This window comes from Canis lupus, chromosome 23 (assembly GCF_003254725.2).
Source record: "Canis lupus dingo isolate Sandy chromosome 23, ASM325472v2, whole genome shotgun sequence".
Classification (NCBI taxonomy): Eukaryota; Metazoa; Chordata; class Mammalia; order Carnivora; family Canidae; genus Canis; species Canis lupus.
Window position 1 is genome coordinate 6,823,010 of NC_064265.1, and position 137,799 is coordinate 6,960,808.

Below are 137,799 nucleotides of genomic sequence, written 5' to 3' on the forward strand. Positions count from 1 at the left end.
GAAACAAAGCCCTCTTAGAAATGTCCCCACTTCCGTAAAGGGCACACAATAGCTGACCCAGCTCTGTCCCCAGAGCTAGTCTCTTCTTGTGACCACCCCTTCCTGCCCTGGAAACGGATCTCTGCCTGAAGTCTTTTCTCATTCTTGGTCCATCTATGGAAGAAAAGTAGGGAAAAGGAAGGATAATGCAATTATAAACAAGCTATAAGCTCATGTCCTTATTTCCATTTTATAAAAGCCCAAATGGGCTCAGAGACTTTAAATAACGTGTCTGAATTCCCACAAACTGGTATAAGGAGCCAAATTTCAATCTTACGTCTCACTTCAAAAACCACAGTGACAGTAACCTGCTTCCCCAGTGCAATCCATCCCCTAAAAAGGTCCTATCAGGTATTCAGGTCACACCACCACTGAGGAGGTCCAGATGATGTGTTTTACACAGAAAACAAAATTCTGAATAGGGTTAGAATTCTGCAGCACCAGGAGACATTTCTAGACAACAACCCACCTAAAGAACGCCCGGTACCTTGCTGATGGCTTCTCCCTCCCCCTTAGCAAGTGGGGAGACACATTTTCCTGGGTGGTGGGTGGGAGTGAGGATCAGCTGTCTACTGTTGTTGGCAGACCTGGTTTCTCTGCTGTGGTAAGAACTGAAAGTTTATCAGGTTAAACAAGGAAGCTTCCCATGAGCTCTTAACCTCTGTGATGTTATGGGGGTTGCAGGTGAGGAGATGGCCTCTGGCTACCTACTTGACCTTGGGCTCTGTGGCCAGGAGCTCCAAAGCATATTTACAATGACAAGATCAGGCAAAGCCAGCCTCAACTGCTTAGGAAAGATATTTGTGGCAGGAGGAAGAGTAGTCACCTTCTGCATTGGTTTACCTGTCCTCTGGATCATAACCTTAAGCATGACTCCCAGGACACAGATGTCTGACAATTATACAGTACTGATGCAGGAGGACTTTCAAGGCATCCCAGACTCCAGATCAGCCTCCAGCAGGGATGTGTGTGTGTGTGTGTGTGTGTGTGTGTGTTTTGTGTGTGTGTGAGAGAGACAGAGACAGAAAGAGATTGAGACATTAGGCATTGAGAAGATTAAGATGGTTATTATGGCAGGAGAATCTATGAATCTGGATTTCTATCCTGCAAGGACCCTGAATGAGACAAATGCATGAGGAGAAATGACCAAGAGAAGTGGCACGAAGTTCTGTTGTTAGCTACATACTTTGCCCCAAACCTGCAAAAAGAATAAGTATGCACAGTATATATTCAAGTACTTGGAGCATCCTGTTCAAGTCTCCCTGAGCCTTTTCCCCATCAATATGCTGGATCCGGGATCCCTGGGTGGCGCAGAGGTTTGGTGCCTGCCTTTGGCCCAGGGCGCGATCCTGGAGACCCGGGATCGAATCCCACGTCGGGCTCCCGGTGCATGGAGCCTGCTTCTCCCTCTGCCTGTGTCTCTGCCTCTCTCTCTCTCTCTGTGACTATCATAAATAAATAAATTTTTAAAAAATATGCTGGATCCAAGGGGGAAGCCAAGAGTGACTCTTAGGGGAAGTGGGGTACAAATATGTCATGAGCTTGCATGATCAGAATGCCCATACTCATGCCAGGAGACCCTTTGTGGTATAGACTGAAGCAAAGGGTTGGGAAGAGAAGGGATGGGAGAGACGTCCGTCTTTGTATTCTTACCCTAGGTCTCACAAATATTAGGGGCTGACTTGCATTTCTATGACAACCAACAGTATTGGCTGCCAGTGTCTCAGGGGAAAGGAACCCAGGAGCTGATTGACAAGAACTCTGTAAGGCTGGTCATAGTAACTCCCCCTGCAGGTTGCCCTGGCAAACAAGTGTTAGCTGCTGCTGAAGGCTGCAATGCCAGCCAGATGTCAGCATCTAGAGGGGAGGTGGCTAAGACAACAAATGTTTGGTTCCAGGGATGAGTTCTAGGATTCCTCAGGGTGCTAGGGTTCTAGGATCCCCTCTAGGCCAAGGAGACAGGTAGATGAAACCCTTTCCTCCCAAGATCAGACTATATAATAGCAAGGGCTCCAATAAGGAAATCTGCTCACTGACCTCAGGCAAACCCCCTTGTCACTTGACACATATTTGTGATAACCACTATATTTTGGGTAGTTGTAAGATTTGGAGATCGCAGATGTAACAAGCCTAATACATCCTGACGTGGAGTAAGACCTTGTCTCAGTTATCTATTTCTGGGTAACAAACAATCCCAAGACTTAGCAGCTTAAAGCCATAATTCTTCATTATTTCTCAGTTAATATGGGCAAGTATCAGCTGGTGGTGGTGATGCTAGGGTCACTGATTTGGCCTCATTGAGCAGGCCCTGAGCTGAAACATCCAAGAAAGCTCTGCTCACATGAATGGTGCCCCAGGTTCCTGCATGCAGCTCCTACACATGGCCTCTCCACCTGGCTAACTTGGGCTTCTTCACAGCATGGTGGTCTCAGTGTAGCTAAATTCTTACATGGCAGCTGGATTATCCCAAAGAAAAGCAGAAGCTGCCAGACCTCTTAAAGATCAGACACAGGATCAGATAATGTCACTTCTGCTGCAAGCTATTGGCCAAAGCAAGTCATAAGGGGAAGGGAAACAGACTCCACCTCTTGATGGGTAGAATGACACATGCATGCAAGGACAGGGAGAAAAAGACAGGGGCTGTCTTTGAAATCTACCTACCATAGCCCTCAACTCTTAATCAGCTGTGAATTTGTGACTCCTCTCTGTAAGTTTGTTCCACCCTCTTTTCCAAGGCAGTAGCTAGGACTCCTCTGTTCAGGAGTGACACACCGGGCCAGAGGATGTCATGATCAATAGGGACCTGCACTCATACTCATTGCAAAGCAATGGGAAGGTGAGAAAACTTCAGAGATGATGGTTGAGCGATTCATCTACAGATGCTGGACCAGATGTCCCAGGGCTCCTCGCCTTATGAAGCTCAGCTCAGAAGGAGAAAAGTCACCCATCAATTCACACCCCCTGCCAGCTTGGTGTGTCAGGTGGTGGCCACTATGAACTGAAAGAGAGAGAGCCATCCTCCTCTTAACCATGCCACATAGGTCTCCTAAGTCTTGAGACCCCAAATAGCAAAGGGTCCTCCATAGTGATTTGGGCTGAATTTACCACCAAAGAGAGCTCAGAATAGCATTTTAATTAATTTAAATAAATGTGACACTTCTTGTACAACTGAAATTCATGTATCACACTATTGCTAGATCATTAAATCCCAGAATTATCAATGCCATACTAAAATCAGGTAGAAACAGGACATTCACACTGATTGTTATTCACGTTCAAAAATTAAAATGAAATACCTCATACACATATTGGGTGAAACCTGGAAATTGCTTTGCTGGGAATTTAACATTGAGTGTTTACAGCCTTGGTCATTTTCCTGGGCCCTGGGAGTGATCTCCCCATCTGAGCCTGAAGAACCCTTCCTGTGAGCTCCAGAGAGAGGGCATAGTACAAGCCTCGTCCATCTCTTGGCCGCATCCCTTACACATCCCCACAAGCCATGTGCCCATCCAGCAACACTGAATCAGCCCCCTGGAAGGAACCTAGAAGAGCCCAGGTCATGGTTTTAGAGAAATTAACAGCTGCTGCACTCCAGCTAACAGGAGACCTTAGGCACAGCCAGGACCTGTAAGCATTACTATTCCTTCCTTCTGTGCTGAGAGCAGGTGTGACATAAGCTGTAAATTGTACTGAGCTCCATGAGCAGGTGCTGGCCAGGGTGCTCAGCAAATATGGGGTTCATTTTGAGCTACAAGTGGCCTCTCTGGGGCAACTGAGGCAGGCTAGCAAGGGAAAGGTGAACACGGTATCTACAGCTCCGGGTTTGGAGGAAGAGGATGAAATGGGATTCAGTGTGTGAACTTCAGTACTCAGGGTGAGGGGTGGGCACGCTCAGGAGACAGCAAAGCTGGCAGCTTTGGGAGCAGTGCTGTGCTTTGCTATCCACTGGGAATGACCTTGGGCAGCTGCTTTGTTCTATTCTTGGGGCTCAAAGGCCAGGCCACCCTGAGTGGATAGCAGAAGATATATTCATTTCCCTGCCAGCCATTCCACTTTCCTATAGGAAAATACTTGTTTTGGGTGAGAAGTTGAAGTGGGGAAGCTGCGTCAGTCCCCAGGGGCTGGTCAGCACACTCTATGTACTGATGGAGAGAGTGCTGGCTGCCCTCAGATAACCCAGCCCAAGTCTCAGCCCCGCCTCAGACTGGCTCTGTGACCCAGGGTAAGATGCATCACCTGGGCCTGTTTCCTCGCCAGGGATTAGATGACATACTGAGGTGTCAGCTCCCATGTCGATGTCTTTCCTTCCTCCAATCACTAGAATACTGGATCATTGTCCCCAGGGAAAATTTGAGGAGAACAAGGGCTCTTAGCTAAGAACAGTCAGGCCAAAGCATGTGGGGGTTGGTAGGAGCCATCTGCCCGCCCCCCCTTCGAGGGCCTGAAATATCATTCCGAATGATTAATGCTGACTACAAAGAAGTAGAATTAATGTCTGAGACAGTTAGGAAAGTAGCTGATTCTTCATGATCAGTTTTTAAAGAGGAACTGAACCTGAGAATTCACCCTCTCGGCTCGGGATATAGACACTAGCTGTGTACGTGCTTGTCCAGCACCTGGGTACATAGGCGGGGTGGGGGGTGATCATGACAGAGCTCCAGCCTGGGGGCACCCCTCTTGCAGAAGAGAGTTAACACAGCAGACCTGATGGATATCTTTTGAAAGTCTTCCTTTCAAGGCTGACCCTTGGCTGGTGTTTGGAAACTTGAATTTCTGGAGGGTTCCTGCCATCTCCAGAACTGATAACCGTGGCTCACAGTGCTCAAACTGTTTGTACAAACAATGTCGTTTATGCTGAACACCTGCTTTCCTCCGGATACTCTGTGACTTTGGTATGTTCTAGGCAGAAGATGTCTACATGACCAGACGCCATTTAAAACTCTGAGCACTGAGTCTCTAATAATTTTTGATCAGTAACAATTCATGTGTGCTGTCACACTCATTGGTCGGGGAACCAAGCGTGTCCTGTGTGAGTCCACTGGGAGAGGACCCTCAGAAGCCTGCACCTACTCAACAACTCGGCCCATGTGCCTTTGCCCTTTCTGGATGGTGCTTGGTATGCTTGGGCTATAACAAATCAGAGCCATGAATACAACCACAAGCAGAGTCCTTCGAGCACTCCTAGCGAATTACTGAACCTGAGAGTAGTCTTGAGGACCTCTGACACACACACCCTGTCTTGGATTTCCAGGAAAGGCCTGGGACACCAAAGTCCTGCTACTGGGAAGGCCTGAGAATTGAAGACATTGGTGCTTCATGCTGAAACTCATTTCTCTCTCCCAACCTCCACACCCACACTCTAAACCCCTCTACAGGTGGAGGAGGTGGATCTTGGGAGTGGTTCTCTCCGGGGAGTTCTATCAGATGGTGTTGATATAGAAGACGGCAGCCTCATCTGGCCTGAGCCTCCTGGACCTCAAAGTCTAGGATCAAAGAACACTTTGTTTCCTAAGATTCAGTTGTCCTGCTCACCCAATGTAAGCAAACCCTGAGATCACAGACCTAAGGCCTGAGGGAACTCAAACCCATGGCAACAACCTATAGGACTACTAGGCACCAGGGCACAAAGGCTCTTGGACCACTCAATTCCCCCAAAGGGGAAACTGAGGCCCTGCTGGGTTATATAAATGCAGCTGCTGCCCCCCACCCCGCCTTGCCATGGGATATGCATTTCTATCACTGCTGCTTTTCCATGTCTCCACCTCCCTCTCACAGCAGACTCTGAGCCCCCAAGGGGGTGCTGCATCTAGGCACTCAGTGATATGACCCACCCCAGCTTAAGCCCCCCAATGCAGGCAGGAGATGATTCCCTGCTGGTCTCCTGCCTCCCTAGGCTATTTTCTTATTGGGGTAGTCTCAAGAGGCAAAGTCTGACAAAACTCCTTATAGTCCACACCCCAAATGCTCAGGAGGCACAGCAAGCCCTCAAGAGACACCACAACCATCTGTGAATCCCTGAATATCTTCATTTCAGAAGGCTCAGCAAGCTTCTGCCCTGGTCAGCATCAACCAGCTGGCCAGAGGGAACCAGTGCCAGGATTTACCCCTTGACTCTGAGTGGAGACGAAAATAAATAAATGGACAGCTCCATGTAAGAGAAATGATTTAACTTTATAAAAATGTGATAATACAGCAAGATTTGATTGGGTTTTTCCCTTTTTTTCTGGCAAGTGAAGTTTATAAAAAACACCTGGAATAAAAATTAGAAACATAACCTAACAAAAATTAAAAACAAGGAAATAGAGTCATTTAGAAAGACAATAAGGAGAAACCAATAAGCAGCAAAAGCAGCAGCAACATGGAGAGAAAGTTGGCTCTGCTGTGCGGGCAGATCAATGAAGGACCAACATAATCAGAGCCTTCACATCAGGTTGAACTGAGGGGCAGGGGTGAGGGAGGGCAGTAACCATGAGCGGCATGAAGGCCTCCAGAATGGAACCACACTGATGGCCACTGGCTCAGTTGGGGTGGGGGATGAAGCAATAGCCTCCTTCAACCAAGAAAATGAGACATATAGGGCCACATACAAACATTTTTTGGAATGTCTGCACCATAGCCAAGGCAGAGTTAGGACCACCTTGGAGAGGCAGGCTGGGAACCCCCTGCAACGTACCCCAGGCTGGCCTCGTAGGGCAAAGGTCCTGAGGTCCCACCCGCAGGACGCTGGAGGAGTTCTGGACTACATTCTGAGGTAGTCTAACATGACTTGCACAGGTAGCTGAAAATTATCACAAAAGAGTGGGAAGAATGAGGGCAGAAAAGATGCATGGACAAAAGAGGCTAAGGTACATAACAGAAGGGGCCTTGCTACAAGTAGGTTCAGAGATGACCAGAGAGTGTGGCCTGGGGTCACAGGTGGCCTGGGCACATGGGGGCTCTTGTACTACTTGATGCTGCAGCTGTGTGGAAGGAGATGAGGGAATCCCTGGAGGGATTCCCCAGCCCAGAGCAGCGCTAATTCTCAGGCTGGGGATCCCTTGCTGATGACTCATGTCATGATGGTGATGCACCAGAGAACCTCAGGGCTTTGGGGTGAGGTGTCCCAAGGGTATTTCAGCTATGACTCCTCTCATCTGAACAAGTTCTAGAGAGAACTAACACTGCTAGAGTTACAGGTGACGGAGTGATCAGATCAAAGCCACCAGTGAGAGAAATAACAAGAGCAAAAATCAAAGGTGTTGCTAGACTCCCCTACTTTTTTAAGTTAATTTACATTCTTTTTCTCATCTGCCCCAGCACTCAGAATTCTAAGTCAGGATAGAATGATCTGAAGGCTTAGGAGGCAGCAGCCGTGTGGATGTTAGTATTTTCTCTGCTTCCCACATTTCCGAGGACGCCTTCGAGGACGGAGCTCACCAAAGTCCTCCACTTCATTTTCGTAATCATCTTCCTGAACGATACCTATTTCAAAAGTAACAAACAAAAAACCAGAAAGAAAGTACAGAACAGTGATTTTTTTTACTCTGCTATAAAATATAACATGCCAGTAAAACCTGGTATCTTTGTAATTATTTTAAAGGGGGAAAAAAAGAAAGCCTAAATCAGAGCCCAAGTAAAAGTAAACACCCTTCTCTAGAATTAAGTTCTTATACAGGCTTGTTCCTCTGCCCTTATTTTAGAGACCCTTTAAATTGCAAAGAAATCAAATAAAACCTAAACTCAACCACAAACTCAAGTTGGTATACCAGTTATCTTCCTTTTGAAACAATCATAAAAATCATAGTTCCAGCAGACACTATAATCTAAACATTTTCTTCTGCCCTATGGTAAGGATTTGTGCCAAGTCCCTTCTAGTTTTTCCCAACTCTGGGGTCCAGATTTTCCAGTAGTGTCTGGATTAGGAGGACCCACAGAAGAGCATATGATATATTTGAAGTAAGAAGAAGTAAGATCTGGGCAAGAACAGGCAATAGTTGGAATGGGCAAGAGGGTAGACTTTCCAGATGATATGGAATTTGGCAAGACCATTCTGTCAGGAGAGAAACTTGACACTCCATACAAGCCCTTAACCCTCTATTAGGAAGATGCATGCTAGTTTTCCCAATGATTTTGTTTGCTTTGCTCACACATGTGTTTGTTTTCTATCCCCAAGACCAAAACAGTGCTGATACATACTAAACATTCAATAACTATCCACTGACTTACATGAATGGTTGACACAGGCAAGCATATCCACCAAGAGAAGGCTTTTCAATACTTTGTCAGTCCTTGGGAGTCACTGTATTGAGCATGAGTAGTGACTAGATGTCATTGATAACAGCTCAGGAGTGTCAAAAGAGATTTTCAAAAAAGAAACTAAGGTGAGCCCTCACAGTCAGATGGGGAAGCTCAAATACTATGTTGCTAATAACTTGACTGACAGGGAGCGAGGCTCCTAACACTGAGCAGCCACTACTGACACCATAGGCAACTCCACTTCACATTGACCTGGGGGTCAGCAGAACCAGAGCGTCACCCTGAAATCAAGGGCTCCTTACCTTCCTCTTTTAAGTGGAGTTCTGTCTTCATCAGCCATTCCTGAGCATCCCTGACTGACGGGATCAGACTGTTGACCAGCCGAGCCATCACTTCCTCTGCTACAGGGACCAAAGAACAAGAGCTTTGAGTATGGGGGCTGCTGCAGAGATCAGACCAAGCAGTCCTAGATCCAAAGCCCCCACCACCTCCCAAGAACCTGTCTTTGTGTTTCCCCTGAGGGGGACAATGGGATAAGGACCCACAGCCAACTTGTGCTACCACAAACATACACTACAGTTAAATGCCAGCCTGACACCACCATCCCTGTGTATCTGTAGAGATTGCCAATGTCACTAAACCTTAAACTGGAGTGTCCAAATTACAGACTAAGTTTGAATATTTAATTTCACTAATTTTATACATGAGTTCCACTCAGTGTTGCTATGAAATAGCTAATAAAAAAGATTCAAAGACCACATAACAATTCTTATTGTTAAACTCCCACATGGGGTATGGTTTAAGAACCCTACTATATGTCTGGGTGGCTCAGTGGTTGAGCTTCTGCCTTTGGCTCAGGTCGTGATCCCAGAATCCTGGGATTAAGTCCTGTGTCAGGCTCCCCCACAGGGATCCTGCTTCTCCCTCTGTCTATTTCTCTGCCTCTCTTTCTGTGTCTCTCATGAATAAATAAATGAAATCTTAAAAAAAAAAAAAAAAAAAAAAGGGAACCCTTCTAAAAGGAAGAGATCAACCGGGCAACTCCAGATCTTAGCCAAGGGCTCAATACAGAGTAGATGTTCAAAAAATGACCAGTGATGAATAGACCAGAAACTTAAGAGTTTTGTTAAGACTTTAAATGCTCTCCCTCGATCCTTGCCACAGAACTAGCTGGCTAGCCCTTCTCTTGTCTATAGTGCTGAGGAAACCATCTGGCCCAAGATAATCACAAAGTTTTAACTGAGGGCAGGGTGGTTCAAATGATGGGGTTTTGATGTAATTTGAGAACACACGTTCCTCACTTGTATCTCTGCTAATGCCAAGTTCTGTCATCCCCAGGACAGACCTCACCACAAAGGACTTGGCCCTGACATGTGTTCTCAAAGCCTAGGTTCTAACACCACCTTGGCCCCAATCCCTGAGGACCCCTTACCGCCAACCCAGGCCTTCCGCCTGTAGAGGTCCTCCACTGTGTCCAAAACCTTTTTGATGTTCTCCTGGACCTTTCTCTGCAGCATGTGTCTGTGCTCTTTGGAGCCCAGATGACTTCGGTTCCGCATGCTCTGCTCGATGTCCTGTACCACCAGCTTGCCTTCATCGATGGCCGGGTCCACCTTCTCACGGAAAAATTCGGAGTACTTCTGGTAGGCCACCTGCTGCTTCCGATGGCGCTCTAGGAGGATGTGCTGCTCATAAGACTCGCTATTCCTCTCCAGACCCTCCATGTCTCCCAACTCAGCCCTGGAAATGGCCACAGCCTCGGAAGCCTCTCCCTCAAATGCTTTCCCAGGGCTGAAATAGTTGTCAGGACCTCGGGTGAACTTCACCCCACACAGGTCGCACTGGGTCCTGTCGACATCAGCCTTCTTGAAGTTTCCAGCCCCGGGCTCCCTGGTCTCCTCCTGGAAGCACTCCGTCTGAGCACTCGCCCTCCTCCACCAGCTGATGCACAGGGACACCACCAGGCATGCCCTTCTCAGCTTCCGCTGGATGGAAGCCTTCCGCTGCTTCTGGGAAAGGATGGCAGCCAGGAGGCGGTCCCGGTCTTCCAAGGCCAGCTCATCAGTCTCATCCTGCCCAAACTCGCACTCTGGTTCAGCAAAGTAGTCCACGGGGTCCACGCAGAGCAGGCGGTTCAGTTTCACCTCCTCATGATAGAGGCCGCGCACCACGGACCCCTTGGCGTGCGCACTGTCCCACCGCCAGTGGCAGTCCATCAGGTACTCTTCGTCCCGCTCGAAGAGCAGGTCCTGCAGAGCCTCGGCCACAGACTTCACATTGGCCGCCGCCAACACCCGCTTCACCACTTTCAGGAGCCTCTCGGGCACCTGGTCCGGGCAGTCCACGCTCATCAGCTGCAGCCTCTTCTGGATCTCCTGGAAGTGCTGGTACAGGAGAGGCCTGCAGTAGGGCTGCAGAACCTCCTTGGCGTTCACCAGCATCACCAGGCACAGCACCAGGGTCCGCTCCGCTTCACCGGACACCACGTAGTCTATCTCACCGAAGGCATCGAGCAGGACATTGAAGTTCACGTTCTCATAGCCGCATAGCACCTTGACGAGGTAGGAGAGGTGGAACCGGAAATCCTGAATGGCTCTCGTCACGTCCTTCGGTTTGTACTCCTGGATGATGGAGAACATGTCCTTCTTGCTGAACAGGAACTCCCAGTAGTGCAAGATCGCGATGTAGCTCTTGGGGAGGCACAGGATGGTGTTCTTCCAGAGGCGGGCCAGGACCACCCCACAGTGGACAAACTGGAACTCCAACAGGGCCACCGTGTTTCCGATGCTGGGGATGAGTGGTTCCTTGCACCTCTTGACAAGGACATTCATGAAACGGAAAAAGAGCCGCTTGTAGTCTTCCGGGTTCCTGTACACATAGAACTGGTCGATGCAATTCTCCAGCAGCCGGATGAAGCAGAGGTGGGTCTTCTCGGTATTGTCATCATCCTTGTTGGGTGCCAACATGCCAAATTTTCCTTCTATCCCCTTCATCTTGCTGCCTCTCCCCCTACCCCTTTCTTCTTTTTCAGCCTCTAGAGCTTTGAGTTCCCTGTTGTAGTTGTCCTCCTCCTGGTGGAGCAGCTTTTCAAACTCCTCCGGATAGTTGGAGGAGACGAGGAAAGCCTGCATGGCGCTCAGCCACAGGTCGGTAGACTCTCGGCGGCTTCGTGCCCTTTCATTTTGAAACAGAAAATGGATGTACTCTTTCAGAGCAGACCTGTAGGAACGAAAGGATTTGTAGTTTGGTTTGAGGATGTCTTTGCATGCCATGGGGTTTTCTGACAACACTCTCTGATGGAAATGCTTGGGGAAGAGGACATTCAGGAAGGATTTGCAAAGGCCATACATATCTGTAGACAAAATATAATCAATTTCTTCAAGTTCCTCTGCCAAGGTTTTGGGGAATACTTTTTTGGCTTCCAAAAGCAACCCACTGATCGCCACCAAGTGCATTTTTGACTGAACCAAACACCTGGCCTCACAACGCCGCAAAGGCCTGTGGAAATCTTTGCAGTTTTCATCCTCACATTTCAAGCCTACAATAAACCGCATGCAGATTCCTGGGTAGGTCTTCCCAAGTAGGCTCTTTGTGATCTGACACAGCCTGCTCAGAAGGTGTTTGCTGAGGGCTAATTTTACCTGGTCAGTCATTATTGAGAAATAGTCTTTTGTTTTCTTCTCTCGCAAGTTCAAATCCAGGTCACAAATTATTCTTAATATGGGTCCAGGGTCATTCTGAGCTATCTGGCAATACTTGGCATCCACCTGAGAAATCCCAAAAAACTCAAAGCAAGACTTGACCATCTCCTTCTCGGCGTTGTTCGTCACTCTTTTGAGGGCCCTGACCAGATTGAGGAGGACTTCCAGGCCCCCGGGAGCCAGGGCCAGGACCTTCTCAGGCTCGGCCTCACACTGGCTGGTGGCTTCGTAGAGCGCCTCCACCACTCCAGCCGAGTGATTGAGTGTGTCAAACTTGAAGAAGGCATCCTTGAGCTTTTGAAAGTCTCTCAGGATTACCCCCTGAAGGAACTGTGCCTCAGCAATGCCAGACAACTGGTTGGTTTGACAGCAGAGGTCAAGGGCTTCTCTCAGAATGGCCTTGGTATGTTCTACATCCGAATCCCTGGCCACGTTGAGGCGGGCAGCCCCCAGCAGACACGAGGCCTGGAAGTCCTTGTCAGCAGTGAGCCTGGCAGCCTCCAACAAGCAGCCATGTTGCTTCATCAGCAAGGCAGCCTCTTCTCTCCGACCTTCCCTGTTGAGCAAGTCTGCAGCTTCCGCTAGTCGTCCACGAGACTTCAGGAACACCAGCTGGTCTTCTATGTCCAGCTTCGAGAGAACAGCCATCATCTCCTTGATCTTATTTGCACTCAGGTACTTTGCTGCAGCTTCCAGGTAAAACTGACTGGCAGAATAAGATAGCTTGGATATGGGAAGGGTCTTGGCCCTCAGCATTTCTTCGTACCTGGAATGACAGACAACACAAATGTCAGCTTATTACCACCCAATGGGAAACGTTCTCCAAATTCAGCACAAAGCAAGTTCAATGCAATTCCCACATGCAGATATAAATTACAAAACAAGAGCTAAACTTGTCCAGCAGCTTTACAAATGCATCACTTCACATGGATAAAATTCCTTCTTTATTTTCCAAAGGAACCAAGCATTAGTATATTTAGTTAATGAAACATAATAGAGTTGCAACCTAAGCAAAGGGAAGTTAGGGAAGTCTGAAAGTCAATCTGAAGGGCAATAATTATTCATAATCAAAATTATCCCAGAAAAAAAACCTTAAACTTTCACAAAAGCATGATATTCAGTTGGGTCTACAACTCCATTGCATCTGAGATAGGACTAATGAGACAGGGTGAAGACAGAGACTGCACACACACCAGCACAACATTCGACTTCCTCTTATTACCCAACCTGTGATTTTTCTCTTCTGCCAGGTATGTGCGTGGTTGAGTTAGACTGAGATTAATGAAGCTCTGAATGTTCCTCTTTTCTCTGCTGATCAAAGGCAGTATATCCCACACTACAGTCCCACAGTTATTAAGGCACAGGAACAATCCAATAAAACATGCTCACTTTTGAACTCTCGTTAGGATAAAATCCATCTTTTCACAACCAGAAAAGTGCCTAGATGCCTTACGATGCCCCAGAGTTATGCTACCAACATCAGATTTCCTGGTAAAACAGGCTTCCCCTGAGGGGTGTAAATAAAGATGAAGAAAGGGAGTACACTTCACATGTGAGCTGAGTAACGGAGTAACGAGTTGTTTTACCAAGTATGAAGAGCTATCCAGGTATTTTCTTTTCAAATTTAAAATGTCCTCAATGCACTTTGAGTCAGGCCAGTTAGCACCTGAATTCTATACTCAGTATGCAGAGTGTTCAAAGGACACTCAACTAGATCTTGTGTGAGGCTCCAGTGGATACTCAGGTTACACTTAGATCTCAATTCAACACATCATTAGAAACCCTCAGTTGTATACCTCAATAAAGCTGAAAAGAATAATAAAAGAAAATGATTTTTCTGAGGAAAATCTGTGACTATTTAAGGCTCTTCTAGAAAACTAAGGACAGAAGGTTAAATAACTAATTAAAAAAAAAAAAAAAAACTCTCAGTCAGTTTTGTCATATGAACTCACAAGAGAATTGGCCTGGTCAATTACTGCCACCACCACTGCATAGCACCCTGATAACCCAATAAATGTCACATCTGGATCCTGTTATGGATGGATAGTTTGCACCCCCTAAAATTCATACATTCACGCTCCAACTCCCAGTGTGGTTGACTTTTGGAGATGGGCTCTCTAAGGAACTAACTAAGGTTAAATGAGGTCACAACGGTGGAGCACTGATCCAACGAGATTAGTGTCCTTATAAGAAGACACCAGAGAGGGACACCTGGGTGGCTAAGTTGGTTGGGCATCTGACTTGGGTTTGGCTTGGGTCACAATCCCAGGATGATGGGATCCAGCCCAGCATCTGGCTATGTGTTCATCAGGGGTCCTGCTTGAGGATTCTCTCTCCTTCTCCCTCTGTCCCTCCCCCTACTTGCATGCACTTGTTCTCTCTCTAAAATAAATAATTTTTTTTAAAAAAAGAAGACATCAGAGAATGAGCTCTCTTGTGCACTCTCTCTCTCACTCCATGTGTAAGTGCCAAGGAAAGGCCACATGAAGACACAGTGAGAAGGCAACCATCTGTAAGCCAGGGAAAGAGCTCTTAGTAGTCTTGATCTTGGAACTTCTAGCCTCCAAAACTAGGAGAAAATGAATTTCTGTCATTTAAGCCACCCAATCTATGGCATTTCCTTACAGCACTCTGAGCTAATACACACCCATTGTGTATATCATATATATAATGGTACCCAAGAACTAGAGAAGGGAATATGCTCCTTTTCCCACCCATGGCACTGAACACCTACTTTTCCATTTCCAAAAATAAAATTCAAGGTACTAAGTACCTTTATTGAGGTACTGGTTACACAAGTATGTTAATTTTGTGGGAATTATGCGTGCCTTTTAATAAAAGCTGACTTTAAAAATCTGAAGTTTAAAAAAAAAATCTGAAGTTTGAACATCTGGGTCAGTTATGTTCATTTTGTCACTTGTATAATTTGATAGAAAGCAAAAAAAAAAAAAAAATGTAGAACCAACCCATATCCTACTTTCAGGAGCTGAGAGTGGTCTCAAAATCCTGCTCAACAGAAATGCAGAACAGCAGATTCTGTGATTCTAGCTGTCCCATACCACTGGGAAGATCTCCTAGGGTAATCAACAACATCCTCTTTCTATATTCCTTGTCAACCATCAACCCTACCATCTCCATCTCTGGAATATGAGGTAGGCTGAAGGCTCAAGAAGGTCTCCATGTATGAAACTTATGAGAGTATGTGTTCATAAATTTCACACACATATGTATGAGTGCATGACTGAAGATCTGCCAGGAGATCATGGTAAAGCAAAATCCTGATGGCCCACTAGCACTCTTACCTTTATCCAGCCAATCAGCAAAACTGTCAACTCAGCAGGTAAAGGTGGAGAGGACAGAACCATCATTAGCACATGTGTGTCATGTACACATGTAACATGTGTGTCATGTACACATGTAACAAACCCTTCATCTTCTACCCCTTATCCTCATGACATGGTGTCAAAGCTTATAAAGAGAGTAAAGTATATTAAACATACATATATTAAGAGTGCATTTACTAAATGCACTAGAATGGTGGTCACTAAGGAGAGAATGGGAATGGAGACTGGCCATGAAGAGGAAGAGGATGAACAAACTAAAACCAATGGTGGGTTTGCTGTAAACAGAAGATTATATTCTACTCATTTTCCTCCCACACTTCCCATCCAGCTCCTCAGTTAATCCTTTAGGCTTGGCTCTTGCCTTCAAGGAGCTCCTGATCCAGCACCGATGCCACCACTTCAAGTGAAAGGAGTGTGATATGGGCAAGCCACTTCAAAAGAGCAGGATAACACCATCCAGGGCAGACTGCCCAGAGGGAGCAATGGAAGGGAGGGAGCAGCATGGGGGAAGGGAGAGAATAAAACTACTTACTTTTCCACTGCAATAGCAGCTTCTTCAAAAAGCTCCTCTTGACAGTACATTTTGAGTGCTAGATCAAATTCCTGGATCTGCTCAAAGCATCTGAAAGCATCTTTGTAGCACTGGCTTCGCTTATAGAAATAGGCAGCATCTCTTATCTAGGAGAGAGTAAAATATACTCTTAGAGTATTCACAGCATAACTTTTTATCTCAAAAATAAGCCAACACCATGAATAACGATGTCTGCTATTTGTTGGAATACAGTGAAAAACACTAAGACATAAATAATATTAGGAAAACAAATTCTTTATATGGGGAAAAGCAAAGTTAAATCCCAACCTCACACCTTGACACAAATTTAACCTTCAGATAGGCCAAAGATCTAAATGTGAGAGCTGTTGAAAGAAAATGTATGAGAATATCTTTGTGACTCAGAGATAAAGTCTTCAGCAAAACCGAAAACACTCAAACTTTAGGGGAAAAACTGATGCATTCAATTACATCACAAATGTTGAACAAAGCTCATGTGAAATGAAGTTAATGGAGAGAAGACAAACATTAACACTGAGACCAGCACTGTCAAATAGACCTTGTTGTGAATACAGAAATATTCTACATCTATGCTAGCCAATTTGGTAGCCACTAGCCACATATGAATGGTGAGCACATGACATGTAGGTTAGTGTAATTGAGGAACAGAATTTTTTATTTCATTTCATTTTCATCAGTTTTAACTTTAATTTCTACCTGTAGCTAATGGCTACTGTATTAGAGTGGACAGGTCTAGAACATTAAATGGATTCCTGCAACCACAGAAAAAGACTTTACTGAAAACCCAACAGAAAACTATGTAAAGGATATAAAGCGGCAGGTCATGGTTGGGGGGAAACATGAATGACTAACAAATCTATTAAGATGCTCAATTTCACTAATAAAGAAATGTGAATTAAAACCACAGTAACATATATCCATAAAGTTTGCAAAAATTAGAAAATCAGAACCAATTGAATGTTGGGTACATGGAGCCCTAATGCACGAACTGGCACAGCTGTTCTGGAAAACAAAGTGGCTTCCACTTTCATTTAGTGAAATTAAGTATATGCACACCCTAGAGCCAGCAAGCCCACTCCTAGTAGTCCCCAGGACAGTAAGGAGACATGCAATCCACAGTGCTATGTATGGCAGCTGGTTGTTGGTGGCAACCTGGATGTTCTCTGATAGGGAAATGGTAAGTCAAATGCAGGGGATGCCCATTCTGGATTACTATCAGTGGCCAAAAACCTGGCCAGGCCTAACACTATAGCAGGGGGTGGAAAAAGTAAAAAACAGAACAATATGCTATTTAAATAAGCCTAAAATGTGTATGTTAGAGAAAATACTACTATTTGCTCTTCAATTATACATGCACATGGGGATTCCACATTAAATGCACTGGAGTGGCTGCCAGGGAGGACAGAATGGAAATGGAGACCAGTCATGAAGAGAAAGAGGATGAACAAAGGAAAAAAGGAAAACCACAAGACTTTCCATAAACACAAGCAGGTCTGCCATAAACACAAGATTATATCCCACTCTTCTACCACACTTCTGTCAAGCCCCCCAGGGTAATCTGTTATGCTTGGCTCTCCCAACGTTTTCCCAAATTTCCTTTCCACCACCTCCACTGCCATCACAGCAATGTAAGCCACATCATCAAGCCTCAGCTGCTGTTCCCCACTGGCCTGTCTGCTTCTACTTTTGTTACCCACAGACCTCCCCCAGAGCATCCAAATAATGAGCTCCATGTCACTCCTGCAGTCATAACCTTCCACTGGCTCCCTGTCACACTTGAATAAAATCTAGTCCCTACCATGGACTTTGAGGTCCATGATTTGCTCCTGCTACTGTCTCTTGTTCATTTTACCACTTACTTGTACCCACTCACTCTCATCTGGCCCAACCAGCTTCCTTGCTGTTCCTGGAGCTCCCCAACACACTCCCACCTTGCAGAGCTGTTGCCTGCAAGGATGCTTGGCCTTCGATGCCCTCCAGCAGTTCTCACAGTCTCTGCTCAAAAAGCAGCACCCCTAACTACAGAGAACAAATCGAGGGTTGATGGAAGGATGTGGGTGGGGGATGGGCTAGATGGGGAATGGGGGTTAAGGAGGGGACTTGTTATGATGGGCACTAAGTGTTATACATAAATGGTGAACCACTGAACTCTACTGCTGAAACCAATATTGCACTGTATGTCAACTAACTAGAATTTAAATTTTGGAAAAAAAAAAAAAAAAAGGCAGCTCCCTGCTGGCCCTCTGCCCAAAAGAACAGCATCTGACACTTCCTTACCCTCACCCATCACCTAGCTTCATCACCATTAGCATCTCAAAGCCACTGGTTTGTCTGCCATCCCTCTCCTCCACTAGGAAGGGACACTCTGTGACAGGCAGAGGCCCCTATGTTGTCACTGGCTGTGAGCACCCACAGTGCCTGGCACACAGGAGGGGCCCACCTATTTGTTGAATATCTCACTTCATAATTCTACTTGCTGCACCTGAGATCCAGAGAGAAAACAAAATCAAAGGGAAACAAGACAAAACACATAGGCCAGGCCCTCTAATAAATCTCAGCTGGCTTTTTTTTTTTTCATCTAGATCATCTACACCAAGTAGCAAAATACAAAGAAAATTCAGGGATCAGGTTTTTCAACGTCCAGAGACCTTTCAGAGCAGAGAGTATCTAGACCCATCTCAGCCACATGGATACAACCCCATAACCAGAAAGAACATCTATAACCCTGTCTCTTGTCCTCTCCTGACAATACTGATTACTCAGAAGGAAAATCTCCAAGCGAGAGTGCACGCCCTATGAGGTGCCAAGCGTGTGTCCAAGTAGAGAGAGAGCAGAGGGCTGGCTCTAAGTGGCAGCCCCCATGCTCTGTACACTCTGCTCCCTGAGGGGAGGGGTCCCCCTCGAATCCAAAGCAAGGGCCTTGAGAGGTTTCCAGAGGACCAATGTCGCTCTCAGCAAAGAGGCAAGAAGCAGGCAAGGCAGAGGAATCCCTACAAAAAAGTCTTACGCCCCCAGCGCTTCCTCACAACCATTTCTTTGCAGGGGTGGCACACATTTGGGGGCTGAGGACAGGGAGGCAATCTGGTATAAGGATGTTGACAAAGGCTGCTGCCATATTGGTCAACTTGAATCGTGCTGTTTAGTGTTGTGGGATGACCTCAGGAGGTCTGAGGCTGCTGAGGGTTGAACACCCTTTCAGGGAGGAGTCTGAGCAAAGAAAGGAACCGGACCCCTCCCTGGATGGGGCTTGGAGCTGCTAGAATGTACTGGGGAGAGAAAGCAGAAGAGGCTGCCCCCAGTGATCAAGCCTGTGGAAGGGGAAGGAAACAGGGAACGCTTTGTCACCAGGAGCGGGGTGGCCTCCATTTTTGAAGGCACAGAAGTCACAAAGAAGGGAACACAGGCTGTACTTCTGGCCTTCTGGTTCCCCTGCTTCCTACTTTCTGAGGAAGAGCTTGCCAGGTCGGGGAGGTGGGCAAGGTGAGTAAGTAAGGAGGCGGTCCCTGACTCGGTCATAGCTGGAGCTGGCACTGGTGGGCAAAAAGAGGGAGCAAAGGCTTAGGCTGGTTCCCTGCAATTGTCACCACTCAAGGTCCAGGTGGCAGCATGGGAGATTGAAGGGCTAACAACCATAACATGTAGTAAAGATGGAAGCTACCCTAATTCCTAGATCTTAGGACCCAAACTCCCACCCACCCTGAAATCCCTAACCTGTTCCCATCTCCCACATGCTAACAAGTCACATCCCCTAATAAACATAGGGCAGGGCAGACAGTACCAGGTGGGCCCCACTGACTTGGGGCCACAGTTCAAAGTCCCCAGTAGGTGCCACCCCCAACTATCCAATGTCCACGGTGTTCTGAGGATCCAGGAGCTACTACATTCAGAGAGCCATGGAGCCCCACATCCCTGCTGGAGAACCAGAGAGCCCCTCTGGGGAGAATGCAGCAGCCCCAGCTGGGCTTTCTAAAGCACAGCTCCTCAAGCTACCTAGCTCTACACCTCCAGGCCCTCACAACAGATACACTGGAAGTGAATTGTGTGAGGTACAGCGTGATGACTATAGTTGACACTGTGTGGTATATTTGAAAGTTGCTAAGAGAATAAATCTTAAAAGATCTCCTCACAAGAAAAAAATTCTTATAACTCTACATAGTGATGGATGTTAACAAAACTTAACTATAGTGATCATCTTGCAATATATACATATGCCAAATACCTCTAATAAAATTTTACATGCCAATTATACCTCAAGGGAAAAAAAGACAAGGGAATTGTTAAAAAAAAAAAAAAGTCATCACTGCTTGAATGTTCTAGCAATGCCAAATTGCTGTAATAGTCGCTCATTGGTTACTGTCTCCTTCTGTGTTAATCCTTTGGCAGACAAATAAAAATCTGTGTCCCGCCACCAGCCTGCTGGCCATTCTGTGAGTAGCTAAGTTCTAGATCAGCGGCTCTGTCTGACAGCACTTTCTGCAATGATGGAAATATTCTATAACAATGAGCACTTGAAATATGGCTAGTGAGACTGAGGAACTGGTTTTGTAATTTTATTACATTGTCATTAAATAGCCACCTGGGGCTTGTGGCTGCTAGACTGGTTGGTGCAGATCTAGAGCAATTGCTGAGAACCCAGAAAAATTGCCATATCAGTGCCAGGTTATTCACACAGGCAGACTCCAGACTGAACACGGAGGACAGGAAGGGAGGAATATTCCAAAGCCCACCTTCCCTTGGATTTGAACACCTGGCCTCCCATGATTAATATCAGGTTGCAAACATTTACACAGACAGGCATGCACACATAACACATCTTTGGAGCCACGTAAACACTTAGGCAAGTGGAGAAAGAACAGCTGCCCTATGGTTCTTGGGGCCGACTTGTCCCTCTCTGGAGGCCCAGAGCCCCTCCCTGATGCAAGCAGGGGCTGAGGGAGTCTGCTCCAGAGCAGCCCAGTGCTCCCAGTGGCAGCGTGGGCTGGGCCCATACCTTCCCCAGCTTCTCACACAGCTGGGCAGACAACTGGAACTCCTTGGCATAGCTCAGGCACTTGAGGGACAGCTTTGGCTCCTTGCACTCCAGATAGGTTCTGGCCAGTTCTAAGTACTCCATCTGCTTCTCCCTGGAGGAGGGAGAGAAAACAGAGTACCCACGGCATGGTGACCTCGCCCCAACAGAGCCAATCTCATCAGAGATGACCCCTGCGACTCTTACTTGGGGCTGACTTTCTTGGATTTCATGTTCAGGGCGGTGTTGTGGGCCAGCGCCAGCTTCTCCTTCTCAAAAGCACCTCCTTTTTGGTAACACTTGGCTGCAACCTAAAACAGGCAAAAATGTTTGATTCCCAGCAAGGGGCTGGAGGTGACACACAGAACAAGGGTTAAAGCACACATGCCACGTTTGCACTGACAAGGCAGTGAGTCTCACCCCAGCCCAGCCTGAGGGGGAGGAGCAGGAATGGGCTGATGAGCTTTAAAAAAAAATGGCCTCATAGGATAAAGCCCAGTAATATGACCAGTGAACACTTCCTACTCCACTTCCTTGTGGAAGTGCCCTGAATCCAAGGAATCCACGGAAAAGGGATGCAGGATGTGTTTTTACAAACCACCAGAATTAACACCTTCACTGAATCTTCCAACAGCCACGTGGGAGAAGTTTCATCCCTCTCATAGCATACAGTAGCAAAGACACAGAGCCATGGGCCCAAAGTCACCCAGCAGCTCTTCTGGGCCCTACATAGGTTTTCTCTAGTCGGTAACTATAATGGCCAACAGTGTTGGTAGAACAGCTACAGCACAGAAATGGGGGTAGAGATGGGGATGGAGATGGTGTCATCACATTCCATAAGATAACTGGCTAGATCTGTGGGTCATGCAGGTCTGTGTTGAGCAAGCAGAAGGTAGGCAGATGAGCATCACAGGAGAGTTTCCGGGACCCCTATTCCTGCCAGCAGAAAGCTGCTTTTCTAAAACGGGCATGTTGACACCATGTCTCAAAGCACAGGCCATAGGGTAGAAAGTCACGTCTGGTCCAGCATGTAAAGATTAGGTCTCAGTGTGGCTGAGGGAAGGATTATGTAGACAAGATGACATCTTGTTCCCTCAGGCTCTTTGCTCCAGCCTCCCCAGCCTCATAGGGCTCCTTCCATTCCCATGACTTGTGCCATACTCCTTCCCACACTGGCCCTTTGCACATGGTGCTCCTTCTGATTGAAATGCTCTTCCATACCTTCTCTGCCCAGTTAACTTCATTTATCCCATAGGCCCTCAGCTCAAGGCTCCTACTTAAAACAGCCTCCTCTGGCCTCCCTGTCCAGGACAGGTGGTTCTAGGGGCAGCTGGTTTCTCATCTGGGATACCTGCCAACAGCTGGAGCTGTGCACTCTTCTGAGTGCCTGAACTGCTCACCATCATATCCCTGCAACCTAAACACAATGTTTGGCCCAAAGTTCAACAGGAATTTGTTGAATGAGTGAATCTCAAGCGAATGCGTGAGTGGTTCTGGAACAGTCACTGACATGCAGCCAAAAACTCAGGAAACCACCTGAGTCCTGAAGTCCTCTAGTGGATTCAAAATCAGGTGAGGAGAAGCCTTTTTATAACATTCTCATCTGCACCAACTCCCATAAAAAGATTTCAGATTCAAATATTCAAAGGGTCTTTTTAAAAGGATAAAGACTTGGAACTCCATGGGCAACATGTATGGGTTGACACCAACAGTGTTCTGAAGGGAATAAAGGGAAAGACTAGCTAGTTTTCCAATTTCATATCCATACCTGCTGGATATTATTCCACTCTTCCCTCCGTGCTCCCTCCCCTAAAAAGAATCTTGGTTTTATATTAGCAGCCAAGTTACAACAAGGATGGGCAGTGAATAAAGCTTCAGAGTTCTGTCAAGTTCTAGCAACTAAATACTACATATTTATGGAAACACTTTCCAGACACACCCAAACACGCAGCAGGGTGCATTCTGTTTTCTCACCCCTTAGAACTGACTGCTCATCCTAGTGAGCTGAAGAAGGCTGCTCAAGCTCACTAGGATGACTTGTGGCCCAGAATGGGTCAACTCACTCAAGTGATAAAGACTCAGATTGGGAGTCAAGTCTATGTCAGATCAGTTTGAAAAACAAATGACCAATCTGGTACTATTTCAAAATGCAGTGCGATGATGGCACAAATTTTTAAACACAGAGCACAGGAGGGAAAGAAAAGAGCATCAGGCTTTGTTTGTGCAGCAGAGGCCAGGACCCTCTGTTTTCCTCTCAGTACATGATGGCACCTGGTCCCTGCAAAGAGTTGTCATGCTTGCACTGGAGAAGGAGCCGGACAGGGAGCTCTCCTCATCAAGGATGGCCTGATGTTTCAGAAGCAGCAGCACAAGCACCCAAACCTTGGCCTTATCCTGGTGATGAGCATGATGGTGAGAAACCTGCCTGTGAGGCCTGATGAGGTCACTAATCACAAAGACCTTCCCTGCACCACCCCCTCACCCTTGCCCCTACTCCAGGTCCAGCCCCTTACCTTCCAGCACTGGTGTTTGGCGTAATAGTCTCCTTGAGCAATCCACTCCTCAGGCGTTGAAGTCTTAACAAACATGCTGTCATCAAAGTCTAAAATGAGAAAAGAGAAGTGGGTTTGTTTCTCTGCCATTCGTTCTCTTAAACTTGTCATTATGTGCTGAAGTTGGCTCCCTTCCCATACCCCAAAATTGCATAAGTTGAAACCCTAAACCTCAGTGCCTCAGAATATATATTTGGCTATATTTGGAGGCAGGGCCTTTAAAAGAGGTGATAAAGTTAAAACAAGGCCGTTAGGGTGACTCTAGGTCCTTATAAGAAGAGGAGATTAACACACAGAAAGAGACACCAGGGGCTCACATGGAACCATCTACAAGCCAAGGAGAGAGGTCTCAGAAAAAAACCAAACCTGCTGACACCTTGATCTTGGACTTCTTGCCTCCAGTACCGTAAGATAGTATGGCTTATGGGGTTTTATTATGGCAGCCCAGGCAAATGAATACACCTGCATTGTCTTTATAGGATTCATTTTAAGATAGATTTTAGCTTAGCAAGCCAGGTTGCTGTGGGTTTTGGAAAAAGGAAGTAGGGGTAAGAAAGGATGTTGCTCAGTTTCTGAACTTCAGTCTACCCACCTCTCCTATGGCTACGGATTAGAAAACAGAAAATTCTAATTCGTCCTTGAAAATCCAAAGCCGTGTAGCTCTTAGCAAACTTCCACCCAGGGCCTTTAGCAAGGAACGAGGTGACAGAGTTTTACAGTACTTTCAAATGTGCAGAGTTTGCACTCAGGGTAAGCAACGTGACATATCCTCATGGGTGGGCATAGACCATCATAACCACCTGCCGTCAGGCCCTTCTGTTGTCACACTCGCCTGCTGTTGACTAGATTAGCCACCCCTCCTGCAGCCCCCCGAACATCACCGGCAGTGGACAACCCTCTCTGCAGGTTCTGAGCCACAGCTGCAAGGAGCACATGAAAGACTGAACACCAGCACAGGGCTGAGAGCCAAACCTGGGCCGAACGGGTCCAGGATACCCGGGCCAAGGGATATGCATGGGGGGCAGCAAGGCGGACCTGCCAGCTTCATTTAGAAGGTCCAAAATCCTTCTTGCCAGCCCTCTACCATGCCCTGCAGCACTGCTTTGCAGCATCTTGTCCTGACTCCATGTGCTATCAGTGCTCTGGTGACACTTCACCCTTGTAGCAGAGCCCCCTGGTATCTCTGCACAGGGCCGGCACGATGATAAAAACACCCCAGTTACACGTCACCACGCTCCTCACAAGCTCCCCTGAACGGTGGGAACAGATGTTCTCCCAGACTTTACCATGTGCAACTTACAACACACTTAAGACTGTCCTTTTTCTTGTACTCTTAATGCTACCAAGACAGAAAATAGTGATCTCGTTTCATTCTGAATTTTTAAGTGAAAGAAAATTGACTGTCTTGATGACCTCTTGCAACAGGCACCAGAATCTCTTTTGAGAATAAAGAATACAGGCTGCAGAAAGATTAAGAATGACTCCGGCAGGCCAGCCCCCTTGCTCCGTTTTCGTTGAAGAAATGAAGGCCCAGGATGAGAAAGTGAGCCTGGACAAAGTCACATGGCTACACAGGTAGAAAGCTCTAATGTTCTCATGAGAAGCTAGGTTTTTGTTTGTTTGTTTTTTAACTCCAAGACTTCAACTTTCCCCCATTACATGTAACAGCCCAGGGACAGAACAGCTAACCCTGGTCCCCAAATGGGCCACTGGCTGCAACCAGAAATAGCCCCCATAAAACTGGCCAGAAAATGCTCAGGAAATCAGCAGACCTCTGCACAGGGCCAAGCCCTGCACTTTCCCCCTTCCTTAGAGAAATTAACTGTGGCCTGGAGAGACCAACTCAACAGCTAGCTAACCCACAAGAAAGACAACAATTTTCTCCTTTATGAAGGGCTGATTACTTCTCTGCTAGTTATCCTATCAGGAGATCTTCACTCCTTTTTTTAATTAGCTAGTCTCTGCAAGGGATCCAAACAACACACAATATTGGTTTGGCTCAGTCCTAGGATGAGAGCAGCCTCTATGAACAGTTTCTCACTGGCAGACACTTAGGTCATCTTAGTTTCTTATAATTATAAACAGGACTGTGAGGAACACTTTTGTGCATGTATCTTTGAGATTTTATACAAGAATATCTCTAGGATAGGTTCCTGGAACAGGAATTGTTGGGTCACTTTTAAACCAGTACATTCTTTATTTTGATAGATATTGCCAGTCAGTTGTCCAAAGACCATAGCAATTGGTGTTCCCCCAACAAAGCCTATTTCCTCTCACCCTCGCCCATGACCCTCACTTTTTTTTTAAGCAGGCTCCATGCACAACATGGGGCTTGAACTCATGACCCTGAGATCAAGACTCAAATGCACTACTCACTGAGTCAGCCAGGCACCTGCCATAATCCTCACTTTTAAAGATCTTCCCTGAAGGAGTTAACCTCCTCCCACCGCATTACAACCACACACACCCCGCACACCTTAGCAGTAAATACAAACTCTCATTTCTCAGAAGAATGTGGAAAGAAAGCATTTTCAAAAACCTGTATCTTTTGGGGTACCGGGGTGGCTCAGTGATTGAGCATCTGCCTTTGGCTCAGGGCATGATCCTGAGGTCCTGGGATCAAGTCCCACATCGGGATCCCCGGGAGCCTGCTTCTCCCTCTGCCTGTGTCTCTGCCTCTCTCTGTGTGTCTCTCATGAATAAAAGAATAAAATCTTAAAAAAAAAACCCTATATATCCTTTATAGCTGATCATAAGAAGAAGTTAGAGTAACACCTTTTGTATCTGACATCCAGAATATTTTAATGAGACCTTACCTTTATTTTCATCTGTCTTCACAACTTGGACAAAATCTCTTCTCATGAAATATTTGAAAGCAGGAGCCCGCTTCTCTGGGTTTTCATCAAAGATCCAGAGGTTAACCCGGGCCCGTGTGATGGCAGTGTATAGCTGCTTCAGCTCTCCATTGAGGAGCTAAATTGAGAACAAAGGTGGAGAGTTGCTTGTCTATAGCTTCAATGTGATACACTTCATGGGCTTACTCATTTCGATAAAATACAAAAAGCAAATTTAAGTACAGCACAAGCGTGAGCAGGACAGGAGGGGCTCACGGTGGCCACAGCACAGATAAGTGAAGCTCTAGTAAGGAAGCACAGCATTAGCATAGGACTGCCCGATCTACTGTAATTTTATATTTTGAAATAATTATAGGTTCATAGGAAGTTATAAAGATAGCATAAAGAGGTCCCATGTACCTTTCACTCAATCTATCCCAGTGGTTACATCTTAGACAATTACTGTAACTTATTTTTAAAAATTAAGCCAGTCATACACTTCTAAGACCATTATCATTACTACAAAATTATTCATGACCTATGCCATGATTGAGGACTGCAGATATAAGCAGGTTATGACTTGAACATGGGGAGGGCCAACTTGATTAAATAATGCACATTTCAAAACAACAGTGGATTCATGGCTACCTAGAGGTTTGCACAGTTTGGCAGTGATTGAACTTTTATTTCTGCAGAGCCTTCTAGGCATTTACAAAAATAACCTGATAATTGCTATTCTGTTTGTTTTGCACTTTGTAGGAGACATTAAACTAGGGCGGTAGTTTCTCCCTCAAGTTTTTAGTTTTACTGATTCAATTTTCTGGGATGTTGCCCTCACTCTCGAGACCCCCCCCATCAACCTCCCTCAGTCAAGAAGTCTGCAGCACTACTCAGCTTTGGCCTCCTCCTCAGTGAGGTAGCTGCAGGTTGGCTCCCTTAACAGTATAGGGGAGCAAAATTTGCCACCCCCAAATGTGGAGAGTTGGCATGTGGATTATTTTAGGCAAATTATTTTTTTTTAAGATTTTATTCATTCATAGAGACACAGCTAGAGAGAGAGGCAGAGGGAGAAGCAGGCACCATGCAGGGAGCCCAACGCGGGACTCAATCCTGGGTCTCCAGGATCACGCCCTGGACTGTAGGCAGCGCCAAACCGCTGCGCCACTGGGGCTGCCCTAGGCAAATTATTTTTAAGAAACAAAAGGTTTGGGAAGAAACTTTGGCTTTCACCCAGACTGCCTAAAAGAATTTAGACAACCTGTTCCAGGAACAGAACAACCACTATAGATAACTATAGTATTATATGAACTATGGGTGGCAAACAGGGAGCATTATAGCAAAGTCTGCTTATGTGAACTCCTTTCTATGTCTCATTGTTTCTAGATGGCCCAGCAAACATTTTCTGACCAAACATGCATCTTTTTCATCTTCTTGTGAATCACTTTCTTTCCCTTTGAAGTCCTAGAGACCTACCCCCTTTTTCCTGATTCAGGATGACATATACATCTCGTTTTGCCTGTTTTTGGAATCTCATGTTTATTTCGATTCCCTGTACATACATTATTAAAGTGTTTTTTTTTCTGTTAATTCATCTCATGTCAATTTAATGTTTAGACTGGCTAGATGAATCTTAAATGGTAGAGAAAAATTTTTTTAGCCCCAACAACAGTTAAGGCTGGTTTAAAAGTCTCCATTAGGGATCCCTGGGTGGCGCAGCGGTTTGGCGCCTGCCTTTGGCCCAGGGCGCGATCCTGGAGACCCGGGATCGAATCCCACATCGGGCTCCCGGTGCATGGAGCCTGCTTCTCCCTCTGCCTGTGTCTCTGCCTCTCTCTCTCTCTCTGTGACTATCATAAATAAATAAAAATAAAAAAAAAAAGTCTCCATTAACTATTGTCCTAGACTTCACATCTGAGTTCTCTGTCAGCAACTTCAAAATTTCTGAACACACTGAGTCCCAGAGGTGATTAGAAGGTATAGCCCCCTTTCACTTTCAGACAGCGCCCCAACCATCAAGCCTCACTCTTTGCTGAGAAAAGAGAGTTTGCAAACTGATTAAACTGAACAGCAAAGACACAAACAATCCAATCATGAAATGGGCAAAAGACATGAACAGGAATTTCACAGAGGAAGACATAGACATGGCCAACATGCACATGAGAAAATGCTCCGCATCACTGGCCATCAGGGATACCACACAATGAGATACCACCTCACACCAGTGAGAATGGGGAAAATTAACAAGACAGGAAACAACAAATGTTGGAGAGGATATGGAGAAAGGGGAACCCTCCTGCACTGTTGGTGGGAATGTGAACTGGTGCAGCCACTCTGGAAAACTGTGTGGAGGTTCCTCAAACAGTTAAAAATAGATCTGCCCTATGACCCAGTAATTGCACTGTTGGGGATTTACCTCAAAGATACAGATGCAGTGAAACGCTGGGACACCTGCACCCCGATGTTTCTAACAGCAATGTCCACAGTAGCCAAACTGTGGAAGGAGCCTCGGTGTCCATCGAAAGATGAATGGATCAAGAAGATGTGGTCTATGTATACAATGGAATATTACTCAGCCATTAGAAATGACAAATACCCACCATTTGCTTCGACGTGGATGGAACTGGAGGGTATTATGCTGAGTGAAACAAATCAATCGGAGAAGGACAAACATTATATGGTCTCATTCATTTGGGGAATATAAAAATTAGTGAAAGGGAATAAAGGGAAGGGAGAGAAAATGAGTGAAAATATCAGTGAGGGTGACAAAACATGAGAGACACCCAATTCTGGAAAACGAACAAGGGGTAGTGGAAAGGGAGGTGGGCAGGGGATTGGGGTGACTGGGTGACAGGCACTGAGGGGGGCACTTGGCGGGATGAACACTGGGTGCTATGCTATATGTTGGCAAATTGAACTCCAACAACAACAAAAAAAATTTTAAAAAGAGAGTTTGCCAACACTGAGATCCCTGACATGCCCACTCCCATCCTCCACTCCTCAGTGCTGATGTGCAAGAAAACCAATCAAGTACTGGGCTCTATTTTTAACCTCATCCTGTCACCCAAACTTTGTTTACTGGCTCCCTGTCAAAGCAGCATATAGACAAATGGCAGAAAATCACCTTATACATTTCTGGATTCATCATGAGAGACCGACCCTGGGAGGAGCTAGATTTCTCCAGGGGCACTTCAATCAGTGGCCAGTTTTCCTTTCTGGAGTCAGATGATGAAGGCGTAAATGAAGAAATGATCTTCCATTCCTTGTAAGCCTGAACGACAATGACAAATTAAAGACCAATAGAATATGCTCTTGAACCATACACACAGCCTAAAGGTGAATTAAGATCCCTTTTCTGGGCATGGGGCCCTCAGCCCCAGCTATAAGGAGGAGGACGTCCTATGGCTTCAGTTGGGGGAACCTCAGGTTGCACAGGCAGGGAAAGGGGAAGCTACCATGAAAACTCCTCCAGACACTTGGCCAAGACGGCTGAGAAGCCAAGCACACATACCCACTTCCGGAGGAAGGCTAAGCACTCAGGAAGTTTCTTGTTTAAAGAATTTCAGCAAGCAGTATGGAGGCAGGAGCCCAGTGTCCTTCACCCCACTCATAATGTGTGAGAGACGCCACTTAGTGTCAGCTGTTAAAATACATATGACAAAATTTTCTAACTAAATTATTCGACCAAGGATGGAACCAATTCAGGAGCTATGGAGTATATTGTGCACAGGAGACTGAGCTTAGACAGAATACATTTATATCTCAGTTCTTTCACTGACTAGCTACGTGACCTCAGACAAATTGTTTCCTCCACATCTTTTCCTGCTCTATAAAATGGGACTACTAGAACTACCCAAGTTTACTGGGAAATAAAGGCAATAATCAATGTCAAGTGTCTAATACAATGCTTGACAACTAGTTGATATTTTAGCCACTTGTCCCTTTATCCAAACTGAAGCCACAAAACCATAGTGACTATGTAGACGTTGGTAAATTTTTTCTTTAAAGGGTCAGATGATAAATATTTTAGGTTTTGTGGGCCATGTGGTCTCTCACTACTACTCAACTCTGTTATGATGCAAAAGCAGCCATTGTCATTTATACAGATGAAGGAGTATGTATGTCCCAATAAAATGATATTTTTCAACACTAAAATTGAACTTAATATAATTTTTATGTGTCACGTAACATTATATTCCTTTGATTTTTTTTAACCATTTAAAAATGTAAAAATCACTGTTACCCCACAGGCCATACACAAGTAGGATGGATGCGGCCCTTGGAACCATGGTTAGGAGACTCTGGTAAAGCTAAAGTACCCAGAATACATGCAATATTTAAAGGGAAGAATTCCTATGAAATTTCAGATTTCATACTTCACTGTATCTTGTGAGAGTAAGTAGCTAGTTAACTCCCCTCAGCCTTTACTTTTCCATGTATAAAATGGTGCTACTTGTCACCTATGTATCTTCTCAAGAGTAATGAAAACATGGAGTACATACAGCTCATGATCTCCTTTAGGTCACCCCATAACTTAAACTATATAAGTATCAAGTTAAATGTTTTAAACACTGTTTAACTTACTTAATATTAATGAAATTATTATTGCATTAAAATCATTTCGATATTAAAAAAATTAACACTGTCTATTAAATAAGAGTGGTTACGCTCCTAACCACTCTTTATGTGGTTAGGAATTATGGAATTAATCACCGTATTCTGAAAAAGAGATGTGAATCATGTAATCATTTATGTAGTTGGGAGTTTAAAAAAAAAAAGCCTTCAGGACATATTTATGACTATCCTCTTTACAGAGGCATTCACACCACTGAATCATTGGCCAAGGAAGGCAGGCAAAAGACACAAGCATTTTGACATTTGCAAGGCTCTCCTGGGAGCCAGCATGAGGCGCAGATCAGCTGACCTTGGAAGGGCTAGTGAAGCCCAATGTATTCTACAACTGCTGAATGAGTAGCAAAAGCCACTCGAATGGCACAGGACTATCCTGTTTCCAGGAATAAAACACACTTTACTTTCAAGACAGAGCCTTTGAGGAGTGAGTCCGTGTATCTGTGGCAAGAATACAGGCCTACAGCACCTCTGACAATAAAAGAAGTAGCATTTAAGTCTTCCAGCTGCTTCCATGGGGACTGATCATTGTGAAGATCACCTTGATGGGGCCTGTTCTGTGATTAACCCATAAAAGCTGTGGTTTTCAAAGTCCCTCCTGTCCCATTCACACATTAAAAAGAAGGAAAGGACTGCCCACTGTGGCCGAGTGTAAATGGCAAGCCCTCAAGTCCCCATAGGAGGAGAGTTTGGGGGTGACTAGGAGAATGACTGCTGCTCCCCCAAATGAAGCCAAATCCTAGAAAATAAGGACTTGGTGTAACCATTCCTTGGTCCCTTCCCCATCTCAGATGATGGACCTGGCAACTATGCAGTGGTTGACAGAGAAAAAATTGCTCTAAAGAGAAGAATCACATGCCAGGGCAACAAGAACTGCCCCTACATGCATGCACAGAGAGAAAGTCTGCCAGAAACATAAGCCAGGGGTGGAAGAAGAGGCCAGGGATGGAGAGAGGAGCTCTCCACTATCCCCTGTGTCAAATACAATTACTATGCAGCAGCCTACAGCCAGTCACCCCAAAGGAAACCCCACATGGGGCGCCAGACTACAGGTGACTGAAGACTTATGTGATCCTTGTCTTTCCTCTGCTTTGATTAAAGTATTTCCTCTCATTTAGAAATGAGATGTTTTTTGGTCTTGAGTTTGGCAATGATACACAGAGGGGGTTCTTTGTGCCAGGCAATGCATAATGACATTCCTAAGAAACTGAGAAACACAGCATCAGGAGTCTTTTTAGAAATCTTATGGTGCACATGGTATGAAGTGGATGTTACCAAAAGATTCAATTTGTGATTATTTTAACTTCATGTAACAAACTGAGCCATTGGTTGGGAGCACAGGATCAAGATATCTGAGCCTTCGCCATTTCCGGGATCGAGGTGAGGCAGAAAAACTGGATTTTTTTCTTTCACAAACAGAATCAACCACAAGTTACAGATCCATGAGTCCAGAGCTCCTTGGGCTTCTTACTAGCACAAGCATACAAGTGGCAGTTAATAAAGGACAGGAACAACAAAGTCTTACCCCTTCCTCTTTCAGCACAGCCTCGGTCCAACCATAACCAATGGATGTATTATGAGAAAAAAGAGTTAGTTCTCAGAGATTAAAAATGGTTTCAGGGTTAATGAGAGTGCATCTGATTTAATTAGCAAAAGTCAATAGAAAAGGAATGTACTTAAGATACGGCAATGATATATTCATCGAAGAAGGTTCTGGAAGCCAATTTGCATGCAGGGCTTTAAACGGAAAGGAGTATAGAAGAAAGATCACGAAACAGAGAACTCAAAGCATCTGAGTTGGTCTCCAGGCTCTGGCACCTACATCATGACTATGGGCAATTTACTTAATTTCCACAACCCTCAGCTTTGTCTGTAGTATGAGGGTAATGAAAATACATTCAACCTCAGTGGGTTACTGGAGGATGATGAAAGGCAACAAAGCATTCAAAAAGTACTTTATAAATCATGAAGTAGTCGTAGGTATCATCAAGGCAATACCACATTTTTTTAAAGACCAGGAAAAAAAATAAGGACTCTATTTAAAGTCAGTTTGGGGACAGATTTTAAGGTGTCAAAGCTAACAGTGCTCCTAACCTAAATGTAAAAAAACAGCCCCTTCATGCATCCACCATGTGCAGTCAGAAGTCTGTAACAGGGACCAGGACACAGCCAGCTAAGTGCCCAGAGGAGACCCCACAGCACAGTCAGCAGCCAGCCCGAGCCCCCACCACACCACAGTGGTGGAGAGAAACCAGTGGCTCGAGTTGGAGACTCTACCCATAATGTACTAAGCCAGGGAAGAAAGACCATCCAAGGACTCAGGAGCCAAGTCAAAGCGGTGGGCTGGCACGGAGGTCACTGGGGGGTCCGTCTAGGGACTCTTTCATTGCCATTGTCTGCATGGGCTGCAAGCAGTGGTGAAGCCATGCCAGAAGAGAGCTCCCAGGCAGGGCAGATGTCCTCATCCCCCACATTACCTGATCCAGGGGCCAGAAACCAAGCCTCATTTGTCTTCCTGGAGTTTCTCTTTCTATGAACTGAACTTGCCCAGCTCTGTCCTCATAGGGTGGACACTGCTAACCTTGCCTCCATTTGTAAGGCTCTCCTTAGAGGTCACTCCAACTGGAGCATCCTTGGGAGTCAAGGATAACAGAGCTAGTGAAAACTGGAAGCTGGCACTCAGGTACCAAGCGTTCAGAAGAAGCTGAACACAAGAGACCAGGGCAGGGCATGGGAGAATCAGTCCATGACACACTGTGAAACCACCCACAGCCGTTGGCAGAACCCACATCCAAGCACACGAAGCTCCCACCAAATGGATGGTGCTCCAGAATGGAAACAGGTACCTGTGACAAACTCACTTCTACTCAGCTCCACGTTCTCTTGCCCAGAGTGGAAGTGTAGCTCATATATATGCGTGCACAGCATGAAAAGAATTCAGCGTAACATACCTCAGAATCCGTAAAAAAGTTGTAGAGGAGGACATCGTCAAATTCTAAGCCTTTTGCTTCATAAACGGTCAGCACAAGTGCCAACCCCAGCTCTTCTGGAATTTTCTCCTTTGCCATTTCATTAGCTACAAGGATTACCTGGGGGGGGAGGGGGAGAAGGAGGAGGAGGTAGGGAAGAGAAAACATCAAATTTTACAAAGATAAATCTGGTAAAGCTCAGTCAATTTCTGTGGGAGGCAGGAATCATCTTTAAAACAAAGCGGCTGGCCTGGGCTTGGTCAACCACTTAAGGTGAAATATTAACAACTCTTCATTCACCCGGATCTGAAATTTACCCACTATGGCAGAGGGGCTATTGAACTCTATCCAGTGGAATAATTCAGCCCGCTAAACTTTTTTTCAACTGCAAACTGCCTTTTATTTCACAACATGCAATCCCAAGAAGCTCACCTGGTGGGCTCCAAATTCAATAGGCTGAGTTTTCCTTTTGTTCCCTCGGAGCAAAATTGCCAAGTCGCTCACGCTACAAGACTCCAGGACAGTTGGTTTGGGACCATCGAAGAGGCCAGAATCCCTGGGAAGGCGATCAAAAGATTCCGGGAAATAGAACTGAAGTAAGTCCACTACCCCAGATGCCAGATTGAGGATTCCTGAGATAAAACAGAAAGCACATGTCAGATGCTGAGTAACACAACAACATGTCTGGGGTTTTTTTTGTGTGTGTATGTGCTTTTGTGCTTTGTTTGTTTGTCTTTGGTTTTATTTCCCTGAGAAGAGGTATGGGCCCTGACAGTATGGATAATTGCAAGCCAATTTCCAGCTCCCATTAGATTATCACTTTGGCCCTGCAAGGTATTACTCTGGGTACAGAGGATCAAGGCAGAGATGTGTTGTTAAGAATGACAAACATTATATGGTCTCATTCATTTGGGGAATATAAAAAATAGTGAAAGGGAATAAAGGGGAAAGGAGAGAAAATGAGTGGGAAATATCAGTGAGGGTCACAGAACATGAGAAATACCTAACTATGGGAAACGAACAAGGGGTGGTAGAAAGGGAGGTGGGCGGGGGGTTGGGGTGACTGGGTGATGGGCACTGAGGGGGCACTTGATAGGATAAGCACTGGGTGTTATGCTATATGTTGGCAAATCAAACTCCAATAAAAAAATAAAAATAAAATAAAAAGAAGGTTTTGCAGGATCTCGTTCCTGATCTGCACTCATTATCAGAGAAAATTACCTCATAAAGAAAATTCAAGGCAGAAATATAATTTATCCAATTAAAACTGTTAGAATGCTAATATAAGGGGCTACTATAGATGGCAAGGAAACAAAAATTATTCAGACCCTCTCATTGGAGTCTGGAGCCCTAGAGACGTTGTCATGGTAACAGCCCTGTCGGCTGTTAGCTGGAGGCCAAAGCCTCCAACACCTTCCCACCAAGTTTATGCCCAACCAAGAGAGGACTATAACTAAGAAAAATCGTAGAGCTGGAGAGAGGGTTTTGTAAAGAGCTTTCTCCCTGGGTCCCATTTCTTATCTAAGCTCTGAGGAACATTGCCAGTCACCCCAACTGAACACTACCAGATGACAGTCACCTTCATAAAATTATCCCATTTAATCCTCAGGACTTTCTAGTGAGGTAGACCAGACAATCCCCGCCTTTGCAAGCATAGACTCCAAGGTCCAAGAAGTTAGTATACACTTCCAAGTGACAGGATTTGAAGCTGAGTTGACACAGATCATCCAGGGTCTCTCCATGGCTCACAGGGGCCATGTGCCCTTTACCTGACACCAGATAGAATACTATGTTCTTGGTAGAACACCATGAAATGGGCATACAGGTCCCCATTGCTACTCCCAAATAATGAAAAATATTACTACCCAGTAGTAATATTATTAGATGGATACAATTGGGAGCAAGAGTGGAAACTGCTAAATCAGAGCAAATCAGCTGATACTGGAGCTCCCTCCTCCTAAAGAGCTAGCAAAGACCAGAGATCTACATTAATGGGAGAATCAGAAAAGGGTACAGAAGTGTTCATTGCAGTGATAAACGGAATCTGTTGAAATGCCCTTCTAGGGAAACTAGATAAATAATTTTTTAAATAAGCCTACCCAAAGAATAAAAGATGGCTCCACCATAAAAAGGAATGAAACTCTGACACATCCTACAACATGGAGGAACTTTGAAAACACTATGCTAATCACTTAGCCAGACACAAAAGACCACATACTGTATGATTCCTATTATAGGAAATGTCCACAATAGGCAAATCCAGAGACAGAAAGTAGATCAGTGGTTCCCAGCAGGGCAGTGTGAGGGGGGCGGGAGGAGAGGGTGAGATGAAGAGCAACTGCTAATGCTATGGGGTTTCTTTTTGGGATGATGAAAATATTCTGGAATTAGAGAGTGGTAATGGTTACACAACCTTGTGAATATATTAAAACCACTGAACTGCAGATTTTAAACGGGTGAATGTTATGCTTTGTGAATCTCAATTTTAAAAAGAACAAAACACAAGGTAAAATGTTCACTAAACATAGCGTATATTCACTACATAATAAATAAATGCAGTGATAAATGCATTTAATGTATATAAAGAAAAAAGATAAGGGTGCCTGGGTGACTCAGGTGGTTAAGTGTCTGGCTTCAGCTCAGGTCATGATCTCGGGGTACTGGGATGGAGCCCCACATCAGGCTCCCTTCTTAGTGGGGAGCCTGCTTCTCCCTCTCCCTCTGCCTCTGCAGCTCCCTCTGCTGTTCCCCCTGCTTGTGAGTGCTCTGTCAAATAAATAAATAAAATCTTTTTTAAAAAGAAAGAAAAAAAGATCAAAAGGAAATAAAACAAAATGTTAGCAGTGAGTGGCTTAGTTTGTAGGGTTTTTTTAACATTTAGGTGTTTTATAAAGTTTCTAAAATCTAGTACATATTATTTGGATTTTTTTCTGATTCTATACACAGAACATACAGTCTTCCCTCCATCCCAAGAAAGGAGGCAGGAGAGGGGTTGATGTAATCATTGTCCCAATGGGTTTCTTAGCAAAAATATCAAAACTGTTCCCAGGAACACTTCCCTCTGCCATGCTTCAGCCTGCAAGGTATTCAGGGGGTCAATCAGAATGAGGGGCTCATTCAACTATCATGCCAGATCCTTCTACTGGACCCAACAACAGAAAAAGGAGTGCCATGGGAACCATTCCCTGAGGACAAAAACAATGAATTATGTGCCTCAGTCACCCAGCCCTCACACAATGCCAAGCAGGGTAGGAGCTCAATAAACTTTCCTGAACAGATAAAAGAGGGCCAGGACTCTATTTCTTATTAAAAGAATAAATTGCTTTCCCAGACAAACAAGCACTAAAGGAGTTCATGACCACTAAATCAGATCTTAAGTTTTATTGTCAAATGGTGTTCTTGTGAGATGTCTTTTTCCATCCTGTTCTTTTTTGGATTGTAATTATTACATACAATGCCATCCTTTTTTGTTTTATATTTAATAAATTAAATATATATTTATTTTTCTGTTACCTAATACAATTTTTTCACTCTATACATAAAAAAGAGAGAATAAATTATTTTGTGCTAGCTTTTCCTACATAATCCACATCCCAGGAATGACTATGATAGATCAAGAAGCTGAACTGCTCAGACCCAGCCAGATCCTGTGATTTTTTTCAAATGCAGTATCAGTGATGACTTCCAGAGCCCAAAAGAGCTGGGCTGAGTTGTGTGGTGCACGCTATACTCTGGGAGGTCACCTGCCTTCTACTCATTATCTGATTCCTTGGCTAAACAAATCAGAATTTTAATCTAATTTTATAATGTGTGTGGGGGGGGGGGTATTTTCTCTGTCCAACAAACCATAGCTTACCTGAGCTGCATTTAGAAAAAGAGCATCTATCAAAAACCTATAATAAACATCAGGCTTAAATGGCAAAATATTAAAAATATTCCCATTAACTTCAGAAATAACACACAGATGCCTGTTAAAGCTTATGCTTAAGATCCTACCCGATGAAATATAACAGGAAAAAACAAATGATAAATATAGAAAAAAGATAAGGACTGCCATTATCTGCAGAAAAAAAAATGCCAAAATCTAAAAGTTAGAATGTTCAGCATGATTGTTAGATTGACCAGATCAACACATAAAACCAATAGCATCCTTCTATACCAATAATAACTGATAAACGTGGAAAAAGCAAAAAAGGGGCAGCAAAAAATGATAATTATAAAAAGTGTAAGATCCCTAGGACAAATCCAACAGCTATATGAAATGTCTGAGGAAAATTTTTAAAATATTATTGAAGGCACTAAAAGAAGACCTGAATAGAGAAATACACCAAGGTTCAGAAATCCCTGTGATGTAAAGATGTGAATTCTTCCCAAAGAGCAATAAATTCAATGAAATTCTAATCCAACTTATAGAGTCAGAGAATCTGATAACTATGGTAAATGTGCTATCATGCTAACAGTACAAGAATAGACAAATGAGACAAATCAAAGAAAACAGTGGAGCCCAGAACAAAGTCACAGACATATAAGAAAAGCAGCCTTACAAATCAGAGGCAAAGATATGCCAAGAAGTGAATGGCGTCAGCACGCCAATTCTCCATATGGAAAAAGTAAAATTAGATCAGAGAAGGGTTAGTTCAATAAAGACAATGTCACACCACACATACATTTTATATAGATTAAATTTAGTTACCCAATTTAGAAATAAAAGGCAAAATTTAAAACCATTAGGAAATCATATAGGAGACTATCTTAATAACTCCAGATCAGAGGAATTTCTTAAGCTACAAAAAGGCAACTTGTAAAAGAAAACATTCATAAGTTAAAATTTAAGGTATCTTCCTACTAAAGAACACCATTACTTATATGCCGTTTTACCGTACAAACTTAAAAAGACAAGCCCTGCAATATATATAATCAACAAAGGATGCAAAGGCAAAAAATCATAGAAAATTCTTAAATTAGTGAGCAAAACAACTCATGAAAGAGGTAGGCAAAGGAGAATAGGAAATTCACAGAATACAGAATTACGGATAAACACATGAAAAGATGCCACGTCTCAAGAAAATGGAAATTCAAACCATACTAGATGTCATTTCACACCCAACCCCAAAAGCAAAGCAGGAGGATATAACACAGATCCAGAGAGATTTGCTCAGGAAGATTAACTCCAGGACTTTATGCCACAGTAAAAAAACTGCCAGGAGCCTAATGTCCATTATTGGAAAATGAGTAACAAACTGTGGTACAGCCATAAAATGGAATTCTAACATAGGTTAGTTAGAAATGCGGAGACTGGAACTCCACATTATCAATATGCAGAAACCCCACAATGTAACATGAAGCAAAAATACAAAGTGGCAGAAAGATGTCTGGCACGATCCCATTAAATAAATTTCTAAGCATGTAAAATAATACTCCACACTGTTCACAGGACATATGCAGGGCACAGGAGGTGAATGTGGGAGCAGTTAATAAACCACAAAGGAAGGATTCTGGCTGGCATGGACGTTGTGTTATTCAAACTCTCCATACCTCGGTGTCCTCCGTGAAATGGAAAAGCTGCTCACCTGGCAGGGTCGTTGTGAGGATGAAGTACAAGTAGTCCACATCGGCTGCCTGGCATCACACCAGGCCCAGAGAAGGGGCACGACTGCGGTTCAAGTTAAAAGCACCTAAGTATGTGCTATCTTCCTACCACCTCCAAGCCCTCTTTTTTGGCTTCTCCTTGGGAGAAAAGCCCATTTGGGAATTAATGATTTGTAACTAGCATATCGCTTTATGTGGCACAAGTAGGTGATTCCAAAGTGCTTTAACAAAAGTTCACAAGCAGTTCATGTGCTCCCCTGTAATGTTTTCATGTCTTGGCAAACTCCCAAAGATGTAATTTCCACTGAACCACAGCTTGAGTTATCAATCTAAGTGAGGAGCGGCAGAAACCATAAGATCTCTTGTTCGTGGGGGTGTTTCTTTTTTTTTTTTTTTTTTAGAGATTTTATTTATTTATTCACGAGAATACACAGAGGAGAGAGAGGGAGGGGCAGAGACACAGGCAGAGGGAGAAGCAGGCTCCATGCGGGCAGCCTGACGTGGGACTCGATCCCGGGTCTCCAGGATCACGCCCCGGGCTGTAGGGCCACTGAGCCACCAGGGCTGCCCCGTGGGGGTGTTTCTAACAAACTCCAAGATCATTTCCTTCCTACATGTCCCAGAACCTCCCCTGCAGGCAAGCACAGAGCCTGGGCATACCTGAATGGGACCTGTAGTTCTGGTACAGCTGGTGGATCTTCTTGGGCTTCCGGACAGCACACTGCTTGTCCACGGTGCTTCTGCTGGCGTAGTGGAACAGGGAGCGCAGGTCGCTGAAGCGGAAGGCCACACCCTTCATGATGCTCTGGGCTGTGTCCCCCGTGAGAAACATGGCATTGGGGTCATTGATGCATTTCATCAGCAGCGCCAGCTCGGCCTGAGTGAAGTCCTGAATCTCATCGCCATAGAGTTCGTGGATGGACCAGGGGAGCACCTTGAGCCTTGACAGTCTCCGGGACAGGTTATACAGGACATCTTCTTCATCGAAATAACCTTTCTGAGACCTGATCTGCTGGTACAGGCAGAAAAGACTGTAGATCTCACTCCGGTCTTCCTTGAAATTGGGGGACCGCTTCCTCCCTAATTTCTTATATGCTTCTTCTGTGAGCCTCCCCTGGGGGCAGCTGAGAGCCTCAAAAGACCCCTTCAGAAAAGATTTGATTTCTTTCCAAATCAGTGCGGGGTTGTAAGATGTTTTCCCTTTGATCATTTTGGGCCATATCTCATTGGTGAACACCTCAAACGTCACATACACCCGGGGGTCAGTGTCACATGTACGTGTTTCTGCAGCTTTATCCTCCTCACCATTGTCCCCGTCCACCTCAGCCTCCTCCTCATCCTCTTGCCAATTGGGGATGGTCAACTCTTCCTGTGTGGACCATCCCACGATGGTTCTTTTCAAGCTGCCATCTTCGTTTCTCAGAAAAAACGGTTTGGGCAGAGAAGCATCAAGCAGGAGGAGCAGCTGCTTGGAAGTGACAAACAGAGGAAAGTTCTCATCCCTCAGGTCCTGAAGTTTGTGGACATTGGGTTCCAATGGTTTGTAGTGACTGGTGGCCTTGGTGGACTTGGAAAGCTCGATGAAATTCCTCTGCACCTCCTGGCACAGGACATGGTTCTTGGTCACAAAGATCTGATGTAAATGCTCCAGCTGGTGGGGATGCTCTGAGGTGCACACCTCTGTTGCCTGGCCAGGCCCCCCGGGCACCTCACTGGATCCCCCTGTGCAGGTTTCGCTATCCTGCTCCTCATCTACGCTGTCCACTGTTTCCACTTCCACGGAACCTTCCTCTTCTTCCTCCACCTCTTCCACGTCCTCGTCCCCTTCCTCCATACCTAGACCGTCTTTGCTGGGTTCCACTTCCAACCTTCTCTTCAGCCACATCTGCTTGGCCAGCAGCGGGCTTCCTGCCTGCTCAGCCTTTTCCCAGTAGATGTGGAATTTTTTCCACAGTCTGTACAAGCAGCACGTTGTCTTCCCAGTGCCACTCCGCCCAATGAGGATGATGGGCTCCAGTGGCCTGGGGTTGAGGTCAATCACGGCATACTCCAGCTCGCCCACCCGGAACGGGTACTCCACTGTCGTCGTGGTGTCACTGAGGATGTTGAAGGCCATGCTGGTGCTGAAGCTGTGGAACTTCATGATGTTATACTCTGTCTCCACTGCGCTGGCCGGTGGGAAGTACTCGGGGTTCATGTGCTCCCGGCTCTTCTCCGCTTCCGTGTCCTCCACATAGCAGCGGGGGATGCGTTTCTGGACCTTCATGTTGGCTGACACCTGGCCTTGGTGGATGCCCTTGAGCTTCTTCCGCAGGACACAGGACAGGCCCCGGTTGTAGGCACTACAGATGGCCTTGATGGAGTCCGACAGCTTGCAGTGGTCCAAGACGATGTCCCAGATCCGAATGATCTCTGTGTAGACCCGACCTGACTTCTCTGGGCAGTGTGGGTGCCGCTCCATGGCGATGATCTTCTCTGGGTTCTCACTGCATCGAGGGGAGAAGTCAATGGCCAGCTCCCATAGCATCCGGGCTCCCTTGTCCAGCTTGGCCTCGAAGAGCTGGATGCTTCCCTTCAGATGCTTCAGCCGCTTCTGGAGGCCCTGAGTCCACTCACCATTCCCCAGCTGCTGGATAGCAAAGATGATTTTCTTCTTCATGACCTTGGTCATGACCTTACTGGACAGCTTTTTCAGCATTTCTGAAGTGCATTCGATCTCCCACGTCATGTTCTCAAAGTCCTGGAGGCAGGACTCAATCTCCTGTGTGCTCCAGCTATCTGGATCATCGCTGCCCTCTCTCCCTCTGTGGCCAGCAGGAACGAGCTGTGAGGCCCCGAGGCCTGCCTGAGCATGTCCACCCCCTGGCTCAAGGACGCTGTGTTTGTTCCCACTAGAGTCAGAGTTTCGTGCCCCCAGGGCCCGCTGGAGCTCGTCCTTCTTGACTTCCATTTCAACTCCTGTCTCCAGAGGTTCAGAGTCCTGAGCACAGTCCTCCAGGATGGATGTATCCAATTCCACCTGCTGAATTAAACCCATAATGTCCTGCACCAGGCAGTCTCTCATAGAGCAGGGCCTGACAGCTCCAGACTCCTGCCTCATCGCCTGGGCATCTGGGAGAGCCTCCCAGCTGTCAGGGACCATGGCTCCTTTGGACAGGGTCCTGGCAGTGACATTGCAAGGCAGTGACTTTGATGAACCCTGGGACTTGAGCTGAGATGTGTGACCAGGGGCAGTGGGCCTTGGGAGCTTGCCAGGGTGGGTGGCAGAGTCCTGCCGGTTCCTCCGCCTATTCTCCATCACAGCTTTGTTCCAGGCCAAGAGCAGAGGATCGTTCTTCTTAATCCGGTGCCTTGCGTCTTTGCCTTCTTTGTTCTTCAAGTTGAAGTTGATGTCAAACTTCACTAGCAGGTCTATCAGCTTCTTCATCCGCCTCAGCATGCCCTTCTGGAAGAGGATGTGCATCAGCGTGTTCCCATTGCTGTCCTGGATGTTGGGGTTGAGGTAGCAAAATTCAGTGGGGTTGGACCAGAAGAGATCCAACAGGTGGCTGAGGAAGTTAAAACCAATGTCAGCTGAAAGACACAAACAAAACCCTTATAAGTGCTGAGCCACTCCTGCCAGGGAACAGAAACTCCTGGATTTGGAGAGATGCCACCACGGGCATCTCAGAACACTGCACTCCCCCTTCTCAAGTGCTTGATAACCCAGTGGTTCAAAACCAGGGCCTATTTGCTCCCAAGGAAAACCTGGCCATGTCTGGAGATAAGATATCCCAATGGTTATCACTATTTGTGAGGTGCCACTGGCATCTAATGGGGAGAGGCCTGGGAGGCTGCTAAACATCCTACAATGTGCAAGACAGCCCCAAAGCAAAGAATTATCTAGTCCAAATGTCAATAGTGTCAAGGTTGAGAAATCATAAAATAAGTTCATAATGTGCCAGTAAGACCCTTTATGTCCAGGCCCTTGAAAATGGTGTAAGTAACTGGAAAGTATTTGTCAGCCCAAGACAACCAATTTTGAAACTTAAGAATCCTCCCCAGCAACCCACCCTGACCATTCACCATGACGGTTGCTCCTTCTTATCCAGCCATGGGTATGGGGCCAGGAGATATGGGTGGGCCTGACCAAGAAACTGGCCTATTCTGGATAGTTGGTTTTCCCAGGAGGAAAGACAAAAAAGCATAGCATCATTTCTAATACCCAGCTTCCTCTTCAAGGACAAGACTGCTTAAAAAAATCAAGGCCTACCTTTGATATCTAAAAAGATGTGGAGTGCCGCATGCAAAGGAGTATCACCTTCTGTGAGGGAGATACCTCGGGGGTCTGCACCCTTGGTCAAGAGAAGAAAAGCCATCTCGAAGTCTTCATGCTTCAGGCACATGACAAGCGGTGTCTCCTCGCTGTCCTGGAGACCTTCGGGCAAGGCTGAGGAGGCAGAGGAGATGGACACATCCCCGTGAGGGATGTACCCTGTGACGAGTGACTGCCTGGCTCACCTGAGGAGGAGGGGACCACTCTGCCATGTACTCCAAGGGAAGAGCTGATGCTGACTGGACTTCTAAGGCAAAGGCTTCTGAGAGCCCTGAATGAAAGCCCAACTCCCTCAGGTGTCCTGTTCATGGGCCGTGCCTCTCCTGGCTCTCCTGCTCCCCTTCATGTCTCCAGACCCCCGTCTTCAGTACTGCCCAGAAGTGGGGACAGGGTCCATGAACAATGGGAAACCCTGGTGCCTGCCTGACACCCTACCTGACACATAATCAGTGATCAGGACATGAGCATGGCTCCCTATGCCCTTGGCTTCTATGAAGCTTCTTCCTGAGGATGCCCATCTACCATCAAATGGCATCTTCCCTGACACTCTCCACCCCCAACATCAGCTTCCTTTTAGCTCAGTCCATGCTTCCCCTCTGCACTGCAGGCTCCCTGACCTGCACCCCTGTGATCTGCACACTCCCATGCCCCACAGCAGCTACGCATTCACGCTGTTCTTGGTCCCTAGCACCTAATTCCAGGGAGGCACTTCATAAGTGCTTGCTGATTCAGGAATAAAACCAGAATTCCATGACAGCCACAGTTTCCAGGCAAAGGTAGGAACGTTCCAGTTGAGAAATGGTTTTGAAGAAATAAGCTATAGAAGACATTCTGTCTACCTCTTAGAACCTGTGGGTACAGTCAATGCCCAAAGAGTTTGTACTTTGGCATTTTGAGAGCTAAGGACCAATAAAGGGCATTCCTTCTTAAACAGCCAAGCAAGCAGCAAACCACTCGGACACAGTGCTCTTCCAAGAACCTGCAAGCGTGAGCTCATTTAATATTCAAAACAGCCCTGAGAAAAAGGGAAAGTTATCATTCTCATTTTATAAACAAGGAGATGGAGGCAGAAATAGCATGCCCAAGGCCACATAACTAGTACTGGCATTAGTAGAGGGGCAGGAAATGGGGGCAGGAGGAGGTTGGTGTTTCCAAATGAGTTTTAAAATAAAACCTAATCCAGAGCGCCTGCATGGCTCAGTTGGTTAAGCATCTGCCTTCCACTCAGGTCATGATCTCACGATCTTCTTCTGTCCTTCCCTCCACTTGTGCGCGTGCTCTCTCTCTCTCTCTCTCTCTCTTTCTCTCTCTCTCTCTCTCAAATAAGTAAATAAAATCTTTACAGTATAAAAAAATAAAATAAAACCCAATCCAGCAAGACCCTGGCACTCTCCAGACATACATCCAGCCAAGTGTGATTGTGCTGATTATAATGGTAGATGCTTCCACCCACCAATTATTTGGCTGTTTCTTTAAAAATAAGCACCTCAAATCCTAATCTGCTGATTAGAAAAGAATGGAGAGTTGACAGGGATGCACACAGCATACTGAGTGCAGGGAAAAATCCAGCCGGCAGTCAGAAGGAAAGGACCCTGTGGGCCACATCTGGGACCAAGGGGCCCCTCCATGCACCTGCAATTTCTCACACAAGGCAGAAGGAAAGACAACGGAGCAGACTGGAGTTCACAAAGACACAGAGCTCCTAGAGGCCCGCACCCACTGACAGGGCATTAATCTGGTCACTGTTGCAAATGAGAAGCTATGGAGGAAGAGAATGGGGCAAAATTTAAAGGCATCTCCAAAATCATGTGAAAGACCCAGGACCAGAGGTGGCCTGGCATCCCAAGGGACAAGTCTCCAGTGCTCATAACAGGCATTCTCACCTCCACTGTCGATAAGGCAGCCCAGGAGCTGCATCCTCCGAGGATCCCAGGCGCTGAGACGGGGGATGACAGCGCAGAGGTCAAGGTCTGAGAAGTTGCAGCCCTTGATGAGACAGTCTCCCAACGGTGGCTCCCCACTTACTTTGCGGGTCAGCAGCAGAAGCACTTCCAGCCATTTCTGTTTCTCCAGTAAAAACTTGATGAAGGTGTTGGCGCAGTCACGGTTAATGTCACAGACCAGGTCAGGAGGAATTTCTTTCAAAAATAAGAATATGCCACACTCCAAAAAAAGGTTCATATGCTTCCTGTCCCCAAATACCACCCAACATATCTAGGAGTAATTAACATGAATTATCGGTCAGTATTTTTAACCTCCAAGGAAAATATAAACAAGTAATTACTTTGGGCAGCTACTCAACCACTCGTAAGCGTTGGTATAAGCACCAGCCATGTGATCTTCTTGGAAAGGTTAGAAATACTCTAAAGAGAGTCTGGCCCAGGAGGAGAGGAGAATGTGACTGTGTCTTGGGAGAAAATGTGAGTCAGGACATTCTACTGCGATCAGAAGAGCCTAGCTTAAATTTTGCATAATATTAAAAGTGTGTTCTGCTTAAGGAGCACTGACATACAGGGAGACACCACAGAATAACTGAAAAGTTAAGAGTCATCAGGTAGCGGTGAGAGGATGGTTTCATCCTCAATTCTTAATTTCATATCATGATACGCTAAGTATTTCCATTTGATCTCTGAGGTATGGAGACAGAACAATGGTTATCCCAGTCCATGATGCTGGTATATCCTCTGGATGGAAAACTTCTAAAAGAGGTCTTCAGTAAGTAAATTGTCAGATTTAGCAAATAAAATTGTAGGATGCCAGTTAAACTTGGATTTGACATAAACAACAAATAAAATTTTAGTATAGTTCATGCAATATCTTGGACATACTTCAACTATATTCACTGTTTATTCAAAATTATAATTCAACCAGCATTCTATAATTTGTCTGGCAACACTACCAGGAAGAAAGCTGGGAGGACATGAAGGGAAGAGATCAAGAGTTAATCTACGTAAGAGCAAATTAATTTGCATTTGCTAGTTTTTACTTCCTAAGATTAAGATTTCTAACATGAATATCCATTTTAATATTTAATATTTAATTTGAAAACAAGAAAACCAATTCAGTGTGCAGGACCCTGGACTAAGTGCTACACATCCATCATCTCAGGAGATTAGTACCCTAGCTAATGCAAAAGTGAAGGAACTGAAGCTTAAGTTAAATAATTGGGGGACACCTGGGTGGCTCAGTGGTTGAGGTCTGCCTTTGGCTGAGGGTGTGATCCTGGGGTCCTGGGATCAAGTCTCGCATCAGGTTCCCCACAGAGAGCCTGCTCCTCCCTCTGCCTGTGTCTCTGCCTCTCTCTGTCTCTCTCATGAATCAAAAAATAAAATTTTGAAAAAAAAAGTTAAAAAAAAAAAGAAGTTTAATCATTGGATCTAGGTCACAGATCTGCTAAGTGGTAGAATTAAGATGAAAATGTAAAACTCCAGGGGATCGCTTGGTGGCTCAGCGGTTTGGTGCCTGCGTTCAGCCCAGGGCGTGATCCTGGAGTCCCGGGATTGAGTCCCACATCAGGCTCCCCACATGGAGCCTGCTTCTTCCTCTGCCTGTGTCTCTGCCTCTCTCTCTCTGTGCTCTCATGAATAAATAAATAAAATCTTAAAAAAAAAAAAGAAAATGTAAAACCCCAAGCCTTAAAACATTAAGATCTGCTGTATACCCTGAAGAGCATTTGTGTTCCGCTGGCCACTGCTTTCCACATTCTCTGGAAAATTAAGAAATCTCAGAACCTCTGAATGATCCAAGTGAATGCGTTACAGCCCATACCAACTACCAATTTAAAAAATACTCAATTTCACCTACTTAGGGTTTCTATAATCTTCCCTAATTATTATCTAAAATGTGTCATCTGAAGTTCTTTTGTAGAACTTTCCTGATTTCCCCACGGTGAAAAAAATTAATATTCAATTCTATAATAACTTTATATACCAACATTAGCCAATATCTAGAGAAGAGAGAAATAGCCATGGTATTTAAAAAGAGATCGTATCTGCAGAAGCAATTCTAAGATACCTGAAAAACCAGAAACAGAGACTGACACTCAAGGTGGATGATCTAGATCTCCCACTGAATAATGTTCTGTGCTATTTGGATATTTTACCCATAGCTTATTAGAGTTATTTTTTTAATTAATTCCTTTAAAGATATTAGAAAAGACTTCTAATGAGTGTATGTCATCTTTGGCACAAACGAGCCTATGTCATAAGGAAAGTTACCTTGCAGAGAAGAAAGGAGGCGCAAGAACCTCTGAACTACTTCCTGCTTCAGAAAGTTCTTCTGCAGTAGCTGGTTTCCTGAGTTCATGTACTTCACCAGCTGCTCAGAGGCCTTCCGGAAAATGTCAGCCTCACTTACAGGTCCATCACCATTGTTCAGTCCTGCGAAACAAGGAGGTAACGCTTCCAAATCCAGAGATCACTGGTGTGGGAGATGGCAAAAATTACCTCCACCCCTCCACCCCTCTGCATACGCACTTGCTTTGCCCAGTGATTCTGTGTCTCCTTCCATTGAGAGGTGGAGCCTAGTCTCCTCCCTACCCTGGATTCTGGGCTGGCTTCTGGACTTCCTATGACCAAGACAAGGCAGTGGGTGTGATTTTTGTGCTGGTTCTAAGAAGGTGGGGCCCCCAAAAGCCTGCCTTAGTTCTAGTCACTCTCTTGAGACCCTGACCTCTGCCACGTGAACAGGTCCAGTCTCAACTTTGGCAGAACAAGAGACAGCCTAGATCAAAGAGGAATCAGTCCAGTTTTCCAAACTGAGGGTCCATGGATGTGAAAGAGCCTGGCCAAGATCAGCAAGACCACAGCTGCTTAGAGGAATTCAGGTAAAACTATGAGAACAGCCCAGCCTAAACTGGGGTGAACTGCAGGATCAGGAGCAAAATAAACACTTGTTGGTTAAAGTGACTAAATTTTGGGAGCGGTTTGTTACACAGCTTTAGATAGCTGATGACAGTTGATGGACTTAACAGCAAGAGGAGGCCAGCCACCCATGCATCTTAATGGCCAGCAGAAAAATCCAAGAGGAAGGAGCCACCTCTTAGGCCAAAGAAGGGAAGACAATAGCCCTTTGGTTCAATTTATTTGAGAAAGCAGCCATGATTTGAAAAACCCCACTGACAGAATATTGAAAAGGACACAAGCTTTATTTGGTATTGGGTGATATACTCAAAAAGCACCCTTGCTTAAAAGAGAATCTCACTCGGGATGCCTGGGTAGCTCAGTGGTTGAATGTCTGCCTTCAGCTCAGGGTGTTCTGGGATCGAGTCCCACATTGGGTTCCCTGCAGGGAAACTGCTTCTCCCTCTGCCTGTGTGTCTCTGCCTCTCTCTGTGTCTCTCATGAATAAATAAATAAAATCTTTTCAAAAAAATAGAATCTTACTGAGGGACACCTGGGTGGCTCAGTGGTTGAGCATCTGCCTTCGGCTCAGGTCGTGATCCCAGGGCCCACGTCAGGCCCCCCACAGGAAGACTGCTTCTCCCTCTATCTATGTCTCTGCCTCTCTCTGTGTGTGTCCCTCATGAATAAATACATAAATCTTTAAAAAAAAATCATAGTACAGAGAATTAGGACTCTCAGAAAAGGAGCAACTTCCTTCACTATCATGTGTTACTTGTCCCCCTGGCCTGATATCATTAAAATCCTTTCTAGAACATCATTCTCCCACTAGGAAAACTGGCCTAAAAGTCATTTGACACTTAAGAGAAATAGACTAAGCTGGACAATACAGACAATTAGATGCAGTTGTATAATAATATATGCATAGTTGTCTGGTTCAGGATAGTTATGCAATGGATCAGAGAAAGTTCCACATGTCAGGAAAGAAATGAGAGAATGATATCAACAATGTAAAGATGCATGAAAGGAAAGGCGCTGGTGATGGTACCTCTGGATAGACGTGGGGGACTTGCTTATTACTCTGAATTTGTCTGGGTTTTTTTGTTTTCTAAATATTCCACAAGCTTAGTAAGAGATAGAAGAAACATCAGAAGATAAAGTTGCTGGGGAGCCTGGGTGGCTTAGTCAGTTAAGCATTTGCCTGGGATTGAGCCCTGTGTTGGGTGCTCCCTGCTCAATGGGGAGACTGCTGCTCCTTCTCCCTCTGTCCCCCACCTCCCTTGGGCTCTCACTCTCATGCTCTCTCTCTAATAAATAAAATCTTTAAAATGCATATATATATACACACATATATATATGAAGTTGCTTATACATTATAATCACAGATTGTTTTTTAAAAGATCACTAATAAGTGCTGAACACCATCAACAAAAAGATTGAATAAAATATGCCAAAGTATAATTACAATACATTTTTGTTTTTACATAAAACTATGTTTTTACAAATTTTCTACAATGATATTTAGTAGAGATACAGAAGCAGATTCAAAACTGAAAATTAAAACAGGGACACCTGGCTGGCTCAGTGGTTGAGCATCTGCCTTCGGGTCAGGACATGATCCTGGGGTCCTGGGATCGAGTCCCACATCAGACTCCCCACAGGAAGTCTGCTTCTCTCCCCATGGGAAGCCTGCTTTTCCCTCTGCCTGTGTCTCTGCCTGTATGTCTCTCATGAATAAATAAATAAAATCTTTTTTAAAAATTAAAACAAAAAGAGATATCCAAAGTTTCAGTAGTGCTCAGAAGTGTTAGAAAATAGGGATAAATCATTTCAAAAGGAGATTTTGCTTTTACCTGACATTTTCCTTTCAAGCTAAGAATGGCAAAACTGGTTAAGTTTTAGTACACATTTTATCAATTTAAATTTATGTACCCATTTCATTTTTATAAAGTGTATAATTTAAAAAGCATGGAATAAAAAAAATTTTTAAAAATGTAAAGCATGGAATAAGACTAAATGACCGAATCTACATATATAAATAAATATATTTATATTTATTTGTGGGGACAGGTGAGTTTATGGAGAATTAATATTTTCTTGTTTTTTCTTTCCTACATTTTGTAAATTTTTAAAAAATAAAACATTGCTTTTATAATCAGGAAAAAGTATCGTGAGCATCCTGTAGGTTGATTCCAGACACTTGCATTTACTGAAAACAGGGCACGTCTTGGTGCTGAGAGATGGGAAGATGACAGAGGCGTTAGGGCCTCTGAGTCCCAGGCTGGGACTATGGGGAAAACCCACACAAAGAGAAGGTTCCAGTGTCCTCTGAGGGCTGTGCATGAGGTGCCTGCATGAGCACAGAAAGCAGCTGGTTACCACTGGAGCAGCAGAGGGAAGGCCTCAGAGGCCTGGAATGGTTCTCACTGAGTGAATCAGAGATTAGGAACCAGGAGGAGAACAAAAGCTCGCTAGAATCTTGGTCCTGAGAGGAGCAACAACGGCCAGAGAGGGGGACATGCTGCCACCTGGTGGTAGCCGTGAGAGGCTGGTAAAGAGAGGTAAGTTTCACTTTCCAGGGTTCCAGGTGAACCGCGGTCAGCAGTCCAGAACCAGATGATCCTCCTATGACAAATCGTCAGGATGTCAGCACTAGGGGCAACTGCGTGGCTCAATTGGTTAAGCATCTGAGTCTTGGTTTCGGCTCAGGACATGATCTCAGGGTCGTAGGATCGAGCCCTGCACCAGGCTCCGCGCTCAGCAGAGTCAGGGTGAGATTCTCTCTCTACGCCTCCCTCTGCCCCCTCCCACACACTCTTTCTCTAAAATAATAAATAAATAAATCTCAAAAAAAAAAGTCAGTAGTAGCCTACTGCTCTGTCATAGTAACTATGTCATTCTTTTTCACCTCATCAGGTAGGCATTTTATCATCCATATCATCACAAGAAGGGTGACTGCAGTATAATCAGGTGTTTTGAGAGAGAGAGACCACATTCATGTAACTTTTATAACTGTTCTATTTTATTATGAATTATTGCTGTTACTCTCCCACTTGGCATAATTTATAAATTAAACCTATGAGACGTATGTATAGGAAAAAACATAGTACATACAGGGTTCAGTACTATCCACAGTTTCAGGCATCCACTAGGAAGCTTGGATTGTTTCCCCTGCAAATAAGGAGGGTACTGCTGTATATAGTCCTGACTGCTGAGGAGTAAAAACTTACTCCTCCAAGTGGGCTCTGGCTCCCCCTGGTACTGTGCAAGAACTGCAGGATTTCAAGTCCTGTCCTGAACTGCTAAATCAAAATCTGCATTTTAACAGGGTCTCAAATGGTTCCTGTTAATATCAGGATGCTCGGGTTTAGAAAACAGCAGAAATCTTCATTCAGCAAGACACTTTATTTCTCACCTTGATGCAAAAGCCACCCCCACCCTCTCCAAAGTCATCATCACCATAATCACCAAAATGCTGCACAGCAATGCTCAGGATGAACAAAGGGTGAGAGCATTTTTTATCCTAGTCTATAAATTAGAACATTGTTCATCTGGGTACAAAAAGCTAGCATCCTGATGTTTCTTTACTTGGGACTACAGATGTAAAAAACCGAAATTATTAAGTCCGTGGGCTCAGGTCAGGACAAGGGTATCAAACTCCCCAGCAGTAGGGGATGCCTGGGTGGCTCAGTGGTTGAGCGTCTGCCTTCAAATCAGGGCATGATCCTGGAGTTCCAGGATCAAGTCCTACATCAGGCTTCCTGCGTGGAGCCTGCTTCTCCCTCTGCCTATGTCTCTGCCTTTCTCTCTCTCTCTCTCTCTCTGTGTGTGTGTGTGTGTGTCTCATTAATAAATAAATAAAATCTTTTTAAAAAAAGACTTCCCAGGGATCCCTGGGTGGCGCAGCGGTTTGGCGCCTGCCTTTGGCCCAGGGCGCGATCCTGGAGACCTGGGATCGAATCCCACGTCGGGCTCCCGGTGCATGGAGCCTGCTTCTCCCTCTGCCTATGTCTCTGCCTCTCTCTCTCTCTCTCTCTGTGTGACTATCATAAATAAATAAAGAAAAAAATATTTAAAAAAAAAATAAAAAAAGACTTCCCAGCAGTAGCTCTTCCCAAAGATAGTATGCTTCCATCAAGCCCATTAATGTGTGAGGATAGGGAGGGATTAAAGTCCATAAAATCTTCATTCTTATGACTGGAGATCTACCTTTATGCCCATGGCCACAGGCCCTCGCTTTGCCTGTCTCCTCAATCACTACCCTGGTTAAAAAGACCATGCTGGAGCTAAAGTCTAAAACTACACTATCCATTACAGTGGCCATAGCTTAATTATGTAAAATTAAAATGAATTAAATAAAATTAGAATCTCAATTCTTCTGTTGGGTGAGTCACACCCATTTCAAGTGCTCAAAAGTCATACGTGACCACAGGCTATCATAGGAGACAGAGCAGATACAGAACATTTACATCAGTACAGAAAATTATATTGTATGGTCCTCATCTACAAAGATTCCCCAGGCCCCCACCTCAGGCTTTAAAGTTTGTGTGCCACTGGCAAAATCTTAGGAACAAAATGTATGCATACAGATCTATACAGCCATGTGGATGCACAAAGTAACCATGATATTCAGTACATACGTCACATTCCAATACTGACTTCTACAATGGTTTTGTTGCTAGGAGTCTTTGGGAAGTGCGTGACCAGAAGACTCCAACTCATTAGCCTTGACAACTGTCATTCTCCACTTGTCCGATTTTTATCGGTTTCTTTTCTATTTTTTTTTTTTTTTACACGCAGCGTTTCCCTAAGTCTTTCAATATTCTTCTAGCACGGCAAGGAAAAATTCACCGTCGATGGTCTGAAAAACTTTAAAGTACTAACATCCAATAAGCTTACCAGTGAGTATTGGGGTCCGTGGGCTTCACTGCATTCATGATCATCACAAACTACCCAGTGAGCCAAAAGGCAGGCTTGGAACGAAGCACATTGCTCTTGAATGTGCCTTTCTTCCCAAGCGAGCATAACTGAATTCTAATAAGTAAAAAGGGAACCAACTGCTATTCTATGGAGGTTCTTCTCCTGGTTCCAAACCTGAGCCACAAATTTAGTTGGTGAAGGGGGGAGAGGGAAGGAGAGTGAGACTCTGTCTCAGAAACTAAGCAGTTTTTAGGATTAGCAGATTTCAAAGGTTCTATTATATTTTTTTAAAAACTGAAAAAATAAAAACTTTAAAAACTAAACAAAAATTCATGACTTATGCATTTAAAGTCTATAACACCATATATAGCATACACATACACATGTGCAGTATTCTAAGAATTAAGGTTAGAATTAATTGCAAAAAAAAATAAATTTAAGTGAAAAATCTGTAAATAAATCAGGCATTTTCTACCATTAACTGGTGGCCCGTTTTTGTTGTTACTTTAAAACATGGAAATTCACTGGCAAAGAAATCTGGTTAGTTTCAATTTCTCAAACAGTAGAAACCATCCTGAGGCTGAGATTTCAGCCATAAACTCTCACAAAGCATTTCACAGTGATTTATTAATCATACTTCCTCACAGAAGAAACTGCAAGTCCTTACACAGGGGTCTTTTAAGACTAAACATGATATATCACAGCTTTTTAAAAAATCCATGAAAAACAAAGAACTCTACAAACACACTTCTTTCCCCTCATTCCAGTGATCTCACAAAAATAGAAGATATTTTAAATAAGTAAATGAAAATGAAAACATAGATAGGGCAATGACGGGGCCAATGAAAAGCAGCTTCTTCCCCATGTGAAACATTCCTGACCCTGGCAATCCCAATGATCCCTGCCTGTCCAACTGCCTCCCACGCCAACACATACACTCAGTGTGCTGACTTCAATTTGCCACCTACTTACCCACTCCAGTGGGGAGAGTGTTTCTGGGGAAATGCATCCAAGTAACTCCAGTAAACACACTAACCATCTATTAAGTATTAATCAGTTAGTCCCTCATTCATGCACACAAACCATCCAAAGATTAGAAGATAATTAAAGAAAAGCAACAGCACAAAAGGGAAACAAGAAAATTAATCTACCAACCCCAAAAGAAACAAACAATTCAGAGAAAAGAGGAAGATAATTCTTTTAGAAAAAAAAAAAAAACTCAATATTCTTTCCTACCTTTCAGGAAGAGGTGGCAAATGTAAAACAAGCAAAAGCTGCCATAAATGAGAAAAAAATCAGAGAACAAGCATTCTTGAAAATTAAACTTGAGTTTCCAGGGATGCCTGGGTGGCTCAGTGGTTGAACATCTGCCTTTGGCTTACGTTGTGATCCTGGGGTCGTGGGATTGAAACCTGCGTTGGGCTCCCTGTGGGGAGCCTGCTTCTCCCTCCACCTGTATCTCTGCTTCTCTCTGTGTGTCTCCCATGAATAAATAATTAAGATCTTTTAAAAAAAACTGAGTTTCCAAATTAAAAAATACAATGGGCAAGGTGAGTTATAAAAGGAAAAGCTATAGACCAAGTTAAAGGTCTGGGGAGAAAATGTATCTAGAAAACAGTAGGGAAAGTGGAAAGACATGTTATAAATTCAGGAAACTCAGCCATTTAACAATTGCAGCAAAGAGACATCAGAAGGAAACAAAATGACAGAAGATAAATTTCCCTGAGCTTATTAAAAAGTTAGATTGAAAGGGGCCAGCAAGAGCCAAGTAAGAAGAATATATAAGGAAACCTAGAAACTTAGCAGAGACGTTTCAAACCTCAAAGGACAAAGAAAATCCTAGAAGGAAAAATAAATGAGACTGACATCATACTTCTAATCAGTAGCAAATACAATTAGGTTAGAATACAATGACATGATTTCCTCAAAGTTGTGAGGAACAAGGTTTTACAGTATATTTCATAAACTTAAGATCTTATGAATTGTTGGATACACCAGAAACAGCTGACATAAAACTGACCTGTCACCAATGGTTGAAACATATTCCAATTCTAAAGATGTTAAAATGTGGGGAGGAAACTGCGATTTAAAATCGATGAGATACAATGCCTATATTCAAAAATACAATGCCTATATTCAATCAATATAAGGACAACATAAAGACATTCTCAAAAACTCTGTAAATCTACCATCTATGCTCTTCCAGGAAAAACTTGCTTGAGTAGGTAGTCTAGCAGATCAAAAGAGACATCTAAACAGACAACATGAACCATAAAGTCATATATGAGTGCAAGAACTAAAGGAAGCATAATACACACACACACACACACGCACACACACACACGCTAGGGCTGAAATCTAAATTGAAAGTCTAAATTAAAAAAAATTTTAAAAAAAAGAAAAGAAAAAAAAGGGGGCTCCCTGGGTGGCGCAGCGGTTTACCGCCTGCCTTTGGCCCAGGGCGCGATCCTGGAGACCCGGGATCGAATCCCACATCGGGCTCCCGGTGCATGGAGCCTGCTTCTCCCTCTCCCTGTGTCTCTGCCTCTCTCTCTCTCTCTCTCTCTCTGTGACTATCATAAATAAATAAAAAAAAAGAAAATAAATTAAAAAAAAGGGAAAGTCTAAATAAGGTCCAAGCTATATATACGTATACATACATATATATATGTACACACAATGACGTGTGTGTGTATAGCTTATTAATCAGGATGCTTAAATGGTATCACATTTAAAGAGCAAAGTTTTCAGAACATTTGGTGATTCTTTTCTATGGGTTCTGCTATGCTCTCAGTTGTAGAACACAATTTACATAATCATTTACATAATCATAGTACCACCATGTAAATGCCATTTACTGGTTTTTCATTTCTACAGTTCATCTATGGATGAGGCACAGGACACTTAGAGCCAAGGAACAGAATGTAAATGACACAAATGACATTACTGGGCAAAATTCAACAGTTGGCACTAACTTGTTGCATTTCATCCTATATAGCAGTTAGTCAATAGATGCTGCCCCAAACTGATAAACCATATCTATTTCAGAGTTATGAACGTATTTTAAATTGTTGGTTGTAGTTGCTTCTGAGGCGTAGGCTTGATTTTTTGTTAGCCTCTGTCCTATATGACCTTTTTTCCTTTTTTTCACCATGTGCATGCAGGAAAAAAAAAATCACCCAAACTCCCCAAAAGAGACCTGGCAACGTTATTGGGATATCATAGACACCCTCTAAATAAGAGTTATCTCTATCTTTCAAAAAAAAAAAAACAAGTTTTCCAAAGACTGGGGTGGGGGGTCTCACTTCCATCTTCATATACTAAGAAAGTGTACACTGATTTGTATCTAAGGTCACGGTACCACCACCCTCCAAAAAAGTTACTTCACTAGAAGCTGTACCTGATAGGTCCTTAGAACAGACGGCCAGCTTTTCCAAGTGACTGTTGATTTTCTCAATGGCTTTGAAGTTCTTATTCCTCTTCAGGACATCCATGGCAGACCGGGACTGTCGATCCAGCAGGGTAGGGTCTGCCCCAAAGCGCAAGAGCATCTGCACATCCTCTGTCTGTCCTAGAGCAGGCCAAAAGGAGAAAGGGGGACTGTCGTGGTTCCTTCCATAAGGAGAAGTCCCCATGAGTGCTCTTCCTCCCAGTTCCCTGCCCAAGCAGCCCGGGCAAGGGGACCAATGTCCCTCTGCTTATAGAATCTAAACTGCTGGCCTTGGGCAATCCGCCCAACTCCTTGAAGCAAGGAGTCCTATGTGGAGTGAGTAGGACAATAGCTTTTAAGAGGTTCAGAAGTGCGCTCCTCTCTACCTTTCTCCCCTCTCCCTGGCAACCAGCAAGGAGAGGGGGAATCTGGTAACTAGGCAACAGTTACAGCTGTAAGGATAACAGCAAGCTGTGACTTCAGATTTCTTTATTCCCTAGAGAGAAAACAGAATATTATTCCAGAAAAAAAAAAAAAAAAAAGTCTGGGGATAGAAGAAAGTGGCGATTGCTTTCAAATCAGGGTCTTTTTGTCATTACTGTTTCAACCCTCCCAGCCCTGACCTTCTGGCTGCCAGCTCCATTTGCTGCTTTGACGTATCTATTAGCCAAGCATCAAGGTATCTCCACGATCACAGATGCAAAAATTTTCCAAATGGAACAGGTGTATCCCTGGGGGTGCGAAGACTTACGTGGGCACAGGGTTAAGCAAATCAATGCCTGATCTCCAACTTCCATACCCAGGCTTTCCTAAAATCCACTGCCTTAACACGGCACCTGTACCCTAAATATCATCCTGTCCGTGGCACTCCCTTTCATCTCCCCAGTCACAATGGCCGTTCTCCCATTTACAAAAATGAGACAAAATTTAAAGTCAAACTTTTATCCATGGAATATCTCACTGAGGCAGACAGAATTATAAGACAGGCCCCCAGATTCCAAACCCCTGCCTGGTGCACACACACCTTCTCCCCCAGGTACTCAATCAAACATGAAATCTAGGGGATCCCTGGGTGGCGCAGCGGTTTGGCGCCTGCCTTTGGCCCAGGGCGCGATCCTGGAGACCCGGGATCGAATCCCACGTCGGGCTCCCAGTGCATGGAGCCTGCTTCTCCCTCTGCCTGTGTCTCTGCCTCTCTCTCTCTCTCTCTCTCTCTCTCTGTGACTATCATAAAAAAAAAAAAAAAAAAAGAAAAAAAAACATGAAATCTAAATGTGATGAGATGCTGCAAATGCAACCAAGGTCCCAAAGCAGTTGACCTTAAGATAGGGAGATTACCGTGACCTAATCACATGAACCAGGAAGGTCAAAGGTCTAGAGGTCAGGAAAAGGGTAAAGATTTAAAATATGAGACAGAATGCACAGAAAATTCTCCCCTGCTGGTTTCGAAGAGAGAGGGGGCCACATGACAAGGAATGTGTGTGGCCTGTAGAAGCTGACAGCAGCCTCCGGCTGAGAGCCGGCAAGGAAATGGGGACCTCATTCCTATAACCAGGGGGAAATGGGTTCTGCCACAACCATGTGAGCCTGAAAAAAGGCCCACAACTCGAGATGAGAAAACAGCCTCCCTCAGAACCTTGATTTTGGCCTCGGGAGACAGCAAGCTGAAAACTCAGTCCCATCATATCACACCACTACTGACCTATAGAACCCTGAGCTGGTCAACGGGTGTGGCTTTGAGCCACTACATTTATGGTGATTTGTTACAGAGCACAGAGAACTAATTGTTAATTAATGCACTGCCCCAGAGGAGGTGAAAATTCCTGACCTCCAGAGTACCAACTGAAGAGAAAATTAGGTGCCTATAAGCCCCTTTTAAAAGGAACTACAGGGGCGCCTGGGTCAATCAGTCAAGCATCTGACTCTTGATTTCAGCTCAGGGTCCTGGGATGGAGCCCCCAATGGACTCCATGCTCAGTGGGGGGTCGTCTTGAAGATTCTCCCTCTCCCTCTGCCCCCTCCCCCACCGCATGCTCTCCCTCTCTCTCCCGCTTTCTCAAATACATAAATAAAGCTTTAAAAAATAAATAAATAAAATAAATAAATAAATAAAAGGCACTACAATCTACCCTCCTCTTCCTGCCCTCCAAAACTATTATTTTCATCTTTAATCATTAGTTACAGAAGATTTTAATATATTTCTGTTGCTTTGATGATATCTGTAGTAATAATCTTGTCATAATTAAATCTAGAAAAAAGTTAACCCCTTGAGTCTTAAATCACAGACTTTTTTTTTTTCTTTTTTTTTAATTTAAAGCTATACAAGAACTTTTGTTCCAGAAGATCACTGGATGATTAATTAGACTTTCAAGCATAAACTATATTAGGGTAAACTTTTTTTTGAAAAGTAAACTAGAAATATGATCCTCCCCAAAAAAGGGAATGTACAATTTGATATTTTTTTACTATTAAAGAGCTGGTCCATAATTTTTTAAAATAGATGTGAGAAGCTATCAAGTTGCAGTATATCCAAATAAAGGAGTGAGGTAATAGTTTTATTTTAAAATATCTGTGTCCACAATTCCTAAAATTACTTTTTCTTATATATTTTTGACTCATAGATTAAAAATTCTATGTATCGGGATCCCTGGGTGGCGCAGCGGTTGGGCGCCTGCCTTTGGCCCAGGGCGCGATCCTGGAGACCCGGGATCGAATCCCACGTCGGGCTCCCGGTGCATGGAGCCTGCTTCTCCCTCTGCCTGTGTCTCTGCCTCTCTCTCTTTCTCTCTCTGTGACTATCATAAATAAATAAAAATTAAAAAAATAATAATAAAATAAAAAAATAAATAAAAATTCTATGTATCAAGGTAAAAACATGTAAAGAGGTACATAGGTTTTCAAAATTCTTTAAGATAAAGAAGCACAATTTGAAGGCATACTAGATCTTTTTTTTTACTTGATTACCACCCATTACCCCTCTTCCTGAGAACATGTCAGTTCTCCTTTGAGAAAGCGGCTTCACCCCTACCCAGCCTACCTGATCTGATGGGACCTCACACATTCAGTCACCACGACATCCTCCACCACTGCCCCAGCCCCAGCTCCGCGGGTAAACATCGGACCCGGGCCTGAGCGACAAGATCATTCCATCCCCTGGCTCTGCCCCAGCCCCAGCCCCTGCCCCTGCCCCTGCCCCAGCCCCAGCCCCAGCCCCAGCCCAGTAGTGAACACCTGACCGGTATCCGCCCAATCACATCATCCCATCCCCTGTCTCTGCCCCAGCCCCTGCCCCTGCCCCTGCTCCTGCCCCAGCCCCTGCCCCTGCTCCAGCCCCAGCCCAGGGGTGAACACCTGACCGGCATCCGCCCAATCACATCATTCCATCCCCGGGCTCTGCCCCAGCCCCTGCCCCAGCCCCTGCCCCTGCCCCTGCCCCTGCTCCAGCCCCAGCCCAGGGGTGAACACCTGACCGGCATCCTCCCAATCACATCATTCCATCCTTTTGGCGCTACTGATTGGCTCGTGGAGGGCATGTGACCAAAATCAAGTCACCCAGACTCTGCCCTAGGACTTGAGCTGAAACGCAGAGCGGAGAAATTCCTCTTTGGCTGAGATGGGCAAATGGGCACACTATAAACCTAATATGAGGTGGCTTCCACTGAAACAGAGCTGGCCTAAGAATGAGCCTAACACCGAAGAGAGCAGAGCTGGGACATAGGGCAGATGCTTGAAGACACCTCTGGAGCACCTGGAGCAAACTCTGAACTCCCGAGTCACATGAGCCAATAAATTCCCTTTTTTGCCTAAACCAGTTTGAGTGTCTGTAGCTTATAAGCCAGAACTGATGGTTTCAGAGGCTCTATGATGCTGCAATTATTTTACATGATTAATTTGGAATTCAGGCCACATTGAAGTATCTGGACAGTTCCTGACTCTCCGTGTATCAAACAAGTCCTCAAGACGGAGATAATCTCATACACTGTTGGAGCAACCTTTCTGGGGTTCACATGAACAATAGCTTTCAAAAGCCAAATATATCCCAATATGCTAACATCCTAAAACTGAACATATGTTTTTATTTATGCATTCATAGAATATTTGGGGGGAAAAATAAGATATGGGTAACATCACTTTCTGAGCTTAAAGGGACAGAGACTCTCTATGTATACTTTTTGTATCTTTTTTGATTGGTGAATGTGACCTATTTAAAATTTCAATAAAATGAGTTTATCCAAATAAATAATATGTACAGTAATTCTTTGAACAAGCAGTCTCTTAACTAGGAAGTAATCCTACAGAAACATTCCCACCAGTTCACAAAGAGATATATATAGGAAAATATTCTCTGAGCGTTGTTTGTGGTAGCAAAAACCATTTATTCATCCGTCAATGGGGTATAGTCATGTCACAGAATACGGTGAGCTGTTAAAAAAAAAAAAAAGAAAATATCTATGCAAGTACTATTAGGGAAAGATAGCCAAGATAATTGTTTAGGGGAAAAGTCAAGTTGCTGAATAGAATGTAGAGTATGCACACATTTATATTTAAGAGAGGAAAAGAAAAATTGGTAAAACTCACAAAAAAATACTTGATAGTTGGCTTTGAGAAAGAGAACTTACTTTTTATCACATATCTTTTTAAAGTGTTAATTCTTTTTTTTTCTTACCAAGAGGTTGCCTTTCACTTTCTTTTCTTTTTCTTTTTTCTTTTCACTTTTGCCTTTAAAATTCTTTGATTGAACATACCATTTAGTGGGTTTCAGTATATTTATGAAGTTGTATAATCATCACAAATATCCAATTCCTGGACATTTCATCATCCCAAAAACAAACCTTATATGCATTAGCAGTCACTCCACATTTCCCCCCGCCCTACCCCCAAAGCAACTAGTAAACTGGTTCTGTCTGTAGGGATTTCCTTATTCTGGGTATTTCATACAAATGGGATCATGTAACATGTGACCTTTTGTGTCTGGTTTCTGTCACTCAGCATAATGTTTCAAGGTGCATTCATGTTGTAGCATGTGTCAGTATTTTGCTCTTTTTTTATGGCTGAATAATATTGCATTGTATGGATGTGCTGCATTTTGTTTGTCCATTTAGTAGTTGTTAGAGATTTGAGTTGCCTGCATTATTTTAGCTGTTATGAGTAATGCTTCTATGAGCATTCATGTACAAGTTTTTGTTTGGATATTCTTTCATTTCTGTGAGGTATATACCTAAGAGTAACATTGCTGAGTCATATGGTAGGTATCTGAGTAACTTCCAGACTTTTTTCCAAAGCAGATGCACTATTGTTCATTCTCACCAACAATGGGTCCCAATTTTTCTACATCCCTGTCAATACTTGTTACTGTCCATCTTTTTTTATTTCAGCATCTTGGTATGAAGTGTACTTTCAATTTTTAAACTAGTTCTTGGAAGATGACTTGAAGAAGCCTGTATGAATGATGAAACCAGTAGAATAGAACAGAAAGTCCAGAATTAGTGACATCTCAAATCCCTGAGGTCTTATAACACTTTAAACAAATGATGCTGAGATAAATAGGTAGCCATCTGGAAAATGGTAAAACTAGATCCTTACATTAAACTCCACTGGATCAGGGATCTAATGTTAAAAAGGAAAACATACAGGCCCCAGAAAAAAATTGTAACTCTTCAACTTTGATGTAGGGAAAGATTTTTTTAACTCTGACTCCAAATACAAGAGCAAAAAATCAATAGATTGATAAATTTGACTACATAAAAAGAAAATATTTGTGTGACAAAAAAGCCCAAAGTCAGAATACAAGTGACAAACTTGGAGGGGGAGGGGAATTCATAACTTATACCACAGACAAAGAGCTAATGAACAAAGAATTCTTAAAAATTTAGGACAAAGCACCAAAACTCTATAGAAAAATGAGAAATAGACATGAACATATAACTCGGCAAAAAAGACATAAAAATGGTCCTCAAATATATTTTTAAGGTCCAAACTCATGCATAAATAATTAGAGAAATGCAAATTAAAACAACCTCCAGATACCAATTCGCACCTCTCAGACCAGAATAAACTTAGATATACTGAGACTATAGAAAAAGAGGCACTCATATATTGCAGGTGGTTGCGCAAATTGGTACATCCTTCCAGATGGAGATTTGACAATATCTAACAGAACTATGTATGCATTTATGCATATGAACTAATATGAAATTATTTCCAGGATATACTAATGAAATAAAGCCAGGTGCCAAGCAGTATCTATACAATGAGACCCTCCACGTAAAAAAAAAAAAAGAAAGAGAGAGAGATGTAAGAAAACACACATGTATCTGCTCATTACTGTAAAAGGAATCCAGGAAGAATAAGGAAAAAAGAAAAGAAAGAAAAGAAAAGAAAAGAAAAGAGAAAGAGAGAGAGAGAGAGAGAGAGAGAGAGAGAGAGAGAGAGAAAGAAAGAAAGAAAAAAAGAAAGAAAGAAAGAAAGAAAGAGAAAGAAAGAAAGAAAGAAAGAAAGAAAGAAAGAAGAAAGAAAGAAAGAAAGAAAGAAAGAAAGAAAGAAAGAAAGAAACTGGTCACCTGGGGGGGGGGGGGATTTGAAAGGGGAAGAAAAAGGGGGTAAGTGGGAACTCAAGGGTGTCAAGAGACAAGGAAGAAGTGACACTTCTCTGAGTAAATCCTTTTGTAAAGTTCAGACTTCTAGTACCATACTATTGTCCCTTCCACATACCAAAATATAAACAAAACCAATCAAGATGTGAGGAAAACCCTAAAATGCAACGTAAACACTGAAAAACTATACCTACAAATGAGCAAAACAACCATAGTAGATGGAGTGGGGAGGAAAAGAACTAGATGCTCTAGAACTGAAGACAAAAAGAACTGAACACAAACAAACATAAAATAAACGTAAATCTAGTTAGTAGATGTGTTTCTCAAAGGGACATGGATTATCTAGTCTGAAACTCATACAACTGAACAAGTAAGTAAATATAGATGAGAGATGTTACACATTTTAAAAGGCTAAATGACCATGGTGTTAGACCTGAATCAGAGGCATCAGCATAAACTCACGGTTTTTGATACAGATGCATGCAGATATACACAGTAGTACGATGTCTCTATGGGTTAGTACACGAACATATATTTCCTACCTCTGTCTGCTGAGAAGGCTTAGAAATAATGACACTCCAGTAACAACGATCACACCAAGTACCAGACCCTGTTTTCTACGCCATTCTTTAACAAAAAGAACTGGGGATCCCTGGAGAAGCGGTTGATTCAAGCGGGACCCAGAAAATTCATGCAACTTGTAGTGTCTGAAAGTAAGGAAGTACTCAAAAAAGAATGGGGCTTGTCAAAGGAACACAGGAGCCAATCTGAAAAAAAGGAGTGCCTAATGGCCAAAGCTGAAATGATTTGAGCAACTATAGATTTTATCCCATAGAATAAATATCCATTAGTCCATACATATGGAAAAGGAACAACTCTTCATTGCAATAGAATTCCAAGTAATAAATGTAGAAGGAAAGAAGAAAATAAAAAATCAACATTAATCAAAGATTACCATAACAGCTAATGTGGAAAGATCCACCAATGAATATAAAAATTAGTGTGTAAAAATTTGAAAAGAAGCAGGGTATTTGCATAACCTTAAAGTATCTCCTCCAAGATATTTAACAACTACAAAGAGAAAGATGGTATTATAATGGAGAAATCCCACAGATCACACCTTAACCAACTAATCAAAGTTAACATCAGAAGACATTTTGAAATTGTGAACTCCTTGGTATGATGTCAAGAAGTACATGAAATCATTTCTATAGTATTCTTACCAAAAATCTATATCTTTATTCCAATCATGAGAAAAACATCAAGCAAACTCAAATTGATAGACCTTGTATGAAACAACTGACCAATAATCTTCAAAAGGAAAAACTGAGGAACTGTCAAGACTAGAGGAGACTAAGGAGCCCTAATAAGTAAATGCAGTGTGGGTCTCTGAACAAAGGACATTAGTGAAAACAATGGTGAAATTTGTATGAGTTCTGTGTATTAGTTAATAGCATTCCATCAATGTTAACTTGATTTTGATAATTAAACTCTGACATATAACATGGTAATAAGATTAAGAGAAGCTGGGTGAAGATATACAGGAACTCTTTGAACAATTTTTGCATCTTTTCTGTATGTCTAAAATTAGTTCAAATTGAAGATTAAAAAAAAAAAAAATGTTGGGATCCCTGGGTGGCGCAGTGGTTTGGCGCCTGCCTTTGGCCCAGGGCGCGATCCTAGAGACCCGGGATCGAATCCCACGTCGGGCCCCCGGTGTATGAAGCCTGCTTCTCCCTCTGCCTGTGTCTCTGCCTCTCTCTCTCTCTGTGTGTGTGACTATCATAAATAAATAAAAATTAAAAAAAAAAAATGTTGAGCTTCCCTGGTGAAAAAGATGAAGATGCGGGTAGTGAGAGAGAGGTGGAATTAAAAGGAAGAGAAACAGCCTGTAAGAGTCGTGAAGCCTCGTTTGGCAGTAGTCAGGGGGCAGCCCATGTTTACACCTGCATGAAGAAAGATCCCTCTCTTGCCTTCACATGCTTATTCTCCCGTGTTTCAGAGATTCCAAATGATCTTAAAAAAAAGTTAAGAAAACAATCTCATTTATAATAGAATTAAAAGGGATGCTTGGGTGGCTCAGTGGTTGAGAGTCTGCCTTCAGCTCAGGTTGTGATCCTCGGGTGCTGGGAACAAGTCCCCCCCATCAGGATCCCCACAGGGAGCCTGCCTCTCCCTCTGCATATGTCTCTGCCTCTCTCTCTGTGTCTCTCATGAATAAATAAGTAAAATCTTAAAATATATATATATAATAGCATTAAAGAGAATAAAGTACCTAGTGGTGCCTGGGTGGTTGTCAGTTAACTGGTGTCCAATTCTTGGTTTTGGCTCAGGTCATGATCTCAGAGTCGTGAGACTGAGCCCACATTAGGCTCTGTGCTCAACACAGAGTCTTCCTGAGATTCTTTCCCCGCCTTCTCCCTCCACTGCTTCTCCCCCTGCTCATGCTTTCTGTCAAATAAATAAATAAATATTTTTTAAAAGAATAAGATACCTAAGGATAATGTTAACCAAGGTGGTAAAGGACTTGCACACAGAAAACTACAAAACATTACTGAAAGAAATCAAAGAAGACATAAATAAATGGAAAGACATCCTGTGTTAATAGGTTGAAAGATTTCATATCCTTAAAATGTCCATACTACCTAAAGTGATCTACAGCTTGAATGTAATCTCTATCAAAATCCCAATTACATTTTTTCCAAAAGAAAAATATCCTAAAATTCATAAGGAAGTACAAGGGACCCTGAATAGCCAAAACACTTCTGTGAAAGAAGAACAAAGCTGAAAGTATCACACGACCTTATTTCAAAAGGTATTACAAAGCTACAGTAATCAAAACAGTATGGTACCAGCAAAAGGCAAACATAGAGACCAATAAAACACTATAAAGAGCCTAGAAATGTCCTCAGGAAGATTTCAGCATTTGTAAGAAATAGTATTAAGTTGTGCTTTCCAATATGGCAGCCACTAGGCACCGATGTGTCTACTGAGTGCTTGAGATGTGGCTGGCCCACACCAAGATATGCTAGCAGAGTAAAACATGTGCTGGATTTCAGAGACTTAGGACAAAACCAAAGCACAGAATGCAAAATATCTCTGTAATTTTTATATTGATTATACAGGGAAATGGTAGTATTTTAGATAGATGGCTTAAATAAAATATATTACTAAAATTAATTTCATCTATTTTGCTTTTCTGATAGTCATACGACTATCAGAAAATTTTAAATTTTGTATGTGGTTCTCATTATGCTTGTACTGGAAAGCACTCGTTTTAAGTCCCAGGAATTGGAATGCTTGCCAAGTTATCGATGCAAACAGTTGGAATTCAAGACTCTGCATGCATATAAAATACCCAAAAACTGGTCAAATTTCCTGGATTCCAGGACACTTGGAGTTGTTTCTTTGCAAACCAAAGAGTTGTGTCTGGAAATACTTTTTCTTGGGCATTTTCAGGCTGGGGATGAGTAAGGCAAGAACAATGGTTGAAGGCATAGACTTTAACCATAAATTACCAGGTTAATAATAGCTTTAGTACAGCTCACACCAGTCCACAAGACCCAGTGATTGAATGTCCAGAAATGCTACAAGATGGTTGATAAACACAGCCATTATTAACAACTAATTCATTTAAACTTAAAATAAATAAATCACATTAAAAACAAAACTCATCACTTCCTAATTATGTTACTACACTTTGCTATTGTCTATGATGAGGTTCCTTTACATCTATCTTAACATGGATCTGTCTGGTAAAAATGCAATAAAATAGTATGCTACTGCACATTTCCCAGCCCCATGTTCAATGACATCATGTTAATAGCTTGAAATCATCCATGGTGGGAGTATTTACACCAAGGAAATTGGCGAACACCACAGGTCAGGGCTCTTCTCTTTGAAGACCCAGTTGTCAAACCTTTGCCAGGATACCACTGTCTCTAAGAGGATACTAAAATACACTGGACACCAAAAAGATAGTAACAAGTATTGGCAAGGACTTAGAAAAATTAGAACCTTTGTGCATTGCTGGTGGGAGTATGAAATAGTGCAGCCACTTTGGAAAACAGTCTGGTAGTTCCTCAAGAGCTTACCATGTGATCTGCCAATACCACTCTCTATCTACCTGAGAAAAATGAAAATACATTCCAAAACAAAGACATATATGCAAAAGTTCACAGCAGCATTATTCATAGTAGCTGAACAAATGTCCTTCCACTGATGAATGGATAAATAAGATGTGGTTTATCTATAAAATCGGATATTACTTGGTAATAATAAGGAATAAAGTACTGACACATGCTGTGACAAGGATGAACCTTGAAATGCTCAGTGGGCACTTGGGTGGCTCAGTGGTTGAGCATCTGCCTTTGGCTCAGGTCGTGATCCTGGTATCCTGGGATTGAGTCCCACATTGGTCTCCCCATAGGGAGCCTGCTTGTCCTTCTGCCTGCGTTTCTGCCTCTCCCTGTGCCTCTCATGACTAAAGAAATAAAAATCTTAAAAAAAAAAAAAAAAAGGGAAAGAAAGAAAGCATGCTCAGTGAAGGAAGCCAGTCACAAAAATTATGTGATTCTATTTGTATGAAATGTCCAGAATAGGTAAGTACATGGACACAGAAAGTATATTAGTGGTTTCTTAGGGCTGGAGAAGTGGGGGGAAATAGGGGAGTGACTGCTAATTGATAAGAGGTTTCTTCTGAAGATGGTGAAAATGTTTTTGTTTTTTTTTTAAATTTATGATAGTCACAGAGAGAGAGAGAGAGGCAGAGACACAGGCAGAGGGAGAAGCAGGCTCCATGCACCGGGAGCCCGACGTGGGATTCGATCCCGGGTCTCCAGGATCGCGCCCTGGGCCAAAGGCAGGCGCCAAACCGCTGCACCACCCAGGGATCCCTAAAATGTTTTAAAATTGATTGTGGTTAGCCAAACTGTGGAAGGAGCCTCGGTGTCCATCGAAAGATGAATGGATAAAGAAGATGTGGTCTATGTATACAATGGAATATTACTCAGCCATTAGAAATGACGAATACCCACCATTTGCTTTGACATGGTTGGAACTGGAGGGTATTATGCTGAGTGAAGTAAGTCAATTGGAGAAGACAAACATATGGTTTCATTCATTCGGGGAATATAAAAAATAGTGAAAGGGATTAAAGGGGAAAGGAGAGAAAATGAGTGGGAAATATCAGTGAGGGTGACAGAACATGAGAGACTCCTCTAACTCTGGGAAACAACAAGGGGTAGTGGAAGGGGAGGTGGGCGGGGGCATGGGGTGACTGGGTGACAGGCACTGAGGGGGGCACTTGACAGGATGGGCACTGAGTGCTATACTATATGTTGGCAAATCAAACCCCAATAAAAAAATATTTAAAAAATTTAAACTCTATAAAACTTTGAAAAAAATAAAAATAAAATAAAATTGATTGTGGTAATGGTTACATAACTCTATGAATGTACTAAAAACATGGAATTGGACACTTTAAACAGGTGAATTATATGGTATATGAATTATAATTCAAAAAGCTCAAAACAATAGTTGTAGCACACCCTTCCTCATTTGCCCAGATGTGGGTTCCTGGGACCCAGTCCAGTGGGGAATAACATCAGAGAAATACACCTCACTGGGCTCCTCCAGTACATGCTGAGGAGAAAAACTATAAGTTCCCAAGAGGACCCAAGAGGCCAGGGCTCCCCAACAGGATGCCTCCAGGCTATGTCTAGATCACAGGTGTGTTTAATTTTGAGCAGACATTTAATAGTCATGAGTTGTCATGTTTTTTAAAAAATCTACCTTTCCAATGTCTCCTGCCATCAGAAGATGGCAGCAAGAAAAAAAAAAAAAATAAGATGGCAGTAAGGCCTGGTTCCCACGATTGGCAGCAAGCCAAACTCCCCACCTCCCCCTGTCACTTCCCTTCCTCTGGGGCTGGGAGTCCATTACCATTCATTATCACAGCTACCCTAACGTTTTATAGAAGAAAAAAGGTGCTGTCTCCAGGAATTTCCAGAAAAGCAAGAGGCATCAGAAAGCCTGGTGTGTGGGAGCGCACACAGCCTTCCTGTTTCACAGGCTAACAAGGTATGTCTGTGTCAAAAGAACCAGCTTGTCCTTGCATGCACAGCCTCACTCTTCCTCGAGGCCTGTCTGTCCCTGGCGAGTATGGAGAAGGAAATCCCTGTGTTAGATTCTGAAGCAGCCAAGAAGCAGGACCGCGTCTGTGGTCTGGTTCACAGTGTGAACTAGCACAGATCTGGCATAAAATAAAGCACTTAATAACCAACCGTGTGAGGAGGAAGGGAAAAAGTGCAGCCAGAAGTCCCTGTCCTTGAGACATTCAATCCCACAGAAGTCACTGAAGCTGAAAGGACATGTGGGACCCAGCCATCCTTCCTTCTCTCACCTCCGTCCTTCCTGCATATGGCCTTCCCTCTGTGTCATGCTTCATTTGAGGTGAGGTTTAGCCCTATGCTGTCGAAGGACGGATGGGTAATACATGTGGTTGGTTGTGTAGGTTCTCTAATGCCCAAGGTCATCCAGCCCACAATGCACCCTCCAGCCTGGAGCTGCTACTTACGCTTGATGAGGTATCCTGGGTAGGGGGCCACGGCGGCAACAACATGGAGGACAGTGCAGCCATCCTCGTCCTTCTGGTTGATTCGGCCTTTCCACTCAGGCTTGTGGTCCATTAACCACCTGAAAAGATGGTTTTCCTCTGAAAGGAATTAAAATGAGTGATGTTTCTTTCTACACACAGAAAATCAAAAAGGCACATCAATGTGTACCACCCTGAGGGAACCAAATGGGGAACCCAACACACTTTCGCCACTCACCACAAATACATCCAGGAGACACAGAGTTGGTAAATTAAAAGGGTGACTTAGAGAAAGCTATTCATAATAAACCTCAGTCAGGTTCCCTAGAGGCAGAGTCTGAGACAAGAATTCTTGTACATGCAAATTGTTGACAGGGAGCTCAGGAGAAAGAGAATGAGGGAAGTGGGACAGAGTAGGGGAATGAGGCAAGCAGAGATGTGGTCTAAGCCAAGTCTACCTCAGTCTGATCCCACAGGGAGCTCTGGAGCATGACCAGAGCTGTCACAGTGCATGGAGCATGTCACAGTGCTGACCCACCATGAGGCAGGGGCTAACCTTTTGCACCACGTGCTAGTCAGTCAAGAGCTACAAAACACGTCTAGGGAGGGGGTGAGATTGACGGACAACCTCTGTAGGAAGTGGTGCTTATTGGCCAAAAGCAGCTCTCTGGTAAAGGAGGTAGCTGTGGAACAGCAGGTGAGGATGGGCGGATGTGGACACCGGTGGTAAAGAGGCTCCAAGCAGGGCACCGAGAATGCAATTGCAGGAATCAGGTCAGTATCTGAAAGGATGACCCTACTCCTTACTATCAATAGGTCATATATTTAAAAATTAGGGATCCCTGGGTGGCGCAGCGGTTTAGCGCCTGCCTTTGGCCCAGGGCGCGATCCTGGAGACCCGGGATCGAATCCCACATCGGGCTCCCGGTGCATGGAGCCTGCTTCTCCCTCTGCCTGTGTCTCTGCCTCTCTCTCTCTCTCTCTCTCTCTCTGTGACTATCATAAATAAATAAAAAATTAAAAAAAAAATTAAAAAAAAAAAATTTAAAAATTATTTTCCCAGGCTCCTTCCTTGTAGCTCCTGGGATCAAGGAGAGCCACGTGCTTCTGCCAACTCTGAGAGCACCACTTGTCAGCATGTCAGAGTTTTCACCTGAGAAACAAATCAGGGATAAAGTAAAATACTTGGTCCTACTGATACCTGCCTGTACCCACAGGAGCTAATGTGAAGAGCAGCTGCAGTGGGGAACCATGACTTTCACAACCAGAGGAACATTTCTCTGGGTTCCAGAGTCCTGCTTTAAAACTGAGAGGACTGGATCAGATTGCTTTAATCAGACTTTACTTTTACATCCTGGATCCACCAATCTCTGTGTGAGAATAAAGCATCTTATGGACTCTGCAGTACATGAAATGGATAGAACAAGGTAAATCTAGCTAGAGCAAAGTGGTGACCCAGCTCTTGAAGCCCCTGGCCACCCTTCTCATTCCCTCATTCTTGGGAAGCAAGAAGAGGAAGCCTAGAAGAGGAAGACTAGAACAGCCTAGAAGAGGAAGACTTTCTAGAAAATTCTCTTGACCCCCTCTGGCTCTAAAACAGTATGAGTAAATCTCCAACACTGATGCTATACATGCTTGGAAAAGAAAAACAAGCCTTTATCTAACGTGTGTCTGTGTGTGTATGTGTATGTGTGTGTGGTGTGTGTTAATGATAAAATTTAAATATTTTCAAATTTTAATCCCATAGCCAGGTGGTAAAACTTAAAAAAAAAATTATGAAAATCAGAGTGCTTTAGAAGAACCACAAGAACTCTGTGTCAGCAAGAACCAGCGTTTCCCTTGGTATTGGCCCCCAGCACCACCGTCACGGCAGTCAGCCCTCTAGCTAGAGAGAAAATGAGCCTGAACACAGGGGGAAAGACCATATGTGCCTTTGCCAGTGGGAAGAAACTCCATGGCCTCAGGGAGCTCTGCCCAGCAAAGACTGTCTGTCCCAAGTCCCCTCCTTGGGTCTCAGGGCTCATCTGCTGCTAAGATCCATCTAGGAACACAGAATCCTTTCAGCTTGGGACCCCCAAGCCAGGAGGTCCCAGGCAAAATAAACGCAATGCTGTTCCCTGTTGCCTTCATTCATTTGAATAATCAAACTACTTGCATGTTCAAATCATCCGAATATTCTACCTTCAGGGGCTAAATTCTGGTCTCCTTGAGCTCAGCAGAGTGCCAGAGCTCAGAGCTGGGAGGGCAGCTTGGACGGTGTGTAACTGGAAGAACACTCACTTGCTTGGATACAGAGTCGCATGAGGGCATGAAGAGGGTAAGGTCCTATACTCTCAATACTTGCACCGATGCAGATGAGCCACTGCACTAAGCTGGGTACCTGTTCCATCTTCTCATAAAGTCCAATGAAGACATATTTCTGGGGAAAAAACACAGAGGAAGAATCATGGAAGTCACTCCAACCACATGAAACTTCAAACTCCTTCACTCATTAAGTTTGTAATCAATAAAACCTGGATAGCTGTGGCCCAAGCCTGACATGGTTATAAATCATAAATTAGCAGTGAGGGAGCTGAAGTCCCCTTATATTCGCTGAGGTCCCAAATACAAGCCTGAAGTGGCCTGACTTGACACCATATGTTTTAAGAAGCCACCTTACCTCAAAGAGACTCTTCAGTGATAACTCTGGGACATGGATATTTCTTGGTAGCCGGTCTTTTCTCGCTGACAAAAGTAGGAATGACTGATGAGAAGGGAGAAAAAGAAAAAGCTGAAATAATAATGTTCTCCACATAGGTTTTTTTTTTTTTTAAGATTTTATTTATTTGAGAGAAAAAGAACACAAGCAGGGGAAGGGGCAGAGGGAGAAGGAGAAGCAGATTCCCCGTTGAGCAGGGAGTCCACCTCGGGGCTCGATCTCAGGACTCTGAGATCATGACCTGAGCCAAAGGCAGACGCTTAATTGACTGAGCCACCCAGGTGCCCCTCCACATAGGTTATTAGAGCAAAACTTATCCTCAAGGTTAAAACAAACGAGCAAACAAAACAAAACAAAACAAAATACTCTCCAGCCCCGTCTCTCTTTTTAAGCTAGGCTTTACGGCCTGAGCTGTAATTGAAGGCCCCCTGTCCAGCCAACGTCCTGTTCCTGCTGAGAGCTAAGTTCTCTCCATATTTCCTCAAAGCCTGCTAAGGACAGGAGCAGCTGACATCAAGCAGGATTGCTGAGAGTACAGTGGGTAAAAAAAGGGATTCCCTCTAAAAAGCTTACTCAGCAAGCAGAAGAATCCAATCACTTACGAGTATCTCATTCCAATTAATCTTTAGCACTTTAGTGTTTCATAAACCCCAAGTGTTTGACCCTGGCAAGCAGCTTGTGGAGTGGCTCCTATCAGCTAGTGAGAGTGACTGCAATTCAGAATTCAATCCCCAATTCCATGTCCTGTAGCCCTATTAGTAGCTTCAAATAGGCCATGGTGAGAGTATTGATACTACAGAAATTGACAGACACTATACATAAGGACTTTTTTTTTTCTCAAAGAGTCAGTTATTAAACCACTGGCCCTATCTCAAGTCACAGAAGAAACTGAATCCCAGAATGGTTAAGCAATTTTTCCTTCTCAGGACAGAGAGCATGTCCTAAGAGGTCCCTATTGAGATCATCCACAAGTGCCAACAGTTCTGAGGGCTCCAGGCTCTGGTATGGCCATGACTGGAGACCCAGGCTCAGCATCAACCTCTGCCATGTATGCTCTTGCTAGTGGATGTGGGACCATGGGAACTGAGCCGATGGCCACATCTTGCTTCCAGGTTTTCAGCCTGATACCCACTCTTTACTGCTCACCCTGAACAGACTCCAATCTCAGGTGATGTCCTCAGTGTTCTGGCAGCCCTGATTGCTGACCTGGCTTTTTCTTTTTGTACAAGATGTCTCTATTTGCAATATGTGAAAATGACTGGGGCCCCACAACTGGAATATTGGAACAAGTGGATCTGCCACTTAGGCAGCATTCTTGACTTTCCCTTGCTGGCCTGCTTTCTCAAGACCTTTTAATATGGGGGTGAGCTTCAGGGAACTTGTTGCCTGGACTTTAGGAGATTTCCGATGAATCACCTGAAACTATGCCCATAACTGTGTGTATATGCAAAGAAAATCCCATCAATTTCATTAGATTCTGATGGAATCCATGAGCTTTTTAAAAATTGAAACATTCTGTATTCTAAAATCAGTCACCCTGCCTGGCTCTAGAGTCCTTATGGGTTACCCTCACTTTGGGTGACTTTTCTGGACTGCCCAGCTTCAGAAAGCCCAGCATGCCCTTTCTGACCTAATTTCCCCTGCACACTGGGAGCCCACCATCAGCGACAACTACTATTCACTGGGCACTTAGCACATGCCAGCTATCGTAAAGCTCCATTAGCTCAGTGCCTGGCACATTGTAAGCCCTTGATAAACATTAGCTAATATTACTATTAGGTGTTCTTGGTCCATCATTTCTCATCCTCACCAAATCCCTGAGGGAGCAAGTTTATATTCTGAAACTTACAAATGAGGAAATGAGGCTCAGGGGGGAAGTAATTAGCCCAAAACAGAAAGTAGAAGATTATGATTTGAGGAGGGATCTGTGTGACACTGAAGCCCAGGCTCCCAGCCTACTCTGCTCCTCCATTCTCTGGATTCCTGACCCTGGGTTTGGCACCTACAGACTCACTGTTACCTGTGGGCAACAGACCCTTAAAGCTACACAGAAGCAGGGTGCCTAGATGGCTCAATTGGTTAAGCATCTACCTTGGGCTCAGGTCATGATCTCAGAGAACTGGGATCAAGCCCCACGTTCAGCCTCAAGTCAAACTCCGGCTCAGCAGGGAGTCTGCTTCTCCCTCTACCCTCTCCCCAGCCCCCCACCTCACCCAGCTTGTGCTCTCTCTCAAATAAATAAGTAAAATCTTTTTAAATTTTTTTAACTGAAAAGAACGCTACATAGAAGTGCTCAGAGCAAAAAAGGTAGGTCTTCTGACTCCATACTAGCAAATGCAGTATAAAAAAGATGATGAAGATGAACATGTAATTGTTCATTTTCCTTATTCCACATTACCATTAGGGCTTAAACTTGACACTTCTGTGATGACAATGAATACAGAGATCAAGGAGTGAGGGCGATAAACATTAGCTAATATTATTATTATTAGGTGTTCTGAATATGTTTCCTATCTTTAAAAAAACAGAAACTGGCTAATTAATATCTCTCAGTAACTTTCCATCTTTAATGTCGGTGCAGTTAAAAAGTTATTTTGGTATCAAAATAAACAAATAATAAATAACAATCCCCTCCCCAATGCAGGCAGAAAGAATCCATTTCATCAAAAATACACTTTCCCCACATCCTCTTTTACTTACATGCCATAATCCTTTCTTTGCCAACTTTTCTATTACAGACTGCCACACTTCTGTTGAGAATCCAGTAGTAAAAATATGATCAAAACAGGGCAAGAAACTTTGCAAAACGATGGGATCACCTGAAAAAGAGTTCCATTGTTTAGAAATTTTAACCTGAGCAGAGTCCAGAACATTTAGGAAAAGATCCTCCAGTTAAGACCACAGAGAGACACACACAGAAAAATAAAGATATCAGAAAAAGAGGTATTTTCAAAGTAAAAGTCCTACATAGTTGACTGAAGTGGCAATCATTTTAAGTTCACCTATAAATTCACTGCCCCAAGAGTTAGGCAGTATGATGTGAGCTAATAATCAATTAGCTCTTCTATATGCCAAACCCAGCAATAGGTACTAATATTTAATCCCTCAAACAGACCAACAAGGCACTGGCCTATTATCTCTGCTTACAGAGGAGGAAATAGAATCTCAAAAGAAGTTTTAAAAAAAAAACCCAAGTCCTTTAAGAAAAATGTGACAAATATTATTTTCACCCAACCAATGAGAAATGATGACAAATGAAGTCAGGCTTCATGGCGTATCATGCAGCTAGTTAATCACAAAAACAAAGACAGGAACCCAGATCTGCCAACTCTCTTAGTCAATACACATTCTTCTAACCTAGTGGTCCATTGCATCTCATGATCCACCAAACCACATTTCTCAAACTCATGGATGAGATCACCCAAGGAGCAAGGGCAGTGCCAGAATAACATGGTACCTCCTCCAGGATTATCAATCTCCAAAAAAAAATAAATAAATAAATAAATATCTAAATAAATAGATGTTGCACAAAAGGATACAAAATTTCCATAAATATATTTTTCAAGTTTTAGAAATTGGGCCATGGGCATACATACATTCTCCCTCTAAAGAGGACTACTTTGGGATAAAAGTATGGGATGTATTGCCCTAAGTCCTATGAAGAACGCCCTCTCAGGATGGCAGCAGAATGGAAACCATCCAGGTTTCTTTGGAGAGCAGTCACCCAGAAATAAACACTGACTTTACAAAGATGCAGAGAAGACATGAGGGATCGTAGGGAACAGGCCAAGCCATCAGACTCAGAGAAAAGGGAAGCAAGCTCAGTCACTGCCAGCAAAAGGCTGCCTGGAAAGCTGTGACCCATCAGCATTTATCTGGGGATCTTCTATTTCTCTGTCCAAGCGACTCGGCTGTGCCCACCTCCAACCCCTTCCCACTGCCTGCCTGATATGGCTCTCACCCCTCTGTCTGCCAGATTTGCCCAAATTCGTAGGATGCCAGCCACAGACCACAACAACTGCTTTCCCACAATCGCAGTGGGAACAGTTGGATCTGTAACAGCCAAATCTATTTCCCCACCTCTGAAAGCCAAAGAGCATTTTTCACAATTCTTACACGTGCCTTTTTTCACATTCCAACATCTCTGGAATCGAGACGTGTGTGACAATTGATTTGGTCTCTCAGTGGCAAAACATATCTCAATGAGGCATCTTAAATCAGTACAATCTTAAATGTTATCAAACACAATATTTGAAAACTTTGGCCCTGGTCACTGGCAGAACTTTAAGATGGTGCCAGGATAAGCACAGAAAGAACTCCTTTGTTACCAGCAAGGAGTATATTATATTGTGTTTTATGGTTTTCTGTTTTTATCTAATCCAGGCCACTGACAAAGCCAGCTTACGGGCCAGGTCATTAGAGTAATAACTCAAGGCAGTGATGCCAAAGGCCGCCAGTGTGTCATTCCTCTGCTGTAGTGAGCACAGCAGCCCAGACCCTAAGCATTACCTCCACAGGTCCCTCTGTTAGAAGTTAGACAACTAGGAAGTTAGGGCCAGGGTCTCCAACTAGAAAATATGAAGTCAGAACAGCTAAAATAAAACAGCACTAACATCCTGTTTACAGCTTAGATAGGAGCACACACATTCTACTTTGCAGCCTTTGTAGAAAGACTTCTCAAAACGTCCTAAAATAAGGCAATTAACCACAAAGCATTTGTCATATCACAGGCAAGGGGCAGTTAAGACCTACGCCTCCAGATGTCAGCAAAAAAGACCATCAGCACGTTGACATTAACCTAATAGGTAGACAGATATGTGACCAAAGCCCTGATTGGCATGACTCAGCACACCCTGATTACTTAAGATGGGATGAACACTGGGTATTATACTATATGTTGGCAAATTGAACTTCAATAAAAAAAAAAAAAAAAAAAAAAAAGATAGTTCTGCAAAGTAGCTCATAAAACCCCCTAAACTTAGAAACTCTAGGAGCAACCTTCTCAGATCCCTTCCCTCTCCAGGAGCTTTATTTATACTGTTGCTCAGTAAACTTTGCTTTGCTGCCCACCTCTTTGTCTGGCCTACCTCTTCATCCTTTGAAGCCATGTGACCAAGAAACACGGAGCACTAAGGCAGGGAATTCCTATAACTAACCTCCATCAGCCCTTCCAGGGTGTTTTTATAGCAAACAGGAATATTTCTTGGCATACATATGAACATGCAAAAAGCAAAGGAAAGAGCACAAATCACATAAAATCAGTAGCATAAAGACGGAAAGATCTATAAGTATAGCAACACAGAAAACTGAGGTCTGAAACAGGATTGGCATAGCTTTAAGTGGTTTCTGCTAAAGAAGTTCTTTGTGTTTACGATGAGCCACCAAGGCTTCCAAAATGCTTTCTGAAGTGAAAATCATTTTCATTCAAACTAGAGAAATCAGTCACAAAGAAACACTCTGGAATTATCTCCCCAGCAGCCATTCAGATAAAATAACAAGGAAAGGAAGGAAGGAAGGAAGGAAGGAAGGAAGGAAGGAAGGAAGGAAGGAAGGAAGGAAGGAAGGAAGGAAGGAAGGAAGGAAGGAAGGAAGGGAAGGAAGCTCTCCCTAGTTCCAACTTACTGCCCATAGTGGTGAAGACTCCAACCAGGAAATCAGCAACCTGGATCTGGTCTGGATTGCCCTGCAGAAGTCGCAGACCTTCAAAAAACATGCGAGCGGCTTCATAAGGTTGAAGCAACCGCAGCAAGGAATAACCGGCTCTGTAGTATCCCTGGGAGAGAAGAAAAGCAGAACCATAACTCGCCCATCTCTTCTAACCAGCTGCCAAAAGGAAAGGCAAGATTGATGGCCTGGAGAAATGGACTGTAGAGGTTTTGCTTCTACATAAACACAGATTTCTAACAAGCACTGGATACAGGATTCCCACGTTAGGTTCTGTGCCACATTTTTCCTGTTGTTTTCTAACTGCCAATAAAATAATCGCTTTCAAATCTGTGACTTATACAGCCTCTAACATATGACATGGGGCGAAGGAAGCAGGCCTGGTTCCAATTACATGTGTGGCTTATTTATTCATGCCTCAAATCACAGCCCAGGCAAGAAGAGAATGAAAAAAATCCTATGATGACAGAGTTCTAGAAAAGAATGAGATTGTCATGTAAACACAGAAATGGTTCCCTGCTCCTTTCAATCAAAGTAAACACAATTTCCTCCAGGTAGGTAGCCTGGGGGCAGGGGGGCTAGTAATGACAAGTATTGAAAAGTATCAAGCTCCACACTGGAGGCAACATACACCAGAGGCAAAATTTTTTTCTTTCTGTAGAGAAGGAAATTATAGTGAGTAACAAAGGCAAATGGTTTAGTTTTGCCTACATACAAACTGCGAACCTTGAGTAGGAACAAAATGATACTGCCTTTCCCCCTCTTTGATTCTCTAAAGGAGGCCGCACCAGGCCTATCAAGACAACATTCTAAGACAATGGAAGGTGTTCACCAATCGGGTTCATAAAAAAAGCAAGCACTTAAGAATTCCACTTGACATCAAATCCCTGATTATTTATCTATGTGTTTTCACCTTCATTTGAAAAGTCTAGAACCTTAGAAAACAACCAGAAAAAAGGGTGGAACAATGTGATTTTTCTTCCCCTCCCCCGGCTGGGTAAGCTAGTTACAGAATTCCCCACTTCCTTGCTCTCCTCAGATTTAAGGTTCTTTCATCATTTATTTTGGCGGGGCAGGGGGGGATGAAGATGGATCACCATATGCCACCCCAAAATATGACACTTTGGCCAAAGGGTCATCTTGAGCTGAAGGCATTTGAGATTCAACAGATGTAGAAAGATGCCTTCCTGGAGTTTCCCTTACCTGACTAAAAGCGGAATGTCTAAGAAAGGAGGACTGCCATAAATCTTCTCTGCCAGGGAGTTTTTATGGCCATGAAAAAGACAGAAATTGGCGCTGAGCCGGACCAGCACTGCTAAGTGCTACTAAGATCGGGGCAGCCTGGGTGGCTCAGCGGTTTAGTGCTGCCTTCAGCTCAGGTCGTGATCCTGGGGTCCTGGGATTGGGTCCCGCATCGGGCTCCCTGCATGGAGCCTGCTTCTCCCTCTGCCTCTCTTTCTCTGTCTCTCATGAATAAATAAATAAAATCTATAAAAAAAAAAAAAGATCGCCCTGGTCTCCCTCGTGTTAGTGTCCCCCATGAATGTGTGTTTCCACCATCCCAGCTCCAGAAATCCAAATCCCTTTCCTCAGTCTGTCATGTCTCTGTGGTTTACGCTCTTCGTTTAAAATGTCTATGAGCTCCTTTCCCCTATAATCTCTTTCACTATTTTTTATATTCCCCAAATGAATGAGACCATATAATGTTTGTCCTTCTCCGATTGACTTATTTCACTCAGCATAATACCCTCCAGGTCCATCCACATTGAAGCAAATGGTGGGTATTTGTCGTTTCTAATGGCTGAGGAATATTCCATTGTATACATAAACCACATCTTCTTGATCCATTCACCGTTCGATGGACACCGAGGCTCCTTCCACAGTTTGGCTACTGTGGACATTGCTGCTATAAACATTGAGGTGCAGGTGTCTCAGTCTTTCAATGAGTGGGAAATATCAGAGAGAGTCACAGAACATGAGAGACTCCCAACTCTGGGAAACAAACAAGGGGTAGTGGAAGGGAAAGTGGGTGAGGGGATGGAGTAACTGGGTGACAGGCACTGAAGGGGGCACTTGATGGGATGAGCACTGGGTGTTATAGTACATGTTGGCAAATCGAACTCCAATAAAAAAATTACAAAAAATGTCTATGAGCTCTCAGACCTACCTGCTTCTCTTGGGGTCTTTCCTTAGGAAGGCCCTTGTGTCGTGTAAAAATAAAATGTGTATGTTTTTCTCTCGTGAAATTGTCTCCTGTCAGTGGAATTTGTAGGGCCCCGGCCACTGAACCAAAACAAAGTAGACATAAAGCATTCTTCCTCCCCTACAGAGGACATTTGCAGGAGGACGGTCAGCGGGGTCAAATGGGGAAAGAGAGAGGCACCCGTGAGTAAGAACAGTAAGAACTGGGGTGGATTCCAGTCCCTGGCTACAGGTCTGGTCCCCTCCTCAAGAAAGGTGGCCCGCAGCCTGAGGGATGTGCACACACCCCAACTCTTCCTCCCCTTCCCAGTTGGAGGATGGGGAAAATCCCAAAATGCCTCTGGGAGATTTCCTCAGGAATGCTTTCCCATTTTTAAAACTACTCAATAGGGACACCTGGGTGGCCCAATGGTTGAACGTCTGCCATTGGCTCAGGTCTGCCATTGGCTCAGGTCATGATCCAGGAGTCCTGGGATGGAGTCTCACATCAGGCTCCTGCAGGGAAGTGCTTCTCCCTCTGCCTATGTCTCTGCCTCTCTCTCTGTGTCTCTCATGAATAAATAAATTTCTAAAAAATCGTAAAAAAAACTATTCAATAATTCCCAAAGTATCCATCCCCCAATAGAAGAGGCTTAAGTTAAAATAGACAAATCCCTCCCTCGAGGATGTAGAATCTGTGGGTGAATGCTCCTCATCACTTCCCACTGTTCAACTTCTAGCAGTCGTACACAAAATGCAGACCTCTGAGGAAACAATGCAAGCTCCTATTTACCGAATGCCAACAACTTGAACCAAGGTCTCTTAATTCTTGAAGCCACTCTAGGACCTGGGTAGTATCTCCCTTTACAATCAGAGAAAAGGAAGGCTTCAGGAGAGAAAAGGAGCTCCTCCCAACTGCTGAAACCAGTCCATAGCAGAGAGCACAAGGAGATGGGAAGAAAGGGTTGTGCTTCCCCCACCTCAGAGCCTCACTATAAATGGTCTATATCACTAACAGGATCTAGGCTATATGTGCCTCAAGTGGCTCCTGAGCGGCAACTCCTTTCTGATCTCTGATTCTGCTTTTTATTCTCTCCCCAACTTAATAGTGGAATACTCAAGAGCTGGAGTGGTGTCTTCCTGTCCTTTGGTTTGCCTCAAGGCACAATGAACAGGAAGATGCCTTGCAGAGGGGGCACTGACAGCATGTTAGCTGGGTAAAACAATCACATAGTTATTTATTGACCTTTGCAACACCTTAGAGGGGCTGACTGGCCTCTAGAACCTCCCTGATCCCAACGGAGCTGATTTCCATATAAGAAGTGCTTTCTGCAGAACTCTTGTCATGTGTCCACCCAGCTGCCAAGTGAAACAAAACTCTGTTAAAATGAAATTTGCAAACATCAAAGAACACTTGAGATTCCAAGTTCATGGTGTAACTATATCAGAACACAAGGATCTACCCCTCCAAGGGCATTTCCACACCTGGCCACCATCATTGTTAGTCTTCTCCAGGTAGGCTCGCGCATGCCCTGTGGGAACCTGTCTGAAGTGCAAAGAGTTGAACAAAGCTCCCCTCACTTTTCCATTTTAAAAAGAAGGGAGGGAAGGAGGCAGGTAAGACAAAGATCAGCAGGGCCCCCAGCTATCACCATACCTTCACATAGGTTGGATCCCACTGGAGACATTCCTTGGCTGCCACAAATGCCTCATTCCATTTCCCGAGGCTGTAAAATGCATTGGATTTGTTGCACTGCAGCACAGCCAGCTCTCTGGGAGGAATCCTGTTGAAAAGAACAGACTGGTAGTCAGTAGAGCTATCTTTCTGCAAATACAGAAAACCACCCTTGAAGGCCCAATTCTGGGGCTGGCTGCCACCATTTCCAGTTAATGTTCCAATTACACCAATCACATCTGGCCCTCCAGCCCCCCAGCCTGGGGCATTTGCAAAGTACAAGCCTGTCCCTCCTCACTCCCAAATAGTCTGCTCCTTTTTTGTGACAAATGTTTTCAATACCTTGGTTTGACCTCTTACTGATCTCCACAGATCTTTTCATGTTTAGAGACCATATTGGCAAAGATGCTGTGAAAATGGTGACTAGTCCTAAGGATGGAGAGGATGGGAGATCCCACTGAGCCTCAGCAGAGTCTAGACACTGCCTGGTGCAGTGTGGGGTGAGTCCTTCCACATGCCTGTCCATGCTAAATGGATGCAGAGCTTATCACAGGAAGGGCCCTTCAGAATATGTGACCACACCATGCCCACGGACCTACAGCAAGAGGTGCAGGATGAGCACTGTTCTAGTATAGAGGCAGGACCCCAGACCAGAATGCAAATGGAGCCCACATACCATGGGGTTAATCAGCACTGTCCAATATGGTAGCCACTGGCCATGTGTAGCTATTCGTATTTAATTTAATTTAAATAAAATTTAAAATTCAGTTCTTCTGCTGTACTAGCCACATTTCAAGTATTCAATAGCAAAAGTCTATATTATAGAATATCTTCATCATCATAGAAAGTCCTTTGGACAGAACTAGCCTAAGTATTGGAAGTTCATAAATCAAGTTTGCAAAGTGTTCAATAAAATACATTCTATCTTCCCACCTTATAATAACCGGTTCAAATTCAGAACTACAGGACTATACCCCTGCCCACTCCCTCTACCGCAGCCTTCATCTAGCACTGCAGGAGGCATGATTCCAAGTGCTATCCACACCCTGCCCTTGGTCAGACCTCAGAAGAACAGGCTGCAGGTAGGAGGTCTGTGAAGGCCCTAGGAGCAGAGTCCATGGGCAGGAATCCCAGGGTCCTGGTACTCAGATGAATAAGGGACAGGTGAGGCTAGGTAGGGAGATATAGATAGGAAGCTATGGGATCAGGCTCACAGAAATCCCCAAAATTCTGAGGTGTAAGGAAACCAGAGATAACGGAACAAACCAGACCACTCTGCCCTATGTGTCTTTTTTATGACAGTCATATGTGACCAACAAAGCATAACCAGACCCCCCAAAAAGAAGGCATTAAAGATGTTATCACCAGTCCTTACTCAAACCAAGACATCACAAAAATGATAAGGTCAAAAGCTGCCTGGTCAGTTCTAAATAAAAGACTGTCAGTGGAGGCCCACGTTGGCAACCCTGTCAGGTACCCCCTGAGAGATTTTTCTGTATTCTTGCTTAATAAACTTCTGTTGCTTTACCCATTCTCCTTCGTTGAAGAAATTCATTCTTCAACTCTGTGAGCCAAGAACCTAGCTCTCCTGTTTCAATAGTGTGGACCAAAGGGGAGGAAAAACTCTGGGTGGGTAAAGTCTTTGGCCCCACAGATTCCTGTGGGGTGGGCACAGCTAGAGGGAAGCCACAGAAGGGCCCTCTAAAGCATATCAAGGCAAGTCCCTCTTGTCTGGGTCTAGGGATAATACTACAAAGTTGGTGCCAAAACCACATCAAAATTTGAAGATAAATGCAAAGTGTACCACAATATGTCAAAGCCCAGGTGCCACTGAATTCAAGACACATGAGCAAAAAAAAAAAAAAAAAAACGCAAGGCTAATACTTCTTTTTATTGAATATTTTCATTGCAAAAGTACTACAAATCACTATAGAAAAGTTAGGCAATGCAAATAAGTGTAAATAAAAAGCAAAGTAAAAATCACCTCTACAACTGCCCATACTCAATGCTTTATGTCTCCAGCTTCTGTCACTGCCCATCGTTCCCTCTAGTGAAGGGATGAGGCCCCCCAGGCACAGAAGAGGTAGTACGGCAGTCAGTGGGGGGTAATGGCCAAGGAAGTTATGACTGCAGGTGCCCAGCCCAGACACCCTAGCCAGTGCAGCCCTCCCCAGCTGCAGTGAGCACTGGCTGTCACTAGGGGCTCCCAGTGCCCTGTTCTCAAGATTTGCCCTCAGCCAGACGGGAGCTGACTTCTCCCCAGGAAGTTAGGCCCCTGCAGCAGACTAAATTGTGCCCCTCCATCCATACGTTGAAGCCCTACCCACCAGTGTGATGGTATTTGGAGAGGGGACCTTTGGGGAGGTAATTAGGTTTGGCTGAGGTGGGGCCCTCATGATCAGATGAAGAGGCACCAGAGAGCTTCCTCTCTGTCGCTATCTCCCCACCATGTGAGGTCACAGTGAGAAGGCAGCCATCTGCAAGCCAAGAAGAGAGCTTTCACCAGAAACTGAATTGGCTGGCACTTTGATCTCAGACTCACCAGCCTCTAGAAGTGTGAGAAATAAGTTCCTGTTGTTTACTCTGCCCAGTTGGTGGTAATTTTGTTATGGCAGCCCAAACTGACTAATACAGTCCCCCTGCTTAGGACAACTTTCAGGCGCCAGGCAGCCTACAGTCAATGGCTGGCTGACATGGAAATCAAAAGGTCATCTCCCTTGCCCCAAAGTGGTACCAGCTTTGCAGTACAGCTACTGTTCCAGAGCTCCCCAGGCAATCAGGCTGAAGCCACCTCCAGTTGACACACCCACCATCCCTGCTTGGAGCCTTCCCCTGCCCCATCCTGCTTCCCTCCATCCCCTTCTACTGGGAGCACTTGCTCAGTAAATCACATACACCTAAAATAAATCCCTTTGTCAGTTGGCAGTGACAGGAAGGTAGGCAGCAGGTAGACAGGCAAGGGGAGCAGTGTCAGGAAGGTCATGAAAGAACATGTGAGTCAAAGTCCCATTAGGGACCCCACAGTGTGGGGTCAGTCTACAGCCATAACCACTACACAACATCTCCTCTTTAAGAAAGTCAGATTCTTCGTGCTCTTGACCCAGCTCTGACACAGCTATGATCTGAGCCAGGAGGGGCAGACTTACAGGCCCAAATCAATGACACTCAACTCACATCCAGCTAGAGGGTAAGCACCAAGGTGAAGGAAGGTAGGAAGGGGGAGCTATGATTCAGGAATGTCACCCAGTGGCATTTCCCAGTACAAGTGTAGGCTGCATACACCCCACAAATGCCTCCTCTAACTGGAGCTGTTCCCAAAGTATGGTGTGGGAACCTCGAGGGGCCCTAGGACCATTTCAGGCAGCCCACAAGGTCAAGTATTTTCACAACAGTAGCAGGCTGAATAGTGGTCCCTAAAGAATATTACCTTTTCTTGGCAAAAGGAACTTTGCAGATGTGATTAATTTCTAAATCTTCAGGGGTGATTATCCCAGGGTAGGATTCAATCACAAGGATCCTTATGAGAGGCAGACAGGGAGAAGATAAGGCTACAGAACAGGAGACAGATACAATGCAACAGCACACTGGAAGGATGCACTTTTACGATGAAGTAAGGGGCCACAGGCCAAGGTGTGCAGACAGCCACCCAAAGCTGAACAAGGCAAGGAAATAGATTCTCCTCTGCAAAAGCCCAGCTCTGCTATGCCTCAGTTTTGGCTTCATGAGACTCATTTCGGACTTCCACCTCTAGAACTGTAAGGTAATAGATATGTATTGTTTTAAGCCACTAAATTGTGGTAATGAGCTACAGTGGTAAAGAGGAAATAAGACATTATGTGCCTTTTTCACACATTCTCTCATACGTGTTCAGGGAATCTTCCGGAGGCTACACAATGTATAATATCGTACTGGATCGCATGCAGAAGCAAATATGAGAAGTCAGATGTCTTCTATTGAGACAGATGTTAGAGAGCTCTGCAAAAATGAAAAATGTGCCACTCTCACAAAATTTTTGGGTTTGGAAAATACGCTTATCTTCCACATTATCACACATCTATCATACTACGCTTATATTTCACACTTATCTTAACACATTAAAATGTGTTACCCAGGTTAACACAGAATGAGCTCATTATTGGCATTTTAAGTAGGTGGATGAATACATATTTTAAATTTATCTCAGTTCTAAGTTCAAATCCAGGCTACATTGATGGCTACAACTTACATAAACAAAAGCTTTCAGGGGTCCTCTGTAGTCGTGAAGTGTGTTATGGTCCTAAAATGTTTGGGCACAGGTTGACTTGAAGCTGAAGGGGCGGGGGAGAGGTGAGCCTGAGCCCCCCTGGGGTACACACCACCATAGCCAGGGGACAGGTGGCACAGATAATCAGGAAAATGAAACAAATGACAGCTGAGAGCTCGGGGACTTGGATCCTCCCAGGAACTTTGATACCCACCACCAGACAAAGGGGAAGTTCTCCAGCATTTACCAACAGTCTCCCTGTGTTTCACTTTCTGTTTCTCTATGATTTAGTCTTCTCTGTGCCATTTCTGAGCTCATGCATAGGAAGTGGGAAGAAAGAAAACAGAAACTGGGCGGTGTGATACGAAATGAGAAGAAAACAGAAGTGACAGGGTGAGTTTCCATTTACTTAAAAAAACAAAAACAAACACCGAAGGTGGGGAGTAAATCCCAGCACTTACCCCCAGTGGTATAACTGCAGAAGAATCTGGATGGCTTCATCATACTTTCTGATGGCCAGAGAGAAGTTCCCATTCTTTAGAACCTGGTTGCCAGATTCTTTGAGCAGCTCAGCGTAAGCTGTGGGATCCATCCTGTGGGGAGACGGAGGACGGAGTTAAGGCTCTCTGCCAAGCCCTGTGTGGGGCCCCGGCTCTAGCCCTTCACGTCTGCATCACTGGGAGTCAGAGAGGCAGTTTGTTCACTCTGGCCCCACCCACCTGCGGAGAGCACATCCTGACAACGCCCCTTGCCACCAGGGGACCAGGACAGGGCATCTGATGAGACCATTTCTCCCCCAGTTCTTTTCTGACCTAGGTGGCAGCGACCAGAGGAATGCCATTTCTTCAGGCACCGAGGGAGCAGGCTGCTGCCACCCACGAGGCAGCTTACACCCCTCGGGTAGCGTCCACCCCCAGAAGGGGCAGCTATTCTCCAAACTGGCACTGTTGTTCCTTTCTTATTTACCCCCTGTTATGGCCCAGAAGGAGGCACTGTCCTCACTGTTCAGATGAGGAAATGGGCTCACTGAGGTTCAAATCACTTTGCCCAAGGAGCTGCTAATGGCATTCCCCGGTTCTGACCTCACGTCTGTTTCTGCTCTTGACCCCTGCGTTAGATCGCCTTTTGGTACAAGAAAAACTCAGTGGACAGTCCTTGCATTCTCTTGGGAGGGGGAAAAGCAGTGCTGAAGGCCTCCGTGTACAAGGGCCTAGGACACCGAGCCACAACCACTGCCTCTCCTGCCCTCCTCCCTTCCTTAAACACTATGAAATAAGCCTCAAAAAATATTTGTCACTCAGATTACTCCTTTCAGGTCATAACTTCTGTCTTATTCATTTTTGTAGCCCTACAGACTAGCATATGGTGGGCACTTAAATATTTGTGGTGTAACCGATTGGAAGGCCAGCTCCAGAAGGTTGCCTGTTACGGATTCTCTGTGGTGTGGCCTGAGGAGTCAGAGACAGGTGCCCAGAGACCCATCTGCCTACGGAGTCCAGGAGTGTTTGCTGAGCAAAGGTAGTGGAAAGGAGAGGTCTTGGGAAACCTCGAGAAGGAGCCACCAAGGAGGCAGAGAAAAGGTGGGACTCAGAAGAGATGCCCCTTCACATCTCCTCCTCCCAGGAAAGGCAAGGTGGGAAGGGGAGTCTGGATTATGAACAAGGACAATTCCCGTGTTTGCATATGCCACACAGCTGGGAGTTGGGGGGGGGGGGGGTCACATAATCCATTGGAGGGGTCTAACATTATTGATCTTAGATAATGATTATTATTATTATTATCGTTTCAAATCTTGGTGTGGGGTTCTGGAACAGGGCGAGCAGCAAATCTAAACAGATACAAGTGATGGCCTATTTTAAACCCATATGAGCTTACGAGGATAGGGTTTTGGAATGGCACTGCGTTCCACAGCCAGAGCTGTGAATCTGAATTGAGGCTCACGGTTTTTAAACAGGTCAGAGTACAAAATTTCACCCATACTTTCCATTAAATAATCTCTCAATTCCATGGCTCAAATTTATATAGAGATGATGGAGTTGAACATGAAGAAATGTTCAAGAATTGATTGACTACAGATGTAAATATGTTTCTCTTCCAAGTATTGTCAGCTATCTATCCAGTTTTTTAAAATGGCCATGATTAGACAACTAGGAAAAAGAAGTCACCATTAACCACCGACAGATTAATATGCCTCTTTTAATTTTTTTATTAAGTAATCTGTATGCCCAACATAGAGCTCAAACTCATGACTCTATGATCAAGAGTTGCATACTCTACCAACTGAGCCAGCTTAGCACCCCCATGTCTCTTTTAGAAATACCTTTCCAGTGCAAGAAAAGGCCAAGAATTTGTCCAGAATGTGTAAGGCCCTAAACACACAATTCACATAGGAATACAAATAATTTCTAAATATATGGAAAATGAATAAACAGGATCCCACTCACTGATGACCAAAGAAATGAAGAATTACAGCAAGGTGTCACTGGAAAATACTTTTAAAAATGACCTCAGATGTTGGGGGCTGTCATATGCTGTTTACAGGGGAAATATACTACATCATGGATAGATTTAGTCTCATAGATATTTACCACAGTGAAAAAGTGGAAATAACCCTAAATGTCCTATAACCCATAATGGATTTGAATCAGTTACAGAATATCCATATGCCACAAGACCACACAGTTAATTCAAAAATCAAGTTGTAAAAGAATACGTAATGATTGGCTAAGTTAGTAAATGAAAAATGCAGCCTACACAAATAGGTGTATAATTCCAAACTGAATTTTTTTTAAGATTTTATTTATTTACTTGAGAGAGTGAGACAGAGAAAGAGCCAGCACAAGCAGAAGAGGAGGGAGGGCAGAGGGAGAGGGAGAAGCAGACTACCTGAGGAGAAAGCCCGATGGGGGCTCGATCCCAGGACCCCAGGATCATGATCTGAGCAGAAGGCTGACGCTTAAGCAACTGAACCACCCAGGCACCCCCTAAATTGAATTTTAAACACACACGACATATTAAAAATATGCCAAAATGCTAACTAACAGCCACACCATTGGGATTAGGCAGGGTTTTAATTTTCCTTCTAGTGTTTTTCTGAATTTTCAACTGTTCTACAATGTACACCATTAATAATCAGGACATAAATGTTATTAAAATGAGACTCTTTAAGGGCTTACTGAAGAATTCAAACACAAAACATTTCTACTGTATTTATACATACAATAAAACTATTCATGTCAGAATTTGGGGTATTTTTTATACTCCTCTAGACACAAAGAATGAGCTCTTAATGTTAGGTAAGCAAACATCAGAGGTATTCCTTTGCTTGTTTCTGCTTTTTCTTGGTAAAAATCACATCACAGGAAATAGGGGGATTGCCAACCACACAGAAGGCTTTTTGCTTCTTAATAGGATTTATTGGCAATCACATTCTCATTACAGGGAGGAATGTTTTACATCTCTTCCTTAGAACACAGAGGGCTCAGCTGTTGGATCTTTTTTCTTTTTTAACAACTAGGCAGTCTGTTTATAGGATGAAATTGTTGAATACAAGTGGTAATGACAATGCTCGATATGTTCTGAGCAGCTCCTATGTGCTCTCCATCAATCATGCCATTTCATTCTTACAAGAAAGCTCATGAAGCAGTCATGATTGTCCCCATGTGACAGGGAAACTGGGGCTATTTGTCACAATTACATGGAAGGTGGCACTGGAATCCAAACCCAAGTGGTATGACTTTATACTCTGAAAAACCAAGACAGAGGGTCAAAGGTCAGCACCCAGTCAATCCCCAAGACATGTGATGATTTGGCTGGCACCCAGCGCTCACTTCCAGTTTCAGTGGTGGTATGAAAGCTAAGAGTAGACATAGCTTCATTGCCGTGGTGCGGCTTTCATTCACTTTCACTGTATCCTTATCAGAATTCAAGGTCCAGTTGTGGGGAGGTGTCGTGGGCTGCTCAGTTACACCCAAGGAAGTTAGAAACAAGAAAAATACAAATGCACTCAGTAGATTGTCAAACAGGCAAATCTGAAGCAAAGCAGATCCAGGTTGCTGTGGCTTTTATTACCTGCTGCATATTACACAGGAAATTCTATAACTGAATTATAGGAGCAGAGCAAAAACTGCAAACAGAGGTGGGCTTGGGGCCACTAATATGGGCAGAAGGAGGCTTCATCTTCATACACTATTTGAGTGCCACCCAAAATCTTGATAGAAAATTCATTTTTCTTGTTTTTTGTGGGGGTATTTTTCCCTTACTTATTAAAATCGTTTCAAAAGACCCCAAAAGCAGTAAATGATCTAAGATGAACTCTGAAATGCTGGGGATAGAGACAACTCCAAACGAGGCCAGGGAGAACAGTTCTTAAAACTGACTCCTTCCTACTCTCCATAGGAGAAAAGGCAGCCACAGACAGTCTGGGATAAAAATCCAAAGTCAAGAGGCACTTGGGTGGCTCAGTCAGTTAAGTATCTGACTCTTGGTTTCAGCTCAGGTCTTAATCTCAGGGTTGTGAGTTCAAGACCCATGTTGGGTTCCATGCTGGGCATGGAGCCTACATAAAATAAAATAAAATAAAATAAAATAAAATAAAATAAAATAAAATAAAATAAAATAAAATAAATCCAAAGTCAGAACTCATTCTGGGGAGCCCAATTTGTTTTCTTTGTCTTTCTTTCTTTTTTCCTGGGTGCAGAGACATAAATGCAGAAGCAAAGTAGAGATTTTCTTAAGAAACTCACTCACATTTTTATAAAAGGCCTGTGGAAAAGTATGAATTACTGGATCCAAGCCCCTACACCTGGGTATTTAAACAGAACAAGAAAGAGCAGACCATTGTGTTGGCCCCTCTCAGCTGTCTCACCAGCCTGCCCCAACCCATCAAAGCCCAGCTCAGTGACCTGCCATAAACCCAGGGTTGTCCCAATCCAGCCAATCCCCGTTATCAATCAATTTTAAATTATTCCACCTCAATTTATAGCCTCATTTATCCCCAACTACATGTACACCAAAGTCAAGATGGTGATTTGAAAAGCAGCTGATTTGTCCAGCTCCAAACTGCCCCTGTGAAATTTTATCCTAAAAGCCATCCATACTCCTAGCAAAAAAGTAAACACCACAAATATCTACCTCCCTGATATGCAGAGTCTCTTGATTGTTTTTAAATCTATGCCTCTTTTTGGCATATAACATTAGAGAATATAACATTAGAATATGGAGGGCGAGGCAGATCTCTCTTGAAAGTGATATTTAAAGCCAAGATCCAAAAAATGAATAGTTGGGGTATTGAAGGGTAGCGCAAGGAGAATGGTATATGCAAAGGCTCTGAACTTCACAGTTCAAGAACTGCCAGGGGTAGGGGACAGAAGTAAGGCTGGGAAGAGGTAATGGCCACCAAGAGAATGACCTGCAATCATGAAGGCCACCTGAGGGTCCTAGAACTCATCTTAAATGCAATTGGAAAAGCAGCACTGTCCATTACAACTTTCGATGATGCTGGGAATGTTCTGTTCTGTACCATCCAATACACTAACCACTAGCTATTACACACTGGAAATATGGCTGCTACAACTGAAGAAATGAAAATTTTATTTTATTAAATTTTCACTAACTTTAATGTATATATCTAATGTGACCAGTGACTGCTACCCTGGACAGAGCTAGAGGGTTTTGAGCTGGGGATAAATTAAAAACTAACTGCATTGTGCTAGTCCCAGGCAAGATGGGGAGAAATGGGCCAATGGAAGATAGATTTAGGCAGCAGATGGACTTCAGGGGAGGAAAGGGCAGGAAAAGTCGACTCCAAAGCTTTAAGTCAAATTTTACCATGCATTACAGAAATAGAAGCTCCAGTTTCAAACATAAATACGTATAATGTTGAATTCTCCTCTACCCATACACAGCCTGGTCCCTGAAGATAGCACTTCTGATGACCCTGAACCAAATGGGGCAAAGTATGTGCTCTCTGAAGTACACAATGTTGGAAACACACCAAAGACTGAGAGTGGATCACCTGTGACTATCAGGGATGTAGCAAATAGAAATCTATTCTACAGAGGAAAAAACAGAAGTATTGAGAGAAAATCTTCTCTACCATTTTTAAATGATTTTATGAAACTTATCTAATTTTTAAAGGATGATACTAATGTGAGAGTAGGCAGACCAGTGGAACAAAACAATATACAGAAACAAATATAGACTATGAAAAAACTTCACGTGGGATAAGGATGGCTTTTTAAGGGGCAACTGGGTAGCTCAGTTAGTTAAGCATCTGCCTTCCGCTCAGGTCAGGATCCTGGGATCAAGCCCAAGGTCAGGCTCTGCTCAGCAGTGAGTCTGCTCTCCCTCTGCTGCTCCATCTGCTTGTGCTCACTTGCTCGCTCGCTCTCGCTCTCTCTTGCTCTCTCTCTAATAAATAAATAAAATCTTCAAAAAATAAAAATTTTAAGAAAAGATCATTTTTTAATAGATGGTAAAAGAATGAATCACTTTGGTATAACTGGCTGGATATCTGGAAAAGAAATTAAATTTCTAACTTGTACCATGTGGTAGGCTGAACAGTAGACACACACGCCCCTACCAAAGATGCCCACACCCCAAAGCCTAGAACTTGTGACTCTGTAGATGTAATTTAAGATTATACACCTTTAGACAAGGATATCATCCTGGATTACCTGGGTGAGCCCAGTCTAATCATATGAACACCCAAAGCATGAAACTTTCTCTGACCAGAGTCAAGAAGATGCTAGAAGAAGACAGGAGAGATGCAACAAGATGTGGAACTAGAGAAAACCCAGACGCATCACAGACTTCCTTGATGATGGAGAGGAGGCAACATCAAGAAGAAGGTAGGTGTCCCTGGAACCTGAGAGAGACCTCTGGGTGATAGTCAGTAAGGGCACAGGACCTCCAATGCTACAGCTGCAAGGAACTGGATCCTACCAGCAATATGAATAAGCCTAGAAGGTGCTTCTTTGCAGACCCTCCCAGTAAAAGCCCAGTTAGCCAATACCTTGACTTCAGTCTTATGGAACCTGCCAAGTTAACCCAGACTTCTGAACTACTGACAGTGACACAATTCATTTATGTGGCCACCAAGTCTGTGATTGTTATGAGAGAAATAGAAAACCAATACAAATTGTGTAATAAAATGCACAGCAACATAAAGAACCTCAACAATACCATGATGAACAAAAGAAGCCAGACTCAAAAGAATGTATATTGTGTGATTTCACTTCAGTGACGTTCTAGACCTGGCAAATCTAAGAAATGAGAACAGTGGTTGCCTAAGGAGGGAGGGCTATTGATGGGAAAGGGGAATGGTTGCACTTTTGCAGGGAATGGAAATGCTCTATAGTAAAGCTCATTGAACAGTACACTTAAAATCTGTGCCTTTTATTACATGCAAGTATCTCGTTTTAAAAAAATGATTGAAAAAAAGAAATCATAAAAGCAGTAAGAGAAAATATACATACAAATTTTAGATCATCTGCAACTGCTCCAGGAGGAAATTTGGGAATACTGAGCCAAGTGACACATACATATAGCCTTTGACCTGGCAATTCCATTTCTGGAAACCAATCGTACAGACTGCACACACCGGAAATGGAAAATGTACAAGATTATTCACTCATCAAATTGTAGTTATAAAAGCCTCGGATCAGTCCATTAACAGGAGGCTGGTTTAAGAAATTACAGTGTAGCCCCCCACAAAAAAAAAAAGTCTTACAGAAGTGTTTAAAAAGGAAAGAAAAATAAACAATGAAGATGCTTTCTATGTACTGATCTGGGATAATCTCCAAAATACTTTGAAAAAAGCAAATGCAGAATAGTGTATATATCACATTACCTTTCCTACAAGTTAAAAAAAAACAAAAAACGAGGGAAGAGCTGAATAGAATTGATATTCGCATTTGCCTACATGTGCATAAAGAAGTTCTGGAAGGATCCACCAGAAATAAAAGTATTCACCTTTTTGGGGGGATGGGGTTGTGGGCAGAGGAGAGAGACTTACTCTCTCCTTTCCATGGTAACTTTTTTGTATTTTTTTGATTCTTGAATTAGATCTGTTCAAAAAAATTTTAATGCCATGAAAAATATGGAATGTAACCTTCACATTCAAGAAGGAAGGCCACCCTAATGATAGCAAAAGCAGAAACCATAGACATACATTCATAAAAAACTTAAAACTTCTGTACATCAAAAAGTCCCCAAAATACCCTGCGTCAGCAAGATGATAGGGTGGAGAGTCACTCACAAACAGCTGATGTCTGGGTAAAGTGGTGGGGCATCTGTCTATGGAAATAAATGCACATACTTCCCCACATCTAGTTAGCTAATTCGGAATGTACTCTACAAACATATTTCTTTCAAGTACATGAGGATATTAACTGCCTTGTCCTTTATGAAAGCGAAAGCATGATACAAATCCAAAAATCCAGTAAGTGGAGACCTTTATACAAAGAAAGGTGCAGCAGCTGAGTGCAGAACTCAAAACAGTTGTTAAAACCATGAAGCTGATCTAAATAAGAGGAAGCCATGTCAAGATGTGCAATGAAGGTGAATAAAGCAAGCTAGCGAACAATTTGTAGAGCTCTTGGAGAGCTTAAGGATATATCTGTGTGTATATGTGTACACCTGACCCACTGGAAGAATTTCTGGAAGGCCTTAAGAAGCAAACAAGAGTGGTGATCTTTGGGGAGTAGATCTGGGAATGGGGAGAACATTCCCAAACTATGATAGAATGAGCTTCCATTGATGAAGTCACCCAGTTTGTGATAACTTGTTATTGCAGCCCTAGGAAAAGATTATGACACCTTTCTGAACACACTCAAAGAGTCATGTGCATAGAAAGGACTTAAAGTGAGACGGTTGGACTAAAATTTCTGGAGTAAGGAAGCCAAGGCTCAAAGATTTGGGAGCCTGACCACAATCATACTATACTGATCACCAGAGCTGAAACCCAGGCTTACCTCCCAGCCTCCACCCAGTGCCCTGGCCCACACCACTGTGGATGGGCAGGAGAGCCAGGACGAGAACCCAGGTCTTGCCCCTGGTCTGCGAAGGTTCAGGTTAATGGTACCGGCAGTGATGACCTCTGTGAGTTATTTGAGTGTAATCGCTGCAACATTTACAGAACCTTTGCTTTGTTTACCCAGCAAAAAGAAAATATTTAGTAAAAAACACAGCCCTAGTATTTGCCTGTTTCCACAGGGGTTCCCTGAAATTACCAGTCAGTTAAGCAACTACAGCTGAGAAAATCTGAGCTTCAAGGCCTGCCTTGGATGAAGGAATGGGGCGGGGGGGGGGGGGGGGGGGGGGGAGGTCAGCACTGCAACATCTGAAAATGCCCCAAACTTTCTCTACTGTGATTGCTCCTTTGAAAAGGAGGGCCCATGTCCTGCTTACAAGACCTAATAAACCAAAAAAAAAAAAAAAAAAAAAAAAAAGACCTAATAAACCCTTGTAGCAGGACAGTCACCAGGGTGCACACACTCTGGGATGGCTGCTCGGCTCACCACAGAGGCCTTCTGAGCGGACGTCTGAGGCACACACAAGCAGGCCCCAGGGCCTCCCATATGTTCTCTGTGCCAGACCTGCAGGCCAGAGTTCCCCAACAGAACCCTTCCCTTGGAACCCTTGAATCAGAACTTTGGGAAGAGCTCCTCCAGTAGTGGCAGCTGGGGTAGGAAGCTCCAGAGGGATATAGCCTTAGCCCTCCACCCTGAGAAGAAGCCACTCTGGACTGAGAAAATATAATACTTATACCCAGAGAGAGCAGAAAGAGGGGCTCCCTCCACATTCCCCTGCCTCTAAGCCCAGCTGCTTCTCTACTCCTTCCCTAGTTACTAAAAACATCGGCAGTCTTCTAGAATATTCCTCCTTTTTACCTAAGCAAGTTAAGTTGCTCTTATTTTCATTCACTAAAGAGGGAGGACATGAGAGAGGCTTGCCCATTACATCTCTCTTTATAGCTTCACATTAGACAAGGATCTGTATCGGGGGTCCTGTCCTCACCCAACCCCAGACATCTGCAGTCACATTCCTTCCTACAGGGCCTCAGAAAGCCTCAGAATACTTCCCCCAACATTCATTCTAAGTGGTATTCCCAAAGGAATCCTTTGTGCCATTCCCAGATGCACACCAGAGATTCGAGCCAAAACTCAATGTGTGCATCCAGACACGAACACCCAGAGTGCCATACCAGGGAACAACAGGCTGAAGATAAGCCCACTGTTTCTTACCTCTCCCTCAGCTTCATCATCCCTAAGAGGCACATAGGTCCCAGAACAGCTAAGTCTGGTTTGCACACATCCCGTAGAGACATCTACCCCATCAGCCGGGGTTACTGCAGTTTCCGCCTCATGGTCCTCCCTTTGCCCCCAGCCTCACCCACCAGTAGCTCAGCCTCCTCACTGCCATTGGTAAAACTGTCCCCAATCCATCAGATTACATGCCAAGGGGGGTTTAAAATCTCCAGGATCACCCATCCCACCTCCTCTCAGGCATCATTTTCATGAAAGTTCCCAAAGGTTTCAGGCCCTGTATGCAGCTTCTATATAGTTTAACATCCTGAGTTACAATCCACTCATTCTCTTGGCATGTATCCCCCCCACACACACATAGCCTTTATGCTTCACGCCCCGTGCTAGATTTTTCTGTTCTTCCCAGTAGACTAAACTCTTAAGGCAGAAACTAAGTCCTACTGAGTCTTATTACGTCTGCACCAGGAGCTCAGCATTGTTAAATGAATAAATGACTTTTTGGTTATTTCTTTACTTATCAGAGACAGGTGAGTAAATTGGAGTTATAGGAAAGGAAGAAATGTTCTAGAGTTTAATTCGAAATAGACAATTTCACTCATGGTTTTAGATTTATGACCATTTCCTGAAAATCCAAGAATGTCAACTGTTCCCTTAAAGAAGGACACAAATTTAATAAAAGCCAACCACATTAAAAAAAAAAAAAAGCCAACCATAAAAAGGACAAACCAGAAACAACCAGATAAGTCTAACCAAAATAAAACTGCCAAAGCTCTTAGCTACTTGGGGTAAACAAATTTATAAGCACCAGTTGAAAATTCAACAGACAGCATACAAGGCCATATATTCCATGTGAAATTCTATTCCTGGAGATTCAGAAATGCTAAACGCAAAGAATAACCCTGTAGATCAGTGGTTCCTAGACTTTTGGAACTAACAGAAACATTTACACACAGAGAAAAGAAACTGAAGAGAACTTGGGGGCCTGGGTGGCTCAGTTGGTTAAGCCACCGACTCTTGATTTCGACTCAGGTCAGATCTCAGGGTCATGAGATAGAGCCCTTGCCAAGCTGTGTGCTCAGCACAGACTCTGCTTTATTTTTTTTTTTAATTTTTTTTTTATTTATTTATGATAGTCACAGAGAGAGAAAGAGAGAGAGGCAGAGACATAGGCAGAGGGAGAAGCAGGCTCCATGCACCGGGAGCCTGATGTGGGATTCGATCCCGGGTCTCCAGGATCGCGCCCTGGGCCAAAGGCAGGCGCCAAACCGCTGCGCCACCCAGGGATCCCCCAGACTCTGCTTTAAATTGTCTCTCCCTTCACCTCTGCCTCTCCCTCCTTCACTCAAAAGAACATGCTTTCTCTCTAAAAAAATGAAAGAAAGAAAGAAAGAAAGAAAGAAAGAAAGAAAGAAAGGAAGGAAGGAAGGAAGGAAGGAAGGAAGGAAGGAAGGAAGGAAGGAAGGAAGGAAGGAAGGAAGGAATTGAAGGGAATCTAAATAGAGTTGCCAACTCTCTATTTTGCCAAATAAGGACATTTTTCCAAAAGCAAACCATCAGGGGGCACCTGGTTGGCTCAGTCAGTGTAGCATGTGACTCTTTATCTCAGAGTCGTGATTTCAAACCCCATGTTGGGCACAGAGTTTACTTTAAAATTTTTTGAAAAAAAAACATGTTTTAAAGTATACCATCTACTGCCTCCATAATTTCACTCCAAAGGAATATTTGGAGGAATATTTTAACTCCAAAAAAAAAAAAAAAGCCAAAAAAAAGAAAGAATGTAAACTCAGACCAAAGACTGCCATTCTTGAAAAAAGATGAGCCAGGAGCCTTACGGTACATTGCAGGCTTGGATGGTGCACACATAGTGTGAGCTTTGAGAGTAGACATTCCAAATTTGTAAAACCACACCAGGTCACTAGAAGGTATTCAGGAAATACCGCTAAAAGGCAAAGACGGATCAATTATAACTCCTAGTTCTGAAGTGGAGTCCCGATCACTTGACTTCCCTCCCAGCTGGGAGCTGGTGATAGGCCTGATTTCTCCTCACTGCATGCACAGAGTGGCATCCTTCCATTTTGTGATTTGAATGAGAATAGTCCAAGGCAGATGTGTAATAACAGTTGAAATTTACTGAGCACTTACTGTGTGCTGAGCCCTGTGCTAAGCCCTTCTCGGGCATTTTCTTATGGAACATCCCAAACAATGCTAGTGAGGGAGGTACAATTATTACCCCTAATAGTATAGGTCAGGAAACAAGTTTCATCAATGTGAGGAGAATTCTCCGAGCAAGGTACAAACCGAAGTCTGATACCAAAATCTGCATTCACAACTCTTCAGAGAAGATGAATATAGAAAGGGTGAGGGTGATTGGGGGCCTTCAAAATTAAAACCAAATCCAGGGACACCTGGCTGGCTCAGTTGGTAGAGCAGGTGACTCTTGATCTCGGGGTTGTAAGATCAAGCCCCATGTTGGGTGTAGAGATTACTTTAAAAAAAGTTAGGTCTCTGCAAAAGCAAACCTGAAGGAAACTGAAAAGTGAGCATTCCATACTCTGCCCCAAGACAGATGAGGAAGGTAAGCATCAGCCAGCACAGGTTGCTTACAAATCCTGACTCAGTGTCTGCTAAATCCAGACTGCCCAACAACTACCATATTCCCCTCAGTTAGCTTTCCCATTCTCCCTTGGAGCACCTGGGAGTTATAAATGGTTGTGAAGTCAGGGCAGCCCCCAAGGAGGACACAAGGCCTTTCTCTGACAGCTCTTGAAAAAAGGTGCTTTCTCATTCAAAGGAGAACTTCCAGTTTGGTTATAGCAACCCTGTCATCTCCTCCTCCAGATCACCCCCAAGGCTCTCTGTAATCATTTAAATGCTGATTAACGGCCTCTATTCCACCTCCCATCTTCAAAACACAGCAGTCTTCTTCCCCTCTCATCTGGAAGGCAAGACAAACCCAGCAGAGGGCTAAAACACCATCCACTGCAGCATGGGGAGGGTCTGGAGGCACCCAGGAGCACCCCATAAAACAAAACAGTCTCCTCCAGACAAGGACGGCTGAAAGACACACCCCGCGAAGGGAGGGTCCTTAGCCGTGCTGGGAGGATCCAAGTTCTAGCCTCAGCTCAAACACCAGCTGACAGATTCCTGAAACACAGGGAACTTGAAGTTGGCCTTGAAAAAAGTATGAATTTTAGCCAGTCTGAACAATGTATTCATCCACAGTCTCAGCCTTCCAGATAAAACACAGAGTTACACACACACTTTCCATGGCTCCTAACCCCATTTAGAATAAAGTGTAAATAGCTCAGATTCTCATTCTAAGTCCTACACACACACACACACACACACACACACACACACACACCCTTTAACTTAGCTTTCCAATATTCTCCAACACTATCTGCCTGCCATGTTGTAGCCACATGACCCTAAATTCTTCTGGCTCCTTCCCTCTCACGCGCCTCTGCAGTGCTGGAGCTAGTTCCCGAAGGAGAATATAAGGATACAAGTATCCTCCTCATATGAGAAAGGCCAAAAAATATGGAATCAAGTCATCACTTTACCTCTTCTGGGCCTGGTACCATGTTAGCCTAGGCCTCAGTTCCCCTCCTGAAAAACAGAGACAGCATCGCCTAGATAACTGGACTCCCTATTTCCTCAGTCAGTCAACACGCATTCATTAAATGACTATTATGCACCAGGCAACTCGAATGGATGCCTGGGATATATGGATAAGCACAACCCACCAAAACACGGCTGCCCAGAAACTTACATTCTGGTGCAGGGACATCTGTAAAATGGGGATTGCTCATACTACTTCTGTGAGAATTACGTAAGAGAATATCTGAAACACACCCAACATAGAGCCCCGTTCAAAGTCAACTGTTATTATTATTACTATTATTATATTTAGATTAATAGTCTAAGCCCATTTGCTCACTATTATTCTTAATAAGAAGCTGCTTCTTTTATCTGGACTGTCCCTCCTTCCCTCCCATATCCCTCAATCTGCCTGCTGGTAGTTCTCTTCATCTCCCTAAGCAGGGTTCACAATAACCTCTCCTTCTTCCTCCTGGAGAGGATTCAGGAGTTGCCAACCATGTTGGTCTATGTCTCCACTGCTGCCTTCTCACAGATCTGCCTGGTATTAATTCTGCTCTACTGCCACGAGAAGCACCTACAGCTCATATGTTTACATCTTCCATAGGTCAATGCAGGGCCTTCAGTATATGAAGAGAATTCACTTAGAAAATGAAGCAAAGAGAAGAGCAAGATGGAGGGGAGAAGGATGGGCCTATCAGAGGGAAAGTCTGAGGGCCAGACTCTAAGGACCCTTAGTACCCAGCCAATAAGTTTAGACTCGAGTGAGCCCTCAAAGTTGCCAATTTTTGAGCCTACAGGAAGAGTGGACCTCAACGGGCAGAGGACGAGCTGGTCCAGAGGTGACCAGAGGAGAGAGTCCCTGGAGGCCACAGCTGGATGTGAAAAGCTCATTCCAGTTCAAGGCTGTGAGCCAAGTATTCTTGTCACTGGGAATCAAATCACCCAGGGTACTGGGCACTGTAATTCTCTATATTTTCTGTGTTGTGTAGTCCTGGCCTGGCTTTCCCCAAAAATATCATCAGCATTTTCCAGGCTTAGCAGTCTCATTCCCTTTCCAAATGCTACCCCACTGATAGGAGGACCCAGTGCTTAAAAATAAAAACATGTCAATCTAAGTGTTGTTGGATCTTCAAACTCAGAGAGAGCCAAACTCAGACCCATCCTGGCTCTGACAGACAGAGAGTTCCATCAGCTTACCAGGCTCATCATGATGAGTGCAGCAGGTGGGCACTGATACTGACCAGGCAAAAAATAGAGTCAGTTCAGGTAAACTGAGTCCAGGGTAGCACAGGTAAGGTTCACCTTTCCAGATATCCAACAGAAACAAGGAAGCAAAGCAATGCTTACTTATGAATGTTAAGACCAAGAAAAATGTCTGGTTAGGAAGAATGGACAACCACACCAATCAAAGGAGAACACTGCTCTTGGTTTGGGCATGGTGACATTTTAAGGTTCCAAGATGTTTGTTTACCTGGTTCAATACTTTTTAAGTTTAAACCCGAATGCTCTCCGCATCACTGCCACTGTCCCCACCATCGATCTCTGCTGTAACTTCAAGTGTCATCTTTGCTAAAGAAAGTGTCTATTTCCCCAAATTCCTCTTTCTCGTAAAGATTTCCCATAACAACGAATTGATGGCCTTAAGAACTTTAGGCTGCACTCCGAGGAAGCTTGTCACCAAAGTCATGAGCCCAGAGCCAGCCGTGAGATCAAGTGGAAAACCAGAGGCAAGCCAGTGACGGCTCCACTTCCCCAACTAGAAAGGCAAAGGAGAGCTTATTTCTTAATGTCAAATGAAACAACACCACGCTCTCCGCTCTCCACAATGGCCCGAGGCCCACACCCCAACCTCCATTTCAGTTCTTAACATCCACAGGACCAATTTACCTTCCTCAAACATGGGACTTACAGGTTCCACTCTGGCTACTAAAAAGATCTGCAGTACTGTATGATCTCTTTTCGTATGGAATCTTAAAAAAAAAAAAAAAAAAAAAAAAACTCATAGATACAGAGAACAGATGGCTGATTGCCAGAGATGAGGAAGGAAGATGGGAGAAATGAGTGAAGGCATTATATATTTATGAAACAGAAAATTTTAAAAATATATATATAACTGATCTGACTTTGTAGACCTCACTTTGGAGAAAAGATTTTCATTTATTTTTGTTTTCCACCATTCAATTAACTCTTAACACTAATATGTACAAAATGCTGTTACCCGTTCTATAAATAGAAAAGGATTCACAGAGAGGAACCTGGGTGGCTCAGTGGTTGAGTGTCTGCCTTTGGCTCAGGGCGTGATCCCGGGGTCCTGGAATGGAGTCCTGCATCAGACTCCCAGCAGGCAGCCTGCTTCTCCCTCTGCCTATGTCTCTGTGTTTCTCATGAATAAATAAATAAAATCTTTTTTAAAAAATAGAAAGGATTCAAACATATCTAAGACATGGCCTCTACCTTCAACACAATTTCAAATCTTAATTGACAATTAATGAAGCTGTATGGTTGGCATATGATAAATCCCAAAATATAAGCTAGCCCTTAAAATAGTGACTAGGATATTGTAGATGTTCACCAGATGTTTTGAGGAAATTGTATATGCATAAAATGATTTTTACTATCTTTGGTATCTAGAGAAGATAAAAGGAAGGTGGTACTTTTTGTGCCATTTACCCAGTGACAGCTAAGGCTTTAAGATGAAAGATGGGGCCACACCTTAAGTGAATCTAAAGTAAGAAAAAAAAAAAAAAAGTCAGCAGTTATAGACCCAAAAAGGGGAGGGGAGGAGCAGTGATCCTGAGAGATAGGAAACAAATGAGAGGGAACCTTGGGACACCTGGTTGGCTCAGTTAGTTAAGGTCGGGCTCTTGATTTTGGCTCAGGTCCTGATCTCAGAGTTGTGAGTTGAGCCCTGTGACAGGCTTACACTAGGCAGGGAGTCAGCTTGAGATTCTCTCTCCCTCTGCTCCTCCCCCCATTCTCTCTCTCTCTCTCTCATAAATAAATAGATAAATAAATAAATAAATAAATAAATAAATAAATAAATAAATAAATAAATACACTTGGGCAGCTCAGTGGTTGAGCATCTGCCTTTGATGATCCTGGGGTCCTGGGATTGAGTCCCACATCGGGCTCCCTACAGGGAGCTTCTCCCTCTGCCTTTGTCTCTGCCTCTCTCTGTGTGTGTCTAGCATGAATAAATAAATAAAATCTTTTTTAAAAATAAAATCGTTTAAAAATAAGTAAAACTTAAATGAGGGGGAACCTTGTAATTGTCACAATTTGCTGCCAGAAATCATTTTCTGAGCCTAGCACAGGCAGGGGAAACCCAAGGAAAAAAGAAGGCTGGAAAAAAAGAATCATTATCTCAAGAAGCAAAAATAAAATGATAAGACGGTATATGCCATAGAAATGGGTCTTTGGAAGCAACGGAGGAAAAGAGAACTAATCAGCAAAGAGACATCTGAGAACCATAAGAGCAAAGTCTCTATTTGGTCCCTCAGAGTCAGAGGCTGGAACATCAAGACAGTGGGTGTCCAGTCCCAGAGCAACCCTTAATTAAAAAGACTAATGGGCAATGGGACTCGGTTTCTCCCTCTAGAAATGTTCCCAGCCTTGCTCCTAATGCTGCAGCTGTGGAATTCTGAGCAGAGACTTTAAGAATCGACTTTCAAACTCATGAATCCAGAGTCTGTGGTAGCTCTGCAGCACCCTCCTTCCTTCTTCCTCCACCACCCCAATAAAGGCCTAATGCCAAGGAGCCATTATGTCCCTATCTCTCCACAAGGTCTACAGGACCCCACTGGCCTTCATGGCAGGCGGCCAGCTCAGTGTGGACAGACAGATGGACCTAGATTAACTAGAAGCGTCCCTTGTCTGCCTCTGTAGATGCTACTGGTGGGAACCACACAGCTATGTCCTATGGCACTCTCACTATCCAAGCATGAACTTCCTTACTCTGGTTCCAATTTCAGCCAACTTCATCCCTCCTACACCAAATCCCTCCTTCCAAAGTTGATTCCTCAGTGAAATTCTCATGTTCTCCTCCGTCTCTCCTGATATGTCCCAAAGAGAGCTTGCAGATGCAACCTACAACTGATTAGTCAATCACAAAATCAAGTCATGGGTTATGACTAGCTTTTTTAAGCAACAGAAAACAGAACAGAATAGAAAATACCATTGTGCTCCCTCCTGTAGAGAGACTAAATGTACTGTACAGCCTTTGTTGCAATTTTATACTTATGTATGTGGGTAGGTGTAGGTATCTATTGTGGGTCTGGGGAGGAGAAGGAGAAGAAAAGAAGGAGGAGGAGGAGGAGAAGAAGAGGAAGAGGAGGAGGAGGAGGAGGAGGAAACCCACATCCTGGGGCAGCGGGATCCTACCCTGGGGGTGAATGCCACACACACCTATTCCACCTCCAGCCTTTGTGGAGGGTGCAAAAACAGCCAAGGTTCCTTAGAATTCAAACACCCATCCTGCAATTCTACAAAACAGACCAGACTCTGCCAACCAGTCAAAACAAACTTCTGACTCTCTTAAAAGGTTGTGCTTTCATTAAGGCATAAAACAAGATGCTCAACAAAAGCCCCAGCCATCCGGGTAAACGCTTTGCCTCGAAAAGATACCTGGCACCGGGGAGGCTCAACACCCACTGGCAACGGGGAGGGGCAGGGGGACCCTGTCAGTGGGCATGCAAGGCCCTTCGCCCCCAGCTCTTTCTCCCGCCTCAGGATTGATTGGGCCAGCAGCACCTGGGCTGCGGATCAGAGACCTCAGGATCCATCACCCTACTCTCCCCCTTTGCAAAAATTTTCTCTTTATTTTTCATATTGCACGTGTCCCCAGAAATTGTCCCTGGGAAGCAGAAAGCTCACAGGCTCCCGGAAACGCCAGGAGCCGAGCCGGGAGCAAAGCTGGCCCGCGCTGCGCCCCAAGGAGAGGCGCTGTTGCAGCGGGGCTGCGGGACCCCCAGGGCGCGGAGAGCCGAGCGCAGAGCGCCGCACGGCGCGCCCGCCCCAGCCCACCCCTGCGAACGCTCGCAGCCGGACCCCTGCACTTCTCGCCGCGGGGCCTCGCTGCCACCCTCCCCTACGCTCGTCAAGCGGACGATCGCGGACTGGACAGCCCCTTTCGGGCAAGCCCGGCTCACGACCGCGCGCGCTGGGGACCAGGCCTGCGCGGGGCTGGGACCGCGACCCTCCTGCCGCCCGGCGGCGGCCAGCGCTGTCCAAGTTCCCGCGGATCCCGCCCCGCGCCCGGACCTGCCCGCCCGACTGCGTGCCCCGGGGGCGCGTCCGCCCGGGCGCCCGGTGCCACCTGCCAGCGGCCCCGGGGTCCCCCGCGGGAGGTGCGGGGTGGGCCCCGGAACCGCAGCTCCGGCGCCGCGGGGGTGCGGACCGGGCAGGCCGCGCGCCGCCGCAGTCCTGTCGCAGCGCTCGCCCTCGTCCCCGGTCCGGGCAGGCCGGAGCCGCCCCCGCGCGCCCCCGCGCCACAGGCCCGGGTGGGCCCCGGGTGGGCCCCGGGTGGGCCCCGGGGGACCGCGGGGCTCGCGGGGGGAGGGGCGGGGATGCTCGCGCGCCAGCCGCCTCGGGGGTCGCCCACCCCGCGCGGGCCCGGCAGGCCGGAGGCGCCCCCCGCGTCTCGCGCTCCGCTACGCACCTAGCTGCCCGCGGGTCCCACATGGCCGGGATCGCCGCCGCCGCCGCCGCCGCCGCCTCGGGGGCCGCTTCCCGGGCGCAGGGCGCGGCGAGAGGCGCGGGAGGAGGCGCGGGAGGAGGCGCGGGAGCGGCGGGGCCCCTGCCGGCGGTGGCGCGGCTCCCGGGCCGGCCGAGGGGGCGGGGGCGGGGGACCCTGGCGCCCCAGCTGTGTGCAGCGCAGACCTATTCCAAGTTTCCACGTAGTTGCAAGAGCTCGAAGACTGTCACGTGCACGTCGCCGCCGGTGGGAGGGCGTGTTTGTCACCGTGCTCCGAAGAGGCGTCTCGGTGTCTCCCATCACGCGTGCGAGCGCTCCATGGGGCTGGCTCCGGCCGCCTTCGGGAAACCAGTGCTTCGTGTCGGCGGCCACGACGGGTCCTGCCACACGCTTGGTCTTGGGCGACTTCTGCTTTCGTAGGCTGGACCCGGCGCCACGGTGGGGAAACAGCACAGGGTCGGCTGACGGCTCCCCCTCTTCCCTCCTGTTCGCTCCAACAGAGAAACCAAAGACACCAGCCGCTGCCCAGCAATACCGTGCCCGCTCCGCCGGCGCCTCGGACGGTGACCCGTGGGCTAGCTGGCCCTCGCTGTGCTCGGCCTCCGTCCTGGGGACACGGGCCCTGGGTGGGCAGGGGCCAGCGAGGCCCCGGGCGTCGTGACGCTCACGGCCGCGTTCGAGATGCTTGCGAGGACTGAACCTCTCCCCGCAGGCGGAATGGCAGGGAAGCCCCTGGAAGGGCAGAGAGGACGGAAAGAGCTGGAGACGGTTAGGACGGACTCAGGCTGCCATTCCTCCTTTGGTTGTCGGCACAACAGCCCGCACAGCCTTTCCTCCGCTGCTCGGGCTCGGCCCAGAGCCTGTCTGGTATGGGGACCACTTCCCCACACGCCACGGGTTTGGCCCAACCGGAGAGCGAAGCCCAAGGTCCCTTCGGATCAAGGACTTGGCCTACACTGCCTCCTGGCAATTCTCTCACCCATCAGGGGCCACAGCACGGGGCAGCCCCAGGGCGGGGAGGGGGGGACCACAGAACATTGGAACAATGAGGCAGGAAGGATTTGGAGACACGTGGACACATCGTAAAGCACACAACCGTGTCCTTCTCTGCACTGCTCACTCTGAGTCAAAAACCAGCCTGTCTAGCTAGCCATCCCTTTGCTCCTAGAGTCTCAGTTCCTCTGATTTCTCCTGTGCATTAATCTTCCCCAAATGTCACATTGCATCACTTCCAGTTCCATGACTTCCAGCAGAACCCCTGTTGCCTACTACAGATCAGATTAGGTAGCTAGGCATTTGAGACTCTTCACAATTTTACTCTGTCCTTCCAGTCTTAGCTCCCTCACACACAGACTACCCCAGTGGGTCCCAAACGTAGCTGCACATAGGAATTACCTGAGGGCCTTTTAAAAGTCCTGATGTCTGACTCCTATCCCCACATATTCTGATATAATTGCTATGGGGTATGACCTGGGCATCAAGATTTTTTTAAAGCTCCTCAGGTGATGATAACATGAAGCAAAGTTTGGAAAACACTTCTAGTCTCCAAATACTTGGAGCCACTTCCTACTTCCCAGACATCATTGGTCCTTTCACTTTCAGGAAACTTGACATATCCTTTCTCTGATTTTTTTTTTTTTTCAGTGTCTCCCAGTTCTATATGTAGGAAAGGTCCATAGCACCTCTTCTAGCATGGCTCTTCTTTTTAGCCAACTTCAGGGAGTCTCTGTTTCCAAAAGACTTTCAGGTTCTTGCATGAAGGAAAGCAAGTCAAGAAGTTGGTGAGGGTGCAGTAGGTTAAGAAGGTGCCTCTAAACTCTCACCACACTTTGACCAGTTTTCATAAGCACCTTAGAATCTTTTTGTCTTATTTCTTCCTCTGTATCTTTCATCATGGTTCTCAAAACAATCATATCAGCTCAAAACAGTCCTCAAAATAGTCACCTTTCTTTTAAAATTTGTCTCTTCTTTTTCTTATCTTTTAATATTTGTATCAAAATTAGAGATTCTCACAATTAAAAGAGCAGTCCCCCCCCCACCTGACTTATTCTCCAGAGGCAACCAATTTTACCCTTGCTAGCTAATCATTCATTTTTCCAGTTCCCGCCTCTAAATAACACTGCTACTTCTTGTGGGTGGTTTTCCCCCCAGTTTACACATTATCAGATACTTCTTTTTTAGATTGTACTTGTCTGAAAAAAAATTCACCCTTGATGTCATTTGGCTGGGTATAAAATTCTAGGTTGGAGTGATTTTCCTTCAGGATTGTTAAGCTATTACTCCAGTGACTGCTAGCTTCCAGTACCACTGTTGGAAATCTGAACACATTCAATTATCCATCTTATATGATCTCTTTTAAATTTCTTGCAACCTGAAAATTTCTCTTTTTCTCCCCAGCGTTTTGAAATTACACAATGATATACTTTGATGTGGGCCCATTCATTTGTTCTACTGTGTACGGGTGGGTTCTTTCATTCTCAAGCTATTTAGTTGAGAATGAAACGCAAAGCTCAAGCTATTTAGTTCCAAGAAATGATCTTGAATAATTTTGTTGATTGTTTCTTCTCCTCTATTTTCCCTTCTCTCTCTCTCTCTCTCTCTCTCTCTTGAAATCCTGCTATTCAAAAATTGAACTTCTAGGATTGGTCCCTATGATACGTTTCCCTGATGTTCAATTTTTTTTTCTTTTTTTACCTTTTTGGCTGGAAGATTTCCTCAGCTTTATCTTCTGATTTTTCTTAATGAGTTTTTTTTTTCTGATAGCATACTTTGATTATTCCAAGAGCTCTTTCTTATTCTGTGATTTGTTGGAATACCCCATTCTCTTTTTCATGGTTACATGACTTTTCTCATCTCCCTGCAGATTTAATAGTGATTTTGTTTTCTCTACATAGGCTCCATTCTCTGGGTTTCTTTTCCTGTTAATGTTTCTTATCTTATTCTCCTTATTATGAATTTTCCTCAGATGGTTATGTGCACAGGACTTAGATTAAGGAAATAGGATGTCCATCAGTGGAGAACTAATTGAATAAACCATGGTATCCCCACACCATAGAGAACCATGCAACTGTATTAAGGACTATAGAGAATTGCTATATAACATGATGGGCTAAGGCCAGGAAATACTGTCAAGTGAAAAGAGCTAGATGAGGTCAGTGTTGATAGTGTGTAAGAAGGAAAGGTCAATATTTTCATGCATTTGCTTATATTTTCTGAAAGAAATAATGGAAGGAAAACCAACAACTAAGACAAATTATTACTTATAAGGAAGAACAGAGCAAGGGGGAAAGTTAGAGAAGATAAGGTTCTTTATACCTAGTCTTAAGACTCTGAATTATAGAGAACAATCCAATGGTTACCAGAGCATGGGTTAAATAGGTGATGCGGATTCAGGTGTGCACTTGTAATGAGCACAGGGTGATTGATGTATAGAGGTGCTGAATCTCTATATCATACACCTGAAACTAACACTGTATGTTAACTAATTGGAATTAAAATAAAAATTTTAAATATAGGTGTAAATGTATATATTTATTTATATATATAAATATATACATATATAAGTGTGTATGTGTGTGTGTGTATATATATATATATATACACACATATATATATATATGCCTTTGTTTATAGTTTTGACATTGGAACCATTTGTGTATTTAACACAATTGAAAACTTAAATCTGGGACGCCTGAGTGGCTCCGTGGTTGAGTGCCTGCCTTTGGCTCAGGGCATGATCCTGGATTCCCTGGTTTGAGTCCCACATTGGGCTCCTTGCATGGAGCCTGCCTCTCCTTCTGCCTGTGTCTCTGCCTCTCTTTCTGTGTCTCTCACGAATAATAAATAAAATATTTAAAAAATAAAATAAAATAAAATACTCAAGTAAAACAATATAAAATGGAGGTATCTATGAAACAAGATTAGCAAAATATTGGTAATAACTGAAGCCAGGTAATGGGTTTTACCATATTATTCATTCTACTATTGTGAAGTTGGAAGTTTTTCCATACATAAGAATTTAAAAAGAGAGCAAGATGCATTAAAAGCTAATTGGAAATTCAGAGCATGTGAGTGTGCTTATTAGCTTGCAAGCAGTCAGTGAGCCTCTGAAATAAAGAATCACTGACATCAGGGTCTTTGGGTTTTCTGTCTGGGCCTGGTCAGATTAAGCAATCTCCTTTCCAGAAGGTAAAGGTCTGGCTGGCTGTTTTATGGGTACCTAAGGATGAAAGTAAATTAGGGGCCTCAATATTCAATATACACATGTTGACTGCTTGCAATGTGGTACCTTTATCTTCAACTTTTCCTGATGTCCCCCAGTCCTGAGACCTGCCTCTCTACCTCCTCAGGGAATAAAACCCCTGTGGCCAGGTGAAGAAGGGGCAATGGGCAGCTATGTTGAGTTGGGGTGGGATCTAGGGATCCTACACATCTTAAATAGACATTCAACCAAACTTCCTTAGCCCTTTCATTGGCCCTACTTCCAAAAGTATCTGCTGCTGCTGTTTCTGAGACTTTTGGTGATTCTGTTGTGTAAAATGAGCTGGCCCTTGCCTTCCCTCTCTGCCAGCTCACCATTGTTTCTCTTGTGTCTGCTAAGCCATTTCCCATTCTTCTAGTAGCTTTCCAGCACCAAGCTTTTATTGCTATTGTATCCTCTCCTCTTCTCCCTCTCCATACACCTTTTAAAAATATCTTTGCTATAGTTTTAGTAGGGTTTCAGGAGGCAATAAAACCATATACTTGTGCTCTGCCCACTATTGTCCTCTAATATTCTTTTTAAATGGTTGAAAGTTCTGCCTTTTGAAGAATGTGCTGAATAGCACTGCTTCTCCAATCCACACCTCTACTCTTAAGCATGCTGTGCTTTCACTCTGTGACACTGCATATCCCTTCTGTATGGCCTTAGATTGAGGAGCCAGATTAAGGGGTGATTTTTTTAAAGATTTTTTTTTTAATTTTTTTTAAAGATTTTATCTATTCATTCATGAGAGATGAGAGAGAGAGAGAGAGAGAGAGAGGCAGAGACACAGGCAGAGGGAGAAGCAGGCCCCATGCAGGGAGCCTGATGTGGGACTCAATCCCGGGACTCCAAGATCACGCCCCGGGCCAAAGGCAGGCACTAAACCGCTGAGCCACCCAGGAATCCTAAGGGGTGATTTATCTGTACTACTCCCTGTGTTACCTCTAAGGAGCCCCAAAACATTGGAGCCCAAAGATGGAAAAGATTTTATCTACCCAAACTCCAGGAAAAGTTTTATATGGAATTTTAATGAATATTTGGAAACACCATTTGATTTGGGGTTTGGGGACAGGAAGGGTGGAAACCCACCCCTCCCCCCCACAAGGACAAGTTCACTAGCAATACATGGTGACTGAACTGTTTTCCAGAGAGGGTGGATCTTGGTAATTGTAGGACTCAGCTGGTACTGAACCAAAGCATGTGAAGGGTCAAGGGTCAAGAGATAAATTCTCCAGCCCACAGGGGAGAGGGCTGACATTCTAGCAGGGTCTTCCTCCTCTGCCTTTGTCCTTGCATTCTCCAGTCTGCCCTCTGTGGACAGGTTGAACATGGATTCAAGCTTCATGAACTCAGATGTTCAAAGATCTCCCTAGGTTTGGGAAGTTCTCATCCCCAAACAGATTCAGCCCAAAGAGATCTTCTCCAAGACACATTACAATGAAACTGTCTAAAGTCAAAGAGATAATTTTTAAAGAAGCAGAGGAAAAAAAATCCTCACACACAAGAGAACCCCCTATAATGTTATCAGTGAAAGATTTCTGAGCAGACCAGGAGAGAGTGGGAAGATATACTGAAAGTGCTGAAAGAAAAAACTGCCAACCAATAATATTTTAACCGGTAAAACTGTTCTTAGCAACAAAGGAGGGATAAAGACTTTCCCAGACAAGCAAAAACTGAATGGGTTCCCCACCACTAGACCTGCCTTCTAACAAAGGCTGATAGGAGCTTTTCAAGCTGAAATGAAAGAATGCTAAATAGTAATATGAAAACATATAAAAATATAAAATAAAAGTAAGTATGCAATCAAATTCAGAATAATAATGTATGTTGGTGTGTTGATCATTTAATTCTAGTATAAAGATGAAAGAACAAAGGTATTTAAAACAAATACAGCTACAACAATTTGTTAATGGATACATGTTGTAAAAAGATGTAAATTGTGACACCAAAAACATAAAATGAGATGGGGGAGTAAAAGAATTTTGTTTTTGTATTCAATCCAAGTTAAGTTGTTATCAGCGTAGACTGTTCTGTGTAAGACTCATGGTAACCACAAAGCAAAAACCTGCAGCACATACACAAAAGATAAGGAGAAGGGAATCACAACATGTCACTATGAAAAATAATGAATTTTCAAAGAAAGACAGTAAGAGGGATGCCTGGGTCGCTCCGCAGTTGGGCGGCTGCCTTTGGCTCAGGTCCTGATCCCAGCATCCAAGATCAGGTTTTGCATCGAGCTTCTACAAAGAGCTTGCTTCTCCCTCTGCCTATGTCTCTACCTTTCTCTCTCTCTCTCTCTCTCTCTCTTTCTCTCTCTCTCGAATAAATAAAGAAATCCAAAAAAAGAAAAAAAGAAAGGGAGAAAGTAAAAAGAAACTATACTGCTAGAAAACATTTAATAAGATGGCAAGTTCTTATCTATCAATAATTATTTTAAATGTGAATCGGTTAAATTCTCCAATCAAAATACATAGGATGGCTGAATGCATTAAAAAAACAAGACCCTGGCTGTAAGACAATGCCTGCAAGAGACTCACTTCAGCTTTAAAGACATGCATAGCCTCAAAATGAAGAGATGGAAAAAGATATTCCCTACAAATGAAAACTAAAAGAGAGCAAAGGTAGCTATACTTATCTTGGACAAAATAGACTTTAAGCAACTAAATAAAAATAATAATAATAATAATAATCTGATTTTTAAAATGGGCAAAGAAGCTGAATAGACATTTTTCCAAGGAAGACATACAAATGGTCAATAGGTACACGAAGAGGTACCACTAATCACCAGAGAAATGCAAATCAAAACCATAGTAAGATATCACCTCACACCTGTTAGAATTACTATCATCTAAAAGACAAGAGATAACAAGTATTGGCAAGGATGTGGAGAAAAGGGAACCCCTATTCAGTGTTGGTGGGGATGAAACTGGTGCAGCCACAATGGAAAACAATATGGAAGTCCCTCAAAAACTTAAAAATAGAAATATCATATGATCAAATAACGCTCAACTGCTAAGCTACCCAGGATATCAACTTGAAAGAGTGGGAAGATGACCTGGCAAGAGTGTCCATGTGTCTCTTTCCTCTGAGTCAATGGCTTGTCCCTTACTATAATGCTTTGAAAGCCAGAGTCTTGCCCCACATACCTTTCTGTTTCTCACATGCGGCTGTTTGTTGAAAGAATGGCAAGCTCTTCCCCCTTGAAAGTATCTAAGAACCTATTTTAATGACCCTGAATAACAGAAAATTGACAACCTGGGAACTTGGGCAGGCCAGAATCATCCATGTCAAAAACATCAATGTAAACAAAGGACCAATGAGTCTTTAGTGGCCACAATGGCCATTGTATCAAAGGAAGGTATGGACCCAACCCCATATCCCCAGATAGTTAACCAAGTAAGAAAGACAAATATTTAGATAAATTATGAGGAATATAGAGTACATAAATAAATATCAGTTGATTTTTTAAGGGAAAGTGCACCTAATGCTAAATAAAGGAGGAAATACAATTAATTTTCATTCACCATTTATGTAATACTATTTTTTAAGGTATGATAATGTAAGTTGTTCTCAGGAGAGTCCTCTAAGAGGAGTGTTAATTATCTTCAATTTACAGAAAGTAAAACTAAAGAAAAGAAAGGCCAGGCAGTTTGATGTATAGCTAGTTGGTCAAGGGCTAAGACTTGAAAACACAATTGAGCTGGGAGTGGGCTTGGCTGTGCTTCTTGGACACTGAGCTTGGTCATCCCTGGATTCTGGTGCTGAAGCAAGATGTCATTGAGACCACTGGAGGCATCACCCATACACTGCATATTGTATATGCCTAGAGGCAGATAGGTCTACACAAGAAAAACCACTCTGAAGTAAATTCTGTTTCTCATTTCAATGTCAGTAGAGCTGATTCTCACCCTGAGTATTTGTATTCATTCTGAAAATACCAATTAAGTGTGTCATATGTGACACTAATCTATCTGGATAACATAGGAGGGCAATGTGGACTATGTAGTGCCCAACCCCAAGACATATAGGTATATACACCATCACTCAGATACCTATACCCACACAGAGAATTGTACATTCTAAGAAATGTACACACAAGGAGTGAACCAGTAAACATGCTCATTCAAACCACACACACATATGATACTCTGTATTGGTTTCCCCACTTTTTTTAAGAGAGGGAAAGAAAAAGCAAAGAAGGAGCGACAGAGAGAGAAGAGAGAGAATCTTAAACCCCTAACACAGGGTTTGATCTCACACACCTGAAATCATGACCTGAGCAGAAATCAAGAGTCTGGGACAAGCCTGGGTGGCTCAGTCGGTTAAGTGTCTACCTTTGGCTCAGGTCATGATTTCAGGGTCCTGAGATCAAGCCCCACATTGGGCTCCCTGCTCAGCGGGGAATCTGCTTCTCCCTCTCCCTCTGCCCCTCCCCACTCCCATTCATGCTTTCTCTCTCAAATAAATAAGTTCTTTGAAAAAAAAAAAAAGGAAAAGAAAGAAATCAAGAGTGGGACACTTAATCGACTGAGCCATGCAAGTGCCTTGGTTTCCTTACCTTGATTGAGCACAGCTATTCACATCTGAACCCATCAATGCTCCAACCAAACACCTGTTCACAGCAGGAGCTGGCCCTCTTAGCCTCTAAGCCAGCCCTGACAAAGGCAGATATATTGATTATATATCCGTATCTTTCATTCTCACATTGCTGACTACTGACTATACTGGCCTGGATGGGCTACTCCTAGAGCCTCCCATTCCTTTAGAACTGTGGTTCTCAACCAGGAATGATTTTCCTCTCAAGAGATACTTGGCAATGTCTGGAGACATTTCTGATTATTCTAACTTAGTGGAAGTAGGGAAAGGAGGCTGCTGGCACCAACCAGGTAGAGGATAGAAATGCTGCTAAACATCCTACAATGAACAGGTCAATCCCCCACAGCTAAGAATTACCCAGCCCAAAATGTCAATAGTGACAATATTGGCCAAATATGCCTTTGAGGATGCAGTGAACAATTGTCCTGACCTTAACAATTTGCCAATAAATCACCTTAGGCTGTTTTCTCCATGGTAAACAGCCATGGTTTATATCATAAGACCCAAACCCTGGCCACAGCTACTTGGACCAGGATAGGCAGGCATCTACCGAAGGACAGACAGTGCAGGCTGGCCAGTTCTCACTGAGGCAAACTGATGAGAAAGCTGTTCTAAAAAGGACTACTGTGATTTTCTGAACCAGAATTTTCCAGACTCAGCAACTTAAACTGGAGATTAGAGTCAGGACAACTGGTAGCAGAAGAGAAAAATGAAAAATATTGAGAGAGAAGAGCGATATGGATCATAAAATCCAGAGTTGACCAAAGGCATCAGGAGAAAAAGAGATGTGCAAAGAGAAAGCCATTGGTTGGCAATGCAGCAGGAGTACTGGAAGCAGATGCACAACTTCCACAAACCTGTGTCTTCCCTCCCTTGTCATTTGCCTGTGACCCAATGATCAATCCTGTTGTGGGTTCAATTGTAACACTGCCTCCCCCAACAAATGTTCAAGTGTTCACTCCCAGAAGCTCAGGATGTGACCTTAGCTGGAAACAGGGTGGTTGCAGATGCAATCGGTTAAGCTGAGGCCACATGGGAGTCAGGTGGTCCCTAACCCAATAGGACCAGTGTCCTTATGAGAAGACAGCCATATGAAAACAGATGGGGAGAATGCCATGTGAAGGTGAAGGCAAAGATAAGCATGATGAGGGTCAAGCCAACGATTGTCAGTTGTCAGCAGAAGCTAGAGAGAAGCATGAGACAGATTTTCCCTCAGAGCCCTCAGAAGGAAGCAACTGACTATGTTGAGGCCAGCCACCTAATTTGTGGCACTTTGTTACAGCAGACGCAGCACATGAATATAGTCTTTGTTACCTAAGGTACCCCAAGTTCATCTCTGGCCTTAACACTTCACGCTGGCCGAGGGCTTTAGGACACTCCAGGATTCAGGCTCTCCTCTGACCATGCCCCTCCCTAGGGTCCTCAGAGGAGTCCACTGGCCCAGAGCGATGTGCCCTTCCCAGGGCCCACAACTTCCTTCTAGATGGTGATCTGGGCCATAATTCCTGGCCCAAATGGCTCCAAGCCTGCTTGCAGGGACTACCCAGGCCTGGCTCTTGAGTCTATCCTTCTGAGAGTGCACCAAGCTTCCAGTGGCCACCCAAAGGGTGGCCAAGGAATGGCTGTTTGCCAGGAGCACAGAGAGCAGCCACAGAACTTAGCTTGTGGGAAGGGATGTCCACACACTTGTGCACTTCATCCTGTGCGGCAGAGATGAAAATAGGAGGAGGAAGAGAGCAGGCTCTGGGCTATGGATCTCCATTTGTACCATTGCCCTGCCCCCCACAATAGTTGGGGTGGACCCATGGCTCTCACAACCTCAGGCCAGGCATAACGCCCAAAGAATGGGCACGTTTCTTCATCATTGTCTGTGTTTCTTACATAAGTCCTGGCCACAGGATTGGACTGCCACCTTATTCTTCCTTCTTTGCTCTGACTCACCCCTCTGCAGAGGGTGTGACCTCTGGGTGAGATCCTCTATATAAGTAATCTCAGTGGCTGAGTCATCTCCTGCTCCTCTCCCTCCCTCCTTTTCCTCACCACCCTGAGGAAGGGGATCTGCACCAGGCGTTTTAAGAACCTTGGCCCACACCTGTAGCCAGACAGGAGGTCAAAGCAGAGGTCCTAACTCTGGCTGCCTATAGGGACCGGGCAAGTATCACAAGTGAGGGTGTGTGGCCAGGTGTAAGTACCAAGGGAAGGTAAGGTTTGCAACAAACCAGGACAGCCAGGCTCCTTCTAAAGTGGCTTCAGCTGGTTATTGCCATAGAGAAGGTGGGCTTGATGTGAAAAATCTTTTGATCTTGGGGGGAAACCAGGAATAATGATTTTATTACTTGAAGGAGTTCCCACTAAAGAAAAAACTCAACCACAGATAAGCCAGATTGGACAACCAAGCCTATTGCCACTAATAAAATAATTGTTACTAGTACACCAATACCAGATCCAGTTGTCAGATGGAGGCTAGCTGGGAGTTACATCACTTGTGGTTTGCCCTGACCTCACTGAACTCTGGATGGTCTGAGGAACTAATGATGTTTTCACGTGTTGTTTTTTTGGCAGCCCGATCCAGCCTTTGCATCTACCCTCTTCCATCTGGTAAGCCCCCAAATTTCCTATATGACTCATCTTTGTCATCACCTCCCATGTAAATGTCTGGACTGACCCATCCACCCAGCTGGGCCTCTCCATTTTCAGCACTTCCTACTTCCTGCTCCTTACTCATGTCTCAGTTTCAGCCCATACCACATTGCTCTGTAACTGTTGACTCGTCATCTACCACTAGACCGTAAGCACCTCTACATCTACGGTTTTATCTTGCTTATTCTGTGTTCCCGGTGCCCTGGCACTCAGCTGTCAATGCTTGAAGAGTGAGTGAATAAACAATACATATCAGTAATGAGAGCAATGTCATGAAGCCGCTGTGTATATGGTCAACCCTTGAACAACACTATTTGAACTATGTAGGTCCATGTTTATGCAGATTATTATAAATAAAGTACAATGCTATAAATATATTTTCTCTTATGATTTTCTTTTTTAAAGATTTTATTTATTTATTCATGAGAGACACAGAGGGAGAGAGGCAGAGTCATAGGCAGACAGAGAAGCAGGCTCCCTGCCGGGAGCCCTTTGGGGAACTGGATCCCAGGACCCTGGGATCATGACCTGAGCCAAGGGCAGATGCTCAACCACTGAGCCACTCAGGCGTCCCTCTTTATGATTTTCTTAGCAGTATTTTCTTTCCTCTAGCTTACTTTGCTGCAGGAACAAAGTGCAACGAACAAACATATTTGTGGATTTGATGTTATCAGGAAGGCTTCTGGTCCGTAGTAAGCTATCAATAGTTTAAGTTTGTGGGAGTCAAAAGTTATAGGTGGATGTTTAACTGGGTAAAGTGACTTCCCCTAACCCCTGCATTGTTCAAGGGCCGACAGCAGTTCCAAACTGGTATTTGTGACAATGGGCTCATCACCGTCATCAGAGCTTAGGAGTGGGCAAAATAATGTTCAGCAGAATGACGGAGGACTGGGAAACTGATTTTCTTTGAATAGGAAGAGGAGGGGCAGCAATCAAAAAAAGAACAATTCTGGAATCAAACTAAAGATTCAAAGGGCAGAAAAGTCTAGTGGACTCATGGTGAGGATGTAGGAACAGAGTAAGGCAACGAGCCAAGTGAAGCAGTTGTCATGTCATGGTGGGGTCTGAAAAGGGAAATGTAGGGCGCAGGGGCAAATGAGGGGATGGGGGGTAAGACGGAGAAAGTGCTTCCAGCACCCTTCCGACAGCCCTTGAGCGGTGGCACCCTTCCCAAGGGATTGGTTCCCTCTGGGGACAGGCTCCGAGCTGATCCTTTGCCGCAGCTTCCTTCCTGGGGCTCCTTTCATTCCTGTGTGCCGCCCCCGTGCGGCAGGAGCGTGCAGCTACACCACCAGGCGGCGGGCTGCGGCGGCGCCTCCAGCAGGTGGAACCTGACTCCTCCAGCCCCGCACGTTTATAGATCCAATAATTTCAATGACATTTAAATATCATACAGATTTCTCTTTACCTCCGTCGAGGGCAAGTAAAAGGAAGGCCGCACATACTCATTTCACAATCAATCATGCCCCTTTCTGATGCTTATTCCTTGTCTTGAGTTTGCCTCCCAACCAGTCAGTCCCAAAGGCTTATTCATCTTTGCCTCCCCACAGAGCCTTACACATTGCAGTGTTAAAAAAAAAAAAAAAAAAAAATTTAAGGATGCCTGGGTGACTCGGTGGTTGAGCGTCTGCCTTCCGCTCAGGGCGTGATCCCTGGGTCCTGGGATCGAGTCCTGCATCAGGCTCCCCACAGGGAGCCTGCTCTTCCCTCTGCCTATGTCTCTGCCTCTGTGACTCGCATGAATGAATAAATAAAAAATCATTTAAAAACTTAAAATTAAAAAAAGTTAAAAAAATCTCTGCTTAGTGAATTTATATGTAGATGATATCTGTAGTTGATGTAACATGTTTGTTTGAAGCTCCAAAAACAAGTGAACTAAGCAAGACACCAAAGGACAAATATTGTATGATTCAACTTATGGAGACACCTAGAAGACTCAAATTCATCAGGACAGAACGTACAATACTGACTAAAAGGGGCTGGGGGGGAGAGGGAGGGGTAGTTGTTCTTTAATAGGTCTAGAATTTCTGTTTGAAATGATGAAAAAGTTCTGGGATAAGATAGTGGTAATTGTGAATGTACTTTATGCCACTGAATTGTACATTTAAAAATGGCTAAAATGGAAAATGCTGTATATGCGTAATTTACCACAATAAAGAAATAAAATAAAGCTCATCCAGTTCTATTAATTCAAGCAAAACAGAGTTCAGATCAAAAAAGCATTAGAGAGGGCCACTTCATTTTGACAAAAGAATCAAGTCATTGGGACAAATTAACAATATCAAATGTGTATGTACCAAATAACAGCCTTCATATGTGTAAAATGAGAGCTCTCAGAACCACAAAGAGAAATTCATAGTGCCAGAGGGAGATTTTAACCATGCTACATCACTAGCTGGTTGATGTAGTCAAAAACAAGCAGTCAAAAATTCTCCTACATGTAAGCTCCAAAAGACATATATATAGGAATGTTTATAGCAGCATTATTCACAAGAGCCACAAACTGGAAACAACCTAACTATCCATTATTAGTAGAATTGTGTTGAATTCATCCAATGGAATACTACACAGCAACATAAATGAATGAACTATCACTACATGCAACAACCTGGATGAATTTAAAAATATATGTTCAGTATATGAGGTCAGGTATAAAATAATACATACTGTAGTATTCTGTTTAGGTAAAGCTCAAAAATAAGCAAAACTAGACTATGTGTTTAAGGATGTATACCTATGTAATAACATTATTTTTTAAAAGCAAGTATTCCATAAAAATCAGAATTGTGGGTATCTCTAAGAGGAAAGGGCAGCACTGTAATTGAAGAAGGGCATAGGAGTTGAGGGTGGAGGTGTTGGTGTAGACCTTTAGGGTTTTGACAAATGACAATTTGTCATTTGTGGCCTGGATGGTGATTTATGAGTATTTACTTTATAATAATTCATTAAGATATATATTTGTGTCTATGCACCTTTCTGTATATGGGTTCTATTTCAAAAATTTTAAAGGTTTTAGTGAGTTAGTGAAACACACCTTCAAAGTACTATGGAAAAATAATTTTGTACCTAGAAATCTGTATCTAGCCACATTAACTATCAAGATTGAGAACTCGGGCCATCTAGGTGGCTTAGTCGATTAAGCATCTGACTCTAGGTTTCAGGTCAGGTCATGATCTCAGGGTCATGAGATTGAACCCACAGCAGATTTCATGCTCAGTGGGGAGTCGGCTTGAGATTCTGTCCCTCTCCTTCTGCCCCCCCCACCCCACTCGCTCATGCATGTGCTCTCTCTCTCAAATAAATAAATAAATCTTCTAAAAATGATTGAAAACTGAAGCCATTTTTATAACTCTAAAGATTCCGAGAGAAAATATTTTGTCACTATTTAGCCTTCGTGAAGGAGATAACTGGCCAAGAAAAGGTTGGCCAAGAAATCAAGTGTAAGCTGTATGTAGAAAACAAGAAACAATAAAACTAACCTTGCTAATCTAATGAAAAGAAATCCCAGGATGATACCTTGCAGCAAGTTTTGAAACAAATCTGTCCAAATTAAAACAGGAGGTCAATCATCTCCAAAGAGTTGTCCTTAAGAAGAATTCTATAATAGCCTTGCACTATTTAGAATGAAAAAAAAAAAAAAAAAACTATCAGTGCTATGATGAAAAACTTTCTTTACCTCTCCCAGAGAGGGAGAAGGGCAACAGAAAAGTCCAAGAAGACAGGAAAGTTATGATCCATATTCTAAGCAAATTAAAATGTGATATGAGTTTGAGTAACCATAGCAATTTAAGAAAAGAGAATCCTGGGCAGCCCCAGTGGCTTAGCGGTTTAGTGCCGCCTTCAGCCCAGGGCATGATCCTGGAGGCCCCAGAATGGAGTCCCAAGTCAGGCTCCCTGCATGGAGCCTGTGTCTCTGCCTCTCTCTCTCTCTCTCTCTCTCTCTCTCTCTCTGTCTCTAATAAATAAATAAAATCTTTAATAAAAAAAAAAAAGAAAAGAGAATCTTTTGATGATTTGCTAGGAGCATTGTCCTTTGAGGGGCCCAGGGCTGTGACATTATAAGTATAGGAGAAAATGTAACTAATCATATGTCATAGCAATTGATTATTTACTAATTTAAAGCTTGTATCATCACCTAGGGACCAGGCATGGGAAATAGTTCTGATTTCTAAACAGAATGTAAAACGTTTCAACCTTGACCATGTAAATACAAAAGTGGGGTCCCCTAATTGTAACCCAGGTTGGGTGACCAGAAGCACTAGGAGGTAGAGGTAGGAGGAGGGATGGAGGCTCAGATGGGGCAGAGCCAAGAGAAGCTGGTGAAAATTGACAGAGGAAAAACAAATAGTTTTTTTTTTAATTTTTTATTATTTATTTATTTATTTATTTATTTATTTATTTTTAGGGGTTTTTTTTTGTTTTTTTAATTAAATTAGCCAACATATAGTACACACTTAGTTTCACATGTAGTGTTCAATAATTTATCAGTTGTGTATAAAACCCAGTGCTCATCACATCACATGCCCTCCTTAATGCCCATCACCAAATTACCCCATCCCCTCACCTACCTCCCCTCTAGCACCCCTCAGTTTGTTTCCTATAGTTAAGAGTCTTTCATGGTTTTTTCTCCCTCTCTGTTGACTTCCCATTCAGTTTTCCCTCCCTTTACCCTATGATCCTCTGCACTGCTTCTTATATTCCACATATAAGTGAAACCGTATGATAATTGTCTTTCTCTGATTGATTTATTTTGCTCAGCATAATACCCTCCAGTTCCATCTATGTTGATGTAAATGATAAGTATTCATCCTTTCTGATGGCTGAGTAATATTCCTATATAAGTATATATATCCCACATCTTTTTTATCCATTCATCTGTTGATGGACATAGCTATTTCCACAGTTTGGCTATTGTGGACATTGCTGCTAACGTGGGAGCAGCCAATTATATAAATCAATTAATAACCAAATTAAAGAAATACATTGATAATAATACAATAGTAGTAGAGGACTTTAATACGCCACTCACAGCAATGGACAGATCATCTAAGAAGAAGATCAACAAGGAAACAAGAGCTTTGAATGACACACTGAACCAGATGAACTTCACAGATCTATCAGAGCTTTCCATCCTAAAGGAGCAGAATACATGTTCTTCTCGAATGCACATGGAACATTCTCCAGAATAGAGCACATACTGAGTCACAAATCATGTCTCAACTGGTATCAAAAGACTGGGATTATTCCCTAGGTATTTTCAGACCACAATGCTTTGAAACTTGAACTCAGTCCTAAGAAAAAGTTGGAAGGATCACAACATTTGGAGGTTAAAGAGCATCGTGTTAAAGCATGAATGAGTCAACCAGGAAATTAAAGAATTTTAAAAATTCATGGAAATTAATGAAAATGAGAACACAACTGTTCAAAACTTTTGGGATATGGTCCCAAGAGGTGATCCTAAGAGGGAAGTACATTGCAACACGAGCAAAAAATTAGAAAAAATCTCAAATATACAAGCTAACCTCCTTTAAGGAGCTGGAGAAAAAAACAGCAAATAAAGCCTAAACCTAGCAGGAGAAGAGAAATAATAAAGATAAGAGTAGAAATCAATGAAATAGAAAGCAGAAGAATAGTAGAACAGATCAATGAAACTAGAAGTTGGTTCATCAAAAGAATTAATAAGATCAATAAACCCCTAGGCAGACTTATCAAAAAGAAAAGAGAAAGAACACAAATTAATAAAATCATGAATGAAAGAGGAGAGATTGTATCAACCAATTGATACAACCAATATCAATTGGTTTTACAATTGGAAATACAATTTTAAGAACATATTATAAGCAACTACAGGCCAACAAATTAGGCAATATGGAAAAAATGGATACACTCCTGGATACTTATAAACTACCAAAACTGAAACAGGAAGAAATAGAAAATCTGAACAGGCCAATAACCAGCAAGGAAATTGAAACAGTCATCAAAAACCTCCCAACAAACAGGAGCTCAGGGCCAGATGGCTTCCCAGAGGAATTCTACCAAACATTGAAAGAAGAAATAATACCTATTCTTCTGAAGCTGTTTAAAAAAATAGAAATGGAAGGAAAACTTCCAAACTTGTTCTATGAGGCCATATTACCTTGATCCCAACACAGACAAAGACTCCACCAAAAAGGAGAATTACAGACCAATATCCCTAATGAACATGGATGCCAAAATTCTCACCAAGATACTAGCCAATGGGATCTAACAGTACATTAAGAGGATTACTCACCACAACCAAGTAGGATTTATTCCTGGGTTGCAAGTGTAGATCAACATCCACAAATCAATCAATGTGATACATCACAATAATAAAAGAAAGGACAAGAAACATATGATCCTCTCAATAAATGCAGAAAAAGCATTTGACAAAGTATGGCATCCTTTCTTGATAAAAACTCTCCCTAGTGTAGGGATAGAGGGAATATACCTCAAAAGCCGTCTATGAAAAGCCCACAGCGAATATCATCCTCAATGGGGAAAAACTCAGTTTCTCCCCTAAGGTCAAGACCATGACAGGGATGCCAACTCTCACCACTGCTATTCAACATAGTACTAGAAGTCCTAGCTTTAGCAATCAGACAACAAAAATAATAAAAGGCATTCAAATTGGCAAAGAAGAAGTCATACTCTCACCCTTCACAGATGACATGATATTTTATGTGGAAAACCCAAAAAGAAAACAAATAGTTTTAGAATAGTATCTGAATTTGCAAGAGTAACCACTGGAAGAAAAACCAATGATACAAGGGAAAATGTGACAGAAGAGGAAAGAAAGAAGAAATGGGATGGTATGGATTCTCTAAGTCCTTATTTATTGTAATAGGCAATAAAAAGACCATTTCAACAGTGGATCAGTTGTGTTCATGATATATAGAGATTCAATGAAATCAAACCACCTGGGCACCTGGGTGTGGCTCAGTGGTTGAGCATCTCCTTTGGCTCAGGTCATGATCCCTGAGTCCTGGAATCAAGCACCAAGTTGGGCTCCCTACAAGGAGCCTACTTATCCCTCTGCCTATGCCTCTGCCTCTCTCTGTGTGTCTCTCATGAATAAATGCATAAAATCTTTAAAAAAATACAAGAGAAAGCTATAACTGGTTATTACTAGAGCGTAGCAGTGAGGAGGGAAGATAAGTGGGTGGGGGCACCAAAGCTTTTTATCATGCTTTTTGACATTTTCTGATTTGTTCTTAATCATCACTAGAGCTGAGTATGCAGAGTAAAAGTGAATATTTGGTGAGGAGGCGTTCTCTCTCGTTGTAGCTTGCTACAGAGGTGTTCATGCCTGCTGCCCAGCACCACTCATTAGGTAGGCCCCTGTTGCCAGGGAAACCAGCTTTTCTCTGATACCAAAGATAATGCTGAAGCCTGCTATTCATCAAGCAATCTTCCTCTTGAGCCATGCCACCATCCTGGACTATCCCTTGCCCCAATGTGATGCTGTCCAGCTTTAGGAAGCTCACACCTGCTCTCTCTCACTTCCTTCTTTGTGGCCTTCAACCCTGACTCCCCCAGTTGGCATGCCCTACTGCCTTTATTTTGTTAGCTAATTTGCTCATTGGAAATGAGTAGAGATTGTTTTTTAAATGATATACATCAAATCACAGAGAATGGTGTAAAAGCCACATTGTTTTTTTTCAGCCTTGCTTCACTGACCCCAAGGGCAGTGGGGGAGAGCAGAGGGAGGACATTTTTCTAACACTAATTATGTCGAGGCATAAATAACATATAGTAACACACAGATCTTAAGTATATAGTTTTATTAGTTTGATAAATACATACAGTTGTAAAACCACGACCCCAGGGCAGCTGGCGTGGCTCAGCTGTTTAGCGCCGCCTTGGGCCCAAGGCCTGATCCTGGAGACCTGGGATGGAGTCCCATGTCAGCCTCCCTGCGTGGAGCCTGCTTCTCCCTCTGCCTGTGTCTCTGTCTCTGTCTCTCTCTCTCTCTCTCTCTCTCTCTCTGTCTCTCATTAATAAATAAATAAAATCTTTAAAAAACAATAAAAATAAATAAATACATACATACATACCACCCCAGTCAAGACGTAGGATACCTCCATCAGCCCAGTAAATTCTTTCTTGATCTTTTTAGTCAGTAACACACACACACACACACACACACACACACCCCTTACTTCCACCTCCTACCCTCTCTGTATCCCATCCCCCTACCAATGCTATGATTTCTGTCACCATAGTATCACCATCATTTGGATTCTTCTGTTCTTAAGCTTCATATAAACAGTTATGTTTCCAGGTGCCTGGGTGGCTCATTTGGTTAAGCATCTGTCTTCAGGTCAGGTCATGATCCCAGGGTCCTGGGATTGAGCCCTGCATTGGGCTCCCTGCTCAGCGGGGTCCCTGCATCTCCCTCTGCCCCTCCTCCTGCTTGTATTGGCTTTCTCTCAAATAAATCAATAAAATCTTTTTTAAAAAATGCTTCCCTTGGCATCTGGTTTCTTTTGCTCAGAATATTGTTTTAGACATTCATCCATGTTGTTATGTGTATGGATATTTGTTCAAGATTAGTATTTCATTGTATGAGTAGAAGACATTTTGTTTGTCCATTTCCTATTAATGAACATTTGGCTTATTGCCAAATTTTGGTTACTGTGACTCAAACTACAATGAATATTCCTTACAATGAACATCTTTGTCACATATGCTTTCATATCTCTCGAGTAAATACCTAGGAGTAAAATTGCTGAGTCATGGGATAAGTTTATGTTTAATTTTATAGAGTACTTAAACTGGATTCTTTTTTTAAATTGTGGTAAAATTTTAAAATAACACAAAAATTATCATCTTAACCATTTTTAAGGATGCAGTTCAGTGATATTAAGCATATTCACATTGTTGTTCAACCATCACCACTGTCCATCTCCAGAACTCCTTTCATGTTGCAAAACTGAAACTCGTACCCATTAAATATCCTCCCAGCCTCTGGCAACCATTTTTCTACTTCCTATCTCTATGAAATTTGACACTCTAGTGGAATCGAATTTGTTCTTTCCAATTGTATTCGTTCTTTCACGATTCACTTATTTCACTTACATAATGTCCTTAAGGTTCATTCATGTTAAAGTGTATGCCAGAATTTTCTTCCTTTTTAAAACTGAATAGTGGGATGCCTGGGTGGCTCAGTGGTTGTGCGGCTGCCCTAGGTTCAGGCTGTGATCCCAGAAGGTGGGATCGAGTCCCACATTGGGCTCCTGCGAAGAGCCTGCTTCTCCCTCTGCCTATGTCTCTGCCTCTCTCTCTCTCTCTGTGACCCTCATGAATAAATAAATAAAAATCTTTAAAAAAAAAAAAAGAGTAACATTCCACTGTATGTATGTGCCACATTTTGCTCATGAATTCATCTGTGGGCTGTTGTGAATAATGCTGTTATGAACTTGAGCACACATCTATCTCAAGTCCCAGTTTTTGCTTCTTTGGAGCATATACTCAGAAGTGGAATTGCTGGATCATATAATATTTCTATTTTTAATTTTCTGAAGGACTGCCATACTGTTTTTTATAGTGACCCCATCATTTTACATTCTCACCAAAACTGTACAAGAGTTCAAATTTCTCCACATCTTTGCCAACACTTATTTTCTGCTTCTTTTTATTAGCCATCCCAATGGCTAATAAATTTTTAAAAGATTAAAAATATTTTTATTATGGAATTTTCAAACACACACAAAAGATGAGAGATCTCCAGGTGCCCACCCACAAGCTTTAACAAGTATTGATATTTGCTAACAGGCACAGGAGAACATACATTCTCTAAAACAGCTATGAGAGCAGAGGCAAACAAAATCTATTTGGAACCGCTAACTAAGGACAGTGTTTTGCAGGCTGCCTGACTAATAAAGACAGGATAGCTAGTGTCTCATCTCTCTGCCTGTGTTCAAGAGATGGGGTAACAGTAAAGCATACTTGGTAAAGGAAGAAAAGAGAACGGTTATGGTCAAGGGGCCATAAAGAAGCCCTCACCATCATTCTTCTATTCCAACTAATGAATGATTTCCCTTTTATAGGAGGAGACCCAGGCTCTGATTTGTCTTGGTGACCATGTCATCCACCAGGGGAGACTAAACCAGACGCTGTAGATATCTGGTAATCTGACAGCCATTTGTGGGCTGATGGGCTTGCCTAGAAACTTGAGGAATCCAAGCCAAGCACAAAAGCCAGAACTGAATTCTCCATCAAGCCACTGGTTTGCCCTTGATTGACACATTCATGCTGAAGAAAGAGCCAGTATACTTTTGAATAGGAAACTCCTGAAATGAGTCCCTTGAATAAGAATAAGTCAGTATCCCCGAGCTGGGATTTGCCTTTTTCCTGCCAGAAAATTATGGGATCAGGAATGGCAGTTACTATCATATTAACTGTATTTTTTCATTTTCTGTTTTCCTGATGTCCTGGCATCTAGGTCCTTCTTGACTCAGGAGAGTGCCCCTCCCAGGGCTAGCTAATTTCCAGACATAGCAAACTACTTCCCTTTGAGCATGTCTGTCATGTGTAAATCAACTAATCCAGAGCCTATACTCTGGGCCACCATCTTGTGCTTACACTTCAAGAGGCAATATTTTTCTGTCCTAATCATCCCATAGTCAGGTACTGGACAACTAGAGAAAGCCCCTATGTCCCATAACCAGCTGAAATTACTCAAACTAGCCAATCCTAAGCATGCTTACCCTGCCTTGCTTTATCTTTCCCATGGAAACCATGGAAGTGTCCCCTCTTCTTGGGAACTCTGAGTAATAAATTATCTTTTCAGTGGCAGTCATCTCCTGATCTGTTGGTCTCATCATGTCTGAATAATAGCAAAACTTCCATTTTAAAATATCCCTTCTTCACTCCTAACTTCCCACCCAAAAGGCCAATGAACTGGACAAATAGTTCATTGCAATTTAACTCCTCCATAGGAAAAAAAAAAAAGTCTGTGAAAAGACCCATACCTAAATAAGTCATAAAACATGTTGTGAAGTATAGATTTTGAAATGTAGAGTTAAAAAAACTATACTTTTAGAAAAAGTCACTTGAGGATTTAGCCCAAATGAGAGAAAAACAAATGGAAGATTTTCCATTTTTAATATTTCAACAATAATTTATAGCTTCCAAAACGTAAATTTTGTACTACTTTTGCTATATTTATCCCTAAATATTTTGCTCTTTTTAATGCTATTATAAGAGGAATTGTTTTCTTAATTTCACTTTTGGTTTTCTCTATGTTACTATATAGAAATAAAATTAATTTCTATATAGTGATCTTGTATCCTGAAACAATTCTGCATTTGTCTATTAGTTGGAATTATATTTAGTGGATTTCTTAGGATTTTCTATATATGAAATTATATTATCTTAGAATTACAAATAATTTTATTTCTTCCTTTTTGACATTACTTGTATTTCTTTTTCTTGCCCAATTGCTCTGGATAGAACCACCAGTATATTTAATAGAAGTGATGAGAGTGAACAACCTTACCTAGCTCCTGATGTTAGGGGGAAAGCATCCAATAAGTTTCACCACTAAGTATGATGCTAGTTGTGGGTTCTTTCATAGATGCCCTTTATTATGCTGACAAAGTTTGCTGAATCTTTTTGTTATGAAAGGGTGTTGGATTTTGTCAAATGCTTTTTCTGCATTTTCTGCATGTGGTCTTTGTTTTTTACCTTATTAACATGGTATGTTAATTGGTTTTTAAATGGTAAACCAACCTTGCATTCCTGAGACAAACCTCATTTGTTCATAGTGGAAAATTTTTTTCATATGTTGCTGGATTCAGTTTGATAGTATTTAGTTGAGGATTTTTGCATCTATATTCATAAGAAATATTTGTCTATGATTTTTTTTGTGATGTCTCTGATTTTGGCATCAGGGTAATATTGACCTCACAAAATGACTTGGGAAGTATTTCCTTTTCTTCTACTTTCTGGAAGAGTTTCTGAAAAATTGGTATTAATTCTTCTTTAAATGCTTGGTAAAATTCAGTAGCGAAGCCATCTGGGCCTGAGCTTTTCTTTGAGGGTAATGTTTTGGTTATAATTTCAATCTCTTTGTTATTGGTCTAGTCAGATTGTCTATTTATTCTGAAGTCAACTTTGGTACTTTGTGTCTTTCTAGAAGTCTATCCATTTCATCTAAGTTATTTAGTTCATTGGCATACAGTTGTTATAGTGTTTCTTTACAATGCTTTTTATTTCTGTGAGTGATGTCCCCTTCTTTCATTCCTGATTTTAGTAACTTCAGTCTTCTCTTGTTTCATTAGTCAATCTAGTTAGAGGTTATAAAAAAAAAAATCAACTTTCCCATAAGAAAAAAACATGTGATCAGGAAAAAAATTATATACTGGGCAAATATCTGTAACTTATATCACAAAGGGCTAATATCCCTAATATATAAGTATCTCCTAAAATTTGTAAATGGCCCAATGGAAAAACAGGCAAAAGGGATGCCTGTGTGGCTCAGCGGTTAAGCATCTGCCTTTGGCTCAGGTCATGATCCTGGGGTCCAGCGATCGGGCCCCACATCGGGCTCCCTGAGAGAAGCCTGTTCCTCCCTAAGTCTGTGTCTCTGCCTCTCTCTCTGCATCTCTCATGAATAAATAAATACAATCTTAAAAAAAAAAGGAAGGAAGGAAGGAAGGAAGGAAGGAAGGAAGGAAGGAAAAGGAAAACAGACAAAAGATTTGAACAGATGGTTTACACACAAAAAAATACAAATAATCTTTAAATATATTTTTTAAAATTGCATTCATTCATAAGAGAAACATAAAGTAAAGCTACAATGAAATACCATTTCTTAACCAACAGATTGGAAAATATCTAAAAGTTTCACAACTTTTGTTTTTGGTAAGACTGTGAGGAAACAGATACACATACATTGCTGGTGAAGATGCAAAATGAAGCAACCACAAAGGAGGAAAATATGGTAGCATCTAGGAAAATAATGAATGCATTTATACTTTAACTTCAAAATTCTAGTTCTGGAAATTTATCCCAAAGATTCACTGACAAAACTATGAAACGGCCTTTGCATAAAGTTAAGTCAGGAGCACATTATTTGTAAAAATGGAAGACTGGAAACGATCCATAGGAGTAGTTGAATAAACCAGGTACATTCATACAAAGGAATACTATGTAGCATTAAAAAGAATGAGGAAGATCTCTTTGTATCAATTTAAAGTAATCTCCAAGGTAATGGTGTTTGCATTGTTCATTTTAAAAGCGCCAAATAGGGACACCTGGATGGCTCAGTGGTTTAGCATCTGCCTTTGGCTCAGGTCGTGATCCTGGGGTCCTGGAATCAAGTCCCATATCAGGTTCCCCACAGAGAGCCTGCTTCTCTCTCTGCCTATGTCTCTGCCTCTCTCTGTGTCTCTCATGAGTAAATAAATAATATATATATATTTTAAAAAGTGCCAAAGAAAGTTTATATAACGCAAGAAAGTTTATGTCTGGTCCCTTTGGGGTTGCCATATTTTGTACAAGGAGTTAAGATGAAGTCTATGCCTTCACAGAGCATAGGTAAGGAATTGGCTTATCAGGGGAAAACTCACAAGACCAGAGTCAGCAAAATATATACAATCACCCAGTTCTCCATAATCCCAAGGGCAGACAGGTCTACCATGGCCAGGGCATCTGCTGGACACAGTGTGTGTTCAATTCCATCAAAGGAACTCCTCCCTACTGTGAGAGAAATGGTAAAGTGATCTTATCAGTGGGAGAGTAATCAGGCTGTTTTTTATGCCAGGCAATCTGGGACTGGAGGTGCCAGTTATTCACAGGGGTCATCGGGGAAAGTCACTTATCCTGTACCTAGGATAGACCTTGAAGCCTGTGGGATTTTACAAATCCTTTATGCAGGAGGGAAGCTACTGATACCACGAGAAGCTGAACTTAGGTGTGATGCAGTACTGTGTTAATTATATCTTAACTTAAAATTCTTTTACCTTACCCAAAAGGAGATCTAGTCTTTGCCCTTGGCCTCCGGGAAGTGATCTGTAAACACTTGGAATACTATGCCTAAGAGAAGTGTCTTTGTTTAGCTGCGGGCCTTTGGTCATCCCCAGTAGTCCAACAACGTGATTTAGGTCATGGGCTTTGAATCACACCCAGAGTGACTGGACACTGGAGTGAGATCAGCCACATGGACGGTCAGTCATGCATATGTAATGAAGCCCAGTAAAAACCCTGGACATTGAGGCTCAGGTGAGCTTCCTGGGCGACCATACTCTATGCCTTTAGTCACACATCAACACCAGGAAAGTAATGCATCCTGACTCATGGGATGAGGACAAAGGAAGCTCTATGTCTGATAGTTTGCTGGATTCTGCCCCATACGCTTCTTCCTTTGGCTGATTTGTATATGTATCCTCTCCCCATAATAAACTATAATTACGAGTACAACAGTTTCCAGTGAGTTCTGAGTCCTTCTAGTGTGCTATTATTGAACCCAAGAGCGAGTTTTGGAAGCTCCTCTGAACTTGCTTTTGTCTCAGAAGTAACAGCAGTCTTGTTTGGACGGTATCCCTCTAATTCTGTAGTTAGCCCTGACTCTTCACAGATAGTATCATCCCATCACAGAAAAGGATGAGAACCTAGCTAGTTCATTTTCTAGACAATCCATGGTGAGAACACAGGGCTAATTTCAAGCAGCCTTACCCCCTGTGTAACAAGGAAAAGGGTGGAAATGAGACATCATACAGTTTTAACCTCAGAAGCAATATTCCTTTTATATATAAAACATAAAACTAAATAAAAAATTAAAATTAACCTGAAACTTGTCCCAAACTGAAACAAATAAACTTGAATGAATATCAACTTGATGACATAACCATATACACAAAAAATAATGACTTAAATTAACTTTACAGCACAGTCTTTTGACTGTACATTCTTAATGGAATATATTTTAAAGACAAATGTAAAGACAACTAGAACTGTACAGAAATATCTACTTCATTTGGTAATCTTATTATTATTAATATTACTAAATTATTTAAAATGTCACTTTGAAAGTAATTTCTTATGTGTATGTAAGTAAAGCAAATAAGTTACCATGCCAATGTTTTAGAAACAAATATTTTCAGCATAAAAGAAATATTAGGACAAAATCAAAAAAGTTAGATAAAAACTCTGCAATGTTAAGTTTAAATTGGAAATACTAATATGGCCATAAACTATGTATTTCTTAGCTCTGTGCACTGGAAAGTCCTAGTAGCAATGACAGCTAATGAATGAGCAACATCAACACCCTAAAGCGTCCTCTACTTTGTGGAACTGGGGCTCCCACCCAACTATGGATAGGAATATAGAGAATAGCCTGGAACATCTGATGCAGAAAAGCATGGAAGCTACCAAAGACTAATGGGATTGTGGCAAAGGATATGCAAGCCAACTCAAGAAGCTGCCAGTGGTCAAAGATGAGGCAACAAGAGCATGAAAGAACAATAGTGACTGAAAACTGATAGAAACAGTTAAAAAATAAAAGTTTCACATTTATAAATCAAAGTTTTTATTGAAATGTAGAGAGTCCATAAGAAAAACAAACAAACACGGAGACACCAACTCTTAACTCTGAAAATTAGTAATTAAGGGGGAATAATTGCACATTGATTTTCCCTTCAACAATGGTGTAGTGGAGGCCTACTAGTGCCAGGCACTGGCCACGGGGTACTGAAGATTCCTCAGCAAAGCAAAATAAATATCTACCCTCGTGGATCTCCTCTGTGACGGCTTAGCACATACCTATATTTCAAGGTAACTAAATAGTTCTCGTTATTAAGGGAAAGTTCTACTTTACAGAAGAATTCAGTTCACAAGTGTAGAAGAATTGATAGAGTTAGAAAGACAACTGTATTGTAAATCCTAATGAAAGAATGGATCCAGGAGACAGTGACCAGTGGATCAAAGCCATCAGCTAAGAGACTGAGAGGGAAGCTAACGAGGCAGGATGGGACTGCAACCCCCAACCCCTGATCAATCCTAGCATTACTAGAAATTAGCAGACCAGAGTCTGTGATCCTGTTGTGAGGCAGCAGAAAACTCACAGTACCATATTTCCAGCATTCTAGCCACAACAGTCCATCCTGAATTAAATCAAGCCTTTTGCATGAACTTCAAGACTAAATAAAATATAGGGGATAGAAGAACAAATTAAATACAACAAGGGAGAAAACAGATCAATCTAGCATGTAAGACAGTCCGAACAACAGCAGACCTGGCTTCTTCAACAAAACATTGGCATGAGGAAATATGGAGCTGGCACAGGCTCCTCTGGATCAAAGGAGATTTAAAAGAAGCAACAACCAAATACAGTGTGGACTTTGCTTGGATCCTGAGTTGAAGAAACTATCTGTAAAAAGTCCATTTTGAGAACAATTGGGGGAAATTGAACGTGGACTAGATGTTAGTTTTTGTTAAAAAGAAGAAAATTCACTACAATGATAGCATCATAATTATATATGAAAATGTTCTTGGTTTTTAAGATTTTATTTATTTAGGGATGCCTGGGTGGCTCAGTGGTTTAGCGCCTGCCTTCAGCCCAGGGCATGATCCTGGTGTCCCGGGATTGAGTCCCACATCCGGCTCCCTGCATGGAGCCTGCTTCTCCCTCTGTGTCTCTGCCTCTCTCTGTGTTTCTCATGAATAAATAATTAAATATTTAACAAAAAAAGATGTTATTTATGTATTTATTTGAGAAAGAGAGCACGAGCATGAGCTGGGGGAATAGCAGAGGGAGAAGGAGACTCCCTGCTGAGCAGGGAGCCAGATGCGGGGCTGATCCCAGAGTCCTGGGGTCATGACCTGAGCTGAAGGCAGATGCTTAACCAACTGAACCACCTAGGTGCCCCATGTTGTTGGTTTTTAGAGATGAAATAAGAACCTCAGTGCTAACTGAGGCTATTTCAGTGGCATGGTACATCATCCACATCAGTCAAATAAGAATTTGAGTCAATAAAAGGCATAATAGAGGTCTTAAAATTTTATTTTGTATTGGTAATAGGTTTGATGTACAATTGGTAATAGGTTAGCTATTAAAGTGTGAAATATTCAACTCAAGGATATGGAAAAAATAATTGAAGGGGAAAAGAGTAAGAAAATAGGAAGAATGGATTAAAGAAAATAAAAGCAGAAATCAATGAATTAGAAAATAGAATTATTTTATAGAATACTTAATAGAATAGCACTCATATAACACAAGGGCAAATTCATTGAAAAGGACAAGAAAATAAAAATCTGTAATGAGGCTAATTAAGAAAAGGAGAAAGCCCAAATATTAGGAATGAGACAAGAAATATAGCCAGAAGTATAGAGGAGATAAAATCAAAATATTATGAACAACACAATAGATTTAAAACTCTTGTTAGTGAAAAAATTCCCAAGAAAATCCCCCCAAAAAGAAATTAATTCAATATGCAAGAGATGTAAGAAATAGAAAAATTATCAAAAAAAAATCTACCTAAATGGCTATTTACGCAAAGGATATGAACATAATGATTCAAAGGGGTACCTGCACCCCAATGTTTATAGCAGCAATGTCCACATTAGTCAAACTATGGAAAGAGCCCAGAAGTCCACTGATAGATGAATGGATGAATGGATAAAGAAGGTGATTATATATATATATATATAAAAAATATCATATCATATCACAGAATATTACTCAGCCATCAAAAAGTATGAAATCTTGCCATTTGCAACTACGCGGATTGAACTAGAGGGTATTATGCTAAGCAAAATAAGTCAATAAGAGACAAATACCATTTGATTTCACGGATACAAGGAACTTAAGAAACAAAACAGATAAACATAGGTGAAGGGGAGGAAAAATAAAATGAAAATAGAGAGGAAGGCAAACCATAAGAGATACTGAACTCTAGGAAACAAACTGAGGGTTGCTGGAGGGGAGGTAGGTGGAGGGTTGGAGTTAACTGGGTGATGGGCACTAAGAAGGGCACTTGACGTAATGATCACTGGGTGTTATATGCAACTGATGAATCACTAAATTCTACCCCTGAAATTTGAATTCAAATAAAGATTAGAAAAAAAAAAAAAAAAACTACCTAACTGGCACCAGTCTCATTCTTTTCAGATTTTTTCAAAACCTCTAGAAACAGGTATATGTACGCTACATAAACCGTTTGAGAATACACATCAAGGTATGAAAATGTTATTAATTTTATATTGTATAGTTAATGTAATCTCAAAGAATTATAGATTCTCAGAGGATTTCTGTGTAAGCACTAAGATGATACTCTGACTGTCTCAGCCATTGCTAGCCAATGCCAAAAAGCAAGACTGTGAGGACTCTGGGGTTCTCCACTTGGCAAACAGGTAATTCCTTGAAAGGAATGGAGGCAAGGAACCAATCTGGCAATGATAGAATGGCAGAGTGGGAAAAGCACTGAAACAGGAAATAGGTTTCACCTGCAGGACTCAGAATAACCTTAGCCACCTCTCTGGGACTCATTTTCTCCACCTGTAGAGGAGTTGGAGTAAATGATCTTCCTATGGACTCTTAAGTATTCAGTTCTATAAATTCTCATTCAGAAGGGTCAATGAGAACGCTGGTAACAGGAGGCAATAAACTCATTGGAATGACTTTAAATATCAGTGGTTCCTAACCACTGAGAGATGTGATGGGCAACTTTTGGTGCCTGCCCAGCCTAAATCCTCCTAGAGGCTCCCTCTTCCATCTACCTCAACTACAGGACTGGTCCAATTGCTGCATGTTATAGATCCCTTTAGAGAAAAACATCCCTCCAATCACAACAACCATATTCCATTAAAAAGATTTATACACACACACACACACACACACACACACACACATACATGTACATGCAGTGGAAGTAGATGTGCGAGGAGGGCACAGACAAGACCCATGAAGGTAGGAAATTTATTTGGCTTAGGAGTCTTGAGTCTCTTGTGCCCAGACCAGTGCCTGGCTTTCACTAAGTGATTGTCCAATGACCCTTGAATTCCCTGCTTGGTTTCCATGGAATACTCATGTATTTCTCTAATCATTCTTGTTTCCCATTAAGCTAGTACAAGTTGGTTTCTTACAACCAGAAAACCCCACCAAATATATTAGGGGCCCTTCCCTTCGTAGTCATTACTCACTTCACTTCAGGTATACACAAACATCTGGCCTCAGGAACACATCACCAGACTGCATTGTCACAAGTCCTGCCCAAGAATGTGGAATTGGTGTATTAGGAGGCTGGGTCAATGGTCAGTGGCGCTGGAGTGTGGTGGTGAGAGGCAGGGAGATGCACAAAGACTGGCTGGCAAAATTGATTAAAAAGTTCAGAGAAGGAAATCGACAATAGTGGCTTTGTGAGAACTTGATATTCTTTCAATAAAGTCCTTTTTCCCCACCTCCACTTAAATTGTAGTATATTTCCCTTCCCATTAGTCAAAACCAAACGGCAAACTTTGTGAGATGATGAAACATTCATTATTTTGATGGTGGTTTCATGCATATGTCTAAATCACGTTTTATACTTTGAACTGTGCAGCTTATTGTACTTCAATTATATATCAATAAAGTAAAAAATGTGGAAAGAGCTTATGTCTAAATCTTTGTTATTTTACAATACTCAACAACGTGTCAATAATGGTACAATGTTTAAGGAGGCCCTTTGTCATGAGGTGCTATTTTGGAACACGCTTAATATTAGCACTTCTTTATTTATTCCAATGCTTCTCACCCCTACCCCCAGCCCCCTCCTATCCCTCAAGGAAGTCAACATGTAATAAGAAATAGTAAGTTGTGAGAGTAGTCAAGTTGGTGAACTCTAATTCACGATCAGCAGAACTAAAATGCAAGACCTTACACATTTTTTTAATTTATCAGGGAGATCTTACATTTTAATCTTATTCTCTAAACCCCTCCCAGGGATTGCAATTTACTTTACACTTTTATAATTGTAAATTATTTTACCCTAATTAATCATAGGGCAAATTTGGCTTATTCCTTACAGAAGTAGTAACTGATTTAACACAAACCAGTGTCATGGCTTGTTAAAATTATCTATGTACATAACAAACACTTTAGGGACAGGGTCAATAATTTATCTTGATTTTCCAA

The 137,799-nt window shown here is 43.4% G+C and overlaps 1 protein-coding gene and 1 long non-coding RNA gene across 3 annotated transcripts; one reads left to right on the top strand and one right to left on the bottom strand.

The window, feature by feature from the left end:
- Nucleotides 1–6,191: 6,191 nt before the first annotated feature.
- TRANK1 (tetratricopeptide repeat and ankyrin repeat containing 1) lies at nt 6,192–106,325 on the bottom strand. Its single transcript, XM_035704954.2, has 24 exons — nt 106,151–106,325; nt 87,085–87,216; nt 82,363–82,489; nt 78,483–78,633; nt 75,561–75,679; nt 72,822–72,905; nt 72,443–72,581; nt 70,145–70,282; nt 56,945–57,115; nt 48,001–48,162; nt 45,667–45,921; nt 43,721–43,897; nt 40,129–43,041; nt 34,312–34,511; nt 33,862–33,999; nt 29,406–29,552; nt 26,267–26,423; nt 23,412–23,500; nt 21,106–21,209; nt 20,881–21,013; nt 15,852–15,997; nt 9,707–12,741; nt 8,577–8,675; nt 6,192–7,500 (listed from the first exon to the last, which is right to left on the bottom strand). Exons 1-24 carry the CDS (start codon nt 106,171–106,173, stop codon nt 7,400–7,402), a joined length of 8,940 nt encoding a protein of 2,979 aa, XP_035560847.2. The 5' UTR covers nt 106,174–106,325; the 3' UTR covers nt 6,192–7,399.
- Nucleotides 86,892–93,958, top strand: LOC112668781 (uncharacterized). Of its 2 annotated transcripts, none has more exons than XR_003141868.2 (3): nt 86,892–87,016; nt 87,970–88,256; nt 93,359–93,958. It is a non-coding gene; the product is annotated as an uncharacterized LOC112668781 (long non-coding RNA). The 2 variants fall into 2 exon arrangements; XR_004808553.1 differs by having other exon boundaries at nt 87,970–88,203.
- Nucleotides 106,326–137,799: the final 31,474 nt, after the last annotated feature.

Bases quoted from the DNA above. Each gene is read 5' to 3' on its own strand.
- TRANK1 (XM_035704954.2), bottom strand. From the start codon at position 106,173: ATGTGGGACCCGCGGGCAGCTAG. The intron at 57,116-70,144 runs GTAAGTAGCAGC...GGCCTGCTCTAG, and splicing joins CCCAGGATACCTCATCAAGC to GACAGACAGAGGATGTGCAG. The intron at 34,000-34,311 runs GTGAGCTTCTTG...CTCCCCCCCCAG, and splicing joins TTGAATTTGGAGCCCACCAG to GTAATCCTTGTAGCTAATGA.